The sequence below is a fragment of the Entelurus aequoreus genome, linkage group LG26 (assembly GCF_033978785.1).
Source record: "Entelurus aequoreus isolate RoL-2023_Sb linkage group LG26, RoL_Eaeq_v1.1, whole genome shotgun sequence".
In the NCBI taxonomy this organism is placed as follows: Eukaryota; Metazoa; Chordata; class Actinopteri; order Syngnathiformes; family Syngnathidae; genus Entelurus; species Entelurus aequoreus.
This window is the reverse complement of record NC_084756.1, coordinates 33849838-33992337: the sequence shown is the minus strand read 5'-3', so window position 1 is coordinate 33992337 and position 142500 is coordinate 33849838. Positions and strand designations below refer to the sequence as shown.

At 40.1% G+C, this 142500-nt stretch overlaps 5 protein-coding genes and 1 long non-coding RNA gene across 10 annotated transcripts in view; 2 read left to right on the top strand and 4 right to left on the bottom strand.

The window, feature by feature from the left end:
- LOC133643639 (putative deoxyribonuclease TATDN2) overlaps window positions 1–114 on the bottom strand; it is a 17049-nt gene extending 16935 nt beyond the window's left edge. For both annotated transcript variants that reach the window (XM_062038310.1, XM_062038312.1), the window contains exon 1: window positions 1–114. This exon is cut by the window's left edge and continues 144 nt beyond it. The gene's annotated coding sequence lies outside the window, so the exon portion shown is untranslated.
- Window positions 115–9515: 9401 nt separating this feature from the next.
- Window positions 9516–17427, bottom strand: LOC133643636 (von Hippel-Lindau disease tumor suppressor-like). Its single transcript, XM_062038307.1, has 3 exons — window positions 17017–17427; window positions 11887–12009; window positions 9516–11788 (listed from the first exon to the last, which is right to left on the bottom strand). Exons 1-3 carry the CDS (start codon window positions 17201–17203, stop codon window positions 11595–11597), a joined length of 504 nt encoding a protein of 167 aa, XP_061894291.1. The 5' UTR covers window positions 17204–17427; the 3' UTR covers window positions 9516–11594.
- Window positions 17428–31144: 13717 nt separating this feature from the next.
- On the bottom strand, window positions 31145–45257 carry LOC133643104 (zinc finger protein OZF-like). Of its 3 annotated transcripts, none has more exons than XM_062037518.1 (3): window positions 45192–45257; window positions 44697–44875; window positions 31145–33546 (listed from the first exon to the last, which is right to left on the bottom strand). In XM_062037518.1, exons 2-3 carry the CDS (start codon window positions 44809–44811, stop codon window positions 32210–32212), a joined length of 1452 nt encoding a protein of 483 aa, XP_061893502.1. In that variant the 5' UTR covers window positions 44812–44875; window positions 45192–45257; the 3' UTR covers window positions 31145–32209. The 3 variants fall into 3 exon arrangements, with proteins under 3 accessions (XP_061893502.1, XP_061893500.1, XP_061893501.1); XM_062037516.1 differs by lacking the exon at window positions 45192–45257 and adding an exon at window positions 44964–44997; XM_062037517.1 differs by lacking the exon at window positions 45192–45257 and having other exon boundaries at window positions 44697–44951.
- A 5499-nt stretch (window positions 45258–50756) lies between these two features.
- Window positions 50757–58734, top strand: LOC133643103 (zinc finger protein 771-like). The gene is made up of 2 exons (XM_062037515.1): window positions 50757–51245; window positions 57401–58734. The coding sequence occupies exons 1-2, from the start codon at window positions 51059–51061 to the stop codon at window positions 58696–58698; spliced, it is 1485 nt and encodes a 494-aa protein (XP_061893499.1). The 5' UTR covers window positions 50757–51058; the 3' UTR covers window positions 58699–58734.
- A 12643-nt stretch (window positions 58735–71377) lies between these two features.
- Window positions 71378–95009, bottom strand: LOC133643102 (gastrula zinc finger protein XlCGF28.1-like). 2 transcript variants are annotated; one of them, XM_062037514.1, is made up of 2 exons: window positions 94747–95009; window positions 71378–73041 (listed from the first exon to the last, which is right to left on the bottom strand). In XM_062037514.1, exon 2 carries the CDS (start codon window positions 72989–72991, stop codon window positions 71633–71635), a length of 1359 nt encoding a protein of 452 aa, XP_061893498.1. In that variant the 5' UTR covers window positions 72992–73041; window positions 94747–95009; the 3' UTR covers window positions 71378–71632. The 2 variants fall into 2 exon arrangements, with proteins under 2 accessions (XP_061893498.1, XP_061893497.1); XM_062037513.1 differs by lacking the exon at window positions 94747–95009 and adding an exon at window positions 81139–81507.
- Window positions 95010–107170: 12161 nt separating this feature from the next.
- Window positions 107171–123588, top strand: LOC133643290 (uncharacterized). Its single transcript, XR_009824660.1, has 4 exons — window positions 107171–107239; window positions 107609–108134; window positions 122606–123056; window positions 123150–123588. It is a non-coding gene; the product is annotated as an uncharacterized LOC133643290 (long non-coding RNA).
- Window positions 123589–142500: the final 18912 nt, after the last annotated feature.

The following is a 142500-nucleotide window of genomic DNA, read 5'->3' as shown; positions in this document are numbered from 1 at the left end:
TCAGGAGGATGTTTTAGTCAAATTAAAGAAAGGCTACCGCCTTGAGGTCCTTAAAAAGGTAGTGGAAAGGGCTATACAAGTACAACCCATACCGCCAGGGGGCAACACATTCCAGCTTGGTCTCATCTCGCGAGATTTTGTGCCGAGGGCGCTTTTATAATGCAAACAATTCTACTTAAATGACATGTGAATATAGACACAATGTTTTTCCACATTGAAGAGCTGTATTATTAATCAAATAAGATAAAAAAGTTTGCATTGTATTGTATTGTGGCATTTGATTTTTTTTTTACTTGTGTTTGTATTACATTTGACCTTGGACTGTACAAGAATTGGCCTAAGAACAATGAGAACTAGAGATGTCCGATAAATGCTTTAAAATGTAATATCGGAAATTCTCGGTATTTTTAAAAAAAATTAATTAAATCAACATAAAAAACACAAGATACACTTACAATTAGTGCACCAACCCAAAAAACCTCCCTCCCCCATTCACACTTATTCACACAAAAGGGTTGTTTCTTTCTGTTATTAATATTCTGGTTCTTACATTATATATCAATATTAGGGATGTCTGATAATGGCTTTTTGCTGATATCCGATATTGTCCAACTCTTAATTACCGATACCGATATCAACCGATATATACAGTCGTGAAATTAACACATTATGCATAATTTGGACAACCATGTATGGTGAAGATAAGGTCCTTTTTTAAAAAAATTATAAAATAAGATAAATAAATTTTTTTTTAATTCTTGAATAAAAAAGAAAGTAAAACAATATAAAAACAGTAAAATTAACTGTTTAAAGGTTAGTACTATTAGTGGACCAGCAGCACGCACAATCATGTGTGCTTACGGACTGTATCCCTTGCAGACTGTATTGATATATATTGATACATAATGTAGGAACCAGAATATTAATAACAGAAAGAAACAACCCTTTTGTGTGAATGAGTGTGAATGGGGGAGGGAGGTTTTTTGGGTTGGTGCACTAATTGTAAGTGTATCTTGTGTTTTTTATGTTGATTTGAATTAAAAAAACAAAAACAAAAAAAACGATACCGATAATAAAAAAACGATACCGCTAATTTTCGATATTACATTTTTAAGCATTTATCGGCCGATAATATCGGCAGTCCGATATTATCGGACATCTCTAATAAATATATATCAATACAGTCTGCAAGGGATACAGTCCGTAAGCACATATGATTGTGCGTGCTGCTGCTCCACTAATAGTACTAACCTTTAACACTTAATTTTACTCATTTTAATTCATTACTAGTTTCTATGTAACTGTTTTTATATTGTTTTACTTCCTTTTTTATTCAAAAAAATGTTTGTAATTTATCTTTTTTTATTTTATCTTTTTTTAAAAAAAAGGACATTATCTTCCCCATACCTGGTTGTCCAAATTAGGCACAATAATGTGTTAATTCCACGACTGTATATATATCGGTATCGGTTGATATCGGTAGATATCGGTATCGGTAATTAAGAGTTGGACAATATCGGAATATCGGCAAAAAGCCATTATTGGACATCCTTAATGAGAACTGATAAATATTTTTTTCTTTTAGAACAAAGGCGAAAGTAGCAGAAACACTGACACTAACAGCATCAACGACAACTTCCATAAACTGCACAAAATGTCTTTTATGTTCTTTGAAGTCTTTAATGTCAACAATATACAGTCGTGGTTAAAAGTTTACATACGCTTGTAAAGGCTGTCTTGAGTTTCCAATCATTTCTACAACTCTTATTTTTTTTGTGATGTAGTGATTGGAGCACATACTTGTTGGTCACATAAAAAACATTCATGAAGTTTGCTTCTTTTATGAATTTATTATGGGTCTACTGAAAATGTGAGCAAATGTGCTGGGTCAAAAGTATACATACAGCAATGTTAATATTTGCTTACATGTCCCTTGGCAAGTTTCACTGCAATAAGGCGCTTTTGGTTGCCATCCACAAGCTTCTGCTTGAGTTTTTGACCACTCCTCTTGACAAAATTGGTGCGGTTCAGCTAAATGTGTTGGTTTTCTGACGTGGACTTGTCTCTTCAGCATTGTCCACATGTTCTCAATGGGGTGACCATAAAAGTAATACACACACTGCGAAAAGTCAGTGTTCAAAAACAAGAAAAAACAAAACAAAAATTAGGGGTATTGCAGTTTTTGCAGTGCACAACCTCCCCCTCAAAGAAAATCAATTTTGATTCATTTTAATTGAACTTGTCAGAGTTTAGGGAGTCCAAGAGATGTCTTGTAGGCACCGAGGCTGCATCCTTTACCTGTAAGGTGAAGAAATAAAGACGGAGGGGGTCACTCATGCAACATTTGAGTACATTATGTTAAATTATATAATTTCATTATATTTCTTGACATCATTTTCCTCCATCTGTGCATATTTTAATGTGGATTATTGGGTTTTCATAGGATATTTTAAACTCTTATCTCGACCACAATGGCAGTAAATCAATTCTCTTCTGTACATGCGCAAATCTTTCTTCCTAAACGTTAAATTTTTTCATGTAATTTAATTATTTTTTTTATTTGAGATTATTTCAGTAGATTTAAACAAAGAAAAAAAAAAGACCATTACTGATATAATAGTCATCTGAAAAAAAAAGGAAAATATTAAAACATATTAAAAAAACCACAAGGCAAGTGTTTGAAAAGGAGCAGGAAGAAGTCGATCTCATAGCATTCTGCCCTATGCTCAGTTTACCATTTTCTGAACATATTTATCTTATTCATTACACATGATCAAACTACAAGTGTAGTATACTTTAATTATTATGATTGTATTTTTATTCATTTATTAGGCCGATTGTATGGCTACCTGGCTGTGGTGACTGTCAGAAAAATTGTATGTAAATTATCAAAAAACTTTCTGTTCTCTGAGTTACCAATGAACAGACAAGAGGTTGTATTTGTTGCACCAAGCAAAGGCTTGGAAAATTCCATTGTGTACGATGGGAGGAGACGGGATGGGGGTTTATCTATTGTGATCCAAGACTTGCCCAAGCTGAATCCAGGACCAGCCCAAGCCCGAGGCATCTTTTTCTTTTGTGTTAATGTGACCGAAAACAAAGACTGTATACATACTCCCCATTCCTTTAGAAACAGATGTTGTTATGTAAACAGGGAAAGTCCAAATAAAAAGAGGTGGCGTACAATCTTTCGCCAGAGCGTGCTGGAGACTGTACAAGAGTACAGCTCAGACGTTTCTCCTCAAATTGAGCCAAATTTAATTATGTCTCTGTTTAATTCCTTGCTTCTTGTCTCGTTTAATAGATGTCATCAGTGTTTGAACCATGCTAGAGCTCTGACAGAGTGACCATCGGGTTCTTGATCACCTCCCTGACTAGACTCATGCAGGAACTGGGAGACTAGTCAGGATAGAGGGAACGATGAATGCAGAAATGTACAGAGACATCCTGGAGGAAAACCAACGCTTCCCATCCAACCCGATGGAGCTTGAGAGGTGGTGTAAAGAGGAATGGGTGAAACTGCCCAAAGATAGGTGTGCCAAGCTTGTGGCATCGTATTCAAAAACACTTGAGGCTGTAATTGCTGCCAAAGGTGCATCAACAAAGTATTGACTGTCAATACTTAAGTACATGTGATTTTTTTAATACATTTGAAATGTAAAAAAAACTTGTCACATTGTTATTATGGGGTATTGTGTGTCGAATTTTGAGGACAAAAATGAATGTATTCCATTTTGGAAAAAGTGAAGCGCTGTGAATACTTCCACTGTATATACAACTTGTATTTTAAGCTGCATGAAATGTATCAGTGAACGAGTACTGTTAGAATGATTGCTTCTAAATTATCACAAAAACTTTGTATTACATTGTGTTCCTGACAAGAAGACAAAAAGGCTGTCTTTCAAACCTACCAAGAAGAAGGCTCGTAAAACTCCAGTGTAAGGGGGACGCAAGATGGTGTTCCTGGGTTCTCTCATGTATGGTAATCAACAGAAGGATGTTGTTCTGGCCCAAGGACTTCAAAGCGGAGAGAACCAAGGATCTGCCCAATTTCCAGACAAACTCTTTTTGAATTACAGTATTTTATGGAACTCTTCTTGAACTATTTTACGACCTCTTCTTTTGAACTGTTCGGTAAGCAAAGGCAACGCTGTTTACGACCCACTTCCCTCTGGAAGCAGCTGTGGTCAGGTGGGGGGAGAAAGTCAAATAAAGGAGGAGTGCAATCTTTGGGCAGAGCGTGCTGGAGATTGTAGAAGGATACAATGTCCGGGCGACTCTCCTCAATATATTGAGTCCAAATTGAATTCTGTCTCTGTTTAATTCTTTGCCTCTTGTCTTGTTTAATAGATGCCATCAGTGTTTGAACCTGACAAGTACAATAAGTATCATGAAGTCCTGTACCATAGTGAAGGCTGCATGCCTCACATTCCTGGGGTCTGACAAGTGAAAGTGAAAGTGAAAGTGATCATATCGGTGACAAAAACTCACATGTTGTGGCTTTCTTCTCCAGCAGCCAATAGCAGAAGCCCCTCCTGGCACGTTCATTAAACACATTCCTGTACTCGGGCATGTTTTGAGGCCGCACAATGTTTTTCACTGTCTTATGACCTGAAATAAAAAATATAATACAATATTCCCAAGCAAACTCAATGAATAAACTGTGTGGAAAAACATTATTATTGTAGTACTGACTGTGTGCTTGCAGGGACGTTTCATTCCGGTTCCCTGAAGGCGACGTGTTGATGGCGGCACGTCTTGGAGCACCTTTTTAATAGCAACAATCATAACATTTATTGTGTGAATGCTCCAGCATTGAGCTAGAATCTTGATTGTGTTGGACAGGAAGTCACGCTCAAACACAAAATAAAGTACTTTCAAAATAAAATAGTCCGTCTTCAAGGCGGATTGTATTTTACACTTTGAAACGTCCTAAGTAATTTCACCTTGTTGACACAAATGCTGACTCTGGACGTCCAAAATTAAGGAATCATATACAGGCATATCCCGTATGGGGTCCTGTGTCAATACCAGCTAATAGTGAAGATGCCCTTTTTCTTACCGCATTTTGTTACGTTACAGCCTCATTACAAATGGAATAAATAATATCTTTTTTTATTTGTAAAAAGCACTTTACATTGAGTAAACAACCTCAAAGTGCTACAGTGTATTTAAAAAAAAAACAAAAAAAAAAAAAAAAAAAAAACTAGAACAGCCAAATAGCTAGAACTAGAATGCATATATCTAAAAAAAAGGCTTTTTTTTTTTTAAAAAAAAAAGAAGGGTTTTTAAGCCTTTTTTAAAAGCATCCACAGTCTGTTGTGCACTCAGGTGGTCAGGGAGAGCTTCCACAGGCTGGGAGCGGCGGAGCAGAAATTCATTTTTGTCCTCAAAATTCTACACACAATACCTCATAATTAATGTTTTCAGAGCTTTTTGCAAATTTGGCAGCAATTACAGCCTTAAGGGTTTTTGAATACCACAAGCTTGGCACACCTATCTTTGGGTAGTTTCATCCATTCCTCAAGCTCCATCAGGTTGAATGGGAAACGTTGGTTTTCTTCCAGGATGTCTCTGTACATATTTGCATTCATCTTTCCCTCTATCCTGACTAGTTTTCCAGTTCCTGACGCATGATGCTGCCACCACTACGCTTCACTGTAGGGATGGTGATGAGCGGTGCCTGGTTTCCTCCAAACATGACGCCTGGCATTTATGCCAAAGATTTCAATCTTTGTCTCATCAGACCAGAGAATTTGGGTCTGAGAGTCTTTCAGGTGCATTTTGGCAAACTTTTTACTAAAAAATGGCTTCCGTCTGGCCACTCTACCATAAAGGCCTGATTGGTGTATTGCTGCAGAGATGGTTGTCCTTCTGGAAGGTTCTCCTCTCTCCACAGAGGAATGCTGGTGCTCTGACAGAGTAACAGTCAGGTTCTTGGGTCACCTCCCTGACTTGGGTCCTTCTGCCCCGATTGCTCAGTTTAGACAGCCGGCCAGGTCTAGGAAGAGTCCTGGTGGTTCCAAACTTCTTCCATTTCTGGATGATGGAGACCACTGGCAGCAGATATTTTTTATGTACCCTTCTCCAGATTTGTGCCTTGAGACAATTCCTTTGACTTCATTCCTGGTGTGTGCTCTACCATGCACTGTCAAGTGTGGCACCTTTTATAAAGACAGGTGTGTGCCTTTCCAAATCATGTCCAACCAACTGAATTTACCACACAAACATCTCAAGGATGATCGTTTGAAACAGGATGCACCTGATCTCACTTCCGAGCTTCATTGCAAAGGCTGTAAAATACATATGTACATGTGATTTCATACTTTTTAAAATTTGAATAAATTTGCAAAACATAAAAAAATTTTAAAAAACACTTTTTCACATCGTCATTATGGGGTATTGTGTGTAGAATTTTGAGGACAAAAAAAAGAATTATTCATTTTGGAATAATGCTGTAACATACCAAAACGTGAAAAAAGTAAAGGGCTGTGAATACTTTACACTTACAGTCGTGGTCAAAAGTTTACATACACTTGTGACCACAGAACTTTCCTCCAGAAGGCCTTATCTTTGTCCATGTGATGTCAGAGGAAACAAAAATTGAGCTGTTTGGCCACAATACCCAGTAATATGTTTGGAGGAGAAAAGATGAGGCCTTTAATCCCAGGAACACCATCCCTACCGTCAAGCATGGTGGTGGTAGTATTATGATCTGGGCCTGTTTTGCTGCCAATGGAACTGGTGCTTTACAGAGAGTAAATGGCACAATGAAAAAGGAGGATTACCTCCAAATTCTTCAGGACAAGCTAAAATTGGGCGCAGTTGGGTGTTCCAACAGGACAATGACCCCAAACACATGTCAAAAGTGGTAAAGGAATGGCTAAATCAGGCTAGAATGAAGGTTTTAGAATGGCCTTCCCAAAGTCCTGACTTAAACGTGTGGACAATGCTGAACAAACAAATCCATGTCAGAAAACCAACACATTTAGCTGAACTGCACCAATTTTGTCAAGAGGAGTGGTCAAAAATGCAAGCAGAAGCTTGTGGATTGCTACCAAAAGTGCCTTATTGCAGGTAAACTTGCCAAGGGACACGTAAGCAAATATTAACATTGCTGTATGTATACTTTTGACCCAGCACATTTGCTCACATTTTCAGTAGACCCATAATAAATTCATAAAAGAAGCAAACTTCATGAATGTTTTTTGTGACCAACAACTATGTGCTCTAATCACTACATCACAAAAAAATAAGAGTTGTAGAAATGATTGGAAACTCAAGACAGTCATGACATTATGTTCTTTACAAGTGTATGTACACTTTTGACCACGACTGTACCTCCTGCTCTACAGTTATCTTATGTTTGACTTTCCAGACATATTTTTCCGGTAAAACTCTTGCCGAGTTTAATATTTAATAATCAATACTTCACACCTACCTGTGACTTCCCAAAAGGCAGATGGAAGTGACGTAAGACACACCGGCGCCTGGTTGGAGGATACAGGAACACAAATTAGTCTCGTGATGATAACGTTCAACACAATCATTTTACCTTTGTTTTCATTTTGCTCCAGTGATCGGTCTGGAGATGAGGAAACATGACCGGATCGTCCCTTGACCAGAACGTCATGCTAGCAAAAGGATGATATCAGTTACCCCGTCGTCCAAAAGTCAACTGCATGAATGACCAAAGACTTACTGCTCTTGCCTGAAACGCTTCGAGTTCCAGCCTTTTTTTGGCTTTTGTCCGGCCTGCATGTCCCTGCTGCTTCACTTGCAGAGCAATGGCTTTTGTTACCCAGTTGCCTAGCAACACTGTGGGAAACAAAACCCCTGCAAACATCTGATTATCCCCTATAGTAGATGATTAACATTTTGACGGAAATACCAAGTAACAGTGCCAGTATTGGCAAAATCGATACGTTTTACTTGAACATTTTCAAGATTGCAAGTAATTTGACATGTAAAAGCGGATTCAGATTGAATTTCTTAAGTTTTATCTGTAAAGTCAAAATTTTGATTTTTCATAAGACAAAAAAAACAAAAAACAGTAGTTTCTATTTACCGAGTGGCTAAAAACATATGTTCCATTGTCACATACATCAGCTAAGAACATCTACGCACACTCTTAAAATGCCATGAAAAACATTATTTATTTAGGTTCCCCCACCACAAATAGGTATTCTGTCACAATTTAGTATCATTTTGAGTGCATAAGTGCGTTCACACTGGGAAGTATACGCATGTTCTACTTAACACGCCCCAAATTGTGAGTGGAGCCCAACCTCCTTCAATAGTCTTCCTTCTAATGCTTTGAAAGCAAAGTGAGGTCAATCCATAGCTATAAGCTAATGCTAGCTCGCAAAACCAGATGTTTTCGTCGGCTCTTACGGTGGTCATGTGACATGCGCTACACCAAGTACGTACACATTTTTGCCAGCAAGCCGTTTTGCACAGGTAATAATAATCAGATTTAATTTCTTAAGTTTTATCTGTAAAGTCAAAATTTATATTTTTCATAAGACAAAAAAAAAGGAAACAGTAGTTTTATTTACAGAGTGCCTAAAAACATATGTTCCATTGTCACATACATCAGCTAAGAACATCTACGCACACTCTTAATATGCCATGAAAAACATTATTTACTTAGGTTCCCCCACCACAAATACGTATTCTGTCACAGTTTATTATCATTTTGAGTGCATAAGTGAGTTCACACTGGGAAGTACGCGCGTTTTCTACTTAACATGCCCCAAATTGTGAGTGGAGCCCAACCTCCTTCAATAGTCTTCCTTCCAATGCTTTGAAAGCAAAGTGAGGTCAATCCATAGCTATAAGCTAATGCTAGCACGCAAAACCAGATGTTTTCGTCGGCTCTTACGGTGGTCATGTGACATGCGCTACACCAACTACGTACAAATTTTTGCCAGCAAGCCGTTTTGCACAAGTAATAATCAGATTTAATTTCTTATGTTTTATTTGTAAAGTCAAAATTTAGATTTTTCATAAGACAAAAAAAACAAAACAGTAGTTTCTATTTACCGAGTGGCTAAAAACATATGTTCCATTGTCACATACATCAGCTAAGAACATCTACGCACACTCTTAAAATGCCATGAAAAACATTATTTATTTAGGTTCCCCCACCACAAATAGGTATTCTGTCACAATTTAGTATCATTTTGAGTGCATAAGTGAGTTCACACTGGGAAGTATGCGCGTTTTCTACTTAACATGCCCCAAATTGTGAGTGGAGCCCAACCTCCTTCAATAGTCTTCCTTCTAATGCTTTGAAAGCAAAGTGAGGTCAATCCATAGCTATAAGCTAATGCTAGCTCGCAAAACCAGATGTTTTCGTCGGCTCTTACGGTGGTCATGTGACATGCGCTACACCAACTACGTACACATTTTTGCCAGCAAGCCGTTTTGCACAGGTAATAATCAGATTTAATTTCTTAAGTTTTATCTGTAAAGTCAAAATTTTGATTTTTCATAAGACAAAACAACCAACAAACAGTAGTTTCTATTTACCGAGTGGCTAAAAACATATGTTCCATTGTCACATACATCACCTAAGAACATCTACGCACACTCTTAATATGCCATGAAAAACATTATTTACTTAGGTTCCCCCACCACAAATACGTATTCTGTCACAATTTAGTATCATTTTGAGTGCATAAGTGAGTTCACACTGGGAAGTATGCGCGTTTTCTACTTAACATGCCCCAAATTGTGAGTGGAGCCCAACCTCCTTCAATAGTCTTCCTTCCAATACTTTGAAAGCAAAGTGAGGTCAATCCATAGCTATAAGCTAATGCTAGCCCGCAAAACCAGATGTTTTCGTCGGATCTTACGGTGGTCATGTGACATGCGCTACACCAACTACGTACACATTTCTGCCAGCAAGCCGTTTTGCACAGGTAATAACCAGATTTAATTTCGTAAGTTTTATCTGTAAAGTCAAAATTTAGATTTTTCATAAGACAAAAAAAATGAAACAGTAGTTTTATTTACAGAGTGGCTAAAAACATATGTTCCATTGTCACATACATCAGCTAAGAACATCTACGCAGACTCTTAATATGCCATGAAAAACATTATTTACTTAGGTTCCCCCACCACAAATATGTATTCTGTTACAATTTAGTATCATTTTGAGTGCACACGTGCTTTCACACTGGGAAGTATGCGCATGTTCTACTTAATACGCCCCAAGTTGTGAGTGGAGCCCAACCTCCTTCAATAGTCTTCCTTCTAATGCTTTGAAAGCAAAGTGAGGTCAATCCATAGCTATAAGCTAATGCTAGCCCGCAAAACCAGATGTTTTCGTCGGATCTTACGGTGGTCATGTGACATGCGCTACACCAACTACGTACACATTTTTGCCAGCAAGCCGTTTTGCACAGGTAATAACCAGATTTAATTTCTTATGTTTTATCTGTAAAGTCAAAATTTAGATTTTTCATAAGACAAAAACAAAACAAAACAGTAGTTTCTATTTACAGAGTGGCTAAAAACATATGTTCCATTGTCACATACATCAGCTAAGAACATCTACGCACACTCTTAAAATGCCATGAAAAACACTATTTATTTAGGTTCCCCCACCACAAATACGTATTCTGTCACAATTTAGTCTCATTTTGAGTGCATAAGTAAGCGCATGTTCTACTTAATACGCCCCAAATTGTGAGTGGAGCTCAACCTCCTTCAATAGTCTTCCTTCTAATGCTTTGAAAGCAAAGTGAGGTCAATCCATAGCTATAAGCTAATGCTAGCCCGCAAAACCAGATGTTTTCGTCGGATCTTACGTTGGTCATGTGACATGCGCTACACCAACTACGTACACATTTTTGCCAGCAAGCCGTTTTCCACAGGTAATAACCAGATGTAATTTCGTAAGTTTTATCTGTAAAGTCAAAATTTAGATTTTTCATGAGACAAAACAAAACAAAACAGTAGTTTCTATTTACCGAGTGGCTAAAAACATATGTTCCATTGTCACATACATCAGCTAAGAACATCTACGCACACTCTTAAAATGCCATGAAAAACATTATTTATTTAGGTTCCCCCACCACAAATATGTATTCTGTCACAATTTAGTCTCATTTTGAGTGCATAAGTGCGTTCACACTGGGAAGTACGCGCATGTTGTACTTAATACGCCCCAAATTGTGAGTGGAGCCCAACCTCCCTCAATAGTCGCCATCTCGGCTGAGTGGCGGAAGGGGAGGGACTAACTCGAGTGGTTGAAGTTCACAATTCAAAAGGAGAGAAGAAGTATTTTCCGGTAAGTGCACAACAACAGTAATAGCACGACACTGTCGAAATACGCCCCGTCAGGAACTGAGTGTGCAGTGTATATAATATACACTTTGAAGTGTACTGACGGGCCACTACGCAGCGCTCAAGAGGCTACAGGGATATTTTCCTGAGGGTCGACAATCAATTTGGAGTGCCTAGAAAAGCCATATTGATCTCATTCAGTTCCAAGTAGAGAGAGGAAATGTAGCTGACCAGTTCAGTCTTGATCTGCCGCGTCGTTGCGTCTCCGATTCTCCAGAGTCGGAGAGTCTCCCTGTGACTCACTCCCCGTGTCCTTGGATTCTCTCTATTAAATGCCGCTCTACTCGATGATTCAAGCGCCGTAGACTCTTCGCCAAACTGGGCGGATCCCCCAGCTCCTCGACGAGACTCCGCGCTATTTCCAAGCTGCCGTAGTCCCCCGGTCGTACCAGGCGTCGGATCACCTGAAGGGCGCGGTCCTTGAGGCTGTAAACTGGAGCACAGATGGATGTCAAAGACGTGGAATAAGGCAGCCCCCCTTATTCCAGGTACACGATGGCTTAATGAAGTGGTAATGGTGGCCACACTTACCTGGTAAGGTGATATTTACAAACGCAGGGCTTCCACCACCTGCTAAAGCAGGTAGGAACAGCTCTTTACCATTCACCCGCAACAGGTCATCGCTTTCTGCATCTTTAAACATCCATGGATGACCTGGGTGTCACATTCACAAGACATGTCAATACACACGCCACTGGTAAACGATCTAAATATAGACGTGTGTTTGGGGTCATTGTCCTGTTGGAACACCCAACTGCGCCCAAGACCCAACCTCCGGCCTGATGATTTTAGCTTGTCCTGAAGAATTTGGAGGTAATCCTCCTTTTTCATTGTCCCATTTACTCTCTGTAAAGCACCAGTTCCATTGGCAGCAAAATAGGCCCAGAGCATAATACTACCACCACCATGCTGGACGGTAGGCATGGTGTTCCTGGGATTAAAGGCCTCACCTTTTCTCCTCTAAACATATTGCTGGATATTGTGGCCAAACAGCTAAATTTTAGTTTCATCTGACCACAGAACTTTATCTTTGTCCATGTGATGTCCAACAGGACAATGACCCCAAACACACGTCAAAAGTGGTAAAGGAATGGCTAAATCAGGCTAGAATGAAGGTTTTAAAATGGCCTTCCCAAAGTAGATATACACATATGCCGTATTTTTCGGACTATAAGTCGCAGTTTTTTTCATAGTTTGGCCGGGGGTGCGACTTATACTCAGGAGCGACTTATGTGTGAAATTAGTAACACATTACCGTAAAATATCAAATAATATTATTTAGTTCATTCACGTAAGAGACTAGACGTATAAGATTTCATGGGATTTAGCGATTAGGAGTGACAGATTGTTTGGTAAACGTATAGCATGTTCTATATCTTATAGTTATTTGAATGACTCTTACCATAATATGTTACGTTAACATACCAGGCACGTTCTCAGTTGGTTATTTATGCCTCATATAACGTACACTTATTCAGCCTGTTGTTCACTATTCTTTAGACATTTTAAAATTGCCTTTCAAATGTCTATTCTTGGTGTTGGCTTTTATCAGAATCAGAATCAGAATCAGAATAGTTTTATTGCCATTGTTTGAGAACGGGTTCACAAACTAGGAATTTTTCTTGGTGCAAACGTGCGACATAAAACACATATAACACATATTTGGTATAAAAAGAGCTGTAACTGAGCTATCAGATAGACTTAGAAGGGATTCAAGGAATTCAAGGAGCTGCTGTTAGGAGTTATTGTTCATTTGCCTGATGGCCGAGGGGAAAAAACTGTTCAGGTGGCGGGAGGTGTGGGTCTGGATGGAGCGTAGTCTCCTGCCTGAGGGGAGAGGGGAGAATAGTGTGTGTCCAGGGTGAGAAGAGTCAGCTGTGATCCGACCCACACGCCCCCTGGTCCTGGAGGAGAACAAGTCCTGGAGGGATGGGAGCTTGCAGCCAATCACCTTCTCAGCAGCACGTACGATGCGCTGCAGTCTATTCTTATCCTGGACTGTGGCGCCGGGGAACCACACTGTGATGGAGGAGGTCAGGATGGACTCTATGATGGCTGAGTAAAACTGCACCAGCATCTCGGTCGGCACCTTAAGTTTCCTCAGCTGCCGCAGGAAGTACATCCTCTGCTGGGCCTTCTTGATGAGGGAGCTGATGGTCGGCTCCCACTTGAGGTCCTGGGTGATGGTGGTGCCCAAGAAACGGAAGGAGTCCACAATGTGGACGGGGGTGGGAGAGTCAATCAGGGTGAGGGGGGATGGTGGGGCTGTGACTTTCCTGAAGTCCATGATCATCTCCACTGTTTTCTGGGCGTTCAGCTCCAGGTTGTTGAGGCTGCACCAGGACGTCAGCCGGTCCACCTCTATCAAATACATTTTCCCCAAAAATGCGACTTATACTCCAGTGCGACTCATATATGTTTTTTTCCTTCTTTTTTATGCATTTTCGGCCGGTGCGACTTATACTCCGAAAATACATATTTATATATATATATAACAATATTTATATATTTATATGTATACATATATATATATATATATATATATATACATATACATATATATATATATATATATATATATATATATATATATATATATATATATATATACATATATATATATATATATATATATATATACATATATATATATATATATATATATATACATATATATATATATATATATATATATACATATATATATATATATATATATATATATATATATATATATATATATATATATATACATATATATATATATATATATATATATATATGTATATATATATATATATATATATATATATATATATATATATATATATATATATATATATATATATATATATATATATATATATATATATATATATATGTATATATATATATATATATATATATATATATATATATGTGTATATCTACACTACCGTTCAAAAGTTTGGGGTCACCCAAACAATTTTGTGGAATAGCCTTCATTTCTAAGAACAAGAATAGACTGTCGAGTTTCAGATGAAAGTTCTCTTTTTCTGGCCATTTTGAGCGTTTAATTGACCCCACAAATGTGATGCTCCAGAAACTCAATCTGCTCAAAGGAAGGTCAGTTTTGTAGCTTCCGTAACGAGCTGAACTGTTTTCAGATGTGTGAACATGATTGCACAAGGGTTTTCTAATCATCAATTAGCCTTCTGAGCCAATGAGCAAACACATTGTACCATTAGAACACTGGAGTGATAGTTGCTGGAAATTTATATAAATTATATATCAAGGACATTTCAATGTGACCCCAAACTTTTGAACGGTAGTGTATATATATGTATATAATGTGTGTATACGTGTATATCTGTATCTATGTGTGTATATCTATATATATATATATGTGCATAATATGTGTTTGTGTATATCTATATATGTGTGTATGTGTATATCTATATATGTATATGTGTACATACACACATATATATATATATATATAGATATACACATACACACATTATATACGTATATATATATAGATATACACATACACACATTTATATTTATATGTATATACACATACACACATATATGTGTGTATGTGTATATCTATATATATGTATATAGTGTGTGTATATCTATATATAAATATGTACTGTATATATGTATATCTATATATATACTGTATATATATATTGAGAAAAAGATGAAATGTTGATAATAACTAGTCACAACACAAACTAAAACACAGATGATACTGCAGAGCCCTCCTATGTCCAGAAAAGTATCTCCTGGCTAGTTGTCTATACAACATCTATCGATGTGACACTGATACCACCCTCGGTATTGCTACAGTCGACATTTGTATCGACACCCCCTCACAACGTACACAAGGCCACCTATCAATTACACAAGGCCAAGTACCAAAAGATTTTAAGATAGCAAGAGTAACTCCCCTCTTTAAAAAAGGAAGCAAATTGGAACCTGGCAACTACCGACCTGTTTCTATTCTCAGTTCCATTTCGAAAGTAATGGAAAAAATAGTTTATGAACAGGTCGATAGTTACCTTGCCACTAATAAACTCATGTACAAATTCCAATCCGGCTTCAGAACTAACCACTCCACTGACACATGCCTTCTCTATATGACTGACCACATCAAACATGAGGTGGACACGGGCAAATACAGCGGCATGGTCATGCTGGACCTTCAGAAGGCCTTTGACACCGTTAACCACGCTATACTGTTGGATAAGCTCACAGCAATCGGATTTAACAAAAACTCATGGAGCTGGATGCAATCTTACTTGGAGGGGAGGGAGCAGGTGGTAGAGGTGAACGGCACCGTGTCCCCCCCCCCCCCCTCTCGGTGAGCTGTGGAGTCCCCCAAGGCAGTATATTGGGACCTTTACTGTTCCTAATATACATAAACGACATGCCATCAGCATGCGACTGTGAATTGTTTTTGTTTGCGGGTGACTCTGCCCTGCTGGTATCCGGCAAGGACAAGTCACAGGTGGAGAAAATCTTCAGTGGTGAACTCTGTAGAACTTGCACCTGGCTCGCTGACAACAAGCTATCCATACACTTGGGTAAAACAGAATCCATCCTGTTTGGGTCCCACATCAACCTTAAGAAAGTCCATGACTTCACCATAAAAGTGGGTGACATTGTTATCACCAGGAAAGATGAGGTCACCTACCTAGGTTCCATTCTAGAGGCTAACCTTTCCTGTGATAAAATGGCAACCAAGGTAATCAAAAAGGTTAACCAAAAGCACCATGAGGATTCTGGCGGGAACTCTCGTTCAACCCTTTTTCGATTACGCATGCACCTCCTGGTACCCTAGCACCTCCAAAACCCTCAAATCTAAACTCCAAACATCCCAGAACAAGCTAGTCAGGTTACTTCTAGACCTCCACCCCAGATCCCACCTCACTCCTACCCACTTCTCTAAAGTGGGCTGGCTCAAGGTGGAGGACAGAGTTAAACAACTTGCACTGAGCCTAGTCTATAAAATCCGCTACACCTCCCTGATACCGAAGTACATGTCAAACTACTTCCTTAACGTAAATGACCGCCATAACCACAACACCAGGGGGAGCTCCACTAACCACGTTAAACCCAGATTCCGAACTAACAAAGGTCTTAACTCATTCTCTTTCTATGCCACATCAATGTGGAATGCGCTCCCAACAGGTATAAAAGAAAGGGCATCTCTATCCTCCTTCAAAACCGCAATAAAAGTTCACCTCCAGGCAGCTACAACCCTAAACTAACACCCTCCCCGGATTGCTAATAATCAAATGTAAACAATCAAATGCAGATACTTTTTCTTATGCCTTCTGATCTCTCTCTCTCTCTCTCTCTCTCTCTCTCTCTCTCTCTCTCTGTCCACTACTTGATGTCCATATCCTACCCCCCCCCCCTCCACACCCCTGATTGTAAATAATGTAAATAATTCATTGTGATTATCTTGTGTGATGACTGTATTATGATGATAGTATATATGATAGTATATATCTGTATCATGAATCAATTTAAGTGGACCCCGACTTAAACAAGTTGAAAAACTTATTCGGGTGTTACCATTTAGTGGTCAATTGTACGGAATATGTACTTCACTGTGCAACCTACTAATAAAAGTCTCAATCAATCAACCAAAGGGCTGTACTGTACCGACGTAAGTTGTCACTCTTCGTCCGGTTCTCGGCTGCAAGTCGTTGTACGGCCGCGGCTCCCCGCGGAAGTCTATCCACAGCGGCTGCACCAGGCGGGCACTGCGGTTACAGAAGACAACAGTGATGGGGATGCGAGTGTTGAGGGAGCGGACCAGAGGCAGAGACTGATCCCCGTCTGCAGACATCCTGGATCATTAGCGACGATGCTAACTGCTTTTTGGACCACGAGTAGCCGTCGAACCAACGCTCACTGGTCTAAAAAAAACACGAGGGATGTTAATTTAACTGGCCCGCTTGGTTGAAATTATTACAAAAACAAAAACATAAACGCTCAAAAAACTACAAGAGCGCTGGAAGTTCGAGCCTTTAACGCAGCCTGGATGTTTACTTTCCCATTTCCGGGTGCAAGTCACGTGGTTGGGTAAGGCGATTGGTTAACACGGCCATGTCGTCAGTGTGACGTCACCAAACATTTTTTTCCCTTCAAACTTTATTTTAATAACAGTAAAATAATTTAACAATTAAATTAACGAAAACCAACAATTTGATACACTAACAAGAAGTTGTAACACATAAAGGAAAAAGAAACACACGAAAAAAATTATATATATATCTATATATATATATACTATATATATATATATATATATATATATATATATATATATATATATATATATATATACTATATATATATATATATATATATATATATATATATATATATACTATATATATATATATATATATATATATATATATATATATATATATATATATATCTATATCTATACATATATATATATATATATATATATATATATATATATATATACTATATCTATCTATCTATCTATCTATCTATCTATCTATCTATCTATCTATCTATCTATCTATCTATCTATCTATATATATATATATATATATATATATATATATATATATATATATATATATATATATATATATATATATATATATATATGTAACTGCTGTGTACCCGTCCCGCCAAGAACCCACACACAGGCTGGATTGGATGATGTGGTTCTTTACTGGTAGCTGCAATGAGTGATCAGAACGCACTTACACACAATATGTGGTTAGCACCTCTGCTGCTTTCGATGTCATTAGCACATACTTGCCAACCTTGAGACCTCCAATATCGATAATGTTAGGTCACAGACAGCACTATAGGAAGTGATCACTAGCCAATCTTCATTCACATAAACATAAAGCAAAGGACAGGAAGCACTAAGAAAGAAGGAAGATGGAAGTATAGTCATGGTGACTGGGGACCATTGAGGGAAATGACAGACATGACATTAAAGGAAGTGGATATAAATCAAGATATAGAACAACTTATTAGAGATATTACAAAGTGCATAATGGAAGCAGCCAAACAGAGCATACCAAGGAGTAGAATAGGGAGAAGAAGGAAGATGGTGGACACAAGCGTGCACAGACGAAATAAAAGAAGGGAATAGAGCATTTAGAATATTAAGAAGAACACATCATTTTCAAGATATGATCCAGTATAAAAGGCACCAAACTAAAGTAAGGTAGGTTATTAAAAATAACATTTTATGAATGACTAGATAGAACTACTCCTTTAGGCCAAGTGTGGGGAATGATCAAGAACAAGTCAGGGATCAGAAGTCAACAAGTCATACCAAAGACTATAAAAATGGGACCCATTACCTCCCTGCTTGGCACTCAGCATCAAGGGTTGGAGTTGGGGGTTAAATCACCAAAATGATTCCCGGGCGCGGCGCCGCTGCTGCTCACTGCTCCCCAAGGGGATGGGACAAATGCAGAGGACAAATTTCACCACATCTAGTGTGTGTGTGACAATCATTGGTACTTTAATCTTAATCTTAATCAACATAAATATCATGTGATGAAAAATGGCACACAGTGTGTGGTAGAAAATAAAGAAAAAGCAGAACTTTTAGCAAAGACAATTGTTAAAGTGCACAGTACTTTAACATTGACAGCGTAACTTCCTGTCAATGAGAAAGGACACAAAGAAAAAGGCTCAGCTTCTGCTACCGGAGTTTTTGTTAAATCTGAAGATTTTGACCACTGATTTGCGATCACAGCCACAGGAGAGTCACCTGGCATCTTCCATCTGATTTTGGTCAGTTGAGAGGCACGGATACGCTGAAATAAGGCGAGTTGGAAGAGCCGTTAGCCTCAAGCCAACGGCGCCTTGCCGCAGTTCAAAGCGGTTGCCTAGCAACCAAAAGCTACGGCGAGTCTACAGCTGTTTTAAAGTGATTCCGACGTCGCAGAGTGATATAAGTTGACAGGCTGACACCTCAAATTGATCTCTGAACGGCGCAAGGTACGGAATTGTTGAAAAAACAAGTTAAAAGTGCCGCAAGTCGCTAAAGAAGTAACTGCAGTTAAGACAGAGGCACTGACGTCAGCGACTGCCGCGATGCGAAAAGCTAAAGGAAAGATTGAAATCCTGAAACGTTCGGGGTCAGCTGACACAGAACACAAATGGGAACAAGATTTGAGGCTGGACACAGGACATGATGGGAATCAAGAGGCGATACTACAAAAACTTAACGAAATGAAAGAAGAAATTAAAGAATGGAGAGTAGAAATGAAAGAAGAAATGAAAGAAATGAAAGAAGAAATGAAAGAAATGAAAAAAGATCTGAGAAAAGCAACAACAGAACACAAACAAGATGTGAAAAGTCTGCAGCAGCAAAATACAGAAAGTCTGCAAACTCAGAACATCTCCAGAAAAAATGAAGCCACTGAAATGAGCAAACAAATGAAGACCCTTCAAGAAGACAACAACATGCTGAGGAATATTATAGATGAAATGGATCAGGATAAACGAATGAATGATATCATCGTGACAGGGCACCGAATTAAACCAAGATCCTATGCGAAAGCTGTGAATAATGAAGGTGAACCAGATGAAATGGATATGGTCTCAGCAGAACAGCAAGTGGTCAACTTTCTGCAATCAAAGGAAATTGAAATGGACATTAATACCATGGAAACATGCATCCCACTGAACGGAAGAAACAACAACGCCACTCCAGTCGTGCTCGTGAAACTCGTAAACAGAAAATCTAAAATGGCATTGCTGAGACAGGGAAAGAAACTGAAGGGAACAAATGTGTACATGAATGAGCATCTCACAAAACGTAATGCTGGAATCGCCAAGAAAGCACGCGACTTGAGAAGGCAAGGAAAAATCCAGGGAACTTGGAGCGCCAACTGTAAAATCTACATCAAGCTGAATGGAGGTCCAGAAGCAAGAGTAATTGTTGTCCATGACATCAAGGACCTGGACAATTTTTAAAGTTTACACAGCTACCACAACAACGATGATAATGGACTTTGACAGAAAACAAGCACCTAAATTCAGCATCGACACTACTATGTTCCAAGGGACGACTAAACAAGAGGACCTAGATTGAGGATTGCATCCACCTACACTTATAGAGATTATTGAAACAACATCAAAGATTGTTGAACAAGAAAATATGGAACTAAAAAATTTCTGCAACAAAGATCACAAAAACTAGGATTTGGAAAATGATATAGATCCAGATACAAATGTTTTCTCCCACATCAGTAATAATTGTTTTTATTATACAGATGATCAATATAATAGCAACATTAAATGTGATAACAAATTGTCAATTATTCATTTTAATAGCAGAAGCTTGTATGCAAATTACAATAACATTAAGAACTTTTTGGAACACATCAACGAACCCTTCAAAGTGATTGCTGTCACAGAAACATGGATTGATGATAAAAAAGGAATAGATTTTGATCTGGAAGGATATGAACTAAACTACATCAACAGAAGCAACAAAAATGGAGGAGGAGTAGCTGTGTACGTGATGAAGAACCTGAACTACAAAGTGGTAAAAAAACATGTCATTTGCTATAGATAATATCTTAGAATGTATAACCATTGAAATATGTCAGGAAAAAAGCAAAAACATATTCATTAGTTGTATATATAGATCACCTAAGTCAAGTATAGAAACATTTGAAGAATGGATCAAGGCAACTTACATGGACAATGGTCAAAGAATAATGTTCTTATGTGGTGACTTTAATATTGACTTATTGAACCCCAACAAGCAAAAGTCTATTGATGACTTCATTGATACAATGTACAGCATCAGTCTATATCCTAAAATCACAAAGCCAAGCAGACTCACAGGACACTGTGCCACGCTTATTGATCATATTTTTACCAATGATTTTGATAATAACACTACAAGTGGTCTACTTATAACCGACATTAGTGATCATCTGCCAGTTTTTACAATATATGATGGAAACTACAAGAAGAACATGGAAGACAAAAGGACATTTCGAAGACTATGCACAGAGAAGAGGATGATTGCTTTCAAAAATTGAGCTACAAAAGCAAGATTGGGACAATGTGTACAAGGAAAAAGAGGTTGATGAAGCATATGAACATTTCTTAAACAAGTTCATAATACTTTATGACAAACATTGTCCATGGATACAAGTCAGTAATAAGCAGAGAAAGAATAATCAACCATGGATGACAAAAGGATTAAAAAATGCTTGTAAGAAGAAGAATACACTATATAGAAAATTTATAGCACAAAGAACTACAGAGGCAGAAATTAAGTACAAAAAGTATAAAAACAAGTTAACAGACATACTACGATCATGTAGAAAATAATATTACAGTGAATTATTGGACAGGAACAAAAATAATATGAGAGCAACATGGGGCATCCTCAATAGCATTATTAAAAATGGCACTAAGAGGGACTACCCTCAATACTTCTTAGACGGAAATTTAAAAAAATGACAACATAAAGGAAGTAGTTGAAAGCTTCAATAATTATTTTATAAATATTGGACCAAAATTGGAAGAAAGGATTCCAGACCCAGTTTCAATTGAGGACTATAATGATACCATAGAGCGAAATCCCAACTCCATGTTCCTCAGTAATGTGACACAGGAGGAAATAGTTACAATTGTGAAAAAATGTAAATGTAAGACTTCAACTGATTGTAACGGAATTGATATGGAAACGATAAAAAAGGTTATTGAAGAGATCTCAGGACCATTAATGTATATTAGTAACCTATCATTTCAAACAGGTACATTTCCAAACAAAATGAAAATAGCTGAAGTTGCACCAATTTATAAGACTGGAGACAAACATCAATTTACAAATTATAGACCTGTTTCTTTACTTCCACAATTTTCTAAAATCATTGAAAAACTGTTGAATAACAGATTAGAGAGTTTCATAAATAGAAATAGAATACTCGAAGAGAACCAATATGGATACAGAGCTAATGTTTCAACTTTGATGGCTTTAATTGAAATGACAGAAGAAATTACCAATGCAATAGATAGTAAAGAATGTGCAGCAGCAGTGTTGTTGGATCTAACTAAAGCATTTGACACAATTAATCACAATATTTTCATCAAAAAACTAGAACGATGTGGCATCAGAGGGTTAGTCTTAAACTGGATAAGAAGTTATTTAACCAACAGGAAACAATACGTGAAGCTAGGCCAACACACTTCTACAACACTAAATATATCCTGTGGTGTACCTCAGGGATCAATACTAGGACCTACATTATTCAATCTCTATATAAATGACATTTGTAAAGTTACAAAAGATTTAAAGTTAGTATTATTTGCGGATGATACAACAGCGTTTTGTTCAGGAGAGAACACACAGGAGATAATACAAATAATAACAGAAGAAATTAACAAATTAAAAAGATTGTTTGACAAAAACAGACTATCGTTGAATCTCAGTAAAAGTAAAATAAGGTTATTTGGTAACAGTAGAAGAGAAAGTCAAACACAAATACAAATAGACGGAAAATAAATTGAAAGAGTAAATGAAACCCAATTTGTAAGTATAATGATTGATGATAAATTGAACTGGAAATCTTACGTAAAAAATATACAACATAAAATAGCGAGAAACACGTCAATAATGAATAAAGCAAAACATGTTCTAGATAAAAAATGACTTCAAATTCTCTACTGCTCACTAGTGTTACCATATCTGAGCTACTGTGTAGAAATATGGGAAATAATTACAAAAGTACACTTCGTTCATTAACTGTGTTACAAAAAAGATCAGTTAGAATAATACATCAAGTTGGATATAGAGAACATACAAATCCTTTATTTATTCAATCAAAGATACTGAAATTCCACCACATAGTGAATTTGCCAACAGCTAAAATGATACACAAAGCAAACTATAACCTGCTAGCCAAGAATATACAACAATTCTTCTCAAAAAAAGAGGAGAAATATAATCTTAGAGAAAAATGTAATTTAAAACATTTGTATGCACGTACAACACTTAAGACCTTCAGTATATCAGTATGTGGAATTAAATGATGGAATGGATTAAGCAAAGCAATCCAACAATGTACTAATATGATCCACTTCAAGAAACTCTTCACACTTAAAGTGTTTACAAAGTACAAAGAAGAAGAACCATGATAAACATTCTCAATTTATTTAATTCATCCATTCTTTCACTCTCAAAATAATCTTACTTATCTCATCATATGAAATGTAACTTACTTCTCCAATTATTTTTTATTTATTTATTTTTATTGTGATTACTTATGGAGTATATTGTGAATACATTGAGAACAGGAAGTGAACAAAAGTTTTAGCAACTGTTATGTAAAAGAAAAGGGGTAGGATTAAATAAGCTCCGCTTCTTCCTACTCCTTTTCCAACATGTTGAAAAGAGAAACTGGAAATTGTGATGTATCATGTTGTATGCATGCATGTTCAAAATAAACTCAAACTCAACTTAGTAATGATCATTTGAGAAATGTAGAAAAAGAAAAGAGAAGAAACAATTAGTGTAAATATTGGGGAAATGATGGAAGAAAAGGATAATGGCTTTACTAACACTATAGATGTGACATTTTATTTCAATAATATGCTTCCAATATTGAAAAAGGTTAAAAATACGACACCAGGAAAAGACCAGGTGAGTTACCAGATGATCAAAAACTTAGGTAACATCGGCAAAGAAGTGGTCTTGAAATGATATAATAGGATATATGAAGAAGGAAAATGAGCAGCTGAGTGGAAAGAAGCTGTAATAAATTCCAATATGCAAACCAGGGAAAGACCCGGAAGAGGCATGTAATTATAGGCCCATAGCATTGACCTCACATTTGGGTAAAGTTATGGAAACAATTATTAATGAAAGACTAGTGTATTATTTAGAGTCAAAAGAAATAATAAAAAAGTACCAAAGTGTATTTGGTAAAGCAAGAAACACAAAGGAGCAGCAGTGCAGCTGGAAGAGGAAATTAGAAAAGGACAAATAAATAAAACAAGTATAATTGCAGTATTTTTTGACATAGAGAAAGCTTATGATATGTTGTGGAAATGTAGTGAGTCTTAGTCTGCGTTGTGTAGTTTGTTAAATAAAAGACACTTCACCATGCCGTCGTTTCACCATTTATTGATGACCTGTGTTGGAAACACACAACACACACTTGCTTTGCTTATGGTTGTCCATCGAGTCCGATGACGACATCCACTTCTATCGGTGAGTTTGTTGGTGGCTGAATAGCCCTATCCTGGATAAACAAACCCTACTGCAGGTAGGGCATGTAAATGTGGTGGTGGTGGTGGTGGAAACGGCAACCGTAGGTGTATGCCTCCTGACTCTTCTCTCCTGTCTCCTGGCTGTCCTATCCGCCTCCAGCAGGCGGGTGCCATCCTGGCACAGCTGACGCCAGGTTTTACCATCAGCAGTCACACCCTCCAAGGCCTCAGGTCTGATTTTACACTTCCTTAGTGCAGTCTTCAGCTGGTCTTTATATCGTTTCTTCTGCCCTCCAGCAGAGCGACGACCATGGTGCAGCTGGCCGTATAACACTTTGCGAGGCAGGCGGTCTGAGGGCATCCTTACTACGTGGCCCAGCCATCGTAGTTGGTGCAGGGTGATCATGGCCTCAATACTCCTGCAGTTGGTTTTTGAGAGTAATTCAGAATGAGGCACACGATCACGCCATGTGATCCCCAGGATGCGCTGAAGGCAGCGTATGTGGAACTGCTCTAGGGCCTTGATGTGGCGACTGTAGGTTACCCAGGCTTCACAGCTGTAGAGGAGGGTAATGAGGCAGATAGCTTGATAGACCCGATGCCTGAGTCTCCCAAAAGCTGCCGTTCTGGACCTCACTATCAACAGTGTTGTCATCAGAAAGAATGCTCCCCAGGTATCTGAAGGATGGAACGATTGCTATTTGTTCTCCAGAAACAGTGAAGACAGGTGATGTAGATGGCTTGTTGGAGCTCCACTGGCAAACTACTTCCGTCTTGTTGGTGTTGACGGTCAGTCCCATCCTGCTGTACGCTCTCACCGCAGCCGCAAGAACAGACTGAAGGTCTTGTGGGCTGTGAGATACAAGAACACAGTCATCTGCGTACTACATCTCAACAATTCTCTCCCTCTGCAGTTTGGTGGTAGCCTGAAGCCTCCTGATATTAAAGAGCTTGCCATCTCGACGAAAGTCCACTGTCACACCGCTGCTGTCCTCAATCTCCTTGTGGAGAAACTTGGTAACACATAGCAAGAAGATGTTAAAAAGCACTGGTGGTAGTACACACCCCTGCCTTACTCCTGTATGTACAGGGAAGGGGGCAGACTCTTGACCTCCTATGGTCACTTGAGCAGTCATTCCATCATGAAACTGACGGAGGACGTTAACGAACTTAATGGGACAGCCAAACTTGAGGAGGACTTCCCATAGAAGTTCTCGCTGAACAGTGTCGAAGGCTTTGGAGAGGTCGACAAAGGCCATGAATAGGTCCTGATGTTGTTCCCTACATTTTTCCTGCAGCTGTCTAGCTGTGAAAATCATGTCCACTGTGCTCCTATTCTTTCTAAACCCGCACTGTGATTCAGGCAGTATCGACTCAGTGATGTTATTAATCAGCCTCTGGAGCATCACTTTTGCCAGAACTTTACCGGCAACATCAAGGAGTGAAATGCCCATACTGTTGCCACAGACAGCCTTGTCACCCTTGTTCTTGTAGATAGTGACAAAATTGGCGTCTCTCCATTGTTGTGGGACGTTCTCTTCAGCCCAGACCTTTGTGATGTACTGGTGCAATGTTCTTGTGCAGAAGTATCCTCCTTGCTTCAGTAGTTCAGCCAGGATGTTGTCATTACCGGGGGATTTGTTGTTTTTTAGGGAGCGGGTAGCTGATCGGACCTCCATGAAGGTTGGGGGCTCGTCCAGATTGTGCATGACGGGAAGTGTAGGCAGTTCATCCAGAACAGTGGGGTCTGCATCAGATTCCTGATTCAACAGGGTGCTAAAGTGTTCCGCCCATCTCAGCAGGATGCTAGGTTGGTCCTTCAAGGTTGACAGGCCGTCTGCTGTTTTCAGGGGAGTGGTGCAGCGGTTAGTTGGGCCGTAGGTCTTCTTGACAGCATTGTAAAAGTTGTGCATGTCATTTTTATCGGCAAGGGTTTGGATTTCATGTGCCTTTTTTCTCCACCACTCATTCTGCATCCTCCTAACAGCCCTTTGCACTTCTCCTCGAGCTCTCTGCCATTTCTGCCTGGCGCTACTGGATGAAGGGTTCTCTAGGGTTGCCCTGTGTTCTTTGTGCATATTCTTTAACAGGACATGGATGGTGTCCGAGTTTTCATCAAACCAGTCTTGGTGGTTCTTGCTCTTGAAGCCGGTTGTTTGGGCTGCTGCCTCATAGAGAGCCGAGCTGATAGAGTTCCAGTTCTGGTCGATAGAGTTCTCAAAAGAGTTCAAGGAAGACTCCACCTCCCCAAGTTTCTCAGCCAGGGAGCGGCGAAAGTCATTTCTTGGATCAGGGTTTTCCAAGCGGGCGCAGTCTAGCTTCTTCCTTTTGGGTCCTCGCCGTCTCAAGGGGGGGCGCACTTGCATGTGGACATTGGTCATAATCAAATGATGATCTGTCCAGCACTCTGCACCTCTCATGGCACGGGTGATGAGGACGCCTTTGATGTCACTACGCCTCACTATGATATAATCTATGATACAATCTACACACACACACACACACACACACACACACACACACACACACACACACACACACACACACACACACACACACACACACACACACACACACACACACACACACACACACACACACACACACACACACACACACACACACACACACACACAGCTCCTGTGTGGTGTAAATAGCATGCGTAAATGCGAGCAGTCAAACAATTCACACAGTCGACACTCTACTTCTTAATTAACAGAATTGTGCAGAGAAACAACTTAAAACAACACATCAATTGTATCCACACCATTATCGTGTTAACTTTGCAAGTATTTAAGAAGGTTTAGGAAGAATATTTACAAGAGAAAGTGCAGAAACACGGAGCAGTGAAGAACTATTACCTTCCATCTCAAAAATCCGAAGCAAGAAGAAGTAAACAAACGAAAAAACAGCAAAGACACTTCCCGCACCGTACATCCGGTTCTTCAAAAATAAAAGCGATACTTCAAAATAAAATATAACACCCTGTCTAGTTCATAATATAGCGCAGGGGTCACCAACCTTTTTGAAAGCAAGAGCTACTTCTTGGGTACTGATTAATGCGAAGGGCTACCAGTTTCATACACACTTAAATAATTTGCCAGAAATAGCCAATTTGCTCAATTTACCTTTAACTCTGTTATTATTAATAATTAATTATATTTATCTTTGTGGAAACAATGATCATCTTAATGATTTCTCACAATAAATATATATACAAACAGATAAATATCAATATGCAAAACTTTATTTTTATATTTTCTCTAAGTGCACATTTTTCAAATTGAACATTTTCAAATGATCACTTCTAAGACAGTCTTGTGAAATCACAATATCCCATTTTAACTAGCTAGCCACTAACATTTTTTAACAAATCATGAATTACTTTGCACCATGTTTGTACAAATAATAACTCATGTAAAATACAAAAGTAAACTCTCAAATTTTTAAATCATGTCACACTTTGAACTGGACACCAAATCTGTTATCTGTTTCTTTGTCAGTTAGTGGGAAGCCTGGCATTGCATGCTGTTAACTAGTGTGTTGTACTCTGTTGTGTAACTTGACACTGCAACTCTGAGTGAGTCTTGCAGATGTGCATCAGTGAGGCATGTTCTGTGTTTGTTCTTCATGAAGTTCATGTCAGAAAAGGCTGATTCACAAAGATAAGATTTTTCCTCATTGTTTGCGGAACCTTCTTAATCTTTTGGACATATGTTCACAGCAATCTGGCCTTAAGCTTAATTATGATAAATGTAAAATGTTAAGGATCGGAAATCTAAAGGGAACGTCCTTTCGAATGGAATGCAAAGTGCCTGTTTTGTGGACAAATGGACCAGTTAACATACTTGGTGTTGTTGTCCCAGAGAATCTGGAAGATCTAGGCTCAGTAAATTATGATAATCGACTGAGAAAGCTGGACAAAATTATGCAATTATGGAAAGGGAAATCCCTAACCTTGTATGGTAAAATGTCTATTGCCAACTCGTTAATTATTCCTCAATTTATTTATTTGTTTTTGTCATTACCAGCTCCATCACAAAACTTTTTTAAGATTTATGAGCGGAGGGTCTTTGATTTTGTCTGGAACGGCAAACCAGAAAAGATTGAAAGAAAGGTTTTGTACAAAGAGTATGAATATGGGGGCCTGAAACTTCTCAACCTTGAAGCTATGTGTCTGTCTTTAAAAGCATCAATTGTTCCAAAGATGTTTTTAAACATTGAGTGGTACACAAGTGTCCTGTTGGACAAAAAACATGTACTGTATCAAAATAAATTGTATCCTTTTTTACAAGTGATCCCCTTCCATTTTTCTTATGTAGAGAGTCTGCTGGGAAACATGGCGGGGTTCATAAAGGAAACAATCCACTCATAGTGGTGTTTTCAATTTTATGTGCCAGAAAAAAGAGACAATATTTTGCAGCAGTTAATATGGATGAACTCTAATATTGTAATAGATGGAAAGCCTTTCTTTTGGAAAAAATATGTTTGAAAGAGGAATCATTTTTGTCAATGATATTATCAATGAGAATGGTAAAATTATGACGTATGATGAATTTAGAGCTATGTATGGTGATGCTTGCTCAAGCTTTTCATTTTATCAACTAACTGGAGTAATTGGGAAAAGATGGAAACAATTAATTATGGAACTACTAAATTATTAGTTTGTAAACCTCTAATAAGAAATTCTAGTTGGCAAAAAGGAACTAAAATAAATAGAAAAATATATAATTTTTATTTAATAAAGAAATCTTTGAAGGCTGCCTCATACAACACATGTGGAAAATGGGAGGACTTTGTTGACTGCCCGTTGCCATGGGATGCCATATTCAAACTAATTTATAAAACTACTATCGATGTGCAAAATCGTTATTTTCAAATTAAAATTATTTATAACTTCTTGCCCACAGGGAAAATGTTAAAATGATGGAATATGACAGAGTCAGATGATTGCCGATTTTGTTGTCAGGAGCCTGAATCCACCCTGCATTTGTTTTGGTATTGTCATATTGTGTCTTTGTTTTGGGTGGAAGTTGAAAAAATGTGTTTAAGGATTGGTTTGTTTATGAAGCTTGATGTGGTTTCTGTTATTTTAGGAGAGTTCATTGACAATCATGATTTAGTCAATTTAATTATAGTACTCTGTAAAATGTTTATTTTTAAGGCCAAAAACAGATATTCACTTAGTATTACTTTCTTTAAAACATTTATTCAGTATTTTCTAACTTTAGAAAGTTACATGGTTGAAAACGATAATGATGCCAAAAAACATTAAAACAAAGATGAGAAGTCCTCAAAGGCTTATTTTGAAAGTATAATTATGTTTATAGATTATATGATATCTGTTGTTGTGTTCCCTAATTTGAGTGACCTGGACATAATCTGGACTGTACATAAATGCTTCTTTTGAAAATGTAATTTTGTTTATAAATTATATGCAATCTGTTGTGTTCCCTAATTTTTTTCTGTGTACATGAATGAAGGTGTGTGTTGCTGAGTCCGACTTGGACATTATCTGGACTGGGCCTGGTTTAAAAAACCCTTTAAACAAATCTAATTTCATTGACAACCTGGTCTGTTGAAGATAAGGCCCTTTTTTAAAAAATAAAATAAAATAAGATAAATAAATAAAAAACATTTTCTTGGATAAAAAAGAAAGTAAAACAATATAAAAATAATTACATAAAAAATAGTAATTAATGAAAATGTTAGTGGACCAGCAGCCTATACAATCATGTGTGCTTCAGGGACTGTGGCCCTTGCAGATGTGTTGTCTATGTTGTGGGAACCAGAATATTGGTAGCAGAAAGAAATAACCCCTTTTGTGTGAGTGGGTGTGGATGAGTGTGCATGGGGGAGGTTGTTTGGGTTAATGCACTGATTGAAAGTGTATCTTGTGTTTTTTCTATGTAGATTTAATTTAAAAAAAAAAAAAAAAAAAAAAAAAAAAAAAATTTCATTTTTTTTTTTTAAATTTTTTTTTTAGAACAGGCCTGCGGGCGACTCATCTGGTCCTTACGGGCGACCTGGTGCCCGCGGGCACCGCGTTGGTGACCCCTGCGATACACCATATATATGTGGATATGTTTAGGCCATGTCACGATACACCATATATATGTGGATATGTTTAGTCCATGTCACGATACACCATATATATGTGGATATGTTTAGTCCATGTCACGATACACCATATATATGTGGATATGTTTAGTCCATGTCACGATACACCATATATATGTGGATATGTTTAGTCCATGTCACGATACACCATATATATGTGGATATGTTTAGTCCATGTCACGATACACCATATATATGTGGATATGTTTAGTCCATGTCACCATACACCATATATATGTGGATATTTTGCCTTAGCCTTGAATGAACACTTGATGCATATAATCACAGCAGTGTGATGATTCTATGTGTCTACATTAAAACATTCTTCTTCATACTGCATTAATATATGCTACTTTTAAACTTTCATGCAGAGAGGGAAACCACAACTAAGTCAATTTAGCAAAAGTGTATTTATTAAACAGTTATTAAGCAGTGGCACAAACATTCATGTCATTCCAAAACAGAAAGTGAAAGATTGTCAGAGACATTTTAAACAAAGCTATTAGTGCACTTTTGTGCATGATGTCACACAAGATATTTCAATAAGTGTCAAATAAAAATGAGCTGCATAATAGGAAATCAAATAGTGTATGTCCTTCACTATGTGGTAGGTTCCTGCGGACATTATCTCCTTCTGTTGTTGAGTATTTGTTTCATACAGTGTTGATCTGGAAATGGTTGCTTGGGCATTTTGTGGGTGTGGCACTGAACGAAGATGTTGACATGCGGACTTTCAAACACTCTTCATTCTGTAGCGGGTGACTTTTCAAATGATGCTACATATTAGCAGTAATGCTACTTTTTTGTAGAAACGCTTTCGCCCCATACTTGACAAATTACGGTTGTCTGTTCGACATCTTCCCGCTTGAAGCCAAACCACCGCCAGACGATGGACCCCCTGCTGTTTTTCTGGGGAATTAATTCTTCCTTCATTTGTTACCAGATTCGCACCTTCTCTCTCTCGTATTACCACTCGCACGACAGCTAACTTTAGCCATGCTGCTACCTCTCTGCTCAGCGAGGGCGTATACGTATGTGACGTATGTAAGAAAGTGCGCTTGTTTTATGTCTCTGTGAGAAGGAGAGACAAGAAAGAGTGAGAAGAGCCTGTAGTGTAATGCCTGCAGCTAAAAGCAACTGTGTGAGAACGTATACTCCAATATCACCATATAGTCATTTTCTATATCGCACAGAGACAAACCAGCGATATATCCAGTATATCGATATTTCGCCCAGCCCTACTATATATATTTCCTTTAACAAAGACCATGTACCTCTTGCCTGGTATACTTACTCGCCCCGGAACTATCTATTTGCTTGCCTAACAGAATTGATATTGCGACATCCAGTGGACACATTTAGAACAACAGTTTAACTTTTACTCTTTGCAAACTAATCACACGGGCCGGTTTGAACCTGTTATGCCCGAATGTTGAGGGAGGTGGTGGTTGGGGGATAATTGTTCATATGTCTCTGATTTGCACATCAATCAGTCTGAGGAGTAAAAGTTGGCACTTTTTTGTGGGATTGATATATATTTTCCCTTGTGGGTTCTTATGTGTTTTACTGCAGCTGCATTATGTGGGAACCTTTTACAGCACACTGAACAACTAAAAGGTTTTCCTCCAGCGTGTGTTCTCATGTGTCGACACAAAGAGCTGTTCTGAGAAAAGCCTGTGCCACAAACTGAACAGTTAAATGGTTTTTCTCCTGTGTGTGTTCTCATGTGTTGAGTCAAAGAGCTATTTCGAGAAAAGCTGTTGCCACAAACTGAACAACTAAATGTTTTTTCTCCTGTGTGTGTTGTCATGTGCTTAGTCAAAATGCTATTTCGAGAAAAGCTTTTGCCACAAACTGAACACTTAAATGTTTTTTCTCCTGTGTGTGTTCTCATGTGTTCAGTCAAAATGCTGTTTTGAGAAAAGCTTTTGCCACAAACTGAACAATTAAATGGTTTTTCTCCTGTGTGTGTTCTCATGTGTTGAGTCAATATGCTATTTCGAGAAAAGCTTTTGCCACAAACTGAACACTTAAATGTTTTTTCAGCTGTGTGTGTTCTCATGTGTTCAGTCAAATGGCTATTTTGAGAAAAGCTTTTGCCACAAACTGAACAATTAAATGGTTTTTCACCGGTGTGTGTTCTCATGTGTTGAGTCAAATAGCTATTTCGAGAAAAGAGTTTGCCACAAATTGAACATTTAAATGGTTTTTCTCCTGTGTGTGTTCTCATGTGTTTAGTCAAATAGCTATTTCGGGAAAAGCGTTTGCCGCAAACTGAACAATTAAATGGTTTTTCTCCTGTGTGTGTTCTCATGTGTTGAGTCAAATCGCTATTTCGAGAAAAACTTATGACACAAACTGAGCAATAAAATGGTTTCTCACCTGTGTGTGTTCTCATATGTTGAGTCAAATGGCTCTTTTTAGTAAAACAAACTGAGCAGCTCAAACATGTTTTACCTCTCTTCTTTGTAGAGCATTCAGAGTGTTTGTTGTCAGTGTGAGTCCTCATATCACCTTCACAGTCTTTATCGCTGCTCAAAGCTTCTTCAACCTCGTCTTCAGCCTCACTATCTGATAGTGGAGCTAAGAGGTTGTCTACTTGTGGTTTCTCTTCATCACCTTCAGTCTTCACAGAGAGAATACTCAGTGGAAACTTGGTGTACTCAGCTTCCTCTCGTCCTAGAAGACACTCTCCCTCCTGAGTGATGCAGAGTTCCTCCTCTTCCTTTTTAATGCAGGGTGGTTGTGGAGTCTCCTGCTTCAAAGTGGAGCTCCCCCCTAACTGAGGGGAAACTTCTTCTGGATTACCGATCAGCTGCTGGACGTCTGCAAGACACAAACAACAAAAACACACTTTCTTCTATGTACTGTATGTGTGTGTAGTAGGCTTGTACAGTATACTGCTACCACTAAAGTATTGTGGTACTAATACATTGAAATCGGTACTATACCACCTTTGAAAAGTACCGGTACGGTGGATTAGTTACAACTTGGTCACTTTATTTATTATTTCCACAGGGCAGAAGCGGACATCCACCATGCTATTAACACTCCTGCACATGCTACCACTACCTCTCCTTACTCGCCCGCTCACTCACTGACGTCACTCAGACAACACGTTGACATTCTCACAAACACACATACTACTCTCATAAGTTAACCAGCTCCCCTGCTGTGCACATGTACAACTTGATGCCAAATATTAGCGCAGTTAAAACTGCCCAATTAGCAGTCAACTAATGCAAGTGAAATGATTACATTTTGTAACATATTCCTACAATTTGTGTTTTGTCTTTAATAAATGTGTTTTACTGCTACATGGCTTATCTGTGTACGTTTATCCATAGTTTCCTTTTTAGTACTTCATTAATAATTGTGTTTTTCTCAAAGCACAGACCAGGAGTGGCAACCATAAATCATGAATAATTGAATATGTCAGTAAAACTATGTTCTATCCTAATCTAATCCTTGATTATAGCAGACTATATGAAATATGGAAAATTGTAAATTGTTCTTTGAGTGCAACAAGAAAAGCCCAATGTGTTTAAAGGCCTACTGAAAGCCACTACTAGCGACCACGCAGTCTGATAGTTTATATATCAATGATGAAATCTTAACATTGCAACACATGCCAATACGGCCGGGTTAACTTATAAAGTGACATTTTAAATTTCCCAGAGAACTTCAGGTTCAAAACGCCTTTGGAGGATGACGTATGCGCGTGACGTCGCGAGGTCCACGGAAGTGTTTGGACACAATACTCAGAGCTCTGTTTTCTTCGACAAAATTCCACAGTATTCTGGACATCTGTGTTGGTGAATCTTTTGCAATTTGTTTAATGAACAATGGAGGCTGCAAAGAAGAACGTTGTAGGTGGGATCGGTGTATTAGCGGCTGGCTGTAGCAACACAACAAGGACTACTTACCCTGATAGCAGACGCCTAGCCGATGCTAGCCGCCAAACCCACGGATGAAGTCCTTCGTCGCGCCGTCGATCGCTGGAAAGCAGGTGAGCACGGCTGTTGATGAGCAGATGAGGGCTGGCTGGCGTAGGTGGAGCGCTAATGTTTTTATCATAGCTCTGTGAGGTCCGGTTGCTAAGTTGCTAATTCAGCCTTAGCGTCGTTAGCAACAGCATTGTTAAGCTTTACCAGGCTGAGAGTTATTAACCGTGTAGTTACATGTACATTGTCAAAACTAGGTCTTTGGCGTGGTTTGCTCTCCCGTGGTGCAAAAGAAATGGAACGGACGTGGCGTGCAGGTAAAGACATAGTTTAATTATAACTATAAACTACAAAGTACAAACAAAAGGGTACAAACAAAAGGCGCTCACAGCGGAGGTAAAAAAACTTCACTAGGAAAAAACAAAAAGCGCGCACAATGGCGGAGAACTATGAACATTAAACAAACAAAAACTTACGTGACAAGAGATGAAAACAAGAACTAACGTGACAAGGAACTGTGGACATGGCATGAATGGGTGATGTCGCCAGGACGAACAACAGAAACAGAAAAGCCTATATAGTGACAACAGGTGCGTGACTTAACTGTGAACAGGTGCGTGACATGACTGTGAAAACGTGAGACAGGTGTGTGTGAGTACAAACGTGGAACAGGTGAAACTAATGGTTGCTATGGTGACAAACAAAACCAGGAAGTGAAACAAGGAACTAAGGAAGTGTCCAAAAAACAAAACAGCACATGGCCAAACAAAAACATGAACACAGACATGACAGAACCCCCCCCTTACGGACAGATCCCAGATGTCCAAAAACAAAAAACAGGATCAAGAATCATGGGAGGGGGGGAGGGGGACATGGCGGTGGGTCGCCAGACCAGGTGTCCCCGAATCCACCGGGGCAGAGTCAGGTGGCGACGGCGGGTAGACCGCCGCTGAACCTGACGAGGTGGGCGACCTGGGAATGGCCACATCCTTGGCAGACGAGGAGGTCGGCGCACCTGGCGTGGCGGACGCCCATGGAATGGCCACATCCTTGGCCGACGAGGAGGTGGGCGCGTTGTCGTGGCAGGCGGCGAAGCTTGGCTTGGTGCGTCAGGCGGCGAAGCTTGGCGTGGTGCGTCAGGCGGCGAAGCTTGGCGTGGTGCGTCAGGCGGCGAAGCTTGGCGTGGTGCGTCAGGCGGCGAAGCTTGGCGTGGTGCGTCAGGCGGCGAAGCTTGGCGTGGTGCGTCAGGCGGCGAAGCTTGGCGTGGTGCGTCAGGCGGCGAAGCTTGGCGTGGTGCGTCAGGCGGCGAAGCTTGGCGTGGTGCGTCAGGCGGCGAAGCTTGGCGTGGTGCGTCAGGCGGCGAAGCTTGGCGTGGTGCGTCAGGCGGCGAAGCTTGGCGTGGTGCGTCAGGCGGCGAAGCTTGGCGTGGTGCGTCAGGCGGCGAAGCTTGGCGTGGTGCGTCAGGCGGCGAAGCTTGGCGTGGTGCGTCAGGCGGCGAAGCTTGGCGTGGTGCGTCAGGCGGCAAAGCTTGGCGTGGTGCGTCAGGCGGCAAAGCTTGGCGTGGTGCGTCAGGCGGCAAAGCTTGGCGTGGTGCGTCAGGCGGCAAAGCTTGGCGTGGGGGGTCTTGGTCTTGGCGTGGGTGGTCTTGGCCTTGGCGGTCTTGGTAGCGTGGGTCATGGTCTTGGCCACTTGGCGGTTCTTGGTCACTTGGCGGGTCTTGGTCACTTGGCGGGTCTTGGTCACTTGGCGGGTCTTGGTCTTGGTCACTTGGCGGGTCTTGGTCTTGGTCACTTGGCGGGTCTTGGTCACTTGGCGGGTCTTGGTCACTTGGCGGGTCTTGGTCACTTGGCGGGTCTTGGTCTTGGTCACTTGGCGGGTCTTGGTCTTGGCTTTGGTCTTGGCGTGGGGCAGCCACGGGCGGCACTTGGCGGCGTGGGGCAGCCACGGGCGGCACTTGGCGGCGTGGGGCAGCCACGGGCGGCACTTGGCGGCGTGGGGCAGCCACGGGCGGCACTTGGCGGCGTGGGGCAGCCACGGGCGGCACTTGGCGGCGTGGGGCAGCCACGGGCGGCACTTGGCGGCGTGGGGCAGCCACGGGCGGCACTTGGCGGCGAGCAGGTACTGGCGGCACTTGGCGGCGAGCAGGTACTGGCGGCGCTTGGCGTGGAGCAGGTACTGGTGGCGCTTGACGTGGAGCAGGTACTGGTGGCGCTTGACGTGGAGCAGGTACTGGTGGCGCTTGACGTGGAGCAGGTACTGGTGGCGCTTGGCGTGGAGCTGGGCGTGGAGCAGGTAGATCTTGGCATGGTCGAAAAACTGGTGGTGGCGGCCGTGCTGGTGGCTGTGGCTTGGCAGGTCGAAAGACAGGTGGTGGGGGTCGTGCTGGAGGCTGTGGCTTGGCGTGACGAAAGACTGGTGGTGGGGGTCGTGCTGGTGGCTGTGGCTTGGCAGGTCGAAAGACAGGTGGTTGTGGTCGTGCTGGAGGCTGTGGCTTGGCGTGACGATGCTGAGCCACCCCACCTGAACAATTCCCAGCCCTAGCCCCCCCCTCAAGGAGCGGATACCAGACGCGCTCCCCGCGGTCTGGAACCGTCTTTTGGGGTGGGCGGAGGGGGTTCAGGAGGAGGGCAGAATCCTCCCCTCTAAATTGTCCAAAATGTCTTTCTTTCCCCCCCACCTGGGCTTTTGTGGGTGAAAAAAAAAATTCTGACTTGGGCGTGGCATGAGTCCTGGGGGGCGGGGCATGGAATTTGGGTGGCTTGGATTGAACCGGTAAAGAATTTGGGAAAACAATCTCCAGGTCTGTGGAGTGCTCCTTGAGCTGCCAGGCTGGCTGACTTCCATTTCCGCCCGGAGGGGGAGGAGCCTGCAGGAGCGCAGCGTGCTGTCCGCTCACCTTCCCTGACGTCCTCGGTCTGGAGCGCCGCTTCCGGGACAGGGATGACGTGCCAACGTCCCCGGGCCAAAGGGAGCTGATCGGCACCAGTTTGCCGGTCGGACCCCACATGAGATCCCTGCGCTCCATGGGGGAATGGCGGAGTGTCTCGGCTTCCATGGCGCGCAGGACCTCCCACGTTCCTTTGTCCAATCTTGCGGGAGAGCTCTTATGCTGGCGACATCTGTCAAAACTGGGTCTTTGGCGTGGTTTGCTCTCCCGTGGTGCAAAAGAAATGGAACGGACGTGGCGTGCAGGTAAAGACATAGTTTAATTATAACTATAAACTACAAAGTACAAACAAAAGGGTACAAACAAAAGGCGCTCACAGCGGAGGTAAAAAAACTTCACTAGGAAAAAACAAAAAGCGCGCACAATGGCGGAGAACTATGAACATTAAACAAACAAAAACTTACGTGACAAGAGATGAAAACAAGAACTAACGTGACAAGGAACTGTGGACATGGCATGAATGGGTGATGTCGCCAGGACGAACAACAGAAACAGAAAAGCCTATATAGTGACAACAGGTGCGTGACTTAACTGTGAACAGGTGCGTGACATGACAATGTGAAAACGTGAGACAGGTGTGTGTGAGTACAAACGTGGAACAGGTGAAACTAATGGTTGCTATGGTGACAAACAAAACCAGGAAGTGAAACAAGGAACTAAGGAAGTGTCCAAAAAACAAAACAGCACATGGCCAAACAAAAACATGAACACAGACATGACATACATGGTTTAATAGTATTGTTGATCTTCTGTCTATCCTTCCAGTCAGGGGTTTATTTATTTTGTTTCTATCTGCATTTGAGAACGATGCTATCACGTTAGCTCAGTAGCTAAGTGTGTCACCGATGTATTGTCATGGAGATAAAAGTCGCTGTGAATGTCCATTTCGCGTGCTCGACTCTCATTTTCAAGAGGATATAGTATCCCAGGTGGTTTAAAATACAAATCCGTGATCCACAATAGAAAAAGGAGAGAGTGTGGAATCCAATGAGCCAGCTTGTACCTAAGTTACGGTCAGAGCGAAAAAAGATATGTCCTGCACTGCCTCTAGTTCTTCACTCTAACGTTCCTCATCCACGAATCTTTCATCCTCGCTCGAATTAATGGGGTAATCGTCGCTTTGTCGCTCCGAATCTCTCTCACTCCATTGTAAAGGAAAATTGTGAGGAATACTAGCTCCTGTGACGTCACGCTACTTCCGGTACAGGCAAGGCTTTTTTATCAGCGAGCAAAAGTTGCGAACTTTATCGTTGATTTTCTCTACTAAATCCTTTCAGCAAAAATATGGCAATATCGCGAAATGATCAAGTATGACACATAGAATGGATCTGCTATCCCCGTTTGAATAAAAAAAATTCATTTCAGTAGGCCTTTAATGAACAATGAAGACTGCAAAGAATAAAAGTTGTAGGTGGGATCAGTGTATTAGCGGCGGACTACAGCAACACAACCAGGAGGACTTTGAGATGGATAGCAGACACGCTAGCCGCCGACCTCACCTTGACTTCCTCCGTCTCCGGGCCGCCGACCGCATCTATGATCGTCGCTCCGTCGATCGCTGGAACGCAGGTGAGCACGGGTGTTGATGAGCAGATGAGGGCTGGCTGGCGTAGGTGGATAGTTAATGTTTTTAGCATAGCTCTGTGAGGTCCCGTTACTAGTTAGCTTCAATGGCGTTGTTAGCAACAGCATTGTTATGCTTCGCCAGGCTGGAAAGCATTAACCGTGTATTTACATGTCCATGGTTTAATAGTATTGTTGATCTTCTGTCTATCCTTCCAGTCAGGGGTTTATTTATTTTGTTTCTATCTGCATTTAAGCCCGATGTGCTATCACGTTAGCTCCGTAGCTAAAGTGCTTCACCGATGTATTGTCGTGGAGATAAAAGTCACTGTGAATGTACATTTCGCGTTCTTGACTCTCATTTTCAAGAGGACATAGTATCCCAGGTGGTTTAAAATACAAATCCGTGATCCACAATAGAAAAAGGAGAAAGTGTGGAATCCAATGAGCCAGCTTGTACCTAAGTTACGGTCAGAGCGAAAAAAGATACGTCCTGCACTACACTCTAGTCCTTCACTCTTATGTTCCTCATCCACAAATCTTTCATCCTCGCTCAAATTAATGGGGTAATCGTCGCTTTCTCGGTCCGAATCGCTCTCGCTGCTGGTGTAAACAATGGGGAAATGTGAGGATCCTTTCAACCTGCGACGTCACGCTACTTCCGGTACAGGCAAGGCTTTTTTATCAGCGACCAAAAGTTGCGAACTTTATCGTCGATGTTCTCTACTAAATCCTTTCAGCAAAAATATGGCAATATCGCGAAATGATCAAGTATGACACATAGAATGGATCTGCTATCCCCGTTTAAATAAAAAAAATTCATTTCAGTAGGCCTTTAATGCCTTTTAATTTATATTTTAACCTTGTCAAATTCTTCTTTAACTGGGAGTGTTTAATGTAGTGTAAGATTTTCTGTTAAAATAAAGCCAATAATGACATTTTTCATAGTTCCCTTTATTTGGAAAAGTATCTATACATTTAGTATCGGTACTACAAGGATAATTATTGAGCCTAAGCATCGTGTCAGTCACACTAAACCAGCGTTTAAAGGCCTACTGAAAGCCACTACTAGCGACCACGCAGTCTGATAGTTTATATATCAATGATGAAATCTTAACATTATAACACATGCCAATACGGCCGGGTTAACTTATAAAGTGACATTTTAAATTTGCCGCTAAACTTCCGGTTCGAAACGCCTCTGAGGATGACGTATGCGCGTGACGTAGACCGGGGAACACGGATATGCCTTCCACATTGAAGGCCGTATTGGCATGTGTTATAATTCTAACGACGCTAAGGCTAACTTAGCAACCGGAGCTCAAAGAGCTATGATAAAAACATTAGCGCTCCACCTACGCCAGCCAGTCCTCATCTGCTTTGCTCAGCAACACCCGTGCTCACCTGCGTTCCAGCGATTGACGGCGCGACGAAGGAGTTCACCAGATCATCCGTGCGGTGGGTCTGCTAGCATCGGCTAGGCGTCTGCTAGCATCGGCTAGGCGTCTGCTATCCGAGTAAATGGTCCTTGTGTTGCTACAGCCACCTACAACGTTCTTCTTTGCAGCCTCCATTGTTCATTAAACAAATTGCAAAAGATTCACCAACACAGATGTCCAGAATACTGTGGAATTTTGAAATGAAAACAGAGCTATTTTGTATTGTGTTCAATGGAGAAGGCATACCTCTGTTCCTCGGGCTACGTCACGCGCATACGTCATCCTTCGAAGGCTTTTTCAACCGGAAGTGTGGCGGGAAATTTAAAATTGCACTTTATAAGTTAACCCGGCCGTATTGGCATGTGTTGCAATGTTAAGATTTTATCATTGATGTATAAACTATCAGACTGCGTGGTCGCTAGTAGTGGCTTTCAGTAGGCCTTTAAAGGTCAAATGGAACCCTCACAGGCTGAATTGTCAGAAATGACTGAAAATCAGTCACAGCCTGCAGAGATAGAAAATCAGGTGGACACAAATCAAACATCTGCTGTAAAAAACGCACAGTGAAAATGACACCAAAAGCTCTAATGGTGAGAATTGAAACACTTCAGAAGGAGAGAAGATCCAAATTAAACAAGGCAAGCAACATGCAGAAACATATCATGGAGAGGATGGAAAATGGAGAGGACAAAATGGAAGTGCAAGCGGCTTTCACCAAATATCTCAATTTTATAAAGGAAACTGCAAGTGCACACAAATCCCTCCTACCAATTCTACCTACAGAAGACCAAATCAAACACGACATATAGTACAAAGCCAAATTAATCAATGTACATGAATTTGTTGACACCTGGACAAAAACACCAACCCTGGGAAATATTGAGGATTTGGAAAACAAAATTACTCCAAATGACAGCATTTCTAATGTTATAAGTCACAAATCACATGGGAGTCACACACACTCTGGTTCTAGTCGGTCAAGCACCTCCTCAGCTCGCAGACAGGCAGAGGTCGAAAGGGCTGCCCTCGCTGTCCGCTCTGCAGCTCTACAGGAAAAACATGCATTGGAAGAGGAGGAGGAAAAGATAAAAAGGAAATTGGAAGAGGAGTTGTTACAGATCAAAAGGAAATTGGAAGAGGAGTCACAGGAGACTACGCTCCATCCAGACCCACACCTCCCGCCACCTGAACAGTTTTTTCCCCTCGGCCATCAGGCAAATGAACCATAACTCCTAACAGCAGCTCCTTGAATCCCTTCTAAGTCTATCTGATAGCTCAGTCACAGCTCTTTTTATACCAAATATGTGTTATATGTGTTTTATGTCGCACGTTTGCACCAAGAAAAATTCCTAGTTTGTGAACCCGTTCTCAAACAATGGCAATAAAACTACTCTGATTCTGAGATCAAAAGGAAACTGGAAGAGGAAAAGATCAAAAAGAAATTGGAAGAGGAGAGGGAAAGAATGAGAAAGAAAAAGGAAATGATAGATCTGGATGCTCAATTGGCAGCTGCTGATGCGAAATTAGCAGTTTTAAAAGCTCCCAGCCTTCATGCTCCCTGACATACAGCATCTGATGGCATGAACTCCTACTTAAAGAGAACCAAGGAACCACCAGTCACTCTCAACCTCCAGGCTAAAGACTATCAACCCCTCACACAGCAGCAATCAAGGCAAGTTAACATTTCCCCTCCAACCAATGGCACGCCCACTTTATGGGATTTATTGCACAGGCAAAATGAGATTGCAACATTGCAAATGTCGTTGCAAACTTCTCATCTACTCACACACAGCGAGATTCCCTATTTTGACCGTGATCCATTACTGTACAGAACCTTTGTCAGAGCATTTGTGCAATGTGTTGAGAAAAACACAAGCAACAAAGGAGATTGTCTGTACTATCTGGAAATGTACACTAGGGGTCAACCTAAAGAACTGGTACGTAGCTGTCAACACATGCCCCCAGATAGAGGCTATGAGATGGCAAAGTATTTGTTGGAAAAACACTTCGGTGACCAGTACCAGATAACAGCAGCTTACATGGAGAAAGTGTTCAACTGGCCTGTGGTGAAGTCTGAAGATGTACGAGCTCTGCAAGCTTACTCACTGTACCGTCGAGAATGTTGCACTGCCATGGAAAATGTGCAGTACATGCAGGAACTTAAAGCTCTACTGAAATGAATTTTTTTTATTCAAACGGGGATAGCAGATCTATTCTGTGTGTCATACTTGATCATTTCGCGATATTGCCATATTTTTGTTGAAAGGATTTAGTAGAGAACAACGACGATAAAGATAGCAACTTTTGGTATCTGACAAAAAAAAGCCTTGCCCCTACCGGAAGTAGCGTGACGTAGTCAGTTGAACATTTCCGCAAAGTTCCCTATTGTTTACAGTGATGGCGGCCAGAAGTGAGAGCGATTCGGACCGAGAAAGCGATGATTTCCCCATTAATTTGAGCGAGGATGAAAGATTTGTGGATGAGGAAAGTGCGAGTGAAGGACTAGTAGGGAGTGGAAGCGATTCAGATAGGGAAGATGCTGTGAGAGCCGGGGGTGACCTGATATTCAGCTGGGAATGACTACAACAGTAAATAAACACAAGACATATATATACTCTATTAGCCACAACACAACCAGGCTTATATTTAATATGCCACAAATTAATCCCACATAACAAACACCTAGGTGTTTGTTATGCTAGCTCCTAGCTCCCGTCCATATAACCCGCCAATACAATTCAAACACCTGCACAACACACACAATCACTCAGCCCAAAGGACCGTTCACCTAACCCAAGGTTCATAAAGCTTATATATTTACCCAAAGTTACGTACGTGACACGCACGTACGGGCAAGCGATAAAATGTTTGGAAGCGCAGCTGCGTACTCACGGTAGCACGTCTGCGTCTGTGTATCCAAATCAAAGTAATCCTGGTAAGAGTTTGTGTTGTCCCAGTTCTCTACAGGCGTCTGTGTATCGAAGTCAAAGTCCTCCTGGTAAGAGTCTCTGTTGTCCGAGTTCTTCAATCTTGACTGCATCTTTTGGGAATGTACACAATGAAACACCGGCTGTGTTGTGTTGCTGACTTCCCTCACAAAATACTCCGCTTCGCACCGACAACTTTCTTCTTTGCTTGCTCAGCTTCTTTCTCCATAATGCAATGAACAAATTGCAACAGATTCACCAACACAGATGTCCAGAATCATGTGGAATAATGAGATGAAAACAGAGCTATTTTGTATTGGCTTCAATGGGCTACCGATACTCCTGTTTCACTGGCTACGTCACGCGCATACGTCATCATCCAAAGGAGTTTTCAACCGGAAGTTTAGCAGGAAATTTAAAATGTCACTTTATAAGTTAACCCGGCCGTATTGGCATGTGTTGCAATGTTAAGATTTCATCATTGATATATAAACTATCAGACTGCATGGTCGGTAGTAGTGGCTTTCAGTAGGCCTTTAATTTAGAGTTATTTGGACACTAGGAGAACATATTCTAAGTAAAAAAGACTTAATGTAGAGTTATTTGGTTAGGGTTAGAGGGTTAGGGCCAGGGTTAAAAGGTTAGGGTTATAATAAGGCCATGCTGAATAAGGCATTAATAAGTACTTAATAATGACTAGTTAAGAGCCAATATGTTACTAATTTGCATGTTAATAAGCAACTAATTAATGGTGAATATGTTCCCCATACTAAAGTGTTACTATGTTTTATTACTGGTGGACAAAATGAAGCGTGCATGAACATCACCTTGTTCAAAGAACAAAACCAACACAGTGCATAAACTCACAACAAATAACACACCTGCAAATCAGTCTGACTTCTGCTGTTGCCGTATCCGTAATACGCCGATAGGGAGAAGTTTTTATTTACACGATGAGTCGGGTGTGTCTTGACCTCCACCGAACCCCTGAGCCCGACTCACCGAACCCCTAGGGTTCCATCGAACCCAGGTTAAAAAAACACTGTTCTAAAGCTAACAATCATCTCTTTACATTCTTCAACAAGGTCGACTCATTTCCATTTCAAGGGCTTGAAATTCAAATAGTTTTGAAAAGACAAAACTTCAAGTCACTCACCTTCATCTTTCGTCTTTATGTCCGTTGGTGATTTTCTGGAAGTTGTTGGCGCTGATTCACTTTCACTTTCTCTTTTAGCGGACGTCGCCATCTTAGCATAGCAGAAGTCGTCCATCTTCTATCACGTCTTCAATCTTCACTTCAGATATCGATCCAAACTCAATGCACGTTTGGTGGCTCTGGGAAATAGAATTGAGATATGTGTTGCTATATTTGCTGTCAATCATATGACTTTAAGATCGTCAATTCGACAATTCTCCGACAAACCATAGCACGTGGTCTTCGTCTTTTTGCTTCGCTTCAAGTACATTTGCGCATGCGCTGGAAGCCCGCAACTTCCGTTTCCTACTCCGCAGCAGTGATTTTTCAAAATAAAGGCATTTTAGTCTTGTTTTAAAACAATGGTTGGCAAATGTATCAATCATCAAATAATCGATAACTACTGTTTGAAAAGTATATACATATATATATATATATACAAGCACGTGCACAGACTTTTTCCATGGCTGTTGTTCAAAGCAAAATGCGTCGATCTAGACGGCCGCTGCTGCAGTTCGCTGCGTCGTTGTCGTTTGTCTTTGTTCTTTGTTCGCTTTGTACTTTTTTATACTTTTACATTTACTCTACATTTACTTTTTATCTAGTCGTGCCCTTCTAAAAATGCAGTTTAGAAGTGTTTTGTTCGTCATACTGACGGTGGGGACGCTACTGAAGTGTTGATACCAACCAAACCTACCCCCCCTCCACATCCCACACCCCGGATTGTAAATAATGTAAATAATGCAATGTAAATACTCTGATGATTGTCTTGTGTGATGACTGTATTATGAAAATAGTATATATCTGTATCATGAATCAATTCAAGTGGACCCCGACTTAAACAAGTTGAAAAACTTATTGGGGTGTTACGTAACACCCCAATAAGTTTGTACAATTGACCACTAAATGGTACCATTTAGTGGTCAATTGTACGGAATATGTACTTCATTGTGCAACCTACTAATACAAGTTTCAATCAATTTCAATCAATAAGAGCTCAGACGGACAACAAGAGTGGAGATCGAGGCTCTGTGTGGGAGAAAATCGATTCGAATTAAAATTGCAATTTTCATGTTGTGCGATTCAGAATTGATTGTCATTTTTAAAAAATCGATTTCTTTATTTTATTTTATTAATTAATTAATTAATTAATTAATCCAACCAAACAATACACAGCAATACCATAACAATGTAATCCAATTCCAAAACCAAACCCGACCCAGCAACACTCAGAACTGCAATAAACAGAGCAATTGAGGAGACACAAACACCACACAGAACAAACCAGAAGTAGTGAAACAAAAATTAATATTATCAACAACAGTATCAATATTAGTAACAATTTCAACATAACAGTGATTAAAAATCCCTCATTGACATTATCATAAGACATTTATAAAAAAAAAAAAAAAAAAAAAAAAAAAGTACCTCAAGTAGAAAGTTGAATGTGCATATGAAAGCAACAATCATTACAAACAAAATAATACAATAAATAAATACAAATAAAATAATATTTTGAAAGATAGCCGTATAGACGTAACTGCACTTTTAGTCCAAATGCTGTAGATAAAAAAGTAGTGATAATATATGAGGTCTAGTCTTACATATAGGACTGCACAATTATGGGCAAAATAATTATTCAGATTATTTTTATCAATATTGAAATCAGGATTATTAATCAGGATTATTCATTATGTTAGGTAAAACAGTGTTGGCTTGTGAACGCCACGCCATCATGTCATTTGTAACATCTAAAACATGCTCTAGGTAAACATCATCTATACATTTAACAACAAATATTTGTGTTCATTATTATTATCAGCGTTTCTTTAAGTTATGTACATGTACATGTACTAATGTGTGTACATGTATATGTACTAATGTGTGTACATGTACATGTAGATGTACTAATAATACTCGACTACGAGTGACTGCCGATGATGATGATGACATGTATATGTACTAATGTGTGTACATGCACATGTAGATGTACTAATAATACTCGACTACGAGTGACTGCCGATGATGATGATGACATGTATATGTACTAATGTGTGTACATGTACATGTAGATGTACTAATGTGTGTACATGTACATGTACATGTACTAATGTGTGTACATGTACCTGATGTATAAGGACAGATCCATTAAGAGTTGTATAGGTATTAATTATACACCATCAAACATTACCAAAATGCTATGTCACATGAATGGTTATTAAAGTAATTACTTTGTGGAATGAAAAAACACAAGTCATGTAAAAAAAAACAAACTTGTTTACTTTTTGACATCAATACAAAACACAAAGCAGTTTGGCTAATGAAGATAAAGTCTAATAAACAAGCTTTGTTCTTCAACAACAAATATGTCCTTCAGTCCAACAGTTTAAACTGGAGTGATACCTCTCACATCTAATACACAATCTTTGTGCCTCACCGACAACTCCGCCTGCGTTCAATTGGATGAGATGCCAAAACATTTGAGCTAGTATTGATGTTATTGGAAGAGTGATAAAGTTATGAGTTAAGTTAAAGGAGGAGTCAACAAAGTGCAGACTTTAAAGAAGGTTGCCCACACATGGCCTGCCTCATGCCAACTCTCAGTCCCAGCAGCTGACGGAAGGACGCTAGTTGCAGCTTGAAAATGAAAGTGCAACATGAAATATGTTTATCCTCCAACAGCATTGTGCTCTTCATGGCACAGCGAGTCTCATTGAAATGAAGTGAAAGGAAGCCATCAGCTATGTTTACTCGGAGGGAACATTTTCAAAGCAAAGTCGGCGTATAGTCGCCGCCATGTTTACGCCAACCGAACGGCTGGAGTGCGCATGCCCAGGCCAGACGGCGCTTCGGTTTAACAGGAAGTAAACCTTGTTGTCTGGAATGCGTTAATAAATGTATGCTTTTTCTGCAATTAAGAAATTAAACGGTATTATTGTCTGGAATTGTATGGTGGTTTATCATTATACTGTTTACCTTTACATCCCTATTCTTTATATACATTCCATTTCCTCTTTAAAGCAAGACTCAAAACACACCTATTCCTTTGAGACTGAAACATTTATTAGTAGATGCACAGTACAGTACATATTCCGTACAATTGACCACTAAATGGTAACACCCCAATAAGTTTTTCAACTTGTTTAAGTCGGGGTCCACGTTAATCAATTCCTGACTGTTTATTCACTGTAAATGTTATCCATCTTTGTTGTTTTTATCCAATTGTTTGTTTTGTATTTGTACCGTGTCCTTGGGTGCCGGAAAAATGTGCCTTATAAGTCAAATGTATTTGTGGCGGTTGCCCTCCAGGGGTTCTTCTGACCATCAAGTACCGACATGAGAGCCCGGGTTTCTGGATGTAATACTGTTTTATTGTCCGTGTTTTCCATCATTCTGCTTTCTAGCACAAAGTCTGTCTTGCTCCAGCTCCAACAACCTCTCTCCTCCCAGTTTGCTGCTTATACAGAGCGACAGGTGATTAGATAAAAAGGCCCAGGTGGGCCATCTACGCACCTGTCGCTGACTTCGAGGCCAGCCCTGGCACACCCTGCTTCGCTGCAGGCCCGCAGGCCACGCCCCCCTCCACAGTATTATTATCATCATCACGTTCTGTCATCGTTATGGGACTGTCACATGTTGAATTATGAGAAGACATTTTGGTTATGAAGTGATGAACTGTTGAGTCACATTCTTCAGTATTAAAAAGAAGACAAGCTTTTGATAGAAATGTGAGATATATGTTTTAATTACTTTAGCGTCTGCAGTGAGAACTTCATTAATGTTAACATTATAACACATGCCAATACGGCCGGGTTAACTTATAAAGTGACATTTTAAATTTGCCGCTAAACTTCCGGTTCGAAACGCCTCTGAGGATGACGTATGCGCGTGACGTAACCCGGGGAACACGGATATGCCTTCCACATTGAAGCCAATACGAAAAAGCTCTGTTTTCATTTCATAATTCCACAGTATTCTGGACATCTGTGTTCGTGAATCTGTTGCAATCATGTTCATTGCATTATGGAGAAAGAAGCTGAGCAAGCAAAGAAGAAAGTTGTCGGTGCGAAATGGACGTATTTTTCGAACGTAGTCAGCAACAACAGTACACAGCCGGCGCTTCTTTGTTTACATTCCCGAAAGATGCAGTCAAGATGGAAGAACTCGGATAACAGAGACTCTAACCAGGAGGACTTTTGACTTCGATACACAGACGCCTGTAGAGAACTGGGACAACACAGACTCTTACCAGGATTACTTTGATTTGGATGACAAAGACGCAGACGTGCTTCTGTGAGTATGCAGCTTTGGCTTCTAAACATTTGATCGCTTGACCGTATGTGCGCAACTATTTTTTGCGTATGTACGTAACTTTTTAAAAATATATAAGCTTTATTAACCTTGGGTTAGGTGAACGGTCTTTTGGGCTGAGTGATTGTGTGTGTTGATCAGGTGTTTGAATTGTATTGGCGTGTTCTATGGAGCTAGGAGCTAGCATAGGAGCTAGGAGCTAGCATAACAAACACGCAGGTGTTTTTATGCAGGATTAATTTGTGGCATATTAAATATAAGCCTGGTTGTGTTGTGGCTAATAGAGTAAATATATGTCTTGTGTTTATTTACTGTTTTAGTCTTTCCCAGCTGAATACCAGGTACCGTGAGTATGCAGCCTTGGCTGCTAAACATTTGATAGCTTGACCGTACGTGCGCGTCACGTACGTAACTTTTTAAAAATATATGAGCTTTATGAACCTTGGGTTAGGTGAACGGTCTTTTGGGCTGAGTGATTGTGTGTGTTGATCAGGTGTTTGAATTGTATTGGCGTGTTCTATGGAGCTAGGAGCTAGCATAGGAGCTAGCATAACAAACACGCAGGTGTTTTTATGCAGGATTAATTTGTGGCATATTAAATATAAGCCTGGTTGTGTTGTGGCTAATAGAGTATATATATGTCTTGTGTTTATTTACTGTTGTAGTCATTCCCAGCTGAATATCAGGTACCGTGAGTATGCAGCCTTGGCTGCTAAACATTTGACAGCTTGACCGTATGTGCGCGTCACGTACGTAACTTTTTAAAAATATATAAGCTTTATGAACCTTGGGTTAGGTGAACGGTCTTTTGGGCTGAGTGATTGTGTGTGTTGATCAGGTGTTTGAATTGTATTGGCGTGTTCTATGGAGCTAGGAGCTAGCATAGGAGCTAGCATAACAAACACGCAGGTGTTTTTATGCAGGATTAATTTGTGGCATATTAAATATAAGCCTGGTTGTGTTGTGGCTAATAGAGTATATATATGTCTTGTGTTTATTTACTGTTGTAGTCATTCCCAGCTGAATATCAGGTCACCCCCGGCTCTCACAGCATCTTCCCTATCTGAATAGCTTCAACTCCCCACTAGTCCTTCACTTGCACTTTACTCATCCACAAATCTTTCATCCTCGCTCAAATTAATGGGGAAATTGTCGCTTTCTCGGTCCGAATCTCTCTCACTTCATGCGGCCATCATTGTAAACAATAGGGAACTTTGCGTATATGTTCAACTGACTACGTCACGCTACTTCCGGTAGGGGCAAGCCTTTTTTTTTATCAGATACCAAAAGTTGCAATCTTTATCGTCGTTGTTCTATACTAAATCCTTTCAACAAAAATATGGCAATATCGCGAAATGATCAAGTATGACACATAGAATAGATCTGCTATCCCCGTTTAAATAAAAAAAATTCATTTCAGTAGGCCTTTAAGATTTCATCATTGATGTATAAACTATCAGACTGCGTGGTCGGTAGTAGTGGGTTTCAGTAGGCCTTTAACATTCTCTGTTGGAAAGACTAAAGTCATGAATTTTACAAAGAGGAAAGTTCAAAACAAGCTCCAAATTAAACTCTATAGAGAAAATATAGAAGAGGTACAAGTATTTCAATAGAAGAATGTAGGGTTCCATCTCGGTCCACACTCCATATCAGAAGGTGGCGCTGTTAAAGTAGAAAAGAAGAAGAAGAAGAGCAGTCCTGCCTTGTAACGTCAAGTGTGTCGTGAAAGCACATTGACGGAGAAAGACGCTAGAAGGACGCTAATAAGTCAGTCTTATTATTTGTTCTCCAGTTTGAAATATTTACGTCGTATAAAATACATATTTGATTCTTTATTCAAGGATAAAATGGTCTGGATGCGCTAGAAGCACCGTGCCGCTTCTCCTGCTATCTTTGCTTGTTAGTTAGCTTAGCTCGCTAGTTAGCTTAGCTTGTTAGCTGCTAACAGAAGTTATTAACACGTCGCTAAGTAGAGATCAAGTGTGAGAGTAAAGTGTTGTGATTGTGTGAAAATGTCTACATTACACATGTTGAGAGCGTTGGTGGATCAGCGACTAACTGCTGCCGTTGAAGAAATATTTGTAGTGTTAGAAAGAACGATAGCAGAATACGAGGCGGAACTTTCTAGAATAAAAGAGGAGAACTATCAACTACTGGACGCTGTTTTCAAGAAACATCAAGTTGTGTTACACAGAACAGGTTTGTTGACTTCTTACTCTCTAATCTTTACTAACTTTATATTTGACTAATAACAAGAAAATGACATTTGGAATATATCAGAGGTGGGACCAAGTCATTGCTTTGCAAGTCACAAGTAAGTCTTAAGTCTTTGCCCTCAAGTCTCGAGTCAAGTCCTGAGTCAAGACAGGCAAGTCCAGAGTCAAGTCCAAAGTCAAGACTGGAAAGTCTCAAGTCAAGTCCCAAGTCCTGCATTTTGAGTTTCGAGTCCTTTCGAGTCCTTTTAACCACAGACTAATATATTTACACAGATTGTGTATGCTTTTAAAACGCTGTATTAATTTATTAAAACTACGTTACGTTCTGGGCCGTGTGCTTAAGCACTGCACGGATGAACTGACGGATGTATTTGTTTCCATTTTTAATCTGTCACTGTCTACATCATGGGTCCCTGCCTGTTTTAAAACAGCTACAATAATTCCCATCCCCAAACAGGCCATCATCTCATGCCTAAATGACTACAGACCTGTAGCACTCACCTCCATACCTGCCAAATGCATGGAGAGACTGATATTGAAACGGATTAAAAAGGCAATACTACTATCCCTTGACCCATATCAGTTCGCGTACCGGGAGAACCGATCAACCGAAGACACCATCGCTATTGTACTCCATAGACTCTTGGAACATCTTGAGCTTAAGGACACTTATGCAAGACTGCTCTTTGTCCATTTCAGCTCAGCATTTAACAGTATAAGGCCAAACAGACTCAGATCTAAGCTTCACAACCTTGGTCTGAACGCCTTCCTCTGCAACTGGATTTTGGACTTTTTAACGAATCGCACACAGTACGTGAAAATAGGCGAGCACATTTCTGCCACGCTCACCATCAACACCGGTGCCCCACAGGGTTGTGTGCTAAGCCCTGTGCTCTTCACCCTCTTCCACATGACTGCATAGCCTCTTCAACATCCAATCTCACAAATGCAGAGGACACATTTCACCACACCTAGTGTGTGTGTGACAATCATTGGTACTTTAACTTTACTTTAACTTAACAATGATGAGACAGCATACAATGCAGAGGTCCAACAGCTGGCTTCATGGTGTGCTAACAACAACTTGGTTCTTAACACTAACAAAACCAAAGAACTAATTGTAGACTTCCGCAGGAAAGAGCAGAACAAACACTCTCCACTTTTAATTAATAACAATCTCATAGAAAGGGTCAAGCATTTCAAATTCTTAGGGGTGAACATAACAGAAAATCTATGCTGGGACATTAACACTGCTTCTACAGTCGGAAAGGCCCAACAACGTCTTTTATTTTTGAGGACACTAAAATGCGCAAACATTCCGCAGAAATCAATGGTAAACTTTTACAACTGTGCCATCAGCAGTGTCCTCACTTACGGCTTTTTAGTGTGGTTTGCTAGCTGCACTAAAGCGAACCAACCTCCAGCGAGTGGTTAAAGCGGCGGGGAAAATTACAAGGACGATACTCCCAGAGATGAGTGCCATGTACACAACTCGCTGCCTAAAGCGAGTACATAACATCCTGAAGGACAGATACCACCCAGCACATGGCCTCGTCAACCTGCTACCCTCTGGAAGGAGGTGTAGATCGACTCGCGCCAGGACCACCAGAATGTCTCACAGTCTGTATCCCCAGGCTGTGAGACTGCTAAATGAACAGCCTGCCCCTTTGCTGCCCCGGACCATCTTATTACCTCACTCTTCACCACCTCAATAATTGTGCTGTGGACATTGCATTGCTGCAACATCAACGTATCACCCATCAGACATCTGACTGTTCCCAACCCCACGCCTCTCTATTCGCCATCTTCCTGACAATGCTAAATTGTAAACTATGGTCAACCTGCACTTCAATGCAGATTCAATGCCCCTAGACCAGTGGTTCTTAACCATGTTGGAGGTACCGAACCCCACCAGTTTCATATGCGCATTCACCGAACCCTTCTTTAGTGAAAAATATATATATATATATTTTCAAATTCAAGACAAAGTTATGTTTTTTTTAACCGGTGCATGAACATCACCTTGTTCAAAGAACAGAACCAACACAGTGCATGAACTCACAACAAATTACACACCTGCATGTTTTCTATATACTTTTTCACTTTTATAAAGATTTGATACCTTTATATTTTAATGCGATCATTAAAATGTGTGACTTCTGCTGTTGCCGTATCTATAATACGCCGATAGGGAGAAGTTTTTATTTACACGATGAGTCGGGTGTGTCTCGCCCTCCGCGGCGGATAGTTCGCCGAACCCCTGAGGCCGACTCACCGAACCCCTAGGGTTCGATCGAACCCAGGTTAAGAACCACTGCCCTAGACAAAGCTCAAACAAAATCTCGTTGACATGTATGACTTAAGTGTTATTATGACAATGACAATAAAGGAATTGATTGATTGATTGATACATTACATTTCTTACAAGTATTATTATCACTGAAGGACAGTAGAACGAGGCTAAACATGTTACACACAAAGGACGGGCAAGCTAAGAGCTAAGATAGCCGCTAAATTAGCTTGAAACAAGAATAAATAAGTGCTTAGTAATTTTTCTCATTCAAAATGAATTGGCCGTTTTTCAAATTTCTATCATTTCCACTTTTTTCAACCGATTCAAATCATTCCACCTTCAACATATTCCGCTAATCCTGGACATTCAAACTATAATTTTTCCAAGTTCCAAAAACTTTGAAGAATACCCAGAATTCCCGTTTTTTTCAAACCCTTTTTTCACCCTTTTTTCTGTCGACCACATTTTTCAACCCACTTCAACCGTTCCACCGGCAAATCATTCCTCTTAAAAAACGAAGTTAAAAAACGAAGTTTTTTTCTCTGGAAAAATTCCAGCTTTTCCCGAAATTCCAGGAATTCCATAATACTATTTCTCAATTGAAAAATGTTTACTACTTCAACATTTCTCGACCGATTTGAAAAACTCCAACACCAACCATCCACTCATTCAGAACATTCCATTTTTTTTAGCATTTTCAAAAAATGTCCCGCTTTTCCCAAAATTCCCAAAATTTACATGAAATTCTCATTGAAAATAATGGGACATTTTTCAAAGTTCAACAACTCCAACATTTTTCATCCGATTCAGACCATTCCAACTTCAAACTGTTCAGCCTATTCGGTAATCACAGGCTTTCCCTTGACAAATTCCAAAAATTCCCAGAATTCCACGTTTTCCGGGACATTTTTCCCTATTCAAAATGAATTAGCCATTTTTCAAAATTCCACCATTTCCACATTTTTCAACCGATTCAAACCATTCCACCTTCAACATATTCCACTAATTCTGGAAATTGAAATTACAACATTTTTTAACCCACTTCAACCGTTCCACCGTCAAAGCATTCCTCTTAATCAGGACAGAAAACAAAGTTATTTTTTGAACTGGAAAAATTCCCGGTTTTCCCGAAATTCAAGGAATTCCATAATACCATTTCTCAATTAAAAATGTTACGACTTCAACATTTCTCAACCGATTTAAAAAATCCCAACACCAACCATTTCAACTCATTCAGAACATTCACATTTTTTAGCATTTTCAAAAAAAAATCCCGCTTTCCCCGAAATTCTCAAAAATGTCCATGAAATTCCCATTGAATGGAATAAAATGAAAGTTCCACAACTCGCACATTTTTCATCCGATTCAAACCGTTCCAACTTCAAAATATTCAGTGTGTTCAGGAATTGTGTGATCCCTTTCAACACTTAATAAATGAAATTCCCGGATTTTCTAGAATTCCAAATCTTTAGGGACAATTTCCCCATTCAAAATTAACTATCCATTTTTCAAACTTCCACAATTCCCACATTTTTCAAACCATTCCACCTTCAACACATTTAATTCATCCTGGAAATTCAAACAACCATTTTTCCACATTCAACACATTTCCAGGAATTCCGTTTCTAACCTTATTTCCAACCTTTTTTAGTGTGATGACTCCTTTCACATTGTTCAATCAATCAATCAATCAATGTTTATTTATATAGCCCTAAATCACAAGTGTCTCAAAGGGCTGTACAAGCCACAACGACATCCTCGGTACAGAGCCCACATACGGGCAAGGAAAAACTCACCCCAGTGGGACGTCGGTGAATGACTATGAGAAACCTTGGAGAGGACCGCATATGTGGGTAACCCCCCCCCTCTAGGGGAGACCGAAAGCAACGGATGTCGAGTGGGTCTGACATAACATTGTGAAAGTCCAGTCCACAGTGGATCCAACACATCAGCGGGAGTCCAGTCCACAGCGGGGCCAACAGGAAACCGTCCCGAGCGGAGACGGGTCAGCAGCGCAGAGATGTCCCCAACCGATGCACAGGCTAGTGGTCCACCCGGGGTCCCGACTCTGGACAGCCAGCACTTCATCCATGGCCACCGGACCTATGCAACTCCCCCTCGCAAGGGACAGGGGAGAAGAGGAAAGAAGAAAAGAAACGGCAGATCAACTGGTCTAAAAAAAGGGGGGTCTATTTAAAGGCTAGAGTATACAAATAAGTTTTAAGATGGGACTTAAATGCTTCTACTGAGGTAGCATCTCTAACTGTTACCGGGAGGGCATTCCAGAGTACTGGAGCCCGAATAGAAAACGCTCTATAGCCCGCAGACTTTTTTTGGGCTCTGGGAATCACTAATAAGCCGGAGTTCTTTGAACGCAGATTTCTTGTCGGGACATATGGTACAATACAATCGGCGAGATAGGCTGGAGCTAAACCGTGTAATATTTTATACGTAAGTAGTAAAACCTTAAAGTCGCATCTTAAGTGCACAGGAAGCCAGTGCAAGTGAGCCAGTATAGGCGTAATATGATCAAACTTTCTTGTTTTTGTCAAAAGCCTTGCAGCCGCATTTTGTACCAACTGTAATCTTTTAATGCTAGACATAGGGAGACCCGAAAATAATACGTTACAGTAATCGAGACGAGACGTAACGAACGCATGAATAATGATCTCAGCGTCGCTAGTGGACAAGATGGAACGAATTTTAGCGATATTACGGAGATGAAAGAAGGCCGTTTTAGTAACACTCTTAATGTGTGACTCAAACGAGAGAGTTGGGTCGAAGATAATACCCAGATTCTTTACCGAGTCTCCTTGTTTAATTGTTTGGTTGTCAAATGTTAAGGTGGTATTATTAAATAGATGTTGGTGTCTAGCAGGACCGATAATCAGCATTTCCGTTTTCTTAGCATTGTTCAACTCATTTCAACCATTCCATTGTCAAAACATTCCTCTGAGTCAGGACAAAAAAACAAGTTGGTTTAAGAACTTAAAAAATTCCCGGTTTCCCCGAAATTCAAACTCTTCAACATTCAAACCATTCCAACATTCAAACTATTCTTACATTCATACTACATTCTGTCAGCATTTCAGTTCAACTTCAGCATTGGAGCATTCACACGCAATTTTTTCAGGGATTGCTTCATCTAGTTATTATTATTATTATAATTAAATGTAGCTTACCACATTGAATGTGTGGACCACATGAATGATGCCTTTTCAGTTCTCACTCTAACGCAATTTGATTGTCTAGAAACGCATTAAATTAATCTAATCCATTATTACTATTAATAATAAGGTAAACAAGTTATATTTTGAAGGAATAGTCAGTAATCTGATTACTGCTTCCCAGTTTAACTATGGCAACACTATCTAAATGAAAGCAAAACAGATGTAATCTTTTTTGGCTAACATGTTGACAGTGCTCATGCTTTTTTTAGAGCAGACATGTCTCTAAAGATTAATGTGAAAATCACTGTAATTATTGTCCACCAGCAGAGGGAGCTCATCACTAGTACTACTGCGTGGAGGCTGGCATGTGGTACATTATGTCCTGTGTGTGTATGACTTATTCAGAGGGAGAACAGCACACTTTCACGTATGGCGTCTACCATTAAGGATTGCAGGAATTACTTTTAGGATGTTTTTATATGAATAAGGTGGATTGGACGTTGGTCTGGGAAGGCATTCCACTGAAGGTCTTCATGTGTCAGCTGGAAGTAGCCTGACTACTGTGAGGGGAAACTGATGAGATTGTGAGATCATATGTTGGTGCAGGACAATGCCTCATGTGACTGAGCAAAGCTGGACTTTTCTAAAGAATGTTTGTTTTCTCCTGTCCCGCAGATGTCGTAGAAGAACATCTTCCTCGTGAGCAGGAAGAAGAGCCACAGCCCCACCACATTAAAGAGGAAGATGTACCACATTCCCATCACATTAAAGAAGAAGGGGAGGAGCCACAACCCCCCCATATTACAGAGGAAGACGAGACGCCACAGACCCATAGTGTTAAACTGTCTCTTCACATTAAAGGCCAAGCGGCGGACCCACTGGTCTTACACAGCAAAAATGAAGAGGAGGACCCACTGACCCCTCACTTTAAGGAGCAAGAGAACCCGCTGACCCCTCACATTAAAGAGGAAAAGGAGGACCCACTGAACCCCTACTTTAAAGAGGAAGAGGAGGACCAAGAGCCACTGCACATTAAAGAGGAAGAGGAGGAGTTCCCAGTGACTGGTGTCCTTGTGAAGAGTGAAGATGATGAGGAGAAGAGAGAGGCGGAGCCTCCAAGCAGCAGCTCAACACAACACATGACAACAGAAGGTGATGGAGACCACTGTGGAGGATCACAAGCAGACAAGATGTTAGCTCCACTATCAGATAGTGAGGACACAACGTCACACTCTCCTGACACTGATGATGAACACTCTAAAGATGATGCAACATGTCACACTGACAACACTCACTTCACATGTTCTCACTGTGACAAAACCTTTAAATACCATTGTCGTCTGAAAACACACATGAGAACACACACTGGAGAAAAACCTTTTAACTGTTCACTTTGTGGTAAAGGTTTTGTACAAAGTTACAATTTGAAAATACACATGAGAAGACACACTGGTGAAAAATCTTTTATCTGTTCACTCTGTGGTAAAGGTTTTGTACAAAGTCACAGTTTGAAAGCACACATGAGAAGACACACTGGTGAAAAACCTTTTTCTTGTTCAATCTGTGGTAAAGGTTTTGCACACAGTTCATGTTTGGTAAAACACAAAAGAAGACACACTGGAGAAAAATCTTGTATTTGTTCAATCTGTGGTAAAGGTTTTGTAGAAAGTCGCTGTTTGAAAGAACACTTGAGAACACACACTGGTGAAAAATCTTTTATCTGTTCACTCTGTGGTAAAGGTTTTGCACAAAGTCAACATTTGAAAAGACACATGAGAACACACACTGGGGAGAAACCTTTCACATGTTCAATCTGCAACAGAAGCTTTTGTGACCAATCAAACCTTGTAGTACACATGAGAACACACCCAGGAGAGAAAGTGTTGAGTTGCAGTGTGTGTGGTGAAAGATTGTCTTCTGAGTACCAGTGTAAGAAACACAAGTGTGCTGGTGAGAACAGCAGCAGCAAATGAAGATGCAGGATTTGAAATAAACTGTCAAGACTTTAAAGGCCTACTGAAATGAATTTTTTTTATTTAAACGGGGATAGCAGATCTATTCTATGTGTCATACTTGATCATTTCGCGATATTGCCATATTTTTGCTGAAAGGATTTAGTAGAGAACAACGACGATAAAGATTGCAACTTTTGGTATCTGATAAAAAAAACGCTTGCCCCTACCGGAAGTAGCGTGACGTAGTCAGTTGAACATATACGCAAAGTTCCCTATTGTTTACAATGATGGCCGCATGAAGTGAGAGAGATTCGGACCGAGAAAGCGACAATTTCCCCATTAATTTGAGCGAGGATGAAAGATTTGTGGATGAGTAAAGTGCAAGTGAAGGACTAGTGGGGAGTTGAAGCTATTCAGATAGGGAAGATGCTGTGAGAGGCGGGGGTGACCTGATATTCAGCTGGGAATGACTACAACAGTAAATAAACACAAGACATATATATACTCTATTAGCCACAACACAACCAGGCTTATATTTAATATGCCACAAATTAATCCTGCATAAAAACACCTGCGTGTTTGTTATGCTAGCTCCTAGCTCCTCTGCTAGCTCCTAGCTCCATAGAACACGCCAATACAATTCAAACACCCGATCAACACACACAATCACTCAGCCCAAAAGACCGTTCACCTAACCCAAGGTTCATAAAGCTTATATATTTTAAAAAAGTTACGTACATACGCAAAAAAAAGTTGCGCACATACGGTCAAGCGATCAAATGTTTAGAAGCCAAAGCTGCATACTCACAGTAGCACGTCTGCGTCTTTGTCATCCAAATCAAAGTAATCCTGGTAAGAGTCTGTGTTGTCCCAGTTCTCTACAGGCGTCTGTGTATCGAAGTCAAAAGTCCTCCTGGTTAGAGTCTCTGTTATCCGAATTCTTCCATCTTGACTGCATCTTCCGGGAATGTAAACAAAGAAGCGCCGGCTGTGTACTGTTGTTGCTGACTACGTTCGAAAAATATGTCCATTTCGCACCGACAACTTTCTTCTTTGCTTGCTCAGCTTCCTTCTCCATAATGCAATGAACATGATTGCAACAGATTCACGAACACAGATGTCCAGAATACTGTGGAATTATGAAATGAAAACAGAGCTTTTTCGTATTGGCTTCAATGTGGAAGGCATACCCGTGTTCGCCGGGCTACGTCACGCGCATACGTCATCCTCAGAGGCGTTTCGAACCGGAAGTTTAGCGGCAAATTTAAAATGTCACTTTATAAGTTAACCCGGCCGTATTGGCATGTGTTATAATGTTAAGATTTCATCATTGATATATAAACTATCAGACTGCGTGGTCAGTAGTAGTGGCTTTCAGTAGGCCTTTAATGTTGACTTTGTAACAACATCAACACATATAACACGTGTGACATTGTTGTTTGTGTAACAATCTCTTTAATATGCTTCTACATTTATAGATTAGATATTTTATATTAGTGCTTTTTTTCAGTCAAGTACATGCATTAATATGCAATCAAAGTTTGGAGTGTCAGGCAAAAGCCATTATTGTACATCATCCCACAGAGATTCACTTTGCATACATTCATAAAATAAGCTGTTTATTTTGTTTCCCTATCACAGAACGAACAAGTGTTGTCTTCAATTGCAAAACAACATCCTAAAAAATATTTTAAGTGGTCAATTCTGTCTTTTTTTCCTTAAATTAACTCCTTTGCTTTTGGAAGAATGGAAACTTTCAAGATATGAGTATATTTTTTTGTTCCAGAGAAAGTACAGTAAATAATAAATAGTACATAATTAAAAAGATGATATACTATAATTAGAATATTTTGAACAAAAGCCTTTTTAATTGTTTTTCCCCCAGCTCGTACTTAACAATGAAATCTTCAAATAATAAAATACTTTTATCACTCATTAAGAGCATCAATTTCTCATTTTAATATAACAACAATTACATAGTGGAGTATTGTGTGTGAATTAGTTTCCAGTACAACACTTGCTGGTAGGGATGGGTACTGTTCACTTTTAATTCCATGTTTTATGTGTTATACATGTAAATATATTGTGTGTTTGTATTTTGCCAACATGGTAGAATCACATGATTGGCAGGTTGTATCATGTTTTTCTGTCACCTTGAGGAAATGGCATAAAGAGGAAGATGACAATATAATGTCACTTGGACAATGATGTAAAGAACAGAGGAGATTTAGTTTATTTTTAATTTTTGTTTCAGACGATTCTTTTTTTTTTTGTTTTGACAAAACCTCTCCATTATGCAGCTGCTTATTTCTGGTAGCTGGTTAAAAAGATGCTTTACTTTAATAAATATAATGTTATGTATAATATAATGTTTCCAGTGATAAACACAATTGGGAACTGACGTTGCCAAGAATTGAACCCACGTCTTGTAGAATAAAAGGCCAATGGACCTGTTCGGGATTCAGTGGTCTCGTTCTCACGAGACCCTCAATTGACGGGTCAAAGGTCGAGAGGGATAAACAAACGGAGAAAATGGCTTCCTTATTACCGAGTGGTGTTGATTTGGAAGTGAATGTCGACTTTTAATACTTTAATACAAGGAGTGTTGACTCCTTGAAAGCCCATTTGTGTCGTTGTGGATTCAAGGCATTCGGAAATAAAAAAATATCTTGCTGCCAAGAAAAGCGAACAAGAGGTGAAGGAGGAAAAGGCTGAGGACTACCAAAACACTTTGTTAGTAAAAGACACTGGTAACTTTTTGCCAGACCCTCTCTATTTCTGACGGTTGGGTAAGAGAAAAGGATGGCATGAAGCTCTGGCTGCCTACCATGTACTTTGATATAGGCATGTACCTTGTTGTTACACACATGTACTTTGATATAGGCATGTACCTTGTTGTTACACACATGTACTTTGATATAGGCATGTACCTTGTTGTTACACACATGCACTTTGATATAGGCATGTACCTTGTTGTTACACACATGTACTTTGATATAGGCATGTACCTTGTTGTTACACATATGTACTTTGATATAGGCATGTACCTTGTTGTTACACACATGTACTTTGATATAGGCATGTACCTTGGTGTTACACACATGTACTTTGATATAGGCATGTTGCTTGGTGTTACACATATGTACTTTGATATAGGCATGTACCTTGGTGTTACACACATGTACTTTGATATAGGCATGTTGCTTGGTGTTACACATATGTACTTTGATATAGGCATGTACCTTGGTGTTACACACATGTACTTTGATATAGGCATGTACCTTGGTGTTACACACATGCACTTTGATATAGGCATGTTCCTTGGTGTTACACACATGTACTTTGATATAGGTATGTACCTTGGTGTTACAAACATGGACAGAAGAAAGCTTCAAAGTTGTAAAGAAGGCAAGGGTTACAGTTATTTCACAACACGTCAGATGTTTGTATTTTAATGATACCATAGGGTGAGATCACCATCAGCTAACGTGATAGCATCGTGCTTAACTGCGGATAGAAACAGAAGAAACATGCCCCTGACTAGAAGGATAGACAGAAGATCAACAATACTACTATTACTTCTACTATCAGGAGACACCGAACCAAACACTGGACCTGTAACTACACGGTTAATGCTGTCCCGCCTGGCGAAGCCTAGCAATGCTGTTGCTAATGTCGTAGAATTTCTGACCTTTTGACCAATATTTCTTGTCTATTAAGAATGTCTGCTCATTTTCAATTCTCTTCTATTTTGTGCCATTGAATGGACCAGTTGTGGGACAAAGGTGAATATGGAGTTGTGCCAACCTGTCTACAGAATGTTTAGATTTTCCAAATATGACTAAGAGATACGAGATTGTTTTGGAACAGACAAACCAAAACAAAACAATCATGACGCACGAGATAAAAACAGTGACGCACGAGATAAAAAACAGTGACGCACAAGAGACATATAAAAAATGGCAGAAGACCGGGACTCGAGAGAGATTTTGGCTTGTGTGTGTCTTGTTTGCTCCGGAGTACATGTGGTCTGTCTGCACGGTCAACTCAATTCAACCTGCACTTCTGATAATGGGTAAATACATTTGTTGTACTAAACTACTTTTGTTGCCTGCTTAAGCTTCGGACAATCCTCTACACTAACGACGCCATTGAAGCTAACTTAGCTACGGGACCTCGACAGAGCTATGCTAAAAACATTAGCTCTCCACCTACGCCAGCCCTCATCTGCTCATCAACACCCGTGCTCACCTGCGTTCCAGCGATCGACGGCGCGACGAAGGACTTCACCCGATCATCGGTGCGGTCGGTGGCTAGCGTCGGATAGCGCGTCTGCTATCCAACTCAAAGTCCTCCTGGTTGTGTTGCTGTAGCCAGCCGCTAATACACCGATCCCACCTACAACTTTCTTCTTTGCAGTCTCCATTGTTCATTAAACAAATTGCAAAAGATTCACCAACACAGATGTCCAGAATACTGTGGAATTTTGAGATGAAAACGGACGCTGTTTCTATTGGGACACCATTGTGTCCCAATACTTTCGTTCAATCCGTGACGTCACGCGCATATGTCATCATACCGAGACGTTTTCAGCCGAATATTTCGCGGGAAATTTAAAATGTCACTTTATAAGTTAACCCGGCCGTATTGGCATGTGTTGCAATGTTAAGATTTCATCATTGATATATAAACTATCAGACTGCGTGGTCGCTAGTAGTGGCTTTCAGTAGGCCTTTAAGGCCGAGTGTATCCATCCATCCATTTTCTACCGCTTGTCCCTTCCGGGGTCGCGGGGGGCGCTGGATGCCTTCCGTGAATGTTCACTGTGCTCCCATAAGCTGTGGCTTGCTATTGAGAAGAAGTCAATAGTGCATATTGTACCTGTTTTGCTGGGTGTGTATTTATATAGAAAACCCAATCTGAATAATAAAATTCATATGAAATGTTTTACTTGTGTAGTGCTTAAGTTTGAACCCAAAAGGCAATGCATGTAATATTCATTCTGTTTGTGTAAAAGTTCAACATTTAGGATGATTTTGAAGTTTTGATTAAATTACAATGATTTTTGTGACTCATGGAAAAAAACATGTTTTTGATGATGATCATGTTCCACAGATTCCACTCCAGTGTTGAGTTTTGGGGACTGCAAAAAAGAAGAAAAATGTGTCATTTAAAATAATTTGCCGAGTAATATAACTGTTAGTTGGTCCTTTTTCGTAAAAAAACAACTGCCAATTGATATAACCTATTAGTAGATAACCCATGACACTTAGAACATTTCTGATTACAGGATAACAATGATGTAATGTACCTTTTATGAATATTTGTACACAACATTATTGTATAATGTAGCAATATGTTTCAACAATGTTTATTTCAACTACTGTCCATGTCATGTTTTATCATACCTGGTGTGGTGGATTCAGAACTATCCTCTACTTGGCCAGTCTGTGGGATAACTTCATCCATGGAAGCAGCAGCAGTAGTTGACGCTGATGTTGATGTTTGTGTAGGTTCATGCCGCACTAGTGTTCTTCTTCTTTTCACGCTAACTGTTGATGTATAGCCCATTTCTAACAATGGCAAAGGTGGTCATCCGTTGGTTTACCATGCAAGAAATGTTTACTGCAGATCTGTGAGTCTTTTGTAGGCTTCCAGTCCACCCACTTGTTGTTAGCATTCTTACATTTCCTATTAACGGCCTTAATCCATCTTAATGATCTTAATCTTAACGTCATGCATTACATACTATACATTACCTTTGCACTATATTAATTTATATTATTATGTGTTGTCAACTTTGTACTTCTTTATGTCATTGCCTGAAATAAATAAATAAATGAAAAAAAAATGAAATGAATGAATCTTATTTTCATGTGTGGATCTTTTGGAAACGGGTACTGTTTGAATGGTGGATCACAAACACATCTTCCTGAGTCAAAATAACACTCATGAATGTCACACATAGTTTGTTTCCATCTTGTGAGGACCCAAACTTTTGATTTTATATATAAATGATATTTGTGAGGTTTCGAAAATGTTACAGTACGTATTATTGGCAGACGATACAAATTTATACGGTTCAGGAGATGACTTGACAATCTTAGCTGATAATATTGAAGAGGACATGGTTTCAACTAAAATTGTGGTTTGATGTAAATAAATCATCTTTAAATTTGGAAAATACTAAATGTATGGTATTCAGTAATAAAAGAAAGGTAGAAGTTAGTTTATCCATAAACAATGTGAACATTGAGAAGGTGTCTGAAATCACATTTCTTGGGGTCATCTTAGATAAAAAGTTGACAAGGAAAGCTCATATATTGCATGTGGAAAAATAAGCTATCTAAAAGCTTATTTATTTTGAACAAGGTTAAATACAGTTTCCCGTATAATACAATGAGAATGTTATATTGCTCAATTATTCTACCTTATTTCAATTATTGTGCAGAAATATGGGGAAATGCATATCACAGCAACATAATGCCTTTATTTCTTTTACATAAAGAGCAATTGGTATTATTTTTAAAGTAGAATATAGAAACCACACAAGGTCAGGATTATTCAAACTAAAATATATCCATTTTTGTTTCATCTGACCACAGAACTTTCCTCCAGAAGGTCTTATCTTTGTCCATGTGATGTCACATGGAACTAAAATGGAGCTGTTTGGCCACAATACCCAGCAATATGTTTGGAGGAGAAAAGGTGAGGTCTTTAATCCCAGGAACACCAGGCCTACCGTCAAGCATGGTGGTGGTAGCATTATGCTCTGGGCCTGTTTTGCTGCCAATGGAACTGCTGCTTTAAATGGGACAATGAAAAAGGAGGCTTAGCTCCAAATTCTTCAGGAAAAGCTAAAATCATCAGCCCAGAGGTTGGGTCTTGGGCGCAGTTGGGTGTTCCAACAGGACAATGACCCCAAACACACCTCAAAAGTGGTCAAGGAATGGCTAAATCAGGCTAGAAGGAAGATTTTAGAATTGCCTTCCCAAAGTCCTGACTTAAAGGTGTGGACAATGCTGAAGAAACAAGTCCATGTCAGAAAAGCAACACATTTAGCTGAACTGCACCAATTTTGTGGTCAAAAATTCAAGCAGAAGCTTGTGGATGGCTACCAAAAGCGCCTTATTATTTTACTCACCGCGTGAGATCATTTCATTCCTTCTGGTGGCTGTTTACATCCCACACGGCGCGGACGTGCGTGACGCTCAGCGCACGCTTGCAGGACAGATCTTACAAGTTCGTCACTTCCTGTCTATGAGAAAGGACGCAAAGAAAAAGGCTCCGCTTCTGCTACCGGAGTTTTTGTTAAGTCTGAGGATTTTGACCACTGATTTGCGATCACAGCCACAGGAGAGTCACCTGGCATCTTCCATCTGATTTTGGTCAGTTGAGAGGCACGGATACGCTGAAATAAGGCGAGTTGGAAGAGCCGTTAGCCTAGCTGAGAGAGCCAGCACGGACACAGAGCAGGAATGTCATTGTTTTGACTGCTCGAAGAAAAACAACATCTTAATCTACGATTTGACTCCCTCGAATGGCCTTGATGCAACCAAAAGCTACGGCGAGTCTACAGCTGTTTTAAAGTGATTCCGACGTCGCAGAGTGATATAAGTTGACAGGCTGACACCTCAAATTCATCTCTGAACGGCGCAAGGTACGAAATTGTTGAAAAAACAAGTTAAAAGTGCCACAAGTCGCTAAAGAAGTAACTGCCATTAAGACAGAGGCACTGACGTCAGCGAGTGCCGCAATGCCAAAAGGTAAAGGGAAGACTGAAATCCTGAAACCTTTGGGGTCAACTGACACAGAACACAAATGGGAACAAGATTTGAGGCTGGACACAGGACATGATGGGAATCAAGAAGGGATACTACAAAAACTATTCCATGAATTTAAAGAAGAAATGATAGAAGAATGGAAAGAAATGATGGATGGATGGAAAGATGATATGAAAGAAATTAAAGAAGAAATTAAAGGAATGAAAAAAGATCTGAGAAAAGCAACAACAGAACACAAACAAGATGTGAAAAGTCTGCAGCAAAATACAGAAAGTCTGCAAACTCAGAACATCTCCAGAAAAAATGAAGCCACTGAAATGAACAAACAAATGAAGACCCTTCAAGAAGACAACAACATGCTGAGGAATATCATAGATGAAATGGATCAGGATAAACGAATGAATGATGTCATCATGACAGGGCACCGAATTAAACCAAGATCCTATGCGAAAGCTGTGAATAATGAAGGTGAACCAGATGAAATGGATATGATCTCAGCAGAACAGCAAGTGGTCAACTTTCTGCAATCAAAGGAAATTGAAATTGACATTAATACCATGGAAACATGCATCCCACTGAACGGAAGAAACAACAACGCCACTCCGGTCGTGCTCGTGAAACTCGTAAACAGAAAATCTAAAATGGCATTGCTGAGACAGGGAAAGAAGCTGAAGGGAACAAATGTGTACATGAATGAGCATCTCACAAAACGTAATGCTGGAATCGCCAAGAAAGCACGCGACTTGAGAAGGCAGGGAAAAATCCAGGGAACTTGGAGCGCCAACTGTAAAATCTACATCAAGCTGAATGGAGGTCCAGAAGCAAGAGTACTTGCTGTCCATGACAGCAAGTACCTGGACAATTTTTAAAGTTTACACAGCTTCCACAACAACGATGATAATGGATTCTGACAGAAAACAAGCACCTAAATTCAGCATGGACACTACTATGTTCCAAGGGACGACTAAACAAGAGGACCTAGAATCAGGATTGCATCCACCTACACTTATAGAGATTATTGAAACAACATCAAAGATTGTTGAACAAGAAAATATGGAACTAAAAAATTTCCGCAACAAAGATCACAAAAACCAGGATTTGGAAAATGATATAGATCCAGATACAAATGTTTTCTCTAGAGATGTATGCGGCCGATATATGCGTTAAAATGTAATATCGGAAATTATCGGTATCGGTTTTTTTATTATCGGTATCATTTTTTTAAATTTTATTTTATTAAATCAACATAAAAAACACAAGATACACTTACAATTAGTGCACCAACCCAAAAAACCTCCCTCCCCCATTTACACTCATTCACACAAAAGGGTTGTTTCTTTCTGTTATTAATATTCTGCTTCCTACATTATATATCAATATATATCAATACAGTCTGCAAGGGATACAGTCCGTAAGCACACATGATTGTGCGTGCTGCTGCTCCACTAATAGTACTAACCTTTAACAGTTAAAGTTACTCATTTTCATTAATTACTAGTTTCTATGTAACTGTTTTTATATTGTTTTACTTTCTTTTTTATTCAAGAAAATGTTTTTAATTTATTTATCTTATTTTATTTTATAATTTTTTTTTAAAAGTACCTTATCTTCACCATACCTGGTTGTCCAAATTAGACATAATAATGTGTTAATTCCACGACTGTATATATCGGTTGATATCGGTATCGGTAATTAAAGAGTTGGACAATATCGGAATATCGGATATCGGCAAAAAGCCATTATCGGACATCCCTAGTTTTCTCCCACATCAGTAATAATTGTTTTTATTATACAGATGATCAATATAATAGCAACATTAAATGTGATAACAAATTGTCAATTATTCATTTTAATAGCAGAAGCTTGTATGCAAACTACAACAACATGAAGAACTTTTTGGAACACATCAACGAACCCTTCAAAGTGATTGCTGTCACAGAAACATGGATTGATGATAAAAAAGGAATAGATTTTGATCTGGAAGGATATGAACTAAACTACATCAACAGAAGCAACAAAAATGGAGGAGGAGTAGCTGTGTACGTGATGAAGAACCTGAACTACAAAGTGGTAAAAAACATGTCATTTGCTATAGATAATATCTTAGAATGTATAACCATTGAAATATGTCAGGAAAAAAGCAAAAACATATTCATTAGTTGTATATATAGATCACCTAAGTCAAGTATAGAAACATTTGAAGAATGGATCAAGGCAACTTACATGGATAATGGTCAAAGAATAATTTTCTTATGTGGTGACTTTAATATTGACTTATTGATCCCTAACAAGCAAAAGTCTATTGATGACTTCATTGATACAATGTACAGCATCAGTTTATATCCTAAAATCACAAAGCCAAGCAGAATCACAGCACACTGTGCCACGCTTATTGATCATATTTTGATAATAGCACTACAAGTGGTCTACTTATAACCAATGTTAGTGATCATCTGCCAGTTTTTACAATATATGATGGAAACTACAAGAAGAACATGGAAGACAAAAGGACATTTCGAAGACTATGCACAGAGAAGAGGATGATTGCCTTCAAAATTGAGCTACAAAAGCAAGATTGGGACAATGTGTACAAGGAAAAAGAGGTTGATGAAGCATCTGAACATTTCTTAAACAAGTTCATAATACTTTATGACAAACATTGTCCATGGATACAACTCAGTAACAAGCAGAGAAAGAATAATCAACCATGGATGACAAAAGGATTAAAAAATGCTTGTAAGAAGAAGAATACACTATATAAAAAATTTATAGCACAAAGAACTATAGAGGCAGAAATTAAGTACAAAAAGTATAAAAACAAGTTAACAGACATACTACGATCATGTAGAAAATAATATTACAATGAATTATTAGACAGGAACAAAAATAATATGAGAGCAACATGGGGCATCCTCAATAGCATTATTAAAAATGGCACTAAGAGGGACTACCCTCAATACTTCTTAGACGGAAATAAAAAAATGACAACATAAAGGAAGTAGTTGAAAGCTTCAACAATTATTTTGTAAATATTGGACTAAAATTGGAAGAAAGGATTCCAGACCCAGTTTCAATTGAGGACTATAATGAAACCATAGACCTCTAAATCCTACAACCCTCAGGTTTGTGGCACGGCCGCTCTACCAACTATGCCATGCCGCAGACACACACACACATCATAATACAGACAACTTAAAACATGTATACACAGCTCCCATTACACACACACACACACACACACACACACACACACACACACACACACACACACACACACACACACACACACACACACACACACACACACACACACACACACACACACACACACACACACACACACACACACTCACACACACACGACTTCTTTTTGCTTTGACTTGAGTCATATTAGTGTAAAGTAGTTTTAGTTGAATACAATGTTTGTCTATTCTCCCCACCTTAGTATGTATCACACATTGTTTGTTGCATGTCAAACTTGACTTATTCCCCATAAAATGTGTTTTGCGTTCATATTTCGGGCATCTTTGGATTTGCATCATTTCTTAAAGATAAAACTGTGTCGGGTTTTTTCCGACCTTTTGAAAGGGATCACTTCCAAAAAGCAAAGTAGAGCTGTACTGTATTGTCCTGGGTTACTACACAACACTGACTATTAGCATCATCTAGTGGTCAAAGTGTGAAGCGGATCGCCTATGGGGGAGTGCTTAAAAAAAATAAAGAAAAACATTTCTTAAACTGGCAGTTAAGTCAACAGCAAAAATAGTCCAAGGAGTAAAATGTAGGTCTGAAACAAAAAGTGTGTGTTTGCTTTTTATGGGATGTTGCACCTAACACGCCCCAATTGGTGTATTTGTGCTCAAAGTTATATTTATTTGCCTCAATCATCGCCAACTTTATATATTGCAAAGCTCATCTTTCCTTTAAGTGCGTAACCAACATCATTGATTTGGGACAGCACCACACTGTCAAAACTCCAGCCCTGGTCAACTAAGTATGGTGTGTACAAACCCCGTTTCCATATGAGTTGGGAAATTGTATATAAACGGAATACAATGATTTGCAAATCATTTTCAACCCATATTCAGTTGAATATGCTACAAAGACAACATATTTGATGTTCAAACTGATAAACTTTTTTTTTGTTGACAATAATCATTAACTTTAGAATTTAATGCCAGCAACACGTGGAGTGCAAAGAGGAAGAGAACCATCCGGATTGTTATAGGCGCAAAGTGTAAAAGGCAGCATGTGTGATGGTATGGGGGTGTATTAGTGCCCAAGACATGGGTAACTTACACATCTGTGAAGGCACCATTAATGCTGAAAGGTACATACAGGTTTTGGAGCAACATATGTTGCCATCCAAGCAACGTTACCATGGACGCCCCTGCTTATTTCAGCAAGACAATGCCAAGCCACGTGTTACATCAACGTGGCTTCATAGTAAAAGACTGCGGGTACTAGACTGGCCTGCCTGTAGTCCAGACCTGTCTCCCATTGAAAATGTGTGGCGTATTATGAAGCCTAAAATAGCACAAGGGAGACCCCCGGACTGTTGAACAACTTAAGCTGTACATCAAGCAAGAATGGGAAAGAATTCCACCTGAGAAGCTTCAAAAATGTGTCTCCTGCAAAAAAAAAAAAAGTTTATGAAGTTGAACATCAAATATGTTGTCTTTGTAGTGCATTCAATTGAATATGGGTTGAAAATGATTTGCAAATCATTGTATTCCGTTTATATTTACATCTAACACAATTTCCCAACTCATATGGAAACGGGGTTTGTATATCATATAAATGAGTTCATTTATAGAACCCTTCATTATTTAAAAAAGCATATAAAACACTATTATGAATAAGTATAAGTGAATTATGAATATCTACACATACAATGTTTATCGTATGTAACATATTTTATGTACTGTTTATTCTCACCTTTTCAGTCCAATTGTTCTGTTCATTTTAAAGTACACAAATGTGTATATTAACTCATGTACTTGACTGAAATAAAAGCACTAATCTGAAGAGTCTAATCTATAAATGTTAGAAATATAATAACAAGATTGTGTTACACACACAACAATGATGTCACACATGTTATATGTGCTGATCTTGTTACAAAGTCAAAGTTAAAGTTTGGACAGTTTATTTCAAATCCTGCATCTTCATTTGCTGCTGCTGTTCTCACCAGCACACTTGTGTTTCTTACACTGGTACTTAGAAGACAATCTTTCACCACACACACTGCAACTCAACACTTTCTCACCTGGGTGTGTTCTCATGTGTCTTTTCAAATGCTGACTTTGTATAAAACTTTTACAACATACTGAACATACATAAGGTTTTTCTCCAGTGTGTGTACTCATGTGTTTTTTCAAATAGTGCCTTTGAGTAAAATCTTTCCCGCAGATTGAACAGGAAAAAGGTTGTTCTCCAGTGTGTGTTCTCATGTGTTTTTTGAAATGGTCCCTTCGAGTAAAATCTTTACCGCAGATTGAACATGAAAAAGGTTGTTCTCCAGTGTGTGTTCTCATGTGTACTTTGAAATGGTGCTTTTGCGTAAAATATTTACCGCAGATTGTACATGAAAAAGGTTTTTCTCCAGTGTGTGTTCTCATGTGTCGTTTCAAATGTTGACTATGAGTAAAATCTTTACCGCAAATTGAACATAAAAAAGGTTTTTCTCCAGTGTGTATTCTCATGTGTTCTTTTAAACTTTGATTTCTTCCAAAACTTTTACCACATTCTGAGCAGGAAAAAGGGTTTTCTCCAGTGTGTATTCTCATGTGTATTTTCAAATGTTGCCTATGAGTAAAATCTTTACCGCAGATTGAACATGAAAAAGGTTTTTCTCCAGTGTGTATTCTCAAGTGTGCTTTGAAACTTTGATTTCTTACAAAACTTTTACCACATTCTGAACAGGAAAAAGGTTTTTCTCCAGTGTGTATTCTCATGTGTATTTTCAAATCGTGCTTATGAGTAAAATAATTACCGCAGATTGAACATGAAAAAGGTTTTTCTCCAGTGTGTGTTCTCATGTGTCTTTTCAGACTACGATGGTGTTTAAAAGTTTTGTGACAGTGAGAACATGTGAAGTGAGTGTTGTCAGTGTGACATGTTGCATCATCTTTAGAGTGTTCATCATCAGTGTCAGGAGAGTGTGACGTTGTGTCCTCACTATCTGATAGTGGAGCTAACATCTTGTCTGCTTGTGATCCTCCACAGTGGTCTCCATCAGCTTCTGTTGTCATGTGTTGTGTTGAGCTGCTGCTTGGAGGCTCCGCCTCTCTCTTCTCCTCACTTTCACCTTTGACCTCATCATCTTCACTCTTCACAGGGACACCAATCACTGGGGACTCCTCCAACCATTCAAGATGCTCTCCCTCCTGACTGACGCTGTGTTCCTCCTCTTCCTCTTTAAAATGGGAGATCAATGGGTTATTTTCTTCCCTTTGCAATTGTAATGTATGTGGCGCCTCTTCTTCCTCCTTAATGTGGAAGGGCTGTGGCTCCTCCTTGTCCATCCTGAAGCTCCACTTCTGTTGCTCAGAGAGAAGATGTTCTTCACAGACGTCTGCAGGACACAAGAAGACAAACATGCTCTTGAAGACAAGCCATCTTTGTTTAGTCACATGTTAGGAGCGATATTGATAGGATTTTACCAATTCAGATTTCATTTTCAATTCTGCTTTACCATTCGTTTATTTGTGGATTAATTTTGCTTTCAAAGTCGGTTAAAGGCCTACTGAAAGCCACTACTACCGACCATGCAGTCTGATAGTTTATATATCAATGATGAAATCTTAACATTGCAACACATGCCAATACGGCCGGGTTAACTTATAAAGTGCAATTTTAAATTTCCTGGCAAACTTCCGGCTGAAAACGTTTCGATATGATGACGTTTGCGCGTGACGTCAACAGTGGAAGCGGAAGTATTCGGAGCACATTGAATCCAATACAAAAAGCTCTGTTTTCATTTCAAAATTCCACAGTATTCTGGACATCTGTGTTGGTGAATCTTTTGCAATTTGTTTAATGAACAATGGAGACTGCAAAGAAGAAAGCTGTAGGTGCGATCGGTGTATTAGCGGCGGACTACAGCAACACAACCAGGAGCACTTTGAGGATAGCAGACGCGCTAGCCGAACGACCTCACCTTGACTTCCTCCGTCTCCGGGCCGCCGACCGCATCGGTGATCGGTAGGGTTGGGTATAGAGTATCGAGTATCGATTGGAACCGGGACTAACCTTCCGATTCTCCCGGAATCGTTCAAAAGTTTAAATTTCGATTCCTAGTTTCGATACCCAGTCCGCCGACCGGAAAAAAAGAATAAGTCCGCCGACCGGAAGAAGAAGCCGCTGAACACCAACGAAGAAGCGCCCACCGCCGGAAGTGTTAGCATAGCCGAGCGAGTCAGTCAAGCATGGATAGCGGGCGTCGGCGGTCGAAAGTGTGGCTTTATTTTACTTAAAAAATGTAACACGTGCGACAGGACTGTTTTGTGCTTAGGAGGGTGCACGTCGAACATGATGAAGCACCTCCGAGTTCATGGAGTACAAATAAATGCACTTCCCGTCTTCGACGCGCTGCGCCGACCGTTCTCCTCTGCCTCTTCCTCCGACGCCCAGCCTGGCACCAGCACTGCAGTCCGAATCCGGTAAGTAAAACAATATATATGCAATAAATAATGTGTTTTGCGCCAACGTTGAGGCAGCTAACAAATGAGCTCACATATTTTTTCATAGACAATTTACAACCTGCTAGCCAGGCTCCGCGATGTGCTCAGCGTACTCTGTTCACCGTAGCGGCAATGGGGAAGATGTCGCTGCCACAGACGGAAGAGTGCCACAGAAAGGTCACTGCACACATAGTCAAAAGACTGCATCCCTTTTCAGAGGTGGAATCTCTAACATTTAGGTTAGTTAAGCAATAACGTTAGAGCTAAGCTAATTGATACTGGGCTAAACAGTAACAGCAACATTACATGTTTGTTTATGTTTGCAGGGATATGGTGAAAACGTTCAACCCAAAATACATACCACCTTCCAGGGACTACCTGTCAAACACATTGATCCCGGCATGGTACAAGAAGAATCTGAATCGAGAATCGTCAGGAATCGGAATCGAAACAAAGAATCGGAATCGTTTGAATTCAAATGATACCCAACCCTAGTGATCGGGTGAAGTCCTTCGTCGTACCGTCGATCGCTGGAACGCAGGTGAGCATGGGTCGTGATGAGCAGATGAGAGCTGGCGTAGGTGCAGAGCTAATGTTTTTAGCATAGCTCTGCCGAGGTTCCGTAGCTAAGTTAGCTTCAACGGCGTCGTTAGCAACAGCATTAGTAAGCTTCGCCAAGCTGGAAAGCATTAACTGTTTATTTACATGTCCAGAGTTTGGTAGTATTGTTGATCTTCTGTCTATCCTTCCAGTCAGGGACTTATTTGCTTTGTTTCTATATGCAGTAAAGCCCGATGCTATCACGTTAGCTCAGTAGCTAAAGAGCTTCATCGATGTATTGTCGTGGAGATAAAAGTCACTGTGAATGTCCATTTCGCGTTCTCGACTCTCATTTTCAAGAGGATATAGTATCCGAGGTGGTTTAAAATACAAATCCGTGATCCACAATAGAAAAAGGAGAGAGTGTGGAATCCAATGAACCCTTGTACCTAAGTTACGGTCAGAGCGAAAAAAGATACGTTCTGCACTGCACTCTAGTCCTTCACTTTCACGTTACTCATCCACGAATCTTTCATCCTCGCTCAAATTAATGGGGTAATCGTCACTTTCTCGGTCCGAATCTTTCTCGCTGCTGGTGTAAACAATCGGAAAATATGAGCAGTCCTTCCTCCGGTGTCGTCACGCTACTTCCGGTAGGGGCAAGGCTTTTTTTTTATCAGAGACCAAAAGTTGCGACCTTTATCGTCGTTGTTCTATACTAACTCCTTTCAGCAAAAATATGGCAATATCGCGAAATGATCAAATATGACACATAGATTGGATCTGCTATCCCCGTTTAAATAAAACAATTTCATTTCAGTAGGCCTTTAAAAGGAGAACAGGTCGATTAGCACAAACAGTGAGGTCTTAAGAGGCCCCATGGGGTGCCAGAGGGCCCTAAGGACATTATTCTGCTTTGAAAATATATATAAAAAACACATATTTTTGGCTATAAATTAATAAGATACTACATGTTATCTTGGGGTATTACACATAACTTTTCTCCAGAAGGTCTTATTTTTGTGTGTCACCAACCGCCATCACCAACAACAACAACCTCTCTCCTTCCCGACTGCTGCCTTTAATAGAGCGACAGGTGATCAGACAAACACTCACAGCTGTGTAATCTACACACCTGCCGCTATTCTCTAAACTGGTCCTGACACGCCCCGCTTCTCTGCAGGCCACGCCCCCCCCCAGACAAGGTTTTAGAATGGCCTTCCCAAAGTCCTGACTTAAACGTGTGGACAATGCTGAAGAAACTAGTCTATGTCAAAAAAACAACAAATTTAGCTGAACTGCACCAATTTTGTCAAGAGTGGTGAAAAATTCCAGCAGAAGCTTGTGGGTGGCTACCAAAAGCACCTTATTGCAGGTAAACTTGCCAAGGGACATGTAAGCAAATATTAACATTGCTGTATGTATACTTTTGACCCAGCACATTTGCTCACATTTTCAGTAAACCCATAATAAATTCATAAAATAAGCAAACTTCATGTTTTTTGTGACCAACAAGTATGTGCTCCAATCACTCTATCACAAAAAAACAAGAGTTGTAAAAATTATTGGAAACTCGACAACCATGACATTATGTTCTTTACAAGTGTATGTAATCTTTTGATCGCGACTGTACATTGATGGAAACAGATCAGAATCATATCCATATTTAAGTGTTACTTCTTTCTAAAAACTCCTATAGTCATATTTACATCAGCTAATGTCTCGTGTGGTACAAAGTGCTTGGATTCGAGTGTCCTTGGTTAGAGTCAGAGCACTGTCTTTGTTGAGACTGCCATTACATTCCTAAGATAAGAAGCACAGCTAGACTGGGGAAACAGCAGGTGGGGGGGACAGGAGAAGGAGGAAGTAGAGAGGAGTTCCGGGGTTTTGGTAGACCGATCTGGACCGGGCTAGGGAATGCTTGGGTGCTGGATTGGTCTCAGGTTTGTCCTCTAAGCTTGGAGAATAAACCACAAAATACCAACTTCTGCCTGGTGATTGAATATAAACAACAGCATATTGCCATAAAAAGAATCTGGGAGAGACTAGCAATTTGAATTCCCCATTGGAGGAATGCTGGTCGACGCAACAACATACATACATACATTCATATAGACCCACACAAACATAGACACTAGGGATGTCACGGTATGAACATTTCTTATCCCGGTTATCATTATTATCGTGGTATTTTTCAAATTTGCTCAAAATTTTCTATAAGTTTTATTTAAAAATAACACATTCAAAAGTATGTACTTTGTAGAAGAAACATTATTGTAGACAACGTCACATGTACCTCCAGTAGAAATTAAATGTGCATATGAAAGCAATATGAGCATTATTAACAAAGTAATTTGGCAGAAACTAAAAAACAATTCAATACAAATAAATGTGCAAGTTGGCACATGATGGCCATAAGATGTAAGTGCACTTTTTGTCCTCGTATACAACAATAGTGTTGATACATGAGAGGTCTAGTCTTACACATATCAGAGAACACCTCTCAACTATTTGAAAGTTTGCCAATGAAATATGACAGCACTGCAGTGAGGTCTTTTGCCATTTTAAGGATGGAGCACAAGCAGCTGCTTCTGGAAGACATCAGGTATTGTATGTGTGATGTTGGTAGATGATGATGTACTGTTAGTGTGGCATCCAACTTGCCCTGTGCACGCCAACTCTGTAAATAAGGAATATGTTATATTTATTAGAGGGTGATTATTATTATAATCATCTGACTGACACACACACACTCTAATGTAAAAACAAAACAAGTTGCAGTGTTTCTGCTAGGATTTGTTTTTAACACTAAATTTAAAAGTAAGATAAAGTAGCTCTGCTACAGTACGTGTCGCTCTCACTGATAGCACCCAAATTTGGGGTTTTCAACAACGGTGCCGCGGCACACTAGTGTACCGTGAGATACAGTCTGGTGTGCCGTGGGAGATTATCTAATTTCACCTATTTGGGGTAAAAATATTTTTTGCAAAGCAGTAATTATAGTCTGCAAATTATGTGTTGTTGTTGAGTGTCGGTGCTGTCTAGAGCTCGGCAGAGTAACCGTGTAATACTCTTCCATATCAGTAGGTGGCAGCCGGTAGCTAATTGCTTTGTAGATGTGGGAAACAGGGGAGGCAGTGTGCAGGTAAAAAGGTGTCTAATGTGTAAACCAAAAATAAAAAAAAGGTGAGTGCCCCTAAGAAAAGGCATTGAAGCTTAGGGAAGGCTATGCAGAACGAAACTAAAACTGAACTGGCTACAAAGTAAACAAAAACAGAATGCTGGAGGACAGCAAAGACTTACTGTGGAGCAAAGACGGCGTCCACAATGTACATCCGAACATGACATGACAATCAACAATGTCCCCACAAAGAAGGATAAAAACAACTAAAATATTCTTGATTGCTAAAACAAAGTAGATGCGGGAAATATCGCTCAAAGGAAGACATGAAACTGCAACAGGAAAATAAAAATAAAAAAGAGAAAAAAATCACCAAAATAGGAGCGCAAGACCAGAACTAAAACACTACACACAGGAAAACGGCAAAAACTCTAAATAAGTCAGGGTGTGATGTGACAGGTGGTGACAGTACACCTACTTTGAGACAAGAGCTATATTGATGCATGCTTGGTTATGCTTTAATGTCATATCCAACAATTGCGACAACAACTTTTTACTGTCAACTGAGTTTAGTTTTTTAACTATTTCTGCTGGTGGTGTGCCTCAGCAATTTTTCAATGCAAAAAATGTGCCCAGGCTCAAAGAAAGGTTGAAAAACCCTGCAATAACAAGACACTATAGGCAACACTTAATAAAGTGTAACTAGAAGAATGACCAATGATGACATGTTCATTTTCAAACACTTTGCATCATGCACTCAGCTGTTGACTTACCTTGCATTGTATTATTGTGGATGGTGCTTCCATTGTGTGTAATATTACAGTGGCTAAAATATTAAATATACTTGTTAAATAAAGTGTCCTCCTTGTTTTTAATGAATAATTAAAGGCCTACTGAAACAATTTTTTTTTACTTAAACGGGGATAGCAGATCCATTCTATGTGTCATACTTGATCATTTCGCGATATTGCCATATTTTTGCTGAAAGGATTTAGTAGAGAACATCGACGACAAAATTCGCAACTTTTGGTCGCTGATAAAAAAAAGCCTTGCGTGTACCGGAAGTAGCGTGACGTCACAGGTTGAAAGGCTCCTCACATTTCCCCATTGTTTACAATGTAGCGAGAGCGATTCGGACCGAGAAAGCGACGATTACCCTATTAATTTGAGCGAGGATTAAAGATTCGTGGATGAGGAACGTCAGAGTGAAGGACTAGAGTGCAGTGCAGGACGTATCTTTTTTCGCTCTGACCGTAACTTAGGTACAAGGGTTCATTGGATTCCACACTTTCTCCTTTTTCTATTGTGGATCACAGATTTGTATTTTAAACCACCTCGGATACTATATCCTTTTGAAAATGAGAGTCGAGAAAGCCCGGAGACGGAGGAAGTCAAGGTGAGGTCACCGGCTAGCGCGTCTGCTATCCATCTCAAAGTCCTCCTGGTTGTGTTGCTGTAGTCCGCCGCTAATACACAGATCCCACCTACAACTTTCTTCTTTGCAGTCTTCATTGTTCATTAAACAAATTGCAAAAGATTCACCAACACAGATGTCCAGAATACTGTGGAATTTTGAGATGAAAACAGAGCTTTTTGTATTGGATTCAATGGGGTCCGAATACTTCCGTTTCAACGATTGACGTCACGCGCATACGTCATCATACATAGACGTTTTCAACCAGAAGTTTAGCGGGAAATTTAAAATTGCACTTCATAAGTTAACCCGGCCGTATTGGCATGTGTTGCAATGTTAAGATTTCATCATTGATATATAAACTATCAGACTGCGTGGTCGGTAGTAGTGGCTTTCAGTAGGCCTTTAAGGCCTACTATGCTACTGTATTTTAATGCTGTTCATGATGGTGGTACTTGGAGATCCAAGTATTTCCTGAGGTGGTACTTGGCGAAAAAAGTTTGACAACTACTGACGTAGTGACGTTGTGTTCGTTAGAAAGTTTCACAACTGTTCACGTTATCACACGCTTGTGCTACAGCATTCATCTCATTGTGCAACATGTGAATGTTTGAAGTGGAACTAAACGTGATCTCTGAAAGGGGTACACATTATTTCCAAAGCAGGGCCCCCATCCACATATACAACACTAGAACATATCTGATGAAAACCAACATTATTTTGTTATTTTAATTATAAATGTGCCAAACCACCTATTAGGGTTGTACGGTATACCGGTATTAGTATAGTACCGCGATACTAATTAATCATTTTCGGTACTATACCGTTCTCTGAAACGTACCGGTCCCGCACCCCCCCGCTCCCACGTCGAAGTCACGTCGTGACATTGCTGGTTTACGAGCAGACGAGCATGTTCGGCGGCACACAATCAAGGACTACCTACAAGCAGACACAGTGTGTAGACAGAAAAGGGAGAACAGACGCATTTTGGTGTAAAAAGTAAAGATAAAGGTGAAGTTATAACACTGAAACACCCTCAGGAAGAGATGCTTTAAGACATGGCTAGCTAGCTAGCGGATAAGGTCCATCCGCCATCGGCAGTGCTTTAGCTACTTCTAAATCACTAATCCTCGCCTCCATGGTGACAAATAAAGTACGTTTTGTGGAGATTGGTTTGAGATGGTATGAGATCAAGATGTCATCTTTAGATCAGGCTCTGTTTTTTCCACAATCACTGCCACATTAAAAAGTTAAAGTACCAATGATTGTCACACACACACTAGGTGTGGCCATATTATTATCTGCATTTGACCCATCACCCTTGATCACCCCTTGGAAGGTGAGGGGAGCAGTGAGCAGCAGCGGTGGCCGCGCGAAGGAATCATTTTTATGGTGATTTAACCCCCAATTCCAACCCTTGATGCTGAGTGCCAAGCAGGGAAGTAATGGGTCCCATTTTTATAGTCTTTGGTATGACTCAGTCGGGGTTTGAAGTCACAACCTACCGATCTCAGGGCGGACACTCTAACCACTAGGCCACTGAGTAGGTGTTGTAGTAGGTTAATGGCTGCACCAATATGAAGGAAATAACAGGTCAGTATAGCTTTTACACACATAAATAACTTGTCAAACCTGCCAGGTAGCAGGCTAGGTTGACAGCGTCAGTTACCATGGTAACTGACTCTGACTTAGGTTTGTGTAAACATTTTGATACACATTGTTACAAACTGAGAGGAACATCAACCTCTCATAAATATTGTGTGTCGGAAACTGTCTGGTTTTTATGAACAACATAAAACAATCAGTGCATCATTCTCACATGACAATTCATCTTCCTATAGACAATCTATTGAAGAATAGTGTTAATAATAAATATAAGGTTAGTAAAGATGTGAGAGTAGGAAGTAAACAAACCTGTTCTGTGTAACACAACTTGATGTTGTCGCTCCTTCTCCTCTTTTGTTGGACAAAGTTCCTCCTCGTACTCTGCTATGGTCCTTTCGCACATTTTCACACAATCACAACACTTTACACTCACACTTGATCTCTGCTTAGCGATGTGTTTTCATCACTTCCGCCTCTCTTTGTTAGCAGCTAACAAGCTAAGCTAACTAGCAGGCTAAGCTAGCATCAAAGTGCGCTCAGACTAATATACAAACAGTTATTATTACTCTATTTAATAGAGTGTAATAAAGGACATATATGTGTACATGGACGCACAGATTAAGAACAATGAACTGTGACGACTGCAATAACGTCTTCACCGTCAGACGCCATCTTGCCTTATCCTCGCCGTGTTTGCTTCGCGCGCAGTCTTGTCAGATCTCGCGAGAGAAACAAGCAACAAGGTCTTTTCCAGATCTCGCGAGAGAAACAAGTAACCAGCTCTCTTCCCCCCACCCCCGGTACAACTATTTCAACATTCTGAAAATAAAAGTAAACATGTTCATTTTACATTTTCAAAACAAAGACATACAACTTCCATCCATCCATTTTCTACCGCTTTTTCCCTTTGGGGTCGCGGGGGCGCTGGAGCCTATCTCAGCTACAATCGGGCGGAAGGCGGGGTACACCCTGGACAAGTCGCCACCTCATCGCAGGGCCAACACAGATAGACAGACAACATTCACATACAACTTATTTTCGTAAAAATATTCAAATATTTAACAATGTATTGAAACAACAGTAGCATAAGGAAAGAAAAAAAAGAAATGTACATGTATATATATATATATATATATATATATATATATATATATATATATATATATATATATATATATATATATATATTTTAAATTTTATTTTATTTTATTATTATTTTTTTCCCCTTGATTAGCCATCCATCCATCCATCCATTTTCTACTGCGTATTCCCTCCGGGGTGACGGGGGGCGCTGGAGCCTATCTCAGCTACAATCGGGCGGAAGGCGGTGTACACCCTGGGCAAGTCGCCACCTCATCGCAGGGCCAACACAGATAGACAGACAACATTCACATACAACTTATTTTCATAAAAATATTCTAATATTTAACAATGTATTAAAACAACAGTAGCATAAGAAAAAAAAAAAGAAATATATATATATATATATATATATATATATATATATATATGCAAATATCTATATATATATATATATATATATATATATATATATATATATATATATATATATATATATATATATATATATATATATATATATATATATATATATATGTATGTGTGGGAAAAAAATCACAAGACTATTTCATCTCTACAGGCCTGTTTCATGAGGGGTTTTCCTCAATCCTCAGGAGGATTGAGGAAAACCCCTCATGAAACAGGCCTGTAGAGATGAAATAGTCTTGTGATTTTTTTCCCACACATACATATTACGCTCTACCACGGTATCGAGCACTATTTTTTGGATAATCTAATTAAGACATATATATATATATATATATATATATATATATATATATATATATATATATATGCAAATATCTATATATATATTTTTTTTAAATTTTATTTTATTTTATTATTATTATTTTTTTCCTTGATTAGCCATCCATCCATCCATCCATTTTCTACCGCGTATTCCCTCCGGGGTGACGGGGGGCGCTGGAGCCTATCTCAGCTGCATTCGGGCGGAAGGCGGGGTACACCCTGGACAAGACGCCAAGACAGTTTGAGACACACAATATTTATGAGAGGTTGATGTTCCTCTCAGTTTGTAACAATGTGTATCAACATGTTTACACAAAAGTCACACAGTCACCGGGGGAATATTCCAGAGAGCAGGTTAAGTGCAAACTCCTGAGTATGTAAAATGAAATGAACTCATATCGTGTTCTACACTTGGTGAATGTTCATATTCATGTGGGAGAAAGCAAAGCATCAGGTTTGAGTAAACAGTGGTATTTCAGTTTGAGCACATGACAAGATAAGGACCCTTAGTTTGATATTGGCAGGGGAATTGGATCACTTCTCGTAGTAAAAGAGGCCCTAATTGGGACTTGGGAATGCAAAAGTGACAACCATATCCTTGAAAGGAGACTACTTGTCTAGCTCAAACGCCAACCTCAAAAGCGGTTGTTTTCCAGACACTTACACACCAACATCTCCTTTCGTGGTCAGGTGGTGCTGTTTAGCTTTAGCGCACACCCAGACAGTGAAAGAAGGAATATATAAAAGGATGGTTTGGCTTCTCCGGGAGAGGAGTCCTCCATATTTGACCTGACCTCCTCCCAGGAACTGCAGTCCTGTGTAAATGACGCTCGCTGGTAATAAAGCAACTTTTGTTTCAGTAAAGCGTCTCCGACGTCTCTTTTGATGCAGCCGCACTGCCGTGTCGCCCTTCTGTCCGGACGACCATGACAAGACCACTTCAAAAGCTACAGAGTTTTACCTCCAAAAATAGAGAGGTAAGACAAAGTCAGAGTCAGTTGCAGAAAACACTGAAAGGGATTGGCGCGGTTGGGAGAGTGGCCGTGCCAGCAACCTGAGGGTTCCTGGTTCGATCCCCACCTTCTACCAACCTCGTCACGTCCGTTGTGTCTTTGGGCAAGACACTTCACCCTTGCTCCTGATGAGTCGTGGTTATTGCCTTGCATGGCAGCTCCCACCATCAGTGTGGGAATGTGTGTGTGATTGAGTGAATGTGGAAATAGTGTCAAAGCCCTTTGAGTACCTTGAAGGTAGAAAAGCGCTATACAAGTATAAGCCATTTATCATTGTTCCTATAAGCCCTTTGTTCAAATGTTTGTTCCACTTGGCATCTTGTCTGACTCGCACCATGCACAGCCTTCCTTGTCACATATTGTTCCTTTTCCCGCTATCCATCCACTAATTCAAACTGATCCAGCAGCGCGATTTAAGATTATTTTTACTTACAAAAATCAAGGAACCAGGATACTCGGGAAACAAAATAAAAGGTAGCCTATATAAAACCACATATATGTGCACATGTATGCACTGATTAAAAATACAGAACTATAATGCCCACGTTTAGACTTTCTCCAACAAACGCTATCTTGCTTTCCCCTCCTTCTTCTTCTTCTTTCTATTTCCAGCAGACTAGTAGAACATCTTAGGTGTATTGCTGCCCTCCACAGGTTCTTAACGGGATTTCCTCCTTCTGTCCTATGGCCCACACTACATTCTACAGTCCGGTAGGTGGCAGTATGAACCTTTCAAGTCATGGCTGCAAACTGCCAGTAAGAAGAAGAAGTAATAGAGCTGGTTGCTTGTTTCTCTCGCGAGATCTGACAACATGTTTAAATAGAACAATTGACAGGTTGACAACATCCAAACAAACCAAGACATCTCCAACACATCTCAACATTACACACATCCTCCAGGCTGACTTAGTCTAGATGATGAAGTAAGCTGGAAACTACATGTAAGTCATATAAAGATAACATTTACAAAATTGACTGCGATAATAAATACAATAAAATACATACCCACAAATATTAATTACATTTATTGTACACAACTTTAGTTGAAGCATACATTGTTTATTGCATAAAGGTCTGGGGACATACATATACAACAATCACACAACAATATTCATATTACACAAGAGAGGAATAAAGACGATTAATAAATTGGATTATAGAGACCCAACAAATGATTCATAAAGTCACACATTTTAAAATTGTATAAAACACAACTGCTCAAATGATGTATAAAATAAATAATAATATGCTTCCAGAAGTGGTCCAGAAGATGTTTCACATGTGAACCAGTAAATATGCACTAAGAGGGATTTATGTGTACTCAAAAGCAGAGGTATGAACAAATGTAAAAAAATATGAACATCATTTAAAGGAGTTCATTTATAACATCATTAAACATTAAAAATGATTTCTGAATATCTATATACACATAAAAAGTATTTGCAACATGTTTTGTCCTGTTTATTCTCACCTTTACAGTCAAAGTGGTGTGTTCATTTTTAAATAACAGTACACAATGTTGTATATTAAAACATGTACTTGACTGAAAAAAAGCAATAATCTAAAATATCTAATCTATAAATGTTAGAATCTATGTGCTGATGTTGTTAGAAGGTCAAAGTACAATTTTTGACAGTTTATTTCAAATCCTGCATCTTCATTTGCTGCTGCTGTTCTCACCAGCACACTTGTGTTTCTTACACTGGTACTTAGAAGACAATCTTTCACCACACACACTGCAACTCAACACTTTCTTACCTGTGTGTGTTCTCATGTGTCTTTTCAAATGTGGACTTTGTATAAAACTTTTACAACATACTGAACATTTATAAGGTTTTTCTCCAGTGTGTGTACTCATGTGTGTTTTGAAATGGTCCCTTCGAGTAAAATCTTTACTGCAGATTGAACATGAAAAAGGTTTTTCTCCAGTGTGTATTCTCATGTGTGCTTTGAAACTGTGCTTTTGAGTAAAATCTTTACCGCAGATTGAACATTAAAAAGGTTTTTCTCTAATGTGTGTTCTCATGTGTCTTTTCAAATGTGGCCTATAAGTAAAATCTTTACCGCAGATTGAACATGAAAAAGGTTTTTCTCCAGTGTGTGTTCTCATGTGTTCTTTTAAACTTCGATTTCTTACAAAACTTTTACCACATTCTGAGCAAGAAAAGGTTTTTCACCAGTGTGTATTCTCATGTGTACTTTTAAACTTTGATTTATTACAAAACTTTTACTACATTCTGAGCAGGAAAAAGGGTTTTCTGCAGTGTGTATTCTCATGTGTGTTTTCAAATGTTGCCTATGAGTAAAATCTTTACCGCAGATTGGAAATGAAAAAGGTTTTTCACCAGTGTGTATTCTCATGTGTACTTTTAAACTTTGATTTATTACAAAACTTTTACTACATTCTGAGCAGGAAAAAGGGTTTTCTCCAGTGTGTATTCTCATGTGTATTTTCAAATTGTGCCTATGAGTAAAATCTTTACTGCAGATTGAACATGAAAAAGGTTTTTCTCCAGTGTGTATTCTCATGTGTCTTTTCAAAGCGTGCCTATGAGTAAAATCTTTACCACAAATTGAACATGAAAAAGGTTTTTCTCCAGTGTGTGTTCTCATGTGTCTTTTCAGACTACGATGGTGTTTAAAAGTTTTGTCACAGTGAGAACATGTGAAGTGTGTGTTGTCAGTGTGACATGTTGCATCATCTTTAGAGTGTTCATCATCAGTGTCAGGAGAGTGTGACGTTGTGTCCTCACTATCTGATAGTGGAGCTAAGATCTTGTCTGCTTGTGATCCTCCACAGTGGTCTCCATCAGCTTCTGTTGTCATGTGTTGTGTTGAGCTGCAGCTTGGAGGCTCCGCCTCTCTCTTCTCCTCACTTTCACCTTTGACCTCATCATCTTCACTCTTCACAGGGACACCAGTCACTGGCATCTTGGTGACATCAACCTCCTCCAGTCCTTCAAGATGCTCTCCCTGCTGACTGATGCTGTGTTCCTCCTCTTCCTATTTAATGTGAGGGCTCAGTGGGTCCTCCTCTTCGTCCTTAACGTGAGGGGTCAGTGGATCCACCGCTTTCTCTTTAAAATGGTGTGTCAGTGGGTCCTCCTCTTCCTCTTTAAAATGGGGTGTCAGTGGATCCATCTCTTCCTCCTTAATGTGAGGGCTCAGTGGATCCACCACTTCCTCTTTAAAATGGGTAGTCAGTGGGTCCTCCTTTTCCTCTTTAAAATGGGGTGTCAGTGGATCTACCTCTTCCTCCTTAATGTGAGGGCTCAGTGGATCCACTGATTCCTCTTTAAAATGGGGTGTCAGTGGGTCCTCTTCCTCTTTGAAATGGGGTGTCAGTGGGTCCTTCTCTTCCTCTTTAAAATGGTGTGTCAGTGGGTCCTCCCCTTCCTCTTTAAAATGGTGTGTCAGTGGGTCCTCCTCTTCCTCTTTAAAATGGGGTGTCAGTGGATCCATCTCTTCCTCCTTAATGTGAGGGCTCAGTGGATCCACCACTTCCTCTTTAAAATGGGTACTCAGTGTGTCCTCCTCTTCCTCTTTAAAATGGGGTGTCAGTGGATCCACCTCTTCCTCCTTAATGTGAGGGCTCAGTGGGCCCTCCTCTTCCTCTTTGAATTGGGGTGTCAGTGGGTCCTCCTCTTCCTCTTTGAAATGGGGTGTCAGTGGGTCCTCCTTTTCCTTTTTAAAATGGGTGATCAGTGGGTATTCCTCTTCCTTCTTAATGTGGGAGGGCTGTGGCTCCTCCGTCCGTATCTTGAAGCTCCACTTCTGTTGCTCAGGGTGAAGATGGTCTTCACAGATGTCTGCAAGATAAACATACCATGCATTCAGTACTTTTACATGCACTTAGGAAAAACTAGCTATCTTATGAACTGTCTTGAAATCTCAGTGACGCACAAACACGCTGCTCTTCACAACATTATTCACAGGAAAATAAAAACAAAACAGGACGACAGTACTTTTTACTATGGATAGACGATATGGTTTTAAATTGATTTTGCGATTTATTATTTCGTATAGAATTACTAATAGAACCATTTTAAAACAGGCTACACAGACTTCTAATTTAGTTGCTGAAATATGCAGTAAAATATTACATCATTTCCAGTATTATTTTCTCATAGAAAGTAACCAGATATTAACAGTAAATAAACAAGTACATTATTAATAAATGTTTCCACAAAATAATACAATTAGAAATGACACAATATGTTATTGCATATGTCAGCTGCCAAATTAGGAGCTTTTGTAACCAGTTTTGAAATTCTTCTATTATCAATCATATACCAAATTATATATTGTGACATGTATTTGTATTAGGATATAGATTTGAGGTCATATCGCCCATACCAAACATTGCTTTGCTGAGTCATTTTGTTTAGCCCACCAAATATATTTATTTTGTAATATTATTCAGATGTGTGTGTATGTTTAAAATGTTTGTAAAAAATATTTTGTATTTATTTATTATTTTTATGTTTATTATTTACTTATTTTATTAATTTTTTAAAATTATTTTTAAAATCGTATTATTTATTTGCGTGTGGCGTCGCGCGGGTCTCGCTTCCTGTTGGGTGGGGTCCGTGCCCGTGTGGCCCGACCTTGCGCTGTGGGGTCTCTGTTGGTGACCTAATGCAGTGGCGGCGCAGCCCCCATGTCTGGTCTGGATGCTGTGTCTCTGTTGTTTGGGTGGTGGTGTGTTTGTGCGGGTTTGAGTTGGGGTGGTTAGGTCTTTTGGTGGGGGGAGGTGATAATGTCTCTTGTTTGCATGTTGGCGTTTGGGCTGACTGGCCCTGACTGGTCTCCGTGATCCTGTTGGCGTGTGGTTGCCGGTCGCAGTTTTTTCGATCACTTTGATTTGATAGAGTGGTGCTGGCTGTCTGGTGGTATTGCAGCTGCTGTTTCTGCTGCCGTTTGTTTGTGGTGTGGGCACCCGTGGCTGCTGGGTCTGGTGCAGGGGGGTGGCTGATGTTGTGACTGGTGGCAGCGCGCGCGCGTGGTGGTTGTCGGTGCTGACGAACTTGCCGGCTTCATACTGATTTATTGTCGTGTTGGTTGGATTGTCGGGTGTGGGCCTGGGGTGCCCTTGCGCCCTGCCGCGCCACCCTTCACGCCCGGTGTCAAGCCGTCGTCTGGGGCGGGCTTGTTGGGAGTTGTCCCTGGGTGACGGGGGTGCGCATCCGGACCTGTGGGGCTTGGGGGAGGAGATCGGCTGGTTCTCAGTGGGCGCCGGGACTTGATCGCTGTCTCGCCGCCCTGTGTATGGATATATATGTGTGTGTGCGTGCGTGTGTGTGTGTGTGTGCGTGTGTGTGTGTGTGTGTGTGTGTGCATGTGGATGGATGGATGTAGGTATGTATGTGTATGTATGTATATGTGTGTGCATGTATGAGTACAGGTATGTGTGTGTTTAAAGATGTGTATGTGTATACAAGCATATGTATGTATATGTGTGTGTATGTGTATGGTGTATGTATATATACAGTATACATATATACATATATATATATATGCTGTATGTATGTATACATATATATATATATATATATATATATATATATATATATATATATATATATATATATATATATATATATATATATATATATATATATATATATATATATATATATATATATATATATATATATATATATACACACTACCGTTCAAAAGTTTGGGGTCACCCAAACAATTTTGTGGAATAGCCTTCATTTCTAAGAACAAGAATAGACTGTCGAGTTTCAGATGAAAGTTCTCTTTTTCTGGCCATTTTGAGCTTTTAATTGACCCCACAAATGTGATGCTCCAGAAACTCAATCTGCTCAAAGGAAGTTTTGTAGCTTCTGTAACGAGCTAAAGTGTTTTCAGATGTGTGAACATGATTGCACAAGGGTTTTCTAATCATCAATTAGCCTTCTGAGCCAATGAGCAAACACATTGTACCATTAGAACACTGGAGTGATAGTTGCTGGAAATGGGCCTCTATACACCTATGTAGATATTGCACCAAAAACCAGACATTTGCAGCTAGAATAGTCATTTATAACATTAGCAATGTATAGAGTGTATTTCTTTAAAGTTAAGACTAGTTTAAAGTTGTCTTCATTGAAAAGTACAGTGCTTTTCCTTAAAAAATAAGGACATTTCAATGTGACCCCAAACTTTTGAACGGTAGTATATATATATATATATATATATATATATATATATATATATATATATATATATATATATATATATATATATATATATATATATATATATATATATATATATATATATATATATATATACATATATATATATATATATATATATATATGTATATATATATATATATATATATATATATATATATATATATATATATATATATATATATATATATATATATATATATATATATATATATATATATATATATATATATATATATATATATATATATATATATCCATTCATACATCCAAGCCCAGACTTCCCTCTCCCCAGCCACTTTGTCCAGCTCCTCCCGGGGGATCCCGAGTCGTTCCCAGGCCAGCTATAACGGTTACCGGGAGGGCATTCCATATATATATATATATGTTTATATATATATATATATATATATATATATATATATATGTATATATATGTATATATATATATATATATATATATATATATATATATATATATATATATATATATATATATATATATATATATATATATATATATGTTTATATATATATATATATATATATATATATATATATATATATATATATATACATATATATATATATATATATATATGTTTATATATATATATATATATATATATATATATATATATATATATATATATATATATATATATATATATATATATATATATATATATATATATATATATATATATATATATAACGTTAGCCATTTTGTATGTGTCTGATAACGTTAACGTTATCTTGTAGCCTACACCACTCCAGAGATTGCAGGTCTGTCTAATAAACTAGTGCTTTCTTTCTTTCTTTAGTTTATTTCGTGCATGAACACACTTACAGCATAACACATCACAGTTTCATATCATTTCACTTTAAATCATGTCCGAAAAAGAGTAGGAAGAAGTAAAGCTTATTTAGTCCTACCCCTTTCCCACTTCAGAGCATTTACAAATATATACATCATTTACTGACCTTTTTATAATAAAATAACATCTGTGAATTAGTATATACAACAGTTTTGTAATATGTAATTAATTAATTCAGTCATTATTAATATACTGAGATGAAGAATATCTTATTTTCAATAAGGTTGAAAGTATTTCTCATAATTCTTTGTACTTTGTAAGCACTATTAATTTGAACAAGCTCTTAAAGTGGATCATATCAGTACAATGTTTAACTTCATTACTTAATCCAGTCCATCATTTAATTCCACATACTAATACTAAAGACTTAATAACAGACACCCTAGTCTTCACATTCAGTGTTGATGACCGAAGTGCTGTTATCAACCAAACCTAACCCCCCTCACCCCGGATTGTAAATAATGTAAATAATTCAATGTATATACTCTGATGATTAACTTGTGTGATGACTGCATTATGATGATAGTATATATTTGTACCATGAATTGATTTAAGTGGACCACGACTTAAACAAGTTGAAAAACTTATTCGGGTGTTACCATTTAGTGGTCAATTGTACGGAATATGTACTGTACTGTGCAATCTACTAATAAAAGTCTCAATCAATCAATCAATTCAGCTAATGTCCCCCCTAATTCTATGCTATGTCTGTCCCTCATTTTCCCTCCAGGACAAGGACGTGCAGTCATTCTTGGAGGAGGCCACACTGATGGACCCCAGAAGGTTTAGATACAGACTGGAGGAGGATGTCGTCAAACCTATCTGTGTGTCCAAGTTAGTTCCACGCCAAGCGAACATGTTTTTTCCACCGTTGGCGACACGATTAGCGAAGAGCGGGTCAGACTTGATCCTGAAAAAGCAGATATGCTAAATTTTTGGAAGAAGAATTGTTGATTGATGACTGTGGTGTTCTTAGTGTCATAGTGTGTGTAGTTAGTATGTTCCAATAGCAGCAGAAGTGCACTTTTTGGAGAGCTGTATTATTTTCAGTTTTGTGCCCAAAGGACTGATTTTATTTAACACTATATTATTATTTATACACCTATAGTGATCACAGAGACAAGTTGTTTTTGTGTTACTGTATATATTTGTTTTTCTGAAAAATCCCACTTAATATACTTTGGGTAACAACAGTCAATATTTATTTATTGTTATTTTTTAGGGGGGTAACAGTCAATATTTATTTATTTTTATGTTTTTTAAATTTTCTTATAAAATAAAAGTGAGCTTTTGTTAAACCAAATATTGTGTTTTTTCCCATATGCAACAACCTATCTGGATTCGATAAGAGAATCGATAAGAGAATCGATAAGGAATCGGTTCGATAAGAGGATTCGATAATGGGCTCAAACTCGATAATTTCTTATCAAACATCATCCCTATTCCCAAATGCTGTAATAAATTAAGCATGATGAGTTGAGCATATGTCAGCATGTGGCCCCACTTTTAACTCTTTTTCACAAACGCTTATTGCAAACGCTTATTTACAGTAAGTCATTAATTTAACTTGGTCATTATTTTGTCTTAGTAAAACAATATTTACTAAGTCAAAATAATGACATACTTAGTATCTCAGGTAATTAAAGTTAAAGTAGCTCCTCATTTTCCTTTTTGATATAGGGGGGTTGTGACTGATTTTGCTCCATTCTTGAGGTCCGCTCTTGCTGCTCAGGGAGATGTTTTTCAATACACAAGTTAGACGAACAAATGCTTTAAAAAGTCCAGGTTTACCCAGTCACATGACACATTGTCCTGCACCAGTATATGTTTTGATAATGTCTCTGAGGATCTCATCAGTCACCACGTTGGCATTCAAGATGTCAAAACCATACCGTACATCAGGGAAGCAATACAAAAACTCATGAAAAAAATTAACACAGCAGTAAAACACTTATATACAAACAAGACAGCTGCTTGTGCACCCGAAAGAGAACAAAGAACATGACTAAAAAAAATAAAACCTACTTTTCAGAAACCTGAGACCTGGCTCAAATGTTTGTAATAGTGGTTTACAAGCAAATGTTCATATTTGCCACATTTACATGTTAAACTAGTGTTTTACTTTTGTAGCTGTTTGTATTAATGGCGCCACTGAAGTAGCACCTGTTTGCATTAGTTCTGTGATATTTTAAAGGGAGACTGCACCTGCACATTTTCTTTTAGAATTTGGCTAAACATGACTAGATTACATCAGTAAATAGCTGGATAAGGCTTTAAAGTATTTTTTAAACTTTTTTTCCTGAAATGTCGAACCAATAGCAACATGGTGTTTTATGCGGCGCTAATGTTTTGGTTAATTTAGCACCAAAAAGACATCAGGGGATTTCACAAACACCTTTATTACGTGTGTCTAAGAGGAGCATCGACATTTGCATTTAAACTGTAAAATCCTGTTAATGATTTATTTACTCTACTTATTTACATATCAACATTTTCCTTTAGGAAACTTTCACATACAATGGATTTGTGTGTTGTTGTAGCTTGTATGCTGCAATGTTTAACATCAACAAAACATAGCTAATTAGTAATAATAAACTAGATTCATTCATCTATCATAGGTGTTGAGACATTGCTAGACAGCAGAGAAGTAACTAAATCCAAATAAACATCGATATTATTTTTTTTAAGATATCTGGCTTGTATCTTCAGTAGGGATGTAAATCGTTAAGAATTTATCGATATGATACCCCAATTGATATTCCTTATCGATACAAGTATTTATCAGTACTATATGTAATTTGTGGAAATAAAAAGGAAAAAAAAGGCATTTTAATTAGCATCTCTATTAGCACAAGAGGTTGAACACCTCCAACATGATGTTCTGTAACATCTCAGAGCAGGGAAGTCTTTTATCAACAGCTGTTTATTTGAAGTATTGAAGAAGTCAACTATGTGTGCAGTGCAAGGTGAAATGCAGTTATGTCATCTTCTTGTAAAGAACACACACATCAAACTTTTGCGTGTGGTTGCTCCCTTATTTGTCATTATTCAAAGCTGATTTTAATGTGTAGCAGCGGCAGCTGAACTCAATGTGACAACGTGTCATAGTTACGTCAGTCAACTAGAATTAAAAATACCAATAGTTGTGTCATTAGTCCAGAATCTCCACAGTCCTCATGGATGACATAATTAGGAACCAGTACTAAAAAAAAAAAGATACTTGGTATACATCCCTAATCTTCACCACTAAACCTTTGAAATATGCTGACATATGTGCTGCTAAAGGTAAATAAACAGTAGCCATATTGAATGTTTGACTTCACTTGACCACGTGAGGTAAGGAGGACGGCCTCCAGGTCACATGGTTACACCCCAGCAATTACATTGTTGATGATATGACCGGGGCGGTATAGCTCGGTTTGTAGAGTGGCCGTGCCAGCAACTTGAGGGTTCCAGGTTCGATCCCCGCTCCCGCCACCCTAGTCACTGTCGTTGTGTCCTTGGGCAAGACACTTTACCCACCTGCTCCCAGTGCCACCCACACTGGTTTAAATGTAACTTAGATATTGGGTTTCACTATGTAAAAGCGCTTTGAGTCACTAGAGAAAAGTGCTATATAAATATAATTCACTTCACTAATTCACACGATTGATGAGCATTCATTTTTAAATGGACGTATTAAAAAGCAAATATATATCCATCTTTAGTCATAAATGTGGCCCCCGGATGAACATTTGATTTTGATTTTGATTTTTATTAAGGATCCCCATTAGCTGGTTGCCTCAACAACCCACTAGTCTTCCTGGGGTTCACAATTCAATACAATTACAAGTAAAAGCATATAATTATAACTACACAATACAGAAAAAAATAAAAGCATCAATAAAAAACAAGCAAACAATTTACAGTCACAGAATAATAATTACCATATAAATAAAACTACACAATATACATGTGTCACAAACATTGTATTAGATGATATGTGCTTACTTGGACTGTGATGAAGCTGTGAGGACTCAGGTGCTTTGTCTTCATGCTCTTCAGTCTTCACAGAGACAACAGTCAGTGGAAACTTGGTGAGATCAGCCTCCTCCTGCCCTACAACACACTCTCTCTACTCTTCTTCTTTAAAATAAGTGAGCTGTGGATCCTCCTCGTCCCCTTTAAAATGTGAGGGCTGTGGATACTCTGAAGTGAAACTGTCCCCCTGCAGATGAGGGAGACATTCTTCTTGGTGTCCAATCAGCTGATGGATGTCTACAGGACACAAACAAAACACATTTTAACTCCTACATGCTAAATATTAAATCGTACATGAAATATAGGGCTGTGGCTATTGAAAATGTTATTAATCAAGTGTTCTACTGGAAATGTTTTCGATTAATCGAGTAACTGGATAAAACATTGTGTTGCTTGGTTAAAGACGAATTTAAGCGACTATAAGACATTTCACTTAATAATGAACGGCCAATTGGTTTGAGATGGTATGAGATCAAGATGTCATCTTTAGATCAGGCTTTGTTTTTTTCGACAATCACTGCCACTATAAAAAGTTAAAGTACCAATGATTGTCACACACACACTAGGTGTGGCCAGATTGTTCTCTGCATTTGACCCATCACTAGGGATGATACTCGAAACCGGTTTTCCCGATTGTTCGATAAGAAAAGAACCGACTCCTCGGACTCAAATTTCTTTTTGAGAACCGGTACCCTTTATCGAGACCACTACAGTGAAGTAAAAGAGTTGGTTCTTTATTCCAATCCCTGGGAACAAATCCCGTCCCGACCAGAAATGCCCCGTGTGACATCACAAGAAATGACGTCACGTAGCTCAGTCATTAGGCGCAGATAGGGAAAGCAGGAAAAAAATGGACAGGAAAAAGCGCTCCAAGGTGTAATAAAGTTCAAAACAAAAGGTATAATCCAATGAATAACTTTACTGAGAGATTTGAGCAGGGTACAAACACATGACCAACACTTTTACCACCAACCGGAAACATAGCAACCAGGCTAGCAACGCACCTCCTTTACAGCAGTTGTCGCAACGTTCTTACATCGACCGCAGCACATACATATATACAACATATGACATCTCCCTTTTTTAACTTTTGTTTTTCTTTCCTTGAAACAAAACAAAATCAGACTGTGTATGTGTTGTCTGTCTAATTATAAATAATGCAGACGAGGCGTGTTGGGTGAGTTCTTGACGTTTACTTTCACAGCGTGCTCATAACCTCATTCTTAGCTGCCGGGTGGCGACATGCAACAACACTTTTCAGGGATACCGCGCATGCTCGTCACTCCCGTTGCATGCTGGGTAGTGTAGTTGTTATATTCCCTAGCTCATAACATCACATCTTTCCCCTTATAAAGAAATAATTTTAACTCAATAAAGTGTATTTCTTTTTTTTTAGCTTTAACTTTTCATTTTTTAGCATTGTAACCACATTTGCAAACAACTTTTCTCTTCATAGAATTTTCTTTCAATAAAGAAATAAAGTGCAAAAATGTAAAAGCATCATAAATAGTTATGTCAACACTTTATTTTTTATTTTTTTTAAAACAACTCGAAAAAACCAAGAGTTCTTAACAACTCTCAATCAGCCTCTTAGGTGGCTGAACATGTCTCTTAGGTCTAGACAGTCTCTCAGCAGCAGGTGACGCGGACACTGCTGTCAGTTCTTGGTCAGCAAGGTCAGGCTCCATGTCAGCAAGTTCTGCAGGTCCAGCTGAGTCATGTTGAGCCTTTTCCTGAGTAATAGCTGTAGTTAGTATGTTCCAATAGCTGTAGTTAGTATGTTCCAATAGCAGCAGAAGGGCACTTTTTGGAGAACTGTATTATTTTCAGTTTTGTGCCCAAGGGACTGATTTTATTTAACATTATATTATTATTTATACACTTATAGTGATCACAGAGACAGGTTGTTTTTGTGTTACTGTATATATTTGTTTTTCTGAAAAATCACACTTAATATACTTTGGGTAACAACAGTCAATATTTATTTATTTTATTTTTTTAGGGGGGTAACAGTCAATATTTATTCATTTATTAGATTTTATTTTTTCTTATATAATAAAAGTGAGCTTTTGTTAAACCAAATATTGTGTGTTTTTTTCCATATACAACAACCTATCTGCACTCGATAAGAGAACTGATAAGGAATCGGTTCGATAAGAGGATTCGATAATAGGCTCGAACTCGATAATTTCTTATCAAACATCATCCTGTCGTAGAATTTCTGACCTTTTGACCTATATTTCTTGTCTATTAAGAATGTCTGCTCATTTTCAATTCTCTTCTGTTTTGTGCCATTGAATGGACCAGTTGTGGGACAAAGGTGAATATGGAGTTATGCCAACCTGTCTACAGAATGTTTAGATTTTCCAAATATGACTAAGAGATACGAGGTTGTTTTGGAACAGACAAACCAAAACAAAACAATCATGACGCACAAGATAAAAACAGTGACGCACGAGACAAAAAACAGTGACGCACAAGAGACATATAAAAAATGGCAGAAGACCAGGACTAGGGAGTGATTTTGGCTTGTGTGTGTCTTGTGTGCTCTGGAGTACATTGTGTCTGCTTGCACGGACAACTCAATTCAACCTGCACTTCTGATAATGGGTAAATAAATGTGTTGTACTAAACTACTTTTGTTGCCTGCTTAAGCTTCGGACAATCCACTACACAAATTGGCGTCACAAACAGGATGGCCTAGAAGCTACAGGTCGACAGCCGCTCCCGCTCCCTCTGTCAGGCAGACAGTGTGTTGCACGCGCGCATCACAAGGTAAGCAGTTTGCTTTAAAGTGTAAACATTTTCTGTCTGGAGAGAGCCAGATCGATAAGACTAAAGCTGAACCTGTTTTTGATAAAAGATAGGTTTAGTCAGGTTCTCCAAAAACAACCTGGAATGGGGTAAATTATGGTTGGCTTGAGTTGTTTTATATGTGATGATTTGTCTGTGTGTTTGTTGAAAACTTGTGATTTCTTGTTTTTAGCTATAAGGGGATTGTTAATAGAATTTTGGTGGTTTGGAGTGTTTTTGAAGCATAGACTATGTGAGACGAAAAATTTCTTTTAACCTCTTCATCCTCTGTCGTTGTTGGCAGAGGATGCTTTTTTCTGCACGTACATTAGGTTAGCCAGAGTTGGACACAGCGAAATTTAAGGCAAGGTTTGCTAACTGGTGTGACATTTGGCCCACACAAATTTATGACGTCTATGAAGGTCCTACGTATCTGTCTATGTGGAAACTGCAGCCGGGTAAAAAGCCTGATATAAGGTGATCGTTCAGTGACTCCGGTAAAGGAGATCAACTGAGCCAAGTTGTCACGAATTTGGAAATTTGCTGCAGTATAGATGGATAGAGTTAAGGGCTCCATATGGTAAAGCCTTGGTGAAACTATATGGACTGACCAGACACGATGTACTGTAGGATTGTTGGGTGATTCCTAGTGATTCTACAGGGCCTTAGGCCGGTTATCCGTGTTGGTCAGGAAGGATAACGCAGGTGCTGCTCCAATGAAACGGGTTAATCGCCGTTGTATGAGCAATGATGGAACCTGGTTTTTGTGATATGAGACGGCCGATTCCACAAAAGCACGCGTGCATTAGTTGTTTATATTTGTCCGGACATGGGGTGGTATTGCAATTTATAAATGTGTGTGTATAATGATGAATGCTGAAATGTGTGTGTATTGAGTGAGTCAGTTTATGTTGGTACATTTAGATATATGCTTAATTTAATAACTTTTGTGTAGCACCTGGTTTCTTATCGGTTTTAATTCCCCTCTTATGAAAGGACAACATTATACCTCTCGGTATTCCCCCTCCCTCACGCAACCTCCCCCCTCCCCTCCCTTCACGCTTTTTCTCACAGCCCCGCTATCTGTAAAAGTCTGGAAATTGTCTAAAATGTGTGTGCTTGTGAGAAAGTAGACAAAGTTTATGTACAGAAAACATATGAGGGAATGATCTATCCATTTAATTATCTTATTCCGCTCTCGGAGGTTGGATCGCGGGGGCAGCAGCCTAAAGAGGAAAAGAACCATCCGGATTGTTATAGGCGCAAAGTGTAAAAGGCAGCATGTGTGATGGTATGGGGGTGTATTAGTGCCCAAGACATGGGTAACTTACACATCTGTGAAAGCGCCATTAATGCTGAAAGGTACATACAGGTTTTGGAGCAACATATGTTGCCATCCAAGCAACGTTACCATGGACGCCCCTGCTTATTTCAGCAAGACAATGCCAAGCCACGTGTTACATCAACGTGGCGTCATAGTAAAAGAGTGTGGGTACTAGACTGGCCTGTCTGTAGTCCAGACCTGTCTCCCATTGAAAATGTGTGGTGCATTATGAAGCCTAAAATACCACAATGGAGACCCCCGGACTGTTGAACAACTTAAGCTGTACATCAAGCAAGAATGGGAAATAATTCCACCTGAGAAGCTTCAAAAATGTGTCTCCTCAGTTCCCAAACGTTTACTGAGTGTTGTTAAAAGGAAAGGCCATGAAACACAGTGGTGAACATGCCCTTTCCCAACTACTTTGGCACGTGTTGCAGCCATGAAATTCTAAGTTAATTATTATTTGCAATAAAAAAATAAAGTTTATGAGTTTGAGCATCAAATATGTTGTCTTTGTAGTGCATTCAACTGAATATGGGTTGAAAAGGATTTGCAAATCATTGTATTCCGTTTATATTTACATCTAACACAATTTCCCAACTCATATGGAAACGGGGTTTGTACTTAGTCATTTAAAAACATATGTTGTACCTATTAAAAGACTTCATAATGTTCATGTGCCAATGTTTAGGTAGTAGTTGTAATAGCATGTTTTCAAATAGCTATAGTTGTGTCCAAACATTTTGGAATGTCTTCCTTGGACTCCCACAGCCAATTCAACAACAGGGATATTTTGTCTTGTGGTTACATGAGCTACACGTGCTTTGAAAAAAAGGTGATTGGACATTATTTCTTAGCTTACTCTACAGCAAACATTGCATTAGCTGCACCTGCCTTCTGTCCTCACCTGTGTTGGGCCCCTCATCACTCCTTCATATCCTGCTGGCTCCTGTCTTGGCTGCACATCTTCTTTCTTTCAAGCCACCCAGGTTGCATTGTGCTGATCTCCCAGATGTGTTAAGATAGTACCCTAACCCCTCCCCCATCCTCTATTCTAAACCTAACTAGCCAGAGACCATCGCTGTTCTCTGGGAGCCCATTTTCTTTAAAGCAACATACATATTTACATCAGCTTGATTGCCACTATTACTACTATGCTACTTCACATCGATTTGGAATACTATTACTACTATGCAGTGGCGTGCAGTCACTAGAGGCAGGGGAGGCGGGGCCTCACCTGCCATCATGGAAAGAAAAAAAATGTAAAAAGAAAAAAAATTAAATTAAATTGTTATATGTATTCAGTGATTATACTAAAGTTATTTTCCATTTAACTTCACCGGTTTTAGATTATTTTTATTTTTATTTTCACATTTGCCGTTCAAATACTGAGAAGAGACGATGCGGTGATCAGCAGCCAGTTGAGGCACGTCACTCAGTTGTGCCTCAACATGGATTGTGCACAATGACTGGGCTAACTGCTGAGCTGCTGTGCAGTGAGACTATATTGCTATATGAATTATATCAGCTAACTAAACTATGGCATAGTTTAGTTAGCTGAGGTATATAATGTACAGTGTATTTTGTCAAAAACTGTATGTGTGTAACGTATTTCTTGTGCTGAGCATTCATAAATCTGCTGCAAAAGACGTACTGGTTGAGGCTCGCAGTAGTCCGGCCTCCTGGTGGTAGAGGGCGGTAGTGATCCCAGAGATCATTCCTCAGCCGCAGAAGAAAAAAAAAAAAAAAAAAAAAAAGTTTGCAAGCGATTGTTTATTTCCTCTCGCCTGGACTTTTATTAAAAACATGGAGGATTACATATGTAAAATAAAACAGTTTTCTAAACTGGACTTTCAATCGAAGCAGGAGGTAATAATTTAAGGTAGACCAACGCCGGAGCTAAAAGGTTTGCTTTTGACTTCGGGACAGAAGACCCGTTCTTTTCAAAGGGTGTGGTACACACACAAAGGCTGGCTGTGTGGATGTCCAGCAAGAAAGGTAAGACCATAATAATGTTTTTTTTAATTAAATGTGCTTTTTTGTGTGCCACAGTTTGTATGTGTAAAGAATGCTGGTATGAGCTTTTAAACATAACCCGTTAGCTGCTGCCAATCACATGGTGAATAAGATACTATTTAGGGTTCATATGTTTGTAAATCTGACTGTGATGATGCAGTGCCTCACCAGACATTAACCTCAACGCACGCCACTACTACTATGCTACCTATTTGGAGATGCAGAGCTTCAATACTGACTATTACTATTACTACTATGCTACTTAAGCATCAATTTGGAATACTATTACTACTATGCTACCTATTTGGAGATGCAGAGCTTCAATACTGACTATTACTATTACTACTATGCTACTTAAGCATCAATTTGGAATACTATTACTACTATGCTACCTATTTGGAGATGCAGAGCTTCAATACTGACTATTACTATTACTACTATGCTACTTCACATCAATTTGGAATACTATTACTACTATGCTACCTATTTGGAGATGCGGAGCTTCAATACTGACTATTACTATTACTACTGTGCTACTTATTTGGGGTTGCAGAGAACTGAATTTTAGTCTTAAAAAACTGACCAAAAACACTTTTTTTTGGTACACAGTTCTCTTTTCACCTGGTTATGCTTCTTAACTAAGGGTGTTTTTTGTTATTTTTCAAATTATTTCATATTATTTATTTGAAAATTGATATTTTGTTATTTATTATTTTTGATTATTATTTCTATTTTCTACATAATTTCGACAATGGAGAAAAAATGTACACCTTGTTGTATTTGTGTTTGGCCTGAGGGGGGTGCTGTCCCCCATCACCGGCATAGCAAGACAATTATGCCTCCGTGTTGACCTTTTATTTATTTATTTGTATTCATTTTTATTAATTTATTTATTTATTTATTTTGAATTTTATAAACCTTTATTTATAAATTGCAACATTTACAAACAGTTGAGAAATAATAAGTACAAAAACAGTACAAAAACAGTACAAAACAGCGCCAGGGGTTGTAAATTCAAAGTAACTAAATTAAAATGCTATATATATATATATATATATATATATATATATATATATATATATATATATATATATATATATATATATATATATATATATATATATATATATATATATATATATATATATATATATATATATATATATAACCAAGTGCAAAGCCATAGGCTCACACAATTTCAGTAAATAATTTAAATTTGAAACACAGTATCATCATTTTCACAGCTTTTTGGTTGTTAGAGTTAGAGAGTGTTTTAACGTAGACTTCTAAATCTTTTTTAAAGGCACAAAAAAACTGGTCGGGTATTGAGAAACTTACATTTATGAATATAAAACTTAGCCAATTGTATAATGAGGTTGCAAAGGTAAAATTCCTTTTTTTCATACAGTGTAAATCCAAATAGCACATCTTTAAAACAAAGCACAAATTTGTCATGAATATTGTCCAGGATGAAGCGACAGATGCCTGCCATATTGATGGAGTGCTTTCACAAGTCCAAAACAGGTGGTAAACAGTCTCTGGATGCATGGTACATAAGTTGCAGGTAACATAAGGTGCAACATGCATGTTACATAAGGTGTAAATAACATAAGGTGCAACATACATGTTACATAAGCTGCAGGTAAAATCAATGTCCTTCTTGTATCTAACCATCACAGTCTTTGGGGCGGTATGGCATAGTGGGTAGAGCGGCCGTGCCAGAAACCTGAGGGTTGCAGGTTCGCTCCCCGCCTCTTGACATCCAAATCACTGCCGTTGTGTCCTTGAGCAGATCACTTCACCCTTGCCCTCTGTGCCGCTCACACTGGTGAATGAATGATGAATGATAGGTGGTGGTCGGAGGGGCCGTAGGCGCAAACTGGCAGCCTCGCTTCCGTCAGTCTACCCCAGGGCAGCTGTGGCTACAAATGTAGCTTACCCCCACCAGGTGTGAATGAATGATGGGTTCCCCCTTCTCTGTGAGCGCTTTGAGTATCTAATAATAGAAAAGCGCAATATAAAATCTAATCCATTATTATTATTATTATTTATTTATCTATGATTTTAAAAGATATCTCTTTGACTTTGTTGATAAGTAAATACCTGTTAGGAAGGGAGCACGTTTTGACCCAGCAGATGTCATTCACAACATTATTCCAGAGCGCAATTACATAGGAGACAGACACACAATCGTTTTGGAATAAGCTGCGGATTTTTCTGTTATTTTTCTGATCAAAGCAAAGTTTCCCCACAGGAGTGTCAAGTGGATCATTCACCATTTTTACAGCAGAAAGAGGAGATGAGTAAGCCCTGTACAACATAACAACACCTGTTGGAATGTACAACATAACAACACCTGTTGGAATGTACAACATAACAACACCTGTTGGAATGTACAACACAACAACACCTGTTGGAATGTACAACACAACAACACCTGTTGGAATGTACAACATAAAAACAGTTGTTGGAATGTACAACACAACAACACCTGTTGGAATGTACAACACAACAACACCTGTTGGAATGTACAACATAAAAACAGTTGTTGGAATGTACAACACAACAACACCTGTTGGAATGTACAACATAACAACAGTTGTTGGAATGTACAACACAACAACACCTGTTGGAATGTACAACATAACAACAGTTGTTGGAATGTACAACATAACAACACCTGTTGGAATGTACAACATAACAACACCTGTTGGAATGTACAACACAACAACACCTGTTGGAATGTACAACATAAAAACAGTTGTTGGAATGTACAACACAACAACACCTGTTGGAATGTACAACACAACAACACCTGTTGGAATGTACAACATAAAAACAGTTGTTGGAATGTACAACACAACAACACCTGTTGGAATGTACAACATAACAACACCTGTTGGAATGTACAACATAACAACACCTGTTGGAATGTACAACATAAAAACAGTTGTTGGAATGTACAACACAACAACACCTGTTGGAATGTACAACACAACAACACCTGTTGGAATGTACAACATAAAAACAGTTGTTGGAATGTACAACACAACAACACCTGTTGGAATGTACAACACAACAACACCTGTTGGAATGTACAACATAAAAACAGTTGTTGGAATGTACAACACAACAACACCTGTTGGAATGTACAACATAACAACAGTTGTTGGAATGTACAACACAACAACACCTGTTGGAATGTACAACATAACAACAGTTGTTGGAATGTACAACATAACAACACCTGTTGGAATGTACAACATAACAACACCTGTTGGAATGTACAACACAACAACACCTGTTTGAATGTACAACATAAAAACAGTTGTTGGAATGTACAACACAACAACACCTGTTGGAATGTACAACACAACAACACCTGTTGGAATGTACAACATAAAAACAGTTGTTGGAATGTACAACACAACAACACCTGTTGGAATGTACAACATAACAACAGTTGTTGGAATGTACAACACAACAACACCTGTTGGAATGTACAACATAACAACAGTTGTTGGAATGTACAACATAACAACACCTGTTGGAATGTACAACATAACAACACCTGTTGGAATGTACAACACAACAACACCTGTTGGAATGTACAACATAAAAACAGTTGTTGGAATGTACAACACAACAACACCTGTTGGAATGTACAACACAACAACACCTGTTGGAATGTACAACATAAAAACAGTTGTTGGAATGTACAACACAACAACACCTGTTGGAATGTACAACATAACAACAGTTGTTGGAATGTACAACACAACAACACCTGTTGGAATGTACAACATAACAACAGTTGTTGGAATGTACAACACAACAACACCTGTTGGAATGTACAACATAACAACACCTGTTGGAATGTACAACATAACAACACCTGTTGGAATGTACAACATAACAACACCTGTTGGAATGTACAACATAACAACAACACCTGTTGGAATGTACAACATAACAACAACACCTGTTGGAATGTACAACATAACAACACCTGTTGGAATGTACAACATAACAACACCTGTTGGAATGTACAACATAACAACAACACCTGTTGGAATGTACAACATAACAACAACACCTGTTGGAATGTACAACATAACAACAACACCTGTTGGAATGGCATCAAATACAATAGCAACTTGTTTGGGAGTCACATGGACCTTAAAATGGTTGAGAAATTCTTGGTAATTAAAAAGTTGACCTTCCTTATTGAAAAGTTGACTCACTAAAATAATATCATTGTTGAACCAATTGTTGAGGAAAATATATTTCCTTTTGTAACATACAGTATGTATTTATTGTTCCAAATGAAATATTTGGTAGGTGAGCAATTGTGCTTGTATACAAGAGAGCATGCTAGAAGGGCTTGTTTGTGGAAGTTTGAAAGAAGAACAGGAATCCTATCAATGTTGTAGTTACACAATGGCAAACATTTTAGGCCTCCAAGGTTAGAAAATACATGATGAGAAATGAAGTTCCAAATTGAGGTAGGGTCTTTCAAATAGTGTCTTATCCAATTCATCTTGAAGGTGTTGTTTAGTGTAGTGAAATCCAGAAAGTTTAGACCACCCTGATAATAATTGTTCATTATAACATATTTCTTAATATAATGAATTTTGTTTTTCCAAATAAAGTCAACAAGTATTTTGTCAATAGTCTTACATATGTGTTGGTTAGCATCTAAAGAAATAGCCGCTGTTACGGCTCAGGCTCCTGCCAACGCCTCTCATCCGTCTGTGACCTCGGGACACGCCCACGGGCGCGCACATCCAGGAGCGCGCCGTGCGCGTCTCCGCCCAGCGGCAGCCGCCAGCTGCAAACGATCACCGGCATTCTGCACACCTGCACTTAATGAAGGACCTGCCTTCATAAGCTCGCAGAACCTGCCATGCGGCGCCGGAGTATAGTCTTCTTTACCCTTGTAAGCATCCTGTATCTGGCTTCCATCCCGCGAACTCGCTCTTTCCCTGTGACTTCCATGTTTCCGTTGTTCTTATGTTCTTGTTGTCTCCCCGCAGCGCTTCCCGTGTCCCCCTGTGTCTGTGATCCCTTGTTGTTCCCCTGCCCCCCCGGACTGCCTTTTGGATTCTCGACCTCCCGCTTGGACTTCCTTCTCTGACGCTTCTCTCACCTGCCTGCCCCATGGACTGCCCGTTTGCTCTCGTCAACACTTGGTAACACACTTCAGTTAACTACACACATAGTCTTACACCACACACTCATTCCCTTTCGGATCTAGTTCACACTCCATTTCCTTAGTTTATTATATTAGTCTTGTTTGTTATTATTATATATATATTGAATATTTATATATTTATAATAAATAATTGTACATACTGCCCCCTGGTGCCTGTTTGCCGTCACCTCCCCTTAGTGATACACAACAGCCGCATACGTAAACCCGCGACATTATTTTTTACAACAACGTCAGAGTGGTATGACGAGGGATGGGTCTTGGTCAGGTCCGGGCGGAAACAAAGACCGGAGCGCCAGGTTCCGCCTCCAGATTGGTTCCCCCCGAAAGACGACCGTTATTACGACCCAGACGGCCTAAATACATTTTATTTTTTGAAAAGCGAACCTTACCCGACCTTCGCTGACTTTTTTCAAACCATCCACACCCGCAAAATAATTTTTTACAACAATGTCAGAGTGATATAACGACTGATGGGTTCCGGGCGGAAACGAAGACCGCAGCGGGAGGTTCCGCCTCCAGATTGGTTCCCCTGGAAGACGACCGTTATTACGACCCAGACAGCCTAAATACATTTTATTTTTTGAAAAGCAAACCTTACCCGACCTTCTCTGACTTTTTTGAAACCATCCACACCCACGACATTATTTTTTATAACAATGTCGGAGTGGTATGACGAGGGATGGGTCCCGGTCAGGTCCGGGCGGAAACAAAGACCGCAGCGCCAGGTTCCGCCTCCAGATTGGTTCCCCCCAAAAGACGACCGTTATTACGACCCAGACGGCCTAAATACATCTTATTCTTTGAGAAGCGAACCTTACCCGACCTTCGCTGACTTTTAGCAGTTTGGGGCCACAGAGGGTCGCCGTGTTGTTTTTTTTTTACACTTTAGTTTTGGTAAAACTTCTATTTTGAAGTCCAACACAGTGAATTACGGGGACTCTACCCCCTTGTTTATAGCTATCAGCACCTAGCCATTTACATGACCTTTATTCCACGACAAGGTGAAGGACAATTTCTCCTACCTGTCGCGCTAGCCTGCTATTGCTATTTCTCTTTTGACCAGTCAGGCCTGATGAAGATTTTCTACCGAAACGTTTCCAACTGACTTGTCGCATGTAAATATACATTTCCTTCCTAGTTATTTTTTCAATAACTATGTTTTTCTGCTTTTGTTTTTGTTTACCGTGCCAGCTGGCCTGCTCACGAGGCGAAGCGTCACTTCGACAACTCGCTTTTATTCTTCTGTAAATAAAGCTTTTAGACGCTGCATGTGGGACTGCGTGAGAAATAGAAAATGCAATTGCGATGGTAATGAAATTCCAAGAGGAAGAAGAGTTCCTGACACTAATGATGGAGGAGAGTGGAAGCAAAATGATCATGAGCCCTCCATGCAAATACACTTTCAGTCACTTTACTGTACAGTTCATCACGTATTCACATCCAAATATTGACATGAATTCACTTAGGGCTTTTTGCACCATCAGCATCATCATCATCATGAGGTGAATGGCGCTGCAGCTCCTGCCAGCAGTACCGGACAACACCACTGGGGAGCGCTAAAGCACCGGTCCAGACGCTCCCAGCTGCTCCGCAATGAATGGCTGCTCTCTCGCTTCCCTCCGACGCCTCCAGATCATCCTCGCACATGCAGCTGTAGAGCCAACTGCGTCAAGAGCATGGATGGAGTATTTGAAAGACAATTTGAAAAAGAAAAAAGACTGACAGTACAGAGTATGCATGAGGGTGGTCCAGGTGCTCTGCAGATCGGGACGATGACAATTTGAGGAGCAGGAACTTTGATGCCTGCTGTCTCCTCACTTAATGTTGGAGACACTTCTGTGGACCAGGGAAACACAAACCATGTGGGTTTCAAGGTAGATTATGTTATGTGGAGTTCCAATTGAAGCGGGGGCATGCAAAGTGCTTTTGCTTGAAAGAAGATGTCTGGGCTTTGTGGTGAAAAATGGATAATAAATGACAACTGGGATTAACTGAAAGCACAACCAAAAGGTAAGAGGACTTTAACTTGTAATTCCTGATGCAAAAATGTAAAGAGGCTGAAAATGGTGTCCCCTCATGAAGTAGCAGCCAATAACGAGGTTATGTTGCAGCTGCATGCTGGCAGGCAGTATACAACATGCACTTTTGGAATGTACCAGGGCTCCTGTGTGTGCACACAACTTGCAGCCTCCATGGCCAAGTCCACTTTGCACGACCAAGGCAATGAGTGATGTTCATTGAGAAAGTGGCGAGATCTATGCGTGCCGTTCAGATCGAACAGCAGCAGGAGTGTGAAAGACAAAATGACTCCATGCCCCCGTAAACAATCCCACTTCACGGTTCCACCTTGTGGTGCAGCTTGTGTGGAAGAATGGCAGACATGCTGTCGCAAAGACACAATTGACAGTGTTTAGCTGCACATGCAGGACCTGATCTTGGCAACCATTGGGGGAAATGCCAGGATGTTATTGTATTACCATTCATTCAGGGCAAACACAATCCAGTGGAATGTGGGCCAGTGTCATAGAAATAACTTGTCATTTCCACATTGATGGTGGAAAACTACCACTTGTGTCCGCTCGTCAGTTGTTAGAAAAGCTTTTTGGAAAAGTATACTCTTCTTGTCATTTTCAACTGCTTGCTTAAAAGTAAAACATTTTTGCAACAGGTGAGTCACATGTTCAGTGGACGTTTTCAAGTTATGTGGTTGTTAGCCCTGCCACTAAACATAAAATACAAATAGAGTACACAAACAGCCACTGCTAAGTTTGGATTCACACTACAACAGGTAAAGTAAAGACACAACAACTCCTCAAATCGGAATCCGAAGTCTCCAAAGTGCATCAAAATCCGATATTTGCCCAAGGCACGCGTATAGTACTTAATTTGTTCTTGCTAGATATATTCATTCTTTCAATAATCCTCCATTGTGGCACATAAACTACATTTCTTGGAATGGAGGACAAAGCTAAGCATGTTACACACAGAAGAAGAGCAAGTGAATGTCTAACCTCGCCGCTAAACTAGCTGGAAAGAAGACAAAAATTGAGTGCTTAGTAAACTTGACAAATTGTAGATTGAACCACCTCTCAGCTGAAAGAAAGCAGATATTAACAGGAAGTTAACAAGTAGATTAACCCTGTAACACCCCTTGTTGTAAAATTACAACGTTACCTTTAACCATCCTAAAAAACAATCCGTTATATATTTTTTCATTTTTTTAACCACATTTACATAGTCATTGGGTCCTATCGTTCAGTCTCACAAGGCTATTGGATCGTACATTTGTTTATAAGTCACGCCTTCTGGCCATGAACCCACACAACCTCTCGAGGTTTCCTTCGAACAAAATCTATTTGTTTCATCGGACTGGATTCATCAGATTCAAGTAATTAAAATGTCTTTTATATATTTTTTGGTTGTTATTACAATGTCTAGAGCATGTACATATGTAGTTATTGTGGAACAGATGCATCAAATTTCATTTAGAGCTTGTTATATAGTTGTTGCAATTATAAAAGAGGGGGAAAAAGCGTTTTTTAAGAGTTTTATCTTGTTTCATATTTTTTATATTTGTAATAAATGACTTCATAAAAATAGAACTAATGTGTGATTATTATTAATGGTATATACCGTTATGGAGCTAAGTAAGCAATCAACCCTGCAAATGAACCCTTAGTTGTTCAGACAACGTGAGTACAAATACAGAAATTCTGCTCCCATCAAAGCCCAATGTTGCAATATTACAACATTTCCCTAAAAACATACATAAACATTTTTTTTTTTAACTCTTCAATTTCTGCATCAAATGCCTCGTAGAACAACATCTGAAAGGTCAAATCTTTTTTTCTTTAGGTTTTTCTATATTTGGGTCTTACAGGGTTAAGAAGAGTCTGAAGAAAGGATTAACTGATGGTTCAATCCATAAATTGGTAGTATCAGTATGGTAGATACTTGAGTGACTAGGTCAATATTTGTGTTTTTTCAAAATCATTTTTGATTTTGCTATTGTGAAGAAACTTAGGGAATAACTCCTTGAACACAGGAGGACCTTGAATGCAAAAACCAAATTACTTTAATGTGTAGATGATAATAGTTTTTTATTTTGTGTTGATCAAACAAATGTATGTAATACAAATAATAAGGGACTTGTTTTGAATATTGTGTTGATACTCTCACATTGTTAATAGTACTCAGCACAAATAAATGATCAGTATTGGTTGATTTCATTAAGGGATGATTGGTATTGGAATTGGCCGCATAAAACCTTGCTGGAAAATGTTTTTTTCAAAAGTAAAGTGAATCTTTTGTGAAAATGTACACCTGTGGAAATAAACATTTACTCTAGAACAATTAGATTCAAGTTCAAAAAAATTATTTTCATACACTGTTTAAATTAAATGGTAAATGGGTTGTACTTGTATAGCACTTTTCTACCTTTTTAAGGAACTCAAGTGCTTTGACACTATTTGACATTCACCCATTCACACACACATTCACACACTGATGGCGGGAGCTGCCATGCAAGGCGCTAACCAGGCCCATCAGGAGCAAGGGTGAAGTGTCTTGCTCAAGGACACAACGGACGTGACTAGGATGGTAGAAGGTGGGGATTGAACCAGTAACCCTCAGATTGCTGGCACTGCCACTCTCCTTACTTCGCCACGCCACGCCGCCCCCCGTTTAAGAATATCCACATGAGAAATTCATAGTCATTTTTTGACCCTGCCTCTTAAAAAAGTCTGATTTGAGAATCACTGGGAACCGGAAACGAAGCGAGGAACCGTAATTGTCCAAATTCAACCCTGATAAAGAAAGAGGTCCAGTTGTCTCCAAGTTAAGTGAGTGGACCGTCACTGACACATTTTGCAATATTCTTAGAGTTAAAAGTGAAGTGCTGGACAGAACTCTTAAGGTGGAAAAGCTATCATGGTGTCCTCAGGAGACAGAGTGTGTAGTAGTTGAGTGCAAACACATAAAGTAGATATGAAACTTCCTTCATGTCAGTTTGTCTCACCCTTTGTTCATCCGACAGTCCTTCATCCTTCTGACAACTGTTCTGTTGTGCGGGTAGCTGTCCCCGCCTCTAGCTGTCCCCTCAATTAGCGCTATCATCGCATTTCATCCTGCTGAGTAATAACCTTACACGCCTATTGTGGCCTGATGCAATCCTGCGCTGATTAATTGAAGTCTCCTCAGAGAGTCCCAAGAATGGTGTAAATCTTTGCCTTTCTCCCTCGCTGACAGGAGAGCCATTATTTTGTTTTATAGATGGCCGTCAGTAGCTTTCCTCCAATCCGCCAGGAGGCCCGGCGTTGTTCTGGAGGGTTTTATTGTCCTGCCGTTATTGGTGGGTGTTGCTGACAGGCAGAGCAAAGGCCACCCTGGGATTGGTGGAGATGGGAGCTGAGTGATGGCTGAACTGTATCCCATTGAAAGGACCTCAGGAAGATTGGCTTGTTAAACACGGAATGACAGGCTTGCTAGCAACCTAACACGGTGTTCTGCAAATAGGTGGGAAAGAAGTGAAACTTGATAGGATGCAAGGCTTGGATGGCTGCACCCTTTGGACACCTCGACTTCACTGACTAGGCTAGCCTCGCATGTTGCTGCTAAAATGTGAGTGTAATGTTAGCACTGTAGCTCACATGATTATGCTAACGTTGCTAACGTTTCTGTCTTGTTATTAGGGATGATTACCATTTGAATCGATACGGTACCAATTCATCTAGAGATCGATACTATTAACTGATCCATCCATCCATCCATTGTCTACCGCTTATTCCCTTCGGGGTCGCGGGGGGCGCTGGACCCTATCTCAGCTACAATGGGGCGGAAGGCGGGGTACACCCTGGACAAGTCGCCATCTCATCACAGACTATTAACTGATGTTAACCATTTTTGCTACTTTTCTGTGTTCAAATGTGAAATACTAAAAAAAATCAACATTTTCTGAATTAAACATTTAACTCTAGACTGTGCTGTCCAGTTGATATCTTGTTTTTGTGGGGTGGTATAGCTCGGTTGGTAGAGCGGCCGTGCCAGCAACTTGAGGGTTGCAGGTTCGATCCCCGCTTCCGCCATCCTAGTCACTGCCGTTGTGTCCTTGGGCAAGACACTTTACCCACCTGCTCCCAGTGCCACCTACACTGGTTTAAATGTAACTTAGATATTGGGTTTCACTATGTAAAAGCGCTTTGAGTCACTAGAGAAAAGCGCTATATAATTCACTTCACTTGTTTTCCTACCCTTGTGTGTATCATTTGCAAGTTTTGTGTTGTATTGTATTACATGGTAGACTTTGTAATTCCAAGAGGTTTGATGGCAGTTGTTTATATTCTATAGAGTGTTGAGTTAGCCATTAAGTTCAATGTGCCAGCCTTTTCTTTTGTTGATCCCTCCAACGTGTTTAAAGGCCTACTGAAAGCCACTACTACCTAACACGCAGTCTGATAGTTTATATATCAATGATGAAATCTTAACATTGCAACACATGCCAATACGGCCGGGTTAGTTTACTAAAGTGCAATTTTAAATTTCCTGCGAAATATCTGCTGAAAACGTCTTGGTATGATGAGGCTGCGGATGTGACGTCACGAGTTAGACAGGACATTTTAGTCCAGCACCGCGGCCAGCTTGAAGTCATCAGTTTTCATTGCAAAATTCCACATGATTCTGGATATCTGTGTTGGCGAATCTGTTGCAATTTGTTCATTGCATTATGGAGAAAGAAGCTGAGCAAGCAAAGAAGAAAGTTGTCGGTGCGAAGCGGAGTATTTTGCGAGGGAAGTCAGCAACACAACACAACCGGTGTTTCATTGTTTACATTCCCGAAAGATGCAGTCAAGATCGAAGAACTCGGACAACAGAGACTCTTACCAGGAGGACTTTGACTTTGATACACAGACGCCTGTAGAGAACTGGGATCAACACAGACTCTTACCAGGATTACTTTGATTTGGATACACAGACGCAGACGCGCTACCGTGAGTACACAGCTGCGCTTCCAAACATTTGATCGCTTGCCCGTACGTGCGTGTCACGTACGTAACTTTGGGCAAATATATAAGCTTTATGAACCTTGGGTTAGGTGAACGGTCCTTTGGGCTGAGTGAGTGTGTGTGTTGTGCAGGTGTTTGAATTTTATTGGCGGGTTATATGGAGCTAGGAGCTAGCATAGGAGCTAGGAGCTAGCATAACAAACACCTAGGTGTTTTTATGCAGGATTAATTTGTGGCATATTAAATATAAGCCTGGTTGTGTTGTGGCTAATAGAGTATATATATGTCTTGTGTTTATTTACTGTTGTAGTCATTCCCAGCTGAATATCAGGTCCCACCCGCGCGCTTCCAAACATTTGATCGCTTGCCCGTACGTGCGTGTCTTGTACGTAACTTTGGGTAAATATATAAGCTTTATGAACCTTGGGTTAGGTGAACGGTCCTTTGGGTTGGTTGTGTTGTGGCTAATAAAGTATATATATGTCTTGTGTTTATTTACTGTTGTAGTCATTCCCAGCTGAATATCAGGTCCCACCCGCCTCTCACAGCATCTTCCCTATCTGAATCGCTTCCACTCCCCACTAGTCCTTCACTTGCACTTTCCTCATCCACAAATCTTTCATCCTCACTCAAATTAATGGGGAAATCGTCGCTTTCTCGGTCCGAATCGCTCACACTTCTGGCCGCCATCACTGTAAACAATAGGGAACTTTGCGGAAATGTACAACTGACTACGTCACGCTACTTCCGGTAGGGGCAAGGCTTTTTTTTGTCAGATACCAAAAGTTGCGATCTTTATCGTCGTTGTTCTCTACTAAATCCTTTCAGCAAAAATATGGCAATATCGCGAAATGATCATGTATGACACATAGAACAGATCTGCTATCCCCGTTTGAATAAAAAAAAAATTCATTTAAGTAAGCCTTTAAACGTTTTGGAAAAACTATTGTATCTATTACAAACCGGCTGTTTAATTGTAACGTGCATCTTAGTTGTAGTTTTGATGACCAAATTTGGAAGTGTTGAAATTGCAATATATAAAATTGCTAATGCTAATATGTTGCATGTCTCTAGCAAATCTAAAGTAAATTAGCATCAAGCTACAACATTTTGAAAACTAGAGCATTACTGAACCATTGTGAGCCTTTTTCTTGTTGTGTTAGTCTGGAAAATTGGAAGATCATCGAAAGACAAAGTCCACTCTGAGTGCTTGTTTGTTTGCTGGTTGGGCTTAGTCGCTGTAAAATTTGCATCCGGACGTGACGTCACGCGACATACAACAAATGTATCGGAATATGGCACCATTTAATTGTCTGTACCCGGTAGTATAGACGGACTTTGGTTGGTACTTATAAAAGTACAGAATTTGGTACCCAGCCCTAGATGTTATATGTGATAAATTAAATTAATGCAGGATAGCGCCTTGAGATGCAACATCTCGTTTTCAAGGAGCTCCTAACACAAATACAGAAAAACATAAAACACAACAAAAACACATTGCTCTACCACTTCCACATCACAGCTGCTCACACACATTTACGTAAACCATTGCAATTGATTACAATACAAGGCGCAGAAATATTTTCACCCTTTTCATTTGATGGATGAGGACATGCTGACTGTCCAAAATCAAAGCATCATATTACAGGCATATCCTAGACAACTATTTAGGGAGCTTTGTCAAAAAGATCTGACACAGGGCAGGGGAAGCATGGGAGTTGAATGACAAGTGTGTGTGTGTGCACAACAATCGCCAGGGTTGTGTTGTGTTTTTGCTTGCTACAAAAAGAAAAATCACGTAGTTATTCTGCAAGGTCTTTTCTATGAGTCAAGTCAAATCGGTACCGTCACAGACACCCGCCAGTGGGTATTGACCGACGGAGAACCTCTGAGATGTTCCACTGTGTTGCTGATCAGCAGCCATAACGTACCTTATGGAAGATTTTAGATTTAGATTTATTGGTCCCCGTTGGGGAAATTTATTTTCACTGCCGTACATTTAAACAATAGACATTACACATCACAAAACAAAAATAACAAAAAGACATCATACATGACCAACACATTTATAGGCTTGTCAGACAGGTCGGCCGGGCCTGCTGTTAAGGGCGGCTATAGCTGCAGAACTCAGGCTTTTCCTGAGGCGGGCCCTCCGGATTTTGATGGTTCTGTACCTGCGCCCTGATGGTAGTGGGATTATGTATTGGTGTAGTGGGTGACTGATGTCCTGGACTATCGTTTTTGCCAGTCGAGTGATGGACCTGTGGTTTAAATCTGAAATGTTGGGTGTGGGTAGGCCGATGATTTTAGCTGCTATGTTTGTAATGCATGTGAGTTTGGTCCGGTTGGTTATGGAAATCCCGGGTTATCGTTTTGCGAGCAGCCCATTGCTATAAAAAAATAAAAATGCCAAGTCATTGCTAGTTTCACGCGACATCCTGTCCATGTATTTATAGGCCTGTGCTGATAACACATTTTGCTCAATGATAAATTGACAGACAAATAATTGCGAAAGCATTGCCATTATTTTTGGAGACCAAAGCAACCATTGGTGTAATGATAGTACACAATAATAATGCATGTTTATCCTTTTATATTCAATAAACGTGTATTTCTCGTAGATTTTAACATTGTAATTGGAATGTATTTTTTAAAATCTCAAAGTTAAATAAAACATACAACAAAATATACTTTGTCTGACCCCTGATCTAGAGACTCACATCTGATTCTTATCAATTGAGGTAGCTGTTCCTCACACAGCCGAATCGCTCACTTGTCAAACCGGTCGTATGGATTTATGGTTCAAAACTCTAGCCCCTGGAGAGGCTACTTCATATACTACATAAGTCGCCAGGTCACTTCCAGAAGAGGTGTAAAAAAGTACTGCATTTTTCAGACTACAAGGCGCATCTAAAATCCTTCCATTTTCTCAAAAAATGTGCCTTATAACCTTGTGCATCTGATGTACAGATTACATATTGTTGTGCTTACCAACCTCAAAGCAGTTTTTTTGATAGGTGTGACCAGTAGATGGCAGTCACACAAGAGATATGTGTGGACTGCAGGTTGACTCCTGTTCAATTAACGTCAGCGGATTATTCATATATGGGAAAGGTTTACCCAGAGTGCTTTGCGAGGATCCGCCATTGTAGTCTGACGATGTAGTCAATAAGATCCTTCTTTTTTTCTATCTTCTTGTGATTCATTCATCCTCCACTGTTGCCATTTGTAATATAAATTAGCGTATACTTCAAACTTATAGCTGTCAGTAGTCTCGCTATGGAAGCGCTAAAAACTAACGGTACAACAAAGATGGTGGGGAGAAGATGCTGTCCAAGTGGAGGCACGTAAATGAGACTTGCCCACAAATCAACACATCCTGAAGAGACAGTCAGAAAGCTACTTGAAGATGATCTGTAGAACATCATCCATGCAACATTTGTACCAAAGAACCACCATTACATGTTATGTAGACCACAAGGAAGTCAGTTACATGTTTAAAAAAAAAAAAACTCTTCAATGTGCTTTATAATCTGGTGCGCCTTTTGTATGAAAATAAACCTAAATAGACCCGCTCACCGGCAGTGCACCTTGTAATCCAGTGTGTCCTAAAAATACTACAATATATGTAGGTCATACCTATGTTTATACACTCGCTTTGTAAATGTAACTCTCCTTCCCCATGCAGTAAGAGTAGATTGTTTTATTCATCAGCACCCAAGCAGCTGTGACCTGGTGCAACAGGACAATTTTGCCATCCATCTACATAACTGCACCCGATCTCATGCACCCCGAGACTGTCTGCACTGGAGTGTTCATAGGGTAATGTGTTTAGAATGTCTGCACTGGAGTGTTCATAGGGTAATGTGTTTAGAATGTCTGCACTGGAGTGTTCATAGGGTAATGTGTTTGGAATGTCTGCACTGGAGTGTTCATAGGGTAATGTGTTTAGAATGTCTGCACTGGAGTGTTCATAGGGTAATGTGTTTAGAATGTCTGCACTGGAGTGTTCATAGGGTAATGTGTTTAGAATGTCTGCACTGGAGTGTTCATAGGGTAATGTGTTTAGAATATCTGCACTGGAGTGTTCATAGGGTAATGTGTTTAGAAAGCGTTTTGTTTCACCTCTCAAAGGGCCGTCTGGAGCTGCCACACTCGATCCATCGGCCAGTTTAAGGGGAAATTGAATCCTCTTGTGAACAAATGGAGCATCCCCTCCCCTCATCATCATAGTTTTTATAGCTGCTACTTCAAGAAGCATGTAAGACGGCCATGAAGTGTAACTGCCGACAAAACAAGAAGACAATAAACAAACACATTCCTGGTTTCCTGGAAGCCAGCAGTGTCCCACTCAGTCACTCATGCAGCTTGATGTTTTAACACCTCCCCAAAGCACTCATGCAGCTTGATGGTTTAACACCTCCCCAAAGCACTCATCCCAGGATTGGACTGGCAAAGCACAACTCCATCTCTTATTTATCGAGCCTCATTTGCAGTGTGCGTGCCCGTCGGTTGAGGGTGTGTGTGTGTGTGTGTGTGTGTGTGTGTGTGTGTGTTTGTTTTTTTTACTGTGTGATCATACATTGGGAACTTGCTTGTTTGGTTTTAAACTATTTTATTTAGATTGAACTAATATTATATATTATGGTATGAAAAAGGATGGAAAAATACATCTTATGAATTCATGTAAAAAGAGTTAATATGAATGAGTTAATATGCCAAACTGCCTCCATCACAAAATCATGAACTGACTATACAGCCAATGCTCTACTTGACATTTTGAAAAGTTCAAAGGTTAATATTAGGCGGGGGTTTTTTCAATCCACCCCGCCTCTTGCCCAAAGTCAACTGGGATAGGCTCCAGTAAGCGCTACAACAAATGAGTGGATGTGTGGCTGTACATAAGTCTTGATGCAAAAAAAGTTAGGGCCTTGCATGGCAGCTCCCGCCATCAGTGTGTGAATATGTGTGAATGTGAAAATATTGTCAAAGCGCATTGAGTACCTTGAAGGTAGAAAAGCGCTATACAAGTACAAACCCTGTTTCCTTATGAGTTGGGAAATTGTGTTAGATGTAAATATAAATTGAATACAATGATTTGCAAATAATTTTCAACCAATATTCAGTTGAATATGCTACAAAGACAACATATTTGATGTTCAAACTGATAAAACATTTTCTTTTTGCAAATAATCATTAACTTTAGAATTTGATGCCAGCAACACGTGACAAAGAAGTTGGGAAAGGTGGCAATAAATACTGATAAAGTTGAGGAATGCTCATCAAACACTTATTTGGAACATCCCACAGGCGAACAGGCTAATTGGGAACAGGTGGGTGCCATGATTGGGTATAAAAGTAGATTCCATGAAATGCTCAGTCATTCACAAACAAGGATGGGGCGAGGGTCACCACTTTGTCAACAAATGCGTGAGCAAATTGTTGAACAGTTTAAGAAAAACCTTTCTCAACCAGCTATTGCAAGGAATTTAGGAATTTCACCATCTACGGTCCGTAATATCATCAAAGGGTTCAGAGAATCTGGAGAAATCACTGCACGTAAGCAGCTAAGCCCGTGACTTTCGATCCCTCAGGCTGTACTGCATCAACAAGCGACATCAGTGTGTAAGGGATATCACCACATGGGCTCAGGCGCCTTTACACAAACATTTTCATTGTTCTCTTTCTCTTTGTTTTCAAAAAAGCCCGCCAAAAGGAAATCCACCCCCAGCAACCCTACCTGGCCTCCCCCTCCCCCCTCTCCAACTCCGCCCCTCCCCCTCCCTCCCCCTTCACCTGGAGGACGATCAATATGCCCCTCTCTCTCTCTCCTCTCTCTCCTTGATCTCCAACTTCAACAGCAATAATAACCAACAATTTTTCTGGTCAGTACCACAACACAGCGGACTCTGATGCTCTTTTTGGTTCCAGTGGACTACACATCATCCACCTTAATGTGAACAGCCTCTCTGGAGCCAAACTTGACCAAATCAGAGAAATGTTCCTCAACACGAAGGTAAAAATCTTGTGTTTCTCTGAAACCAAATTTGATCAAAGTATTTCTGACTCAGAGATAGAAATAGAACACTTTTCGGTTATCAGAAAGGATAGGAATAAACACGGTGGGGGCGTTTGTATGTATATTCACCAGGATATTAAATACATAACTCGCACAGATCTTAACCACAATGACCTGGAATCTGTGTGGGCGGAAATCAAATTTAAAAACGCTAAGCCGGTACTAATAGGGACTGTTTATAGACCCCCTAATCAGAGTGATTTCTATGGGGCTTTGGAAGAATGCTTGGCAGGAACAGACAACGTGGAGAAAATTATAACTGGGGATCTGAACACAGATATTCAACGCAAAGATGCGCCTGTCTTCAGATCCTTCAGCAAGTTTTGTAATCTGCACGGTCTTTCCCAGCTAATAGCGCTACCTACAAGGGTGTGTGATTCCACCCAATCAACCATAGATCTCATTCTCACTTCAGACCGGCCCAAAATAAAAAATAGTGGGGTCATGATCTGTGGTCTTAGCGACCACTATCTAACCTTCTGCACCCGTAAAATAGCTAAACCTAAAGCCAATGGCCACATAACAGCCCAATCCAGATCCCTCAAAAAATACTCCAATGACAATTTAAATTTAAATTAGATGAGTGGGACTGGTCCCCTGTGCTCGCGAGCAACATGGTCGATGTTGCTTGGGATCGCTTCAAAACGGTGTTCCTGAAGATACTAAATGACATGGCTCCCGTGAAAACAGTCAGGATCAAAGCCCGCTCGGAACCATGGATGAATCCGGACCTATTAGCTGCCATAAAAGACAGAGACAGGAAATACTCTGAATACCAAAAATGTAAAACAGAAGTAGATAAACAATCCAATAATATCAACCTCAAATTACTCCTTTCAACTCTCAAAAAGCAATGCAATAAATTAAGAAATAAGTCAACCCACCTGACTAAATCCTTAAAAAAAAATTACATTAACGACAGAATAGAGGAAAACACAAATAAGCCACGTGAGCTCTGGAAAATTCTCAACAACCAGCTTCCTGGTTGCAGCCAGAAACTTAAAACAAGACTCACCAACATCAGCATCAAGGAGGGTGACTCCCTCATTACAGACAAAATGGAGGTAGCTAGCAGACTTAACATCTTTTTCACCAGCATAGCCGCAACTCTTGTCAACAAGCTGTCCCACCACTCTGGTCGCTTTGGGGTAGAATACCTTAAAGCCTTCTACAGAAAGCTAGGAGTATCCAACGATGATTTCAAATTAGAAATGGTCACAGCTGATGAGGTGTTTAAAAATTGAGCGCGCTCCACCCTAACAAGGCCACCGGCCTTGATAATATTCCCTCCAGATTCCTCAGGGACTCTGCCTCCATCATTGCCCCGATCATCACGCACATAATAAACCTATCAATTACACAAGGCCAAGTACCAAAAGATTTTAAGATAGCAAGAGTAACTCCCCTCTTTAAAAAAGGAAGCAAATTGGAACCTGGCAACTACCGACCTGTTTCTATTCTCAGTTCCATTTCGAAAGTAATGGAGAAAATAGTTTATGAACAGGTCGATAGTTACCTTGCCACTAATAAACTCATGTACAAATTCCAATCCGGCTTCAGAACTAACCACTCCACTGACACATGCCTTCTCTATGTGAGCGACCACATCAAACATGAGGTGGACGCGGGCAAATACTGCGGCATGGTCATGCTGGACCTGCAGAAGGCCTTTGACACCGTTAACCACGCTATACTGTTGGATAAGCTCAGAGCAATCGGATTTAACAAAACCTCATGGAGCTGGATGCAATCTTACTTGGAGGGGAGGGAGCAGGTGGTAGAGGTGAACGGCACCGTGTCCCCCAGCTCCCTCTCGGTGAGCTGTGGAGTCCCCCAAGGCAGTATATTGGGACCTTTACTGATCCTAATATACATAAACGACATGTCATCGGCATGCGACTGTGAACTGACAACAAGCTATCCATACACTTGGGTAAAACAGAATCCAGCCTGTTTGGGTCCCACATCAAACTTAAGAAAGTCAATGACTTCACCATAAAAGTAGGTGACATTGTTATCACCAGGAAATATGAGGTCACCTACCTAGGTTCCATTCTAGAGGCTAACCTTTCCTGTGATAAAATGGCAACCAAGGTAATCAAAAAGGTTAACCAACGAACAAGATTTCTCTACAGAATTTCCTCTCTGGTCAACAAAAGCACCTTGAGGATTCTGGCGGGAACTCTCGTTCAACCCTTTTTCGATTACGCATGCACCTCCTGGTACCCTAGCACCTCCAAAACCCTCAAATCTAAACTCCAAACATCTCAGAACAAGCTAGTCAGGTTGCTTCTAGACCTCCACCCCAGATCCCACCTCACTCCTACCCACTTTTCTAAAGTGGGCTGGCTCAAGGTGGAGGACAGAGTTAAACAACTTGCACTGAGCCTAGTCTATAAAATCCGCTACACCTCCCTGATACCGAAGTACATGTCAAACTACTTCCTTAACGTAAATGACCGCCATAACCACAACACCAGGGGGAGCTCCACTAACCACGTTAAACCCAGATTCCGAACTAACAAAAGTCTTAACTCATTCTCTTTCTATGCCACATCAATGTGGAATGCGCTCCCAACAGGTATAAAAGAAAGGGCATCTCTATTCTCCTTCAAAACCGCAATAAAAGTTCACCTCCAGGCAGCTACAACCCTAAACTAACACCCTCCCCGGATTGCTAATAATCAAATGTTAACAATCAAATGCAGATACCTTTTCTTATGCCTTCCGATCTCTCTCTCTCTCTCTCTCTCTCTCTCTCTCTCTCTCTCTCTCTCTCTCTCTCTATGTCCACTACTTGATGTCCATATCCCCCCCCATCCAAGCAACGTTACCATGGACGCCCCTGCTTATTTCAGCAAGACAATGCCAAGCCACGTGTTACATCAACGTGGCTTCATAGTAAAAGAGTGCAGGTACTAGACTGGCCTGCCTGTTGTCCAGACCTGTCTCCCATTGAAAATGTGTGGCGCATTATGAAGCCTAAAATAGCACAACGGAGACCCCCGGACTGTTGAACAACTTAAGCTGTACATCAAGCAAGAATGGGAAAGAATTCCACCTGAGAAGCTTCAAAAATGTGTCTCCTCAGTTCCCAAACGTTTACTGAGTGTTGTTAAAAGGAAAGGCCATGTAACACAGTGGTGAACATGCCCTTTCCCAACTACTTTGGCACGTGTTGCAGCCAAGAAATTCTAAGTTAATTATTATTTGCAAAAAAAAAAAGTTTATGAGTTTGAACATCAAATATGTTGTGTTTGTAGTGCATTCAATTGAATATGGGTTGAAAAGGATTTTCAAATCATTGTATTCCATTTATATTTACATCTAACACAATTTCCCAACTCATATGGAAACGGGGTTTGTATAAGCCATTTACCATTTACTACCTGTTGCCGCAGCAAGGCTTCAAACAGACCACCTGCTGGTTTCCTATGCCCTCTGCCTATTCCTGCCCGTCAATGGTCTCACATCGCTCGGGATTTCGTTACGAGATTCCCGGCATCCAAAGGTAACACCACTGTTCTAACTATTGTCGACCGCTTTTCCAAGGCAGCACAGTTCATCCCGCTCGCCAAGCTTCCATCCTCCTCCGAGACGGCGGATCTCCTCACACTGTACGTCATCAAATAGCACGGTTTTCCCAGGGAAATCGTATCTGACTGTGGCCCCCAGTTCAACTCCCGTGTATGGCGGGCCTTCTGCAAAGGGCTCGGGGCCTCGGTCAGTCTCACCTCAGGATACCATCCGCAAAGCAACGAGCAAGCAGAAAGAACCAACCAGAGCTTGGAGACCATGCTGCGTTGCGTGGGTAACAGCCAGCCCACTTCTTGGAGCAAGTTTCTCCCCTGGGTAGAGTACGCTTATAACTCCATGAAAAGCTCCGCTACGGGTTTATCACCCTTTGAGTGGTCACTCGGCTATCAGCTACCCTTGTTTACGCAGCAGGAGAGAGAGGCCACAGTTCCCTCTACGAAGGCCCACATCAAGCGGTGTCAGAGGGTGTGGAGAGCCGCCCATGCGGCACTTGAAAAGGCTAATGAGAGGATGCCCTGCAGTGCCAACTGGCGTCACATCCCAGCTCCATCCTACCAGCCCGGACAACTGGTTATGTTGCGTGCCAAGGACCTCAGCTTCCAGGCACCTTAAAAAAAATTGACTCCGCGTTTTGTTGGACCATACCCACTTGTAACCATTGTCAACTCTGCTTCTGTAAAGTTTGCTCTCCCACCCTAACCCTAACCCTAACCCTGTGGTATATGTTTCTCAAATAAAGCCGGTGGCGGACAGCTCTCTGTCTCCCTCTATCACTGCCTCCCCGCCTCCTTCCTAGGATCGTGGAGAATGGTGACCCGGTGTGGACGGTCAAAGCGATCCTCAGGGTCCGTCGGCAGTGTAGGGTGTAGTTATACCTGGTCGCCTGGGAGGGGATGGACCGGAGGACAGATTTTGGGTGCTGGCCTCCTACCTTGCCGACCCCTCCCTTTTAGAGGACTTTTATCGGGCCAACCCCGAAGCTCCCCGCCGCTCGTCAGGAGCCTCGCCTAAGGAGGGGGGTACTGTCCCGGCGCACGCGCAATCCCTCATGCCCTCTGCAGCGAGCGCAGGCGGCAGCTTCGCTAGGAGCGCGCCGAGACCCGCCCCCGCTCGCTCTGCCCGCATCGTGGACACGGGCCTGCACGGTGGCAGGCAATCATAAATCTGCGCACCTGCGTCTGATGAGGGCAGACAGCATAAAGACCAGCGGACCCGAAGTAGTTCACTCTTTGTAGTAAGCATCCCGTACCTGGCTTCCCTCCTCGTACCTGCTCTCTCTGTGCTTTCCCTCTGCCAGTGTCTTATGTCCTCTGAGTTCCCCGCAGTGTTCCCTTAGTATCCTGTAATTGAGCTGAGCGCCTCGACTTCCCACCGGACTTTGGACTGCTTCCCTCGACCCTCGACTCCCGCTTGGACATAGACATTGTCGCCTCTCTCCAGCCCCCGACCTTTCGCTTTCCCACGGACGGTTTTCTTGCCTTGCCCCTCTGGACTGTTGAAGGATTCATCCAACATGCACATACAACAACCTCTGGTAACATTCACATTGCTAATACTTCACATAGTCTTGCACCATTCACTTAGAGTAGCATACACACCCCAACATATAATCAGGTTCAATAAACCAATTGAACTGATCCCTGCCGTTGTGTCGAATGATTGTTTTTCTAAAACACTTCAATTGTAACATGTAATGATGGTTCTTTGGTCAACATTTTGCATATATGCTGCTGTAAAGACCTATCTATAAGACACTTTTTGGCCATCACTTAAAAAAGGTTTGTTTTGAGAGGCGGGGTTGTTAGATGCAAATGAACCTCTCCGTACCACATCCCCTCTCACTGACTCGCCTTTCGTTCCTGCCCCAGGCAGCCTTGTTTTGTTTTGTTCTGCTAAGACCGTATGGAATAAAGACAACAGTAATCACCACCAGCCATCTAATTTTTACTTGACTTTCACCACAATGCAACATCCCAGATGATTTAGCACCAGCAGCAGCTCACCGTGGTTTGTTGTCAGCTCAAGGAGGAGACGATGTGGAAGACCGAAAGTAAGAAAGCCCAGCTGCAAATCTGGTACTATATGAAGTGAAGTGAAGTGAATTATATTTATATAGCGCTTTTCTCTAGTGACTCAAAGCGCTTTACATTGTGAAACCCAATATCTAAGTTACATTTAAACCAGTGTGGGTGGCACTGGGAGCAGGTGGGTAAAGTGTCTTGCCCAAGGACACAACGGCAGTAACTAGGATGGCGGATGTGGGGATCGAACCTACAACCCTTAAGTTGCTGGCACGGCCGCTCTACCAACCGAGCTATACCGCCCCATATGCTGACTGAGGTTGAACTTCTACCTAGAATTTCTCTCTCCAATGCAAGATCTGGACATATACATGTGTATAATAACAATGCAATGCCTTTCTATCTTGTATGTATATATAATACCTTCACTACGCTGCTGCTTCAATCTCTTGTGATCAATAGAGGCTCGAGGCGGCTATAGAGTAAGCTACGATATGAGCTACAGCGCTAACGAAATAACAAAATGATATTATTAACTGGTCCATTGCCAAACACAACTGGCACTGGTCCAATTAAAAGCAATTTTTAGGAAAATCATTCTTTATTTTGCTGGAGTACAGTGACTCTGTTGTCTTACATTAGAAGGCTAAGCTAGCTACACAACAACTAACTTCAGCTAACATTGCATAAGTATCATTCGCACATTTCTAACCTACTGATATTACTTTTGGTTTCATTGTCTCCTCCATTGCATTAAATAGTAGTCACAGAGCCCGCCATTAAAAGCAGTTTATTGAAAAATCCATCTTCTTATGAAGATCTGTGTGAAGCAGGACTTCTTTGCACACACTCAGAGTGACTTCTTCACAGATGAAGGCACATTGCCACAAATCACAAAAGTTAAAGTAAGGCACTTTTCCTTCAGATGAGGCTGAAAGTTAGTGTAGTGACATGTTAAAGCAAACCAACACCAGAGCATTTCCTTTGTTAGGTTTCAGCGTGGACATGTCGTAGCACAGCCCATTTTGCATCAATTAAAAATTGCTAACTCGCGCAAGAACGTTTGGGTAAATGTCTACCATATATGGACAAGGTGTCGACCTCACACTTGAACAAAACGTCACGCTTGGGGCACATTTCCAAACGGCTCATTTAGAGGATGTATGAAGGAAGGCAAGATTGTTTTATAAATATGTCCACAATGCCTCCACCATTTCATTTCAAATTCCAGGGACTTACGCAGATCCTAAATACACCTAAGTAGGTACCTATAGTTAAGAAAAGTAGATTTTTTTCAAAATAGGTCCCCTCTAAGTCACTACGCTGCCACGAGTTGCAATACGTTTCATTTTCCGGTTTGATTGTTATCATCCCACTTTTCTTCTTTGCAATGGTTAATGTCTTTTTGTGGGGACATGAATCCAAAAAGCCAAAGAAAAAACTCAAATGTTGTGGAACCAAGCCTTTAGCAGCTCGCCAAGCTGAGATGGGATTTACTGTGGAAACGCTACTGCATTTTCAAAGTATATTTGAGGTCAAAGGTCAGATTGGGCGGCTCTTTTCAACAATCCTGATGAAGATTTGAGCACAGCAAAAACTTTATTGATTTACAAAACACTAATACTGTAGGCCACAGTGACGTGCAGTCAGGGGAGGCAGGGGAGGCGGGGCCTCACGTGCCGTCATGGAAAGAAAAAAAATGTAAAAAGAAAAAAAAATCATTAAATTGTTATATGTATCCAGTGATTATACTATTTCCATTTCCATTTCCATTTTTATTTATCTCCTTCATTGATGTGCATCTTTGATAGACAATTATACCACAATTATTCAGTTACACAGTTACACACCAATGCCTGAGAAGGAGCAGGATGAAGAAAAATCTTATATTTTCCTGCCCCCTTCAACATAATACATAGTCTCACTTAATGATGCATAAACCAACAATTACATCCAAATATAACGAAAACAAACAAAAAAACACAAAAAAACACAAGTGCAAAACTTCATGAAGTACAAACCGAACAAAAAAACAAAATAAGTAATACACACCTCACGAGATGATACAAAACAAATACAAAACCAGGCAAAAAATAAGTAAAATAATAAATATAAAGCAAAATGTAAACACTTATGGCTGTCCATATGATTTTATTGTTCTGTCTTTATATATTTTTTTCATTTGGAATATATTTGTACAATCTTTTATCTCATTATAAAGAGAATTCCATAGTTTAACCCCCACCACTGATATACACATTTGTTTTAAAGTTGTCCTTGAATACTGATGTTGGAAATGACCTTTTCTTCTATGCTCTTCATTCTCACAAGTGATGACAAACATGTTTTGTAAATTTTCTGGTAATGTTTTGCTTTTAGCCTTAAACATGACACATAATGTCTGTAACTTTACTAGCTCATGTAATTTCAATAAACCCGAATTAATGAATAATATGTTAGTGTGTTGTAAGTAATCTACTTTATGAATAATCCTTATAGCTCTTTTCTGTAGTTGATTCAATGCCTTTATGTTACTCTTATATGTGTTCCCCCACACTTCCACACAGTAGCTATAACTATATATTATATATAACTATATAACTATAAAGTTATTTTCCATTTAACTTCACCAGTTTTAGATTATTTTTATTCAAAATCGCTGAATTTTCACATTTGCCGTTCAAATACTGAGAAGTGACTGCGGTGAGTCACCAGCCAGTTGAGGCACGTCTCTGAGTTGAGCCTCACCATGCATCCATGGATTGCGCAATGACTCGGCTAACTGCTGGCCTGCTGTGCAGTGAGACCGTATTGCTATATGAATTATATTATACATTTCCATAGTTTAGTTAGCTGAGGTATATAATGTACAGTGTATTTTGTCAACAACTGTATGTGTCTAACGTATTTCTTGTGCTGAGCAATCATAAAACGGCTGCGAAGACGCACTGGCTGAGGCTCGCAGTAATCCCGCCTCCTGGTGGAGAATGCACCCCCTGACGGGAGTGTTATATCAACTAAAGCCCACACTTAAACTTTCCACGTGCAAGATTGAATCTATTTAAAAAAGTTATTTAATAAGAAGCCAAAAAGTGCCAAAACAATAATGTTCGTGTTGGAGGAGTTGTGAATGACTGCTGGGCCACAACATTAGGTACACCTGCAGACTGCTGCACGGATTTTTTTTTTTTTTTTTTTAAATGTCCTGCCCAGCTTCTCGGGCAAATCATATAGCAGATGTAGATGCCCATATCGGCTGTTCAGATTTACTTTACAAAAGAGAAGTGTAGGATACTTCTCTTGTTGCCTTATTTGTATGTTGACTTTATTAAATGTATTTATATTATCATTTGGTGCAGCCGGGCCGGAGCAGGAGGGGATAGAAAGAGAAAAAAAGGAAGACAGAGGGGGGAATTGTGGGGACAAGAAGGGGACTAGACAGAGAGACAAAAACAACAACAGCAAACACAACAACAACAACAACAACAGAGCAACATCAGCAAATACGACATGTACAAATATGATGGTAAAAGTAATAGCAAATAAGCAGTTAGCGAAAATAAAAAATAATACAGAAATGACAATGAGCATTATTACCCTAAAAATGGAGCAATATGAATACCAATAGAAATAGTGCTATTGATGATAAACAATACCAATACTTTACCTTTATTATCAACAATACAATTGTTCAAATGCAACAATATATATACGTAATGATAACTTGAGATACGAAAGAATGCAGAAAAATGGAGGGGAAGACAGAGAAGCAACCTACATTAACCTTGTAGATTGTTATAGTAACAATAGGTTAAGCTTTGTCAGTGTGCCATGTGTTATACCCAGTTTACCCTAGGGCAACAACGTTAATATATGTTTGATGAAACGTGATTATGTGCATGAGTGTATGTGTGCATATGTACTTGTATATGTACAGTATGTGTATATGTGTGCTTGTACAGTGAATGTATATGTACAGTATGTGTATATGTGTGTTTGTACAGTGAATGTATATGTATAGAATGTGTATGTGTGTGTTTGTACAGTGAATGCATATGTACAGTATGTGTATATGTGTGTTTGTACAGTGAATGTATATGTGTAGTATGTGTATGTGTGTGTTTGTACAGTGAGTGTATATGTACAGTATGTGTATATGTATGTTTTTACAGTGAATGTATATGTACAGTATGTGTATACAGTATGTTTGTATAGTGAATGTATATGTACAGTATGTGTATACAGTATGTTTGTATAATGAATGTGCGTGTGGATGTACGAACTTTGAGTGTGTAAATATGTACTGTATTTGTATATGTATGTGGGAGCGTAGGTACCTATGTATGTGTGTATGTATGTATGTGAGTATATGTGAATTTGCATGTACAATACATTTGACTCCCAGTGTGTGCGGGAGCCAGAGTACGGCCCCAGCCTCCCCGAGAGCCCATCCCACAAACAGTAGGTGCGGTGCCCAGGGAACCAGGGACCACCGCCCCCACGCAGCCAAGCCGGACAGCGACAGGAACCCCAGAGCCTGGCCCATCGCGCCGCCCACAAGGGCCAGCAGCAGGCCGCAGACAGACGCACCCGGCAGAGGACAAGGCACGAGAAAAGCAGGGGGCAGCCAGACCCCAAGCCAGCGAGAGACCACACCCCACACGGACAGAAAGGCGGGACGCCCCGCCCGAGGGGCCCGGAGATCCCCCGCAACCGGACGGGAAGACCGCCCCCGCCCCACCGGCAACCGGGCCCCCACGAGCCCCCCTCCCCCCAGCCCCGGAGAGCGCGGCGAGGCCAGCCCATGGCCACTGCTGCACGGATTTCATATTTCAGTCATTCACAACTCCTCCAACACGAACATTATTGTTTTTGCACTTTTTGGCTTCCTATTAAATAACTTTTTTAAATAGATTACATTTTGCACGTGGAAACTTTAAGTGTGGGCTTTAGTTGATACAACACTCCCGTCAGGGTGTGCATTGTACGAGGGGGGTGCATTATCCGCAGAACAGCTGCGCATGGACTTCATTTATAAGTAAAGGTAAGACCATAATAATGTTTTTTTTATTAAATGTGCATTTTTGTGTGCTACAGTTTGTATGTGTAAAGTCAAAGTTAAGTTAAAGTACCAATGATTGTCACACACACACACACTAGGTGTGGGGAAATTTGTCCTCTGCATTTGACCCATCCCCTTGTTCCACCCCCTGGGAGGTGAGGGGAGCAGTGGGCAGCAGCGGCACCGCACCCGGGAATAATTTTTGGTGATTTAACCCCCAATTCCAACCCTTGATGCTGAGTGCCAAGCAGGGAAGAATGCTGGTATGAGCTTTTAAACATAACCCGTTAACTGCTGCCAATCAAATGGTGAATAAGATACTCTTTAGGGTTCATATGTTTGTAAATCTGACTGTGATGAAGTCAGTGCCTCACCAGTCATGAACCTCACCGCACGTCACTGGTAGGCCACCCTTCTTTAATTTCTGCACATTTTCACACTTTCAAGGAATTACAGAAGAAGAATTGTCTTGATTGTGTATTATATGCATTTTTATTTTCATTGAAGCACTTTTCAATGGATAGCGAGGGATTAAATCCCAATCCAATCCCACATTTTGGAAAACAATTGACTTCTCCTTACTTGCTGTTCTGGCTGGCCTTGGTGGCACTCGGTCTTCCATGCGAGCCACAATCACACACTTCAAGAGTGCTGTGGGATTAATTTCTCCTGGGCTTTGGACTCGCATGCCAGAAAATAAAAAGGAGGCAGCGCTGGGAAAGCAGCTCACGTTCACGTTCCTCTCCTATTTAGAGGTGCCTCTCAGAACCACTTGGAGGTGGCCATACATGCCGTTTGATCATTGTTTATTCCCCACGCCCAAGGAATGGACTTCTTAGATTGCTCTTTCTCTATCCAATCAGCGGCAATTTGATGACAAATACTAGCTGCATGCTACTTTTATTTAATAAAGTTCTCCTTGTTTTATGAGCCTGTTTTCTCATATAGGCAGCTGACTGTCAGACCATTAGAATTTGATTAAAACTTGATGACTAACCAGTCGTGAAGGGAAGCGGTAAGACAAGATCGACAAAAGTATTAGGACATGTGATCTGGTAGCTTGAAAATTTCAAGTGTGGTTCATTCTGTCTGTTTGACAGGGTTAACAGCCAGGTTCTTCCACACCACACTCATCCCCCCATAACGGCTCAAATGTACGCCATGAAAAGTAGGAAGTATCGGAATAGGACACAACATTAGGTACACATACACACTCTAATGCCATTCAGAAAGGGTGTTTTTACTAAGAACATGTGTTTTTTGCATCAGCACATACACAATGTTGACACCTATAGTTCTATTTTGATAAACAATCAATAATGAATCTTTCAGCACATACACAAAGTTGACATCTATAGTTATATTTTGATAAACAATCATTAATGAATCTTTCAGCACATACACAATGTTGACACCTATAGTTCTATTTTGATAAACAATCATTAATGAATCTTTCAGCACATACACAATGTTGACATCTATAGTTCTATTTTGATAAACAATCAATAATGAATCTTTCAGCACATACACAATGTTGACACCTATAGTTCTATTTTGATAAACAATCATTAATGAATCTTTCAGCACGTACACAATGTTGACACCTATAGTTCTATTTTGATAAACAATCATTAATGAATCTTTCAGCACATACACAATGTTGACACCTATAGTTCTATTTTGATAAACAATCATTAATGAATCTTTCAGCACATACACAATGTTGACACCTATAGTTCTATTTTGATAAACAATCATTAAAGAATCTTTCAGCACATACACAATGTTGACACCTATAGTTCTATTTTGATAAACAATCAATAATGAATCTTTCAGCACATACACAATGTTGACACGTATAGTTCTATTTTGATAAACAATCATTAAAGAATCTTTCAGCACATACACAATGTTGACACCTATAGTTCTATTTTGATAAACAATCAATAATGAATCTTTCAGCACATACACAATGTTGACATCTATAGTTATATTTTGATAAACAATCATTAATGAATATTTCAGCACATACACAATGTTGACACGTATAGTTCTATTTTGATAAACAATCATTAATGAATATTTCAGCACATACACAATGTTGACATCTATAGTTATATTTTGATAAACAATCATACATAATCTTTCAGCACATACACAATGTTGACATCTATAGTTATATTTTGATAAACAATCATTAATGAATCTTTCAGCACATACACAATGTTGACATCTATAGTTATATTTTGATAAACAATCATACATTAATCTTTCAGCACATACACAATGTTGACATCTATAGTTATATAGATGTCATCAATTATATTTTAATAAACAATCATAAATGAATATTTCAGCACATACACAATAATGACACTTGTAGTTATATTTTGAGAAACAATCATAAATGAATCTTTCAGCATTGATTGGTTGATTGATTGAAACTTGTATTGGTAGATTGCAAAAAAGAGAATACATTATATGAAACAGTACAGTTTACACAGTACAGTACATATTCCGTACAATTGACCACTAAATGGTAACACCCGGATATGTTTTTCAACTTGTTTAAGTCGGGTTCCACGTTAATCAATTCATGGTACAAATATATACTATCAGCATAATACAGTAATCAAGTCAACAAGTATATACATTTGATTATTTACATTTGATTATTTACAATCCAGGGAGGTGGGATGTGGAGGGGGGAGGGTGTTAGTCTCGGGTTGTAGTTGCCTGGAGGTGTTCTTTTAGTAAGCTTTTGAAGGAGGATAGAGATGCCCTTTCTTTTCCACCTGTTGGGAGTGCATTCCACATTGATGGGGCATAGAAAGAGAATAAGTTAAGACCTTTGTTTGATCGGAATCTGGGTTTGACGTGGTTAGTGGAGCTCCCCCTGGTGTTGTGGTTATGGCGGTCATTTACGTTAAGGAAGTAGTTGGACATGTACTTCGGTATCAGGGAGGTGTAGCGGATTTTATAGACTAGGCTCAGTGCAAGTTGTTTAACTCTGTCCTCCACCTTGAGCCAGCCCACTTTGGAGAAGTGGGTAGGAGTGAGGTGGGATCTGGGGTGGAGGTCTAGAAGTAACCTGACTAGCTTGTTCTGGGATGTTTGGAGTCTTGATTTGAGGGTTTTGGAGGTGCTGGGGTACCAGGAGGTGCATGCGTCATTGAAAAAGGGTCGAATGAGAGTTCCCGCTAGAGTCTTCATGGTGCTTTTGTTAACCAGAGAGGAGATTCACACAGTCCTACTTGACCACCCAAACTTAAAGGGACAGTAACATAACAACTGTTAACAGCATTTATTAACACAGTCCCACCTGACCGCCCAACCTTAAAGGGACACTTACATAACAACCGTTAACAGCCTTTATTAACACAGTCCCACCTGATGACCCAACCTTAAAGGGACAGTAACATAACAACCATTAACAGCCTTTATTCACACTGTCCCACCTGATGACCCAAACTTAAAGGGACAGTTACAAAACAACTGTTAACAGCCTTTATTCACACAGTCCCACCTGACAACCCAACCTTAAAGGGACAGTAACATAACAACCTTTATTCACAAAGTCCCACCTGAACACCCAACTTTAAAGGAACAGTAACATAACAACCGTTAACAGCCTTTATTCACACTGTCCCACCTGATGACCCAAACTTAAAGGGACAGTAACATAACAACCTTTATTCACACAGTCCCACCTGACCACCCAACTTTAAAGGGACAGTAACCTAACAACCGTTAACAGCATTTATTAACACAGTCCCACCTGACCGCCCAACCTTAAAGGGACACTTACATAACAACTGTTAACAGCCTTTATTAACACAGTCCCACCTGACCACCCAACCTTGAAGGGACAGTAACATAACAACCATTAACAGCCTTTATTCACACAGTCCCACCTGACAACCCAACCTTAAAGGGACAGTAACATAACAACCTTTATTCACAGAGTCCCACCTGAACACCCAACTTTAAAGGAACAGTAACATAACAACCGTTAACAGCCTTTATTCACACAGTCCCACCTGATGACCCAAACTTAAAGGGACAGTAACATAACAACCGTTAACAGCCTTTATTCACACAGTCTCACCTGACCACCCAACCTTAAAGGGACAGTTACATAACAACCGTTAACAGCCTTTATTAACACAGTCCCACCTGACCACCCAACTTTAAAGGGACAGTAACCTAACAACCATTAAGAGCCTTTATTAACACAGTCCCACCTGACCACCCAACTTTAAAGGGACAGTAACCTAACAACCGTTAACAGCCTTTATTCACACAGTCCCACCTGACCACCCAACCTTGAAGGGACAGTAACATAACAACCATTAACAGCCTTTATTCACACAGTCCCACCTGACCACCCAACCTTAAAGGGACAGTTACATAACAACCGTTAACAGCCTTTATTCACACAGTCCCACCTGACAACCCAACCTTAAAGGGACAGTAACATAACAACCTTTATTCACAGAGTCCCACCTGAACACCCAACTTTAAAGGGACAGTAACCTAACAACCATTAAGAGCCTTTATTCACACAGTCCCACCTGACAACCCAACCTTAAAGGGACAGTTACATAACAACCGTTAACAGCCTTTATTAACACAGTCCCACCTGACCACCCAACCTTGAAGGGACAGTTACATAACAACCGTTAACAGCCTTTATTAACACAGTCCCACCTGACCACCCAACCTTGAAGGGACAGTAACATAACAACCATTAACAGCCTTTATTCACACAGTCCCACCTGACCACCCAACTTTAAAGGGACAGTAACATAACAACCGTTAACAGCCTTTGTTCACACAGTCCGACTTGAGCACCCAAACTTAAAGGGACAGTAACATAACAACCTTTATTCACACAGTCCCACCTGACAACCCAACTTTAAAGGGACAGAACATAACAACCGTTAACAGCCTTTATTCGCACAGTCCCTCCTGACCACCCAACCTTAAAGGGACAGTAACATAACAACCGTTACTAGCTTTTGTTCACACAGTCCGACCTGACCACCCAACCTTGAAGGGACAGTAACATAACAACCATTAACAGCCTTTATTCACACAGTCCCACCTGATGACCCAACCTTAAAGGGACAGTTACATAACAACCATTAACAGCCTTTATTAACACAGTCCCACCTGATGACCCAACCTTAAAGGGACAGTTACATAACAACCATTAACAGCCTTTATTCACACAGTCCCACCTGATGACCCAACCTTAAAGGGACAGTTACATAACAACCGTTAACAGCCTTTATTCACACAGTCCCACCTGACAACCCAACCTTAAAGGGACAGTAACATAACAACCTTTATTCACAGAGTCCCACCTGAACACCCAACTTTAAAGGAACAGTAACATAACAACCGTTAACAGCCTTTATTCACACAGTCCCACCTGATGACCCAAACTTAAAGGGACAGTAACATAACAACCGTTAACAGCCTTTATTCACACAGTCTCACCTGACCACCCAACCTTAAAGGGACAGTTACATAACAACCGTTAACAGCCTTTATTAACACAGTCCCACCTGACCACCCAACTTTAAAGGGACAGTAACCTAACAACCATTAAGAGCCTTTATTAACACAGTCCCACCTGACCACCCAACTTTAAAGGGACAGTAACCTAACAACCGTTAACAGCCTTTATTCACACAGTCTCACCTGACCACCCAACCTTAAAGGGACAGTTACATAACAACCGTTAACAGCCTTTATTAACACAGTCCCACCTGACCACCCAACTTTAAAGGGACAGTAACCTAACAACCATTAAGAGCCTTTATTAACACAGTCCCACCTGACCACCCAACTTTAAAGGGACAGTAACCTAACAACCGTTAACAGCCTTTATTCACACAGTCTCACCTGACCACCCAACCTTAAAGGGACAGTAACCTAACAACCGTTAACAGCCTTTATTCACACAGTCTCACCTGACCACCCAACCTTAAAGGGACAGTTACATAACAACCGTTAACAGCCTTTATTAACACAGTCCCACCTGACCACCCAACTTTAAAGGGACAGTAACCTAACAACCGTTAACAGCCTTTATTCACACTGTCCCACCTGACCACCCAACTTTAAAGGGACAGTAACCTAACAACCATTAAGAGCCTTTATTCACACAGTCCCACCTGACAACCCAACCTTAAAGGGACAGTTACATAACAACCGTTAACAGCCTTTATTAACACAGTCCCACCTGACCACCCAACCTTGAAGGGACAGTAACATAACAACCATTAACAGCCTTTATTCACACAGTCCCACCTGACCACCCAACTTTAAAGGGACAGTAACATAACAACCGTTAACAGCCTTTGTTCACACAGTCCGACTTGAGCACCCAAACTTAAAGGGACAGTAACCTAACAACCTTTATTCACACAGTCCCACCTGACAACCCAACTTTAAAGGGACAGAACATAACAACCGTTAACAGCCTTTATTCGCACAGTCCCTCCTGACCACCCAACCTTAAAGGGACAGTAACATAACAACCGTTACTAGCTTTTGTTCACACAGTCCGACCTGACCACCCAACCTTAAAGGGACAGTAACATAACAACCGTTAACAGCCTTTATTCACACAGTCTCACCTGACCACCCAACCTTAAAGGGACAGTTACATAACAACCGTTAACAGCCTTTATTAACACAGTCCCACCTGACCACCCAACTTTAAAGGGACAGTAACCTAACAACCATTAAGAGCCTTTATTAACACAGTCCCACCTGACCACCCAACTTTAAAGGGACAGTAACCTAACAACCGTTAACAGCCTTTATTCACACAGTCCCACCTGACCACCCAACCTTGAAGGGACAGTAACATAACAACCATTAACAGCCTTTATTCACACAGTCCCACCTGACCACCCAACCTTAAAGGGACAGTTACATAACAACCGTTAACAGCCTTTATTCACACAGTCCCACCTGACAACCCAACCTTAAAGGGACAGTAACATAACAACCTTTATTCACAGAGTCCCACCTGAACACCCAACTTTAAAGGAACAGTAACATAACAACCGTTAACAGCCTTTATTCACACAGTCCCACCTGATGACCCAAACTTAAAGGGACAGTAACCTAACAACCGTTAACAGCCTTTATTCACACAGTCCCACCTGATGACCCAAACTTAAAGGGACAGTAACATAACAACCGTTAACAGCCTTTATTCACACAGTCTCACCTGACCACCCAACCTTAAAGGGACAGTTACATAACAACCGTTAACAGCCTTTATTAACACAGTCCCACCTGACCACCCAACTTTAAAGGGACAGTAACCTAACAACCATTAAGAGCCTTTATTAACACAGTCCCACCTGACCACCCAACTTTAAAGGGACAGTAACCTAACAACCGTTAACAGCCTTTATTCACACAGTCTCACCTGACCACCCAACCTTAAAGGGACAGTTACATAACAACCGTTAACAGCCTTTATTCACACAGTCCCACCTGACAACCCAACCTTAAAGGGACAGTAACATAACAACCTTTATTCACAGAGTCCCACCTGAACACCCAACTTTAAAGGAACAGTAACATAACAACCGTTAACAGCCTTTATTCACACAGTCCCACCTGATGACCCAAACTTAAAGGGACAGTAACATAACAACCGTTAACAGCCTTTATTCACACAGTCTCACCTGACCACCCAACCTTAAAGGGACAGTTACATAACAACCGTTAACAGCCTTTATTAACACAGTCCCACCTGACCACCCAACTTTAAAGGGACAGTAACCTAACAACCATTAAGAGCCTTTATTAACACAGTCCCACCTGACCACCCAACTTTAAAGGGACAGTAACCTAACAACCGTTAACAGCCTTTATTCACACAGTCTCACCTGACCACCCAACCTTAAAGGGACAGTAACCTAACAACCGTTAACAGCCTTTATTCACACAGTCTCACCTGACCACCCAACCTTAAAGGGACAGTTACATAACAACCGTTAACAGCCTTTATTAACACAGTCCCACCTGACCACCCAACTTTAAAGGGACAGTAACCTAACAACCGTTAACAGCCTTTATTCACACTGTCCCACCTGACCACCCAACTTTAAAGGGACAGTAACCTAACAACCATTAAGAGCCTTTATTCACACAGTCCCACCTGACAACCCAACCTTAAAGGGACAGTTACATAACAACCGTTAACAGCCTTTATTAACACAGTCCCACCTGACCACCCAACCTTGAAGGGACAGTTACATAACAACCGTTAACAGCCTTTATTCACACAGTCTCACCTGACCACCCAACCTTAAAGGGACAGTTACATAACAACCGTTAACAGCCTTTATTCACACAGTCTCACCTGACCACCCAACCTTAAAGGGACAGTTACATAACAACCGTTAACAGCCTTTATTAACACAGTCCCACCTGACCACCCAACTTTAAAGGGACAGTAACATAACAACCGTTAACAGCCTTTGTTCACACAGTCCGACTTGAGCACCCAAACTTAAAGGGACAGTAACCTAACAACCTTTATTCACACAGTCCCACCTGACAACCCAACTTTAAAGGGACAGAACATAACAACCGTTAACAGCCTTTATTCGCACAGTCCCTCCTGACCACCCAACCTTAAAGGGACAGTAACATAACAACCGTTACTAGCTTTTGTTCACACAGTCCGACCTGACCACCCAACCTTAAAGGGACAGTAACATAACAACCGTTAACAGCCTTTGTTCACACAGTCCGACTTGAGCACCCAAACTTAAAGGGACAGTAACATAACAACCTTTATTCACACAGTGCCACCTGACAACCCAACCTTAAAGGGACAGTAACATCCATCCATCCATCAATGTTCTACCGCTTATTCCCTTCGGGGTCGCGGGGGGCGCTGGAGCCTATTTCAGCTACAATCGGGCGGAAGGCGGGGTACACCCTGGACAAGTCGCCACCTCATCGCAGGGCCAACACAGATAGACAGACAACGTTCACACTCACATTCACACACTAGGGCCTATTTAGTGTTGCCAATCAACCTATCTCCAGGTGCATGTCTTTGGAAGTGGGAGGAAGCCGGAGTACCCGGAGGGAACCCACGCAGTCACGGGGAGAACATGCAAACTCCACACAGAAAGATCCAGAGCCCGGGATTGAACTCAGGACTACTCAGGACCTTTGTATTGTGAGGCAGACGCACTAACCCCTCTCCCACCGTGCTGCCCGGACAGTAACATAACAACCTTTATTCACACAGTCCCTCCTGACAACCCAAACTTAAAGGGACAGTAACATAACAACCTTTATTCACACAGTCCCACCTGACAACACAACCTTAAAGGGACAGTAACATAACAACCTTTATTCACACAGTCCCACCTGACAACCCAACCTTAAAGGGACAGTAACATGACAACCGTTAACAGCCTTTATTCACACAGTCCCACCTTACCACCCACACTTAAAGGGACAGTAACATAACAAACGTTTATTCACACAGTCCCACCTTACCACCCACACTTAAAGGGACAGTATCATAACAAACGTTTATTCACACAGTCCCACCTGACAACCCAACCTTAAAGGGACAGTAACCTAACACACACGTATGTTATGGATACTCTACATTGGCTGAATGTAACAGAAGTCATACATCTCGTACAACCACGTGACGTTAAAGAAACAAACACTTGCATCGCTAAGTTAGCTACAATGCTAACATTACAGTCACGACATCTAGCAAAGTTAGCATTTTTGCTGCATGGCGACTTGTCCATGGTGTACGCCGCCTTCCGCCCATGTGCAGCTGAGATAGGCTCAGTCAACCCCCGCGACTCCGAACGGGACAAGCGGTAGAAAATGGATGGATGGAAAATGTAAATGATCAAACATACATCCGTGGTCGACTGACAGACAATTGATAGAAATGTAAGCTTCACTTTAAAGTGTGTAGCAAAGCCTACTTTTTTTCAAGGGTGACCTGGAAGAAGTAGTTCTAGCTAGGTGGGCATCATGTCCATGAAGAAGGAAGTGGCCCTGCTCCTTCTACAGCAAGGAGCCATTTGCAGCAGGATTGGAACGCCAGTGTGATCAGCCAAGCGTGTCTCCTAAATCCCTGGATGAACGGAACCACCATTTCCATAAAGTGATGGAATCTTTTGTACCTCCAAATCCTCTGCAATCCTGCAGGACAGCTGCAAGAAATGTTCCTCTCTGTGTTACGTGGTGGGAAATTGAAAGAGATGAGGATCACACGGCTCAGCAGGAGCTGCCGTCTAATTGGTCCAAACTCCAAGCTTGGAAAGGTGATGGTGCGCCTGATGGAGGCTGCAGCATATGGTGCAGATGACACCTTTGGACACCATGTCAGACACACAAGGACTACAAGAACCATGTATGTAACATGGTGCAGATGACACCGTTGGACACCATGTCAGACACACAAGGACTACAAGAACCATGTATGTAACATGGTACAGATGACACCTTTGGACACCATGTCAGACACACAAGGACTACAAGAACTATGTATGTAACATGGTACAGATGACACCTTTGGACACCATGTCAGACACACAAGGACTACAAGAACCATGTATGTAACATGGTACAGGTGTTAGTTTGGACACCATGTCAGACACACAAGGACTACAAGAACCATGTATGTAACATGGTACAGGTGTTAGTTTGGACACCATGTCAGACACACAAGGACTACAAGAACTATGTATGTAACATGGTACAGATGACACCTTTGGACACCATGTCAGACACACAAGGACTACAAGAACCATGTATGTAACATGGTACAGGTGTTAGTTTGGACACCATGTCAGACACACAAGGACTACAAGAACCATGTATGTAACATGGTACAGGTGTTAGTTTGGACACCATGTCAGACACACAAGGACTACAAGAACTATGTCATGTAACATGGTACAGATGACACCTTTGGACACCATGTCAGACACACAAGGACTACAAGAACCATGTATGTAACATGGTACAGGTGTTAGTTTGGACACCATGTCAGACACACAAGGACTACAAGAACCATGTATGTAACATGGTACAGGTGTTAGTTTGGACACCATGTCAGACACACAAGGACTACAAGAACCATGTATTTAACATGGTACAGGTGTTAGTTTGGACACCATGCCAGACACACAAGGACTACAAGAACCATGTATGTAACATGGTACAGGTGTTAGTTTGGACACCATGTCAGACACACAAGGACTACAAGAACCATGTATGTAACATGGTACAGGTGTTAGTTTGGACACCATGTCAGACACACAAGGACTACAAGAACCATGTATTTAACATGGTACAGGTGTTAGTTTGGACACCATGCCAGACACACAAGGACTACAAGACCATGTATGTAACATGGTACAGGTGTTAGTTTGGACACCATGTCAGACACACAAGGACTACAAGAACCATGCAGGTAACATGGTACAGGTGTTAGTTTGGACACCATGTCAGACACACAAGGTCTACAAGAACCATGTATGTAACATGGTACAGGTGTTGGTTTGGACACCATGTCAGACACACAAGGACTACAAGAACCATGTATGTAACATGGTACAGGTGTTAGTTTGGACACCATGTCAGACACACAAGGACAAGAAGCAAACATGTGGAGAGAATATTTCACTTCATCTTCTCCCTGCAGACCACAACCATGTTTGTCACATGGTGCATGGTGCAGACCACAACCATGTATGTCACATGGTGCATGGTGCAGACCACAACCATGTTTGTCACATGGTGCATGGTGCAGACCACAACCATGTATGTCACATGGTGCATGGTGCAGACCACAACCATGTTTGTCACATGGTGCATGGTGCAGACCACAATCATGGATGTCACATGGTGCATGGTGCAGACCACAACCATGTTTGTCACATGGTGCATGGTGCAGACCACAATCATGGATGTCACATGGTGCATGGTGCAGACCACAACCGTGTATGTCACATGGTGCATGGTGCAGACCACAATCATGTATTGTGATGCTTGGCTTGTTGCATCACAACCAGATACACATATTTGCTTCTTTTACTGGCGCTTGTTAGGAACACTTTGCATTATTATTGTTTTAAATGAAGGAATAATACGTGATTATTTATGTTAACATTTGACCTGGAATTAGTCACGTGTGAGCTTAGATACATGAATAATACATACATATATAGTAATTAAACATGAATTATACATATTTGTATATAATTAAACATTAACTTTACATACATATATATTATTAAACATGAATTATACAATATATATATAATAAACATAATGTATGCATAGTTAAACATGAACTAGACTGAATGTAGATATTTGGTTCAGGTAGAGTGTCTGTAATGTGAGTGTTGGTTTATGGTTTGTGTCTGAATGTGTCAGGTGGGGTACTGGTTGGTGGTGTGTGTGTGTGTGTGGTGTGTGTGTGTGTGTGTGTGTGTGTGTTTGTGTGTGAGTGTGTGGTGTGTGTGTGTGGTGTGTAGTGAGGTGTGTAAGGTGTGTGTGTTAGTGTGAGTGTGAGTGGTGTGTGTGGTGTGTACGGTGTGTGTGTGTGTGGTGTGGTGTGTGTGTGTAGTGAGTAGGGTGTGTG

Excerpts from the sequence above, each read along its gene's own strand:
- LOC133643636 (XM_062038307.1), bottom strand. The coding sequence starts at position 17,203 with ATGTCTGCAGACGGGGATCAGTCTCTGCCTCTGGTCCGCTCCCTCAAC. Across the intron at positions 12,010-17,016 it reads AAGAGTGACAACTTACGTCG|GTCATCCATGGATGTTTAAA; the intron begins GTACAGTACAGC and ends TGTGACACCCAG. Across the intron at positions 11,789-11,886 it reads TGTAAATATCACCTTACCAG|TTTACAGCCTCAAGGACCGC; the intron begins GTAAGTGTGGCC and ends TCTGTGCTCCAG.
- LOC133643104 (XM_062037518.1), bottom strand. The coding sequence starts at position 44,811 with ATGGACGACTTCTGCTATGCTAAGATGGCGACGTCCGCTAAAAGAGAA. Across the intron at positions 33,547-44,696 it reads CATAAAGACGAAAGATGAAG|ACGTCCAGCAGCTGATCGGT; the intron begins GTGAGTGACTTG and ends TGTGTCTTGCAG.
- LOC133643103 (XM_062037515.1), top strand. The coding sequence starts at position 51,059 with ATGTCTACATTACACATGTTGAGAGCGTTGGTGGATCAGCGACTAACT. Across the intron at positions 51,246-57,400 it reads AGTTGTGTTACACAGAACAG|ATGTCGTAGAAGAACATCTT; the intron begins GTTTGTTGACTT and ends CCTGTCCCGCAG.
- LOC133643102 (XM_062037513.1), bottom strand. The coding sequence starts at position 81,232 with ATGTGCGAAAGGACCATAGCAGAGTACGAGGAGGAACTTTGTCCAACA. Across the intron at positions 73,042-81,138 it reads AGTTGTGTTACACAGAACAG|ACGTCTGTGAAGAACATCTT; the intron begins GTTTGTTTACTT and ends TGTGTCCTGCAG.